The sequence below is a fragment of the Tachypleus tridentatus genome, chromosome 9 (genome assembly GCF_004210375.1).
Source record: "Tachypleus tridentatus isolate NWPU-2018 chromosome 9, ASM421037v1, whole genome shotgun sequence".
Classification (NCBI taxonomy): domain Eukaryota; kingdom Metazoa; phylum Arthropoda; class Merostomata; order Xiphosura; family Limulidae; genus Tachypleus; species Tachypleus tridentatus.
Genome location: NC_134833.1, coordinates 16,763,469 through 16,895,811, shown reverse-complemented (window position 1 = coordinate 16,895,811; position 132,343 = coordinate 16,763,469). Strand labels below are relative to the sequence as shown.

General features: G+C 32.6%; 5 protein-coding genes across 10 annotated transcripts in view; 2 read left to right on the top strand and 3 right to left on the bottom strand.

The window, feature by feature from the left end:
- Positions 1-1,701, bottom strand: part of LOC143224782 (ragulator complex protein LAMTOR2-like) — a 10,026-nt gene extending 8,325 nt beyond the window's left edge. Inside the window, exons 1-2 of the mRNA XM_076453078.1 lie at positions 1,462-1,701; positions 1-106 (exon numbers count right to left, since the gene is read on the bottom strand). The exon at positions 1-106 is cut by the window's left edge and continues 57 nt beyond it. Of these exons, the coding sequence (XP_076309193.1) occupies positions 1-106; positions 1,462-1,535 (180 nt within the window). The 5' untranslated portion in view covers positions 1,536-1,701. The remainder of the gene's footprint in view (positions 107-1,461) is intronic.
- Positions 1,702-11,736: 10,035 nt separating this feature from the next.
- LOC143224783 (xylosyltransferase oxt-like) lies at positions 11,737-48,889 on the bottom strand. 4 transcript variants are annotated; one of them, XM_076453082.1, is made up of 14 exons: positions 48,767-48,889; positions 47,148-47,719; positions 43,763-44,219; positions 39,386-39,577; positions 36,436-36,599; positions 33,491-33,693; positions 33,069-33,149; positions 32,176-32,392; positions 27,840-28,016; positions 27,101-27,206; positions 24,765-24,967; positions 21,693-21,827; positions 19,309-19,497; positions 11,737-14,278 (listed from the first exon to the last, which is right to left on the bottom strand). In XM_076453082.1, the coding sequence occupies exons 2-14, from the start codon at positions 47,331-47,333 to the stop codon at positions 13,787-13,789; spliced, it is 2,802 nt and encodes a 933-aa protein (XP_076309197.1). In that variant the 5' UTR covers positions 47,334-47,719; positions 48,767-48,889; the 3' UTR covers positions 11,737-13,786. The 4 variants fall into 4 exon arrangements, with proteins under 4 accessions (XP_076309197.1, XP_076309195.1, XP_076309196.1 ...); XM_076453080.1 differs by having other exon boundaries at positions 39,281-39,577; positions 48,767-48,888; XM_076453081.1 differs by lacking the exon at positions 48,767-48,889 and adding an exon at positions 48,504-48,578 and having other exon boundaries at positions 39,281-39,577.
- LOC143224785 (small ribosomal subunit protein uS8) lies at positions 48,796-59,607 on the top strand. Of its 3 annotated transcripts, none has more exons than XM_076453085.1 (4): positions 48,796-48,926; positions 52,016-52,153; positions 55,113-55,278; positions 59,468-59,607. In XM_076453085.1, the coding sequence occupies exons 2-4, from the start codon at positions 52,021-52,023 to the stop codon at positions 59,559-59,561; spliced, it is 393 nt and encodes a 130-aa protein (XP_076309200.1). In that variant the 5' UTR covers positions 48,796-48,926; positions 52,016-52,020; the 3' UTR covers positions 59,562-59,607. The 3 variants fall into 3 exon arrangements, with proteins under 3 accessions (XP_076309200.1, XP_076309202.1, XP_076309201.1); XM_076453087.1 differs by having other exon boundaries at positions 48,909-48,973; XM_076453086.1 differs by lacking the exon at positions 48,796-48,926 and adding an exon at positions 50,771-50,796.
- A 665-nt stretch (positions 59,608-60,272) lies between these two features.
- On the bottom strand, positions 60,273-69,532 carry LOC143224784 (serine protease 30-like). The gene is made up of 9 exons (XM_076453084.1): positions 69,394-69,532; positions 68,376-68,527; positions 67,921-68,158; positions 66,942-67,052; positions 65,932-66,145; positions 65,069-65,204; positions 62,914-63,070; positions 61,390-61,541; positions 60,273-60,451 (listed from the first exon to the last, which is right to left on the bottom strand). Exons 1-9 carry the CDS (start codon positions 69,449-69,451, stop codon positions 60,287-60,289), a joined length of 1,383 nt encoding a protein of 460 aa, XP_076309199.1. The 5' UTR covers positions 69,452-69,532; the 3' UTR covers positions 60,273-60,286.
- Positions 69,533-73,195: 3,663 nt separating this feature from the next.
- DNAlig1 (DNA ligase 1) lies at positions 73,196-115,233 on the top strand. The gene is given in 19 exon segments (XM_076453077.1): positions 73,196-73,316; positions 81,314-81,428; positions 81,686-81,938; positions 82,496-82,625; positions 87,445-87,699; positions 89,361-89,433; positions 89,815-89,973; positions 92,285-92,522; positions 94,945-95,046; positions 97,997-98,265; positions 101,519-101,720; positions 103,562-103,786; positions 105,325-105,529; positions 109,720-109,742; positions 109,744-109,803; positions 110,102-110,254; positions 110,360-110,557; positions 110,913-111,005; positions 112,991-115,233. Coding segments are annotated over 17 exon segments (2,475 nt in total). The 5' UTR covers positions 73,196-73,316; positions 81,314-81,428; positions 81,686-81,929; the 3' UTR covers positions 113,072-115,233.
- Positions 115,234-132,343: the final 17,110 nt, after the last annotated feature.

Genomic DNA, 132,343 nt, shown 5'->3' with positions numbered 1-132,343 from the left:
TTTCTCATGAGACGACCATATGTTACTTACAATGGCTGCAGTAACTTGAGCATCTCTGTCTCCATAACCAGAGTAAGCCAGTAACGAGCCATCTTTACTAAGTAATCTAACAAGAAAATATAAGATGTATGTAATAGCTTTTTCATCAAACAACAAATATAATTTCTTAAATATAGCCTTCTCTACCAGGCATTCCTTGAATAAAGCAAGCTAAATTTACAGTTAACTACACATATCTCCACCTCTGTTAAAAATACTTTACACATCAAGCACAAAAAGAGAAAGGTTTTCCAAAGATAAAAACGTATCTCAGCTTCTATAGATGTTCACTATAGCCTTGATATTTAAAGTCCACTATTTCCAGAAATAAGTCTGCTAAGAATAAGTTTCATCAATCTTCTAAATATCTTAGAAACCAAACCAAATATATCCCACAATGTTCTTACATCCACAACTTAGCAAGTGTACACAGTGAAGTCAAATAATGAATTATTTTAGTTCAACACAAACTAAAGCAGCATATTTAATCTTCAGGATTAGAATTCACTGGTACTCTAACACCCTCTCCACATTTTTTAACAATGACACAACATTAAGTGCAAAACCATACAATTAACCCCAGTTACAGTCTTAAACTAAATTTACATCTTATTATAAATTTATTACATCTTTCAATGGTGAAACGATTTCTCACTATCAGAGCACTCATTAAAGTTACCTAGATTCTTTTGATTTAAATAAACAGTATTAGCTCTAACTATCAACATTCATGTATAGTCAGCAAAGTTTAGCATAATAAATAAATGTTGAAAAGAAACATCCTAAAAAATGTCTAGTTAATATGGATAAATTTCCAAACGTACTTTCCACCCCTACTATTAAATCGAACATCTCAACTACATTTACACTCCAAAGAATTAAATGAATTTTCCCTACACGCATCTTAATATTTCTGAAAAGTCCTCAAATAAAAATGTATTTGTTGTTACAAGAGAAATACATAATAATTTTAGTTGTATAGTACTTTTTGAATATCTGTACAAAATGTGCGAATTCGTATACATGAAAAAATACAAACACACCAACCAATGTTTTCAAGTCTTAAGAAGTTTACATTCCAGGCAGTTTTCAGCTTTAATTACTATTTTCTATGATAATCTTGTATATTCAGACTACATAAAACTTATTCAGATTTTTGAATAATTTTGTTTAATAGATTGATGACCAAATTGTATTTTTTCGGTTGATTCACATACCACGTGGCGAAAAAACAAAGACCACGTAAAAATGAAACCAAGGCCTGCTCTACCAACTTACACAACGTCTTAAAAATAGGTTTTTTATCATTATACGTTTAATAACACTGCTTCACTTCCTCGAAATCACACACAGATGGCTTCTTAAACTTCATTAGATTACTTGTTTAATGATATGACTAAATGCCCTCCGAATTCAACTTACAAGGTACACTGCACCCCGCCTGTATTTGCTTGGCCGAGAACCCGAATTAGTACTTTTGGTCTTAACATATTCATCGTTGGTTTGACTTTGATAGTAAATATTATACCACTTGATTAATTTCACTATTGCGATATAAAATTATTGAAATTAATATTAACAGCAATACTCTATATACATGCACAATTTGACAAATAAGTCACATGCCACATAAATGACAAAGGTGACATCTACAAATTACATTTAAACTGGTAAATTAGTATTACATAGGTGTTTGATGTTTTCCAGAACTAAGAAAACAGGGGAAAAAAAAAAGAAAAAAGGATAATCATATCAAAATTACACCGTTTTATACATTTCTCAAATAATTAAAGTCACACTATATGACAAGCTCTTCTACAAGTTTTTAGTTAAAACAAAATTAATGTTTATAAGCCTGATATATATTAGTTTTACAAATTTCAAAATAATTCCGAGAAACGTTAGGAATTCTTTTTGAGAACTAAGGAATGACGAAAACTTATTAAAGACAATGATTTATTTTATGAATATAGATATGGATTGAAGATATAGAAGGTTGTGATATTCTCATTGTCCCATGATTTTAGTCACAATAGGTCTCCCACTGGAACGGTGGTAAGTCTTCAAATTTATAACACTACAATTAAGGGTGCGATTCCCTCAATGGACACAACAGATAGCCTGATGTAGTTTGATATAAGAAAACACACACATACACACCTGTCAGAATAGCCTGCAGGATTTGTTTGCTTGTTTGTTTTAAAATTTTGCACAAAGCTACTCGAGGGCTATCTGCGCTAGCCGTCCCTAATTTAGTAGTGTAAGACTAGAGGGAAGGCAGATAGTCGTCACCACCCACCACCAACTCTTGGGCTACTCTTTTACCAACGTAAAGTGGGATTGACCGTCACATTATAACGCCCTCATTGCTGAAAGGGCGAGCCTGTTTGGCGCGACCGGGATGCGAACCCGCGACCCTCATATTATGAGTCGCACGCCTTAACATGCTTGACCATGCAGGGCCAGCCTGCAGGAACTGAAAAATAGGAGTATTTGCTACTTAATGTATAACAAAGTAGTTACTTGTATATTCACTGTTATTGGTTAAGTATTTATCCAGTCTTTTTCTTTTGTGTAAATTGTCACTGTTAACAACTTTGTCAGAGTTAAACACTTGATCAAATGCTTGTGTATGTTCAGTAGAGAGATAATTTTGTTTATGTTCTCTAGCCTATAAATCTCTAGCGTTTTAATATGTGCTGAACACAATTTATATATTTTTAGAATCTTTTTTATAAAAAATCATCTCATTTATAATCTCTGTAAAGTATGAACCACTAAATGTAGAAAGAAGTATCAGTTTGTAACAAAGAAATGTACAAACCATTTTTACCAATAACTATAAATATCATTAAAACAATTAGTGACGAAAAAAATAACCACGATACAACAGAAAATATGACTACAGCAATAACAGTAAGAGAAATTTAACAAACAATAAAAACAACAAAGAACAAAGCTAAAAAAAAAGAGGGTATTCAAGGCAACTTCCATTAAAAAGGCACTGGGAAATTGCTTGAACATCTCACAGCACTCATTAATCTATCTATTTAATTAGGATACATCCCAGTTTCTTTGAAGTTAGCGAATATTTTAATGTTTCATAAAGATAGAAAGCTAGCCAATAAATCACACAGTTACTGTCCAATCAGCTTGACCAGTACAATAGGAAAATACTAGAATAAATAATCAATAACAGATTATCCACATCCATGGAAACAAAATTTAAATTACATGAGGTACAAAATGGATTCAGAAAGTGTCAGGCTGAATAACAGCAAAGATTGAGAGAATTTTATCCATTGCCTTAGAACAAACATCCAATTCTTGACGAAAGCGATGAAGACATTCAAACATAGCTCTTTTTACTTCCAGTGGTAATGTGAGGCCAGTATCTTTTGCCTGTATTTACATTTTCTTTGTTATCACACAATATTTCAAGAATTAAGGTCAACTTTTTAAAATTTGCTTTCACTAGGTTCACAGCACCATAATGAGCACACTATATTTTCAGAAAAGGACTTGTGACTGGCACGTGTACATTCTCCATCAGCATTTCATATCGATAAGGTGAGAATGAAAAGAAGGAATAGACTTCTCTCCAAAGTCCAAAAAAGTCACACATGAATAAACGCTTCCAAATAAGTGTCCTCCACAAAGATTCAGAAATGATTTGCACATGGCATAAACAAAGCTTAAGGATTAATCTAAATACCAACGCCTGGCACAACTATTAAAATATTATATTATATACAAATATCGACGCTCTCTCTTTATAGTATGATTCATTTTGCAATGATTTCCTCTAGACGCAAATACGACTCCTGAGGGTGATAAGGGGTAATCAAGAAACAAGAAGTGAGCTATACTTCTAGGAAATCACATGCTTCGTCGCTAGAACAGATCACTGTTTCTTTATAGTATGATTCATTTTGCAATGATTTCCTCTAGACGCAAATACGACTCCTGCATTCCTGCGAATAAATGGAATGAGAGAAACTGAAGCAGTTCCTATGAATTATATTATAAACTAATAATAAAAATGTTTTAAAATGCATTATATACTTAAGTATGATCAAAGAGATAAAATATTTGATTTGCAGTGTTTGAAAACATGTGAAGGCAAATCAAATAAACACAACATAATAATAGAAAACACCTAAATACTAAATAAAGAAATAAACAAAAGCAAAATTAAAGATTGTTTGTTTTGGAATTTCGCATAAAGCTACTCGAGGGCTATCTGTGCTAGCCGTCCCTAATTTAGCAGTGTAAGACTAGAGGGAAGCCAGCTAGTCATCACCACCCACTGCCAACTCTTGGGCTACTCCTTTACCAACGAATAGTGGGATTGACCGTCACTTATAACGCCCCTACGGCTGAAAGGGCGAGCATGTTTGGCGCGACCGGGATTCGAACCCGCGACCCTCAGATTACGAGTTGCACGCCTTAACACGCTTAGCCATGCCGGGCCGCAAAATTAAAGAAGCCTTACTTATACAACAAGTCAAGCCCAAAATAAACCAATACAAAGGAACGCCTTTATACCTATATTAATAAATATATCCAACATCTAAGTACGCCATCTACATTCCTACACTCAATTACTCAACCACCTTCAAAGATGTGGTCAGCTACCGGTCAGTATTCCTTTCTTTCTTTGTGAACCTGAAGATGACCGAAGAAGGTCAAAACGCTGTTCACTCCTCTATTAGTGCCTTCTCTTACCAGACTAGTCATTTTTAAATATATAATTAACTTCCTGAGTTCATCTATCTCCCTCACCTCAGAATTTTAAAAACATGGCTAATTATAAACATACTTTTAGGGCATATGTTCTTTTTTTTTTAGACCAAGGGGAAAACGAGTCTCAAAGATATATTAATGAATTATAGTTTGACTAGGCTTTTGTCTTGTATTAGTTTCAATAACTTTTCGAAGGTGATATGAACATCGAATCTACTGGTGTAATTTAGCTAAATGATTTATTAGTCACACGTGAAGTGTATCTACAAAAGTTTCCAAATATTTTTCTGACATTCTTGAACACTATGCAATGCCACGTTTTGTGTTTTGTTTTCAGAATTAAACATTTTTGTTTCTTTGTTTCTGAATTTCGCGCAAAGATACATGAGGGCTACCTTCACTAGCCATACCTAATTTTGCAGTGTAAGACTAGAGGGAAAGCAGCTAGTCATCACTACCAATCGCTAAATCTTAAAGATGGTAATTATTTCTCCTCAAAATCCAAAGCAAATCTTTGAAAGAGAGCACGTGTGAGATAATTGCATGCCATTGTGACTTTTACAATTGTCTGTAGTTAACCCTAAAGTTTACACAACGTATAATCTATGCTTTACCTTCTACGACCATTTCTAGAGTTGTAGTCTGTAGACATGTTGTGCTATTGAGGCAGAGCGATCTTTACAATAACAGTAAAAAAAAAAAATTTGAATCCACCAGTTATGGTACCACAAAATGACATTAAGGTTAACATCTTAAGTCTTCTAGAATAATATCTGATATGGAGTATTGTTTTAAGGAGTGCATAAACAAAGCTGTTATGCATGTAACACTCTTAATTAATACCCTGCCACAGAAAGCAATTTTAAAAGAACAGAAAAATCCCAAACTCACTTTTTTTAAAATGCATCTTTATTTTAAAAGCGTCATGCATGACACTTGAATTGTAATTACATTTAAGGTAGCTGTTAAAACACTGATTATAAAAAAAGAACGACTTTTCTGCACATGTAATATAAAATTCTTAAGTTTATGTAAGTACACACAAAAAATTAAAACTATACAGTATATTTTTCAAATTAAATAGCTAAATAAAACAAGAATTATACTTATTATGGCACTATTTCAGTAAAAATGAGATTTACTTATGACACTAAAATGTTTTACACTGACAAAAAATAAACAAAATTATAGTATAAAGAAGTGATATACAAAACATTTAAGGTTTATATTAAATATTTCCTTAGTCCACAGGTATTCAGTTTGTGCCAGAAAGGTACGAACACACACAGTCGGTCTTTTCTGAGAAATAGTCATGTCTATTAAAACAGAGTTCATTTTATCACTAAAAACTGAACCTACATTTTGTGTTCAGATAGTCACACAAAGGTCCTATCTCTGTAACCCATCCTTAATTTTGAACTGGTAGACTAGAGAGAAAGCAGCTAGTTAACAGCATTGACCACCAACCCTTGGAATTCTTATTGAATATGGAGATTAAAGCATGAGTTGCATGACACAATTAAAGCCATGCATGGCACAATCTTGTGGCAACAGGACATAAACCACTAACCCTCAGACTCACAAACCAGTACTGTAATAACCCACCCTACTACTATGAGATTTAAATTGTCATCAGTCAAACATCTTGATGTGGCAAAAAGACTGGTTCTTCATTGAATCTAACCCTTTGCTTTTAAAGGTGTAAAGAAGGTCTATTTTACTGCATACACACACAAGTTGAAACGACCAGATTATGTTACCAGGCAGTAAAGATTCTTACTAAGAAGTTGAATTATCAGCATTAGTCTAAATTACACAATAAATAAGTTTTTGCTTCTGTATAAAAGTAACACAATATGGCAACAGTACTGGTATTACTGAGTGACATCATTTATAACTATGAAAGTCCCTAAACTATACAAATTCTCAATTATAATTAATTTTGATTTTTTTTTCTAAATTGCATCTGAATAAATTTTGTTTTGAAGATAACTTCCTATATATATCATTTCTTTTTAACTTGTATAACATTATGTGACACTAGCTTTTGTAACGTGTGATATCAACAGAAGGTTACACAATCAGTGATGTCGAGAAAACCCACTTGTAGTGAAAAATATATATGTAAAAACGGCTGGTTTGGGTTGAGAACACATCAGCAGAAAAATAACCAGCCTTTGGCAAAAACTAGTAACAAAATATGACATTCCAGTTAATACCAAATTTATTCAAAAACCAGGCACAAAACTGAGGTCTATACTATGTAAAAACTACACTGACAAACACCACACCAACGTTATTTATAAAATACAATGTGATAACTGCCACGACTTCTATATTGGAGAAACAAGTAGAAAAATGGAAACCAGATTCAAAGAACATAAAAAGTCACCTTCACACGTTTTCAAACACTGTAAGTCAAGTAAACACAACATAACCATAGAAAACACTCAAATACTAAATAAAGAAACAAACATAAACAAATGCAAAATTAAAGAAGCCTTACTTATACAACAACTTAAGCCCAAAATAAACCAATACAAAGGAACACCTTTATACCTATATTAATAAATATATCCAACATCTAAGCACGCCCTCCACATTCCTACACTCAACTACACAACCGCCTTCAAACATGTGGTCAGCTACCGATCAGTAACCCTTTCTTTCTTTGTGAACCTGACGATGACCGAAGAAGGTCAAAATGTTGTTCGCTCCTCTATGTAAAATATTTTCTCAACCCAAACGAGCCGTTTTTACATATATAGAAGATTACACAGTTATCTGATACACAGAACTAAAAGTTTACTTTCTGTTGTTGTTAGGCACAAAACTACACAACGGGCTATCTGTGCTCTGCCCACCATGGGTATCCAAGTCAAATTTTAGCATTATAAGCCATCACGCTTAACTACAGAGTCACTTTGAGGCTTCAAAGAGGGGGTTTCGAAAAAAATTAGGAACGTTACTACTAACATATCCATTTAACTCAGTTAAGCACACTTGTGGATGTATATAACACACAAAATTAACAAAAAAATATAATGATGAAAATTCAAATCTTTGATTTAGAAAATTAGAGGGGAATTATTTAAAGTAATGTAACACACACACAAGAACCTAGTAGATAATTAATTAATAACATTATAACCTGACACAAACTAAATAGTTATTTTTAGCAACAGATGAGAGCTGTGTATACACATATACCTGTTATTAAATTTTCTATAAAAAAGTAGCTATCAAAATAAGAACATTAAAATACTATTTACTATAGCTTAACTACTAAAACAAAAAAATCAAACAAACTGTTGACCCTGTTTAAATTTATTTTGATCTGCAAGGTGTACTTATAAATAATTTCCATTTGTATATAACATTAAAACCCTACACACAATGAAGCTTCTTTTATTTTGGAATTAAAACATGTCATAAGTTTTAAATTAGCCCTACATATGATAATCTTTTTGGCTTTGACCAAATTATTTTTTGTCTTCCATTTTAATATTGAAGAAACTACATGTGATTATACAATGACAGAATATAAATAAAACTATTCTAGAAAGAAACAAAAGGAAACGGTCATAGTTTATTACTATTATCAGTAAATATGAAAATGAAACTACCATACTTGCCAAACAGCATTATTTGAAGCCAAAAACCTAGTAATATATAAATGATAAAGAAAATTGAAGTAACAAAAAACAGTAACGTTACTCTGCTTAGCAGTCATCTCTTTGGTTGCTGTATTTATCTACTACTGTATCGGCTAGGAAACACTTAAGTAATCACAGTCTTATTACTGGCCCAAATACGATAGAAGTCGCATAAGACTGTCAATAGCTTTCATACAGTATGCTTAAACTGCCTATTGTAGGTTTCAGACAGACAAAATATATCATTATTATGGATTTAAAGTAAGCAAACTATAAAGTGTTAAAAAATATCTACACTCTTAACATAATTTTTATCATAAATATTAGGCCTAACAGTTTAAATACTTCAAGAGTTTTGCATTTGAAACTGTAACTTTGAAATTATTGTTACAATTTTGTTCTATTAGTTAAGAAAGAACTGTGATAAAACTGTACATCAAAGAGGAACATGCACATAACACACCTTTTATAATCACAGATATTATTCAAATCACTAATTTTAACTGCTTTTCTTCCCATCAACTCTTATATTATCTATATTCATTTAATAAATTACAGAAATATATTTTGGTATAGGTTTTCATTCCTGGAAATCAATATTAAAAAAAAACACACACAAAGATTACTAGTACATAACTGTTATTGCATGTTTTAACATTCCAGAGTAATCTGTACTCATATGATGGCATAGTGACATAAAATAGGAACATGGCATATATGCATGGTCTTATTAGGTAAATACATATAACATATTAACTACATCCTTACTGAGTGATTACCAATCCTAAAGCTGAGCAACAAATTTCAGTACAATAAGAAATGAATTCATATACAACACATTAATATCCTTGATATTTGGTTTTAGTAACATAAATGTTAAATAAATTTCATTCCTAAGTATTTCAAAAGGACAACCCATTTTCAGTAGAACAACAGATAAACCATAGTACATGCTCAAACAACTACAATTAGAAACATCAAGAAAATACAATGTTATTTGTTTTCCCACAAATATTTTATATTTCTGTGAAACATATTCAAATATATCAATAATAATTTTTATTTTTACTCCATTCTTAAAACTTTATATCACAAAATTATCCTTGTTACAAATGGTTATTAAGATTATTGGTTCCAAGAATCAAGTTATTCAAATATTAATTTCATGGATACCTGAACTTGACTGCTAGTTTCACTCATTACAATTTTATATTTTACAATAACTACAGAATCACTTAACTTCGTTTATTCCATTCTTGGAATTTTTGTTACATCATTAAATTATTCTAAAGTGTCTAAATTCTGTGAAAAAATTACAGTATTCAGTACATTTGTGAGAAAATTCATTTTAAACAGTTGTCTCAGCAGTAGTAAAATATATTTTATTTTAAAAAAAGATTTGTAGTAAAAAAGATTTAATGTAAAGCATTTTCACTTGTTTACAAGTCAAATAAATTCAAAGATAAACTTTAATAGAAGTTTGGAACTAACTGACAAAACAATTTTTACTTTAATACTTTGTTTTTTTTAAATATTATTATTTAATTATGAGTGAAATTACACATCTACATTTACTGATAAGGGACGAACTCTTAAAGTGAAACGAGAAACATTCAGCAACAAGAAATTGAATGAAACAAAAAAACTTCTTTAGAGAAAATAAATAATCACATTTGAGAAAGAATAATTACTGAACATTAAGTGATAAAGAAATCCAACAGTCAAACTTTTAAAGTATATATACATATATATATACACGCACACACGGGAAGGTTTGTTTGTTTAGAAGTAAGCACAAAGCTACACTGAGCTATCTGTACTCTGCCCAATACGGATATTGAAACCCAGTTTTCAGAAGTGCGAATCTACAGACATACCGCTGTGCCATTGAGGGGCTATACATACCACTGTGCCATTGAGGGGCTATACATACCACTGTGCCATTGAGGGGCTATATGAGAAGGGCCAGCAACCTAATTTTGATATACTCACTTTATTCGGAATTTGTCTGAAAGAGAAAATCAATACTTTGCATCACATTATCCGATTACATTCTTTATATTCTGAAGTTAATCACAAATTATCATAAACTAAGAATTCAAAATGTCCAAACTAAAAGTACATTCTTCAACTTGAAAATGTCCCTATAACATATTGGTATTCACTCCCAGCATGAACCACACACAATGCAATGCAAAGTAAGAAAGGTAAATCATGAATTTTTCTTGTCATAAGACATTTATCCTGGTTTTTAGCTCAGTAACCTCAGATCATATTAGGGTAACTAGGTTACAATATGTATATTGTTTTTTGTTGTTTTTTTTACATTCATTTAATAATAAATGAATGTGTTGTTGTCCCTGCACCAGTTGTCCCTAATTTAGCAGTGTAAGACTAGAGGGAAGGCTGATAAGTCACCACCACCACCACCAACTCTTGGGTTACTCTTTTACCAATGAATAGTAGGATTGACCGTAGCATTATAAAGCCCCCACGGCTGAAAAGGACAAACATATTTGGTGTGATGGGGATTAGAACCCATGGCCCTCAGATTACGAGCAGAGTGTCTTAACCACCTGGTCAAGTAACATCATGAAAAACTAAGATATTTAATAGCCTTCTATATACATGTTTCATGAAATTTATCAAAACTGGGGTTTAGTGTGTGAAAATATGACAACATACTGAAATCAAGCTAACAAAGCCTAAATCATCCATAAATGGAATTACTTTTTGTAATTATAGTGTTTTCTGCATTTTCCTAGTTGTGCTTAGTTGTAGGGTTGATTCTGTTTATTTCAGTATGGTAGTGTTTTGTTTGGAACATAATTTTTATTTATGTAATCAAATGAAAGAACCATTTAGCTATATTTTGTTAATGAATGTTAATAGTAAAGAGTGTGGAAACATTTAGGTTCTTGATGTAGTTATTAGGTGCTTAATTGAATATGAATAATATATCTATCATGCTATGTAAAATATGAACAATCAAAACTGAACTCCAAAATCATCCAAGATAAAAAAAATACAAAACAAACCTTTTTCTTTCAGTATGACAGACAATCCAAATGTTTCCATTGATAGCAATTACATTTTCATAATCTGATGCAATTAGTTGAGAAAATTAAAAATTTGTGTACTATAATCAACATAAAATATTTTAGTAGTACGTACATTCAAGAGTCTCAAGTCTGTTCAACTAGGAAATGTGCAGGACCTTCTATTCAGACAGTTCAACACACTTGAACCTGTTTTTTATGCACACCCTGTACGTGTTCATGTTACACACATATGATTGTTAAATAGTTTTATTGCACAGACCTTGCAGTACTTCAGGGTACATATAATGCAAATTTTATTCTAAATCACCTCAAACACTTTGTGATGAACTATTAGATAATATCTGTTATTTATATCACACATTTTATGCCACCTTGATGTTTCACTATGTGGATATATTTTAGTGAAAGGTGACTACTAAAATGAAATCCTTGAAAGTTGAAACCCAAATAAAATACAGAAGAAAAGGAAGGATTTTCATTTTGCTGTTTCCCAAAATATTCACAAATTATTAGCACTAAATATTACACTCCAACAAACTTTATCAAGTTATGTACAATCTGAATGATAACTCTGAATAAGCTAATGGTTAAACAATTAAGCAAAAATATAATATTAATTTAAAAGTATATCAAACAAGCACTACAGTAGACATACTTTTACAACATTACAAAATCAAAATTTAATCAAATGTAAGGTCTGGTTTTACATTCAAAGATCAATTTGTGTAACCTTAAAAAGTGTCTTCTTTCATCTTCAGTGGACTTCAATGATACTCAAATGTTCAGGCATATTTTTATGTTTCACATGCTAATTATTTCTCTGTCCTCCATATTTAACTTTTAATTAAAGAGTTCCGAAATATATTTTATTTCATCTATTGTAATATTTATAAAAAGTATCCATTTCAAATTAATTTCATAACTGGTATCCCAATATTTTATTTTATTTTTGCTTTACTAATAATTGTAATGAGATATATTTTATGTTTCTGTGTATTCTGATATCATAAGTATTTTTCTTAAATATTTCTATACATTTCGTGTTTCTGTTTTCAAAATCTGAAATTTCCATAAGAAGTTTCGTGAAAAAAAAGCATACACTTTGTAATAAATTATTACATACGGTGGTGATGATATATTATTGAAAATAAGAAAGGCAGGAAGAATCCTATGTGTTTAAAAGATGATTTTGGAAAATAACACAGCGAAGAGAATAAAACCACAAAGCAACACTTTCTGCTACACCTTTCACATAACACATAAACTAAGTGAGTATCTTCACTAACTAGGTTCCATGCTGAATGAAAATTGTCAAATGTGAAAAAAATATAGTGGAGCTTCATCGTACTAAAGCCATTGTTATAATTAGTTTAAAGGAACATAATAAGTATAATAACTAAACCTTCACACATACACAAATCATGGTTACATTATGTGTGTATGTTACTACTACTACACTGAAGTACCAAAATGTTACTAAAATTATCTTAATTTTTATAAGCAGTTGATGGTACCAGATATCAAACAAACTTAAGATTTAAACTTACACAGTGCTAGCTAAATAAGCAAAAAATAAGAAACATAAGTCATTTCTGCCACTAGAGAACATTTGTTTACAATTGGCACAAGTTCTGTTTACCTACATAGAAAGAGTGGGTTATTATATAACACATAAAAATGCAACATACACTGTTTTAATTACATCTGGAAATTACATGAATGCCAGAAATGAAATTTAGATTACCTGATACTTTGTAAAACTCTCAACAAAAGCACTTGTTTCATTTCTCATGATGTGTACTACAACTGTTGAATCAGTTATTGTTATTTTTTCATATATAACAAGTTTACAAGTGTCATCAATCAATAAAAACTGTTGTTTTTGTCTTTTCAATGAATTTCTAAAAATATTAAACCTAATCATTGTTACTTAGTTACCACAGATAACATTCTATGAACCTAAAGACAAACAGTAAAAAAATTATACACAAATAATATAAATTTTAAAATTTAACACCTGTCTAGACTTTAAAATGTGCAAAAGTAATTAATGATACAACTTATGGTAGTTTCAATTTAACTTGTATCTATTACACGAGTACAACAAAATTATAGGAACTGAAGATTTCCCATTATTTATTACAGGTGACCTTTTTTTCAAATAATTTAGTTGTTTTTTTTCATGGCCAGTGCTTTTTCCTTAAAACACACTGGGATCACTATTGTTTTTCTCAATTAGCTACAAAAAGGTTATGTCATCAAAATAAGGATTGGTCATTGCTATCATTGTATTTGAGCTTCTTTGTCACTGTTTATCTCAGACTTTGGGTCTGGTGATTTCGAACTCCATAAGGTTAGCTGACAAGGATCAATGTCCAGGGCCAAGCACAAAGCACCCCCTGTTGGATGCTGAGGCACTGATACGAAACATAAATCTTGAACAGTCCAAAACTGTGTAGTGAGTCCATCAATCCAATCCTCCAAATCTTTACCAACCTTCCAAGAATTAAATTCAGCCTGTTGTAACAGTAAGGTTTTGTTGGTATACTTAAGAAGTGTTTCTACATTACTGAAATCGTGGTCAACATATGGTTGTTTTCCAGGACCGCTATGAATCATCCGAGTCTTTTGTCTGTCTATTGGGTCGTTGTTATATACCGATAATGGGACCACCAGAAAATGTGTTTCAGCTACCAGAACCCAGTTGTACATTAACAGAAGAGTCCAGATGCCTGGCCGAAGTGGCTGTCTAAACACGGGTTTATGGTGCAAGTCCTAAAAGTATAATACATATAATTTAATCAGTATCCAATTACTTAAGTGAGTCATGCAAATGCTAGCACAAGAGTTAAATGAAGTACATAACTCCAATTTTTGATGTTCTTGTTTGTTGTTAGTTGCAAAATTACACAATGGGCTCTCATTGCTTTGCTCATCTTAGGCATCAAAACCAAAATTTAAGCACATAAACCTCCATAATTACCTCTGATCTACAAGAGTTTACCAATAATCTATGTATCATTTTTATAACAAACTTTTGATGCTGTAATTAAATTTGAAATACTAACTTTATTTTAGTATTTCACAATGAAACCACAGCAAAAATAGCAGCAACATTCAGTTTTCTTGTCCGGGTAATTAGCTTTCCCTTTATAATTCTGAATAAATTATTTGTTTTTATTTTTAATTTACCAAAGTCTCATTTCATTATCTTATTTCACAGTTAAATCTTTCAAGAAAAACCTGTAAAGAGACCTTTTGACTGACCAATAAACTGCAAAGTTCCAAAACAGGTCTGCTTTGTATTGAATGCTGCATATTTCTACTTACATGTTGACCTTTTATAACTCAGTCACCTTGTAGGTAATATAATTATTGACCAATACTTTTTCTCAGCCTCTAAAACAAGTCACACCTTATGATGAAAGATTAGTAAAATATCTTTGTGATGTCTCAAGAGAACAGTCGGGTGGAAAAGGGAAACATCCTTATCTTATACTCAAAATAATGCATTATGTTTCTTATCTTTTTAAATAGTTACTGAACATTTAATGGTAAACTGGTTGACAATAACCTAGCTTTATTTTTAAAGTTCATACTACAAAAATATTGCTGTATATATAAATTGTTATCCAAATAGATGTATTTCAATACAAACATGAAATATCAGTTTTACAAGTCAACTGTTTATTCCTGCCTTTTATAGGTGAGTAAAAGAGGTGTTGCATGTTTATAAATTAGTGGAATTGACTAACAAGAAAAATAAAATCTACAAAAAACATTCATATTTAACTTCAGCCAATGATGTCTTAAATTAACGACTTACCATATTCAACTACTTGATTCTGTTAACGATTAGTCTCCTTTTTTATGAGTTTCAAAGTACCTAATTCATAAGGTATCAAAGTCATAATTTCTTGATTTGCCCTCTCACCTCAGTATCCTTTACTGAGCATGACACAAGGCTTTAGTCTTACATTCAAATCTTTATGTTGTACTAATTCTAATATCATAAAAACTTAGCTAATGATTTATATTTTAATGGTATATAAATTTTAAGTTTTTAATTTTATAAGGGAATATTTTTAAAATATCCTGAACTTTCACTAATGTGACTCGTGACATTTTTTCTCTAGATATCTTCTCATGTCTATTTATCTCCCTCTGAAGAAATTATGAAATTAAATGTAAATTATTTACTACCAAATTGGTTTGTCAGACAAACCATAATTTTTATATCCTTTAATTCTGTTTCATTACAAAGCTATCAAATAGAAAATCAGACCCATCTTGCCACACTCATCTGTCACATCCTCTCTATCAAATAGAAAATCAGACCCATCTTGCCACACTTATCTGTCACATCCTCTCTATCAAATAGAAAATCAGACCCATCTTGCCACACTCATCTGTCACATCCTCTCTATCAAATAGAAAATCAGACCCATCCTGCCACACTCATCTGTCACATCCTCTCTATCAAATAGAAAATCAGACCCATCTTGCCACACTCATCTGTCACATCCTCTCTATCAAATAGAAAATCAGACCCATCCTGCCACACTCATCTGTCACATCTCTTCTATCAAATAGAAAATCAGACCCATCTTGCCACACTCATCTGTCACATCCTCTCTATCAAATAGAAAATCAGACCCATCCTGCTACACTCATCTGTCACATCTGCCACTCATCTGTCACATCCTCTCTATCAAATAGAAAATCAGACCCATCCTGCCACACTCATCTGTCACATCCTCTCTATCAAATAGAAAATCAGACCCATCTTGCCACACTCATCTGTCACATCCTCTCTATCAAATAGAAAATCAGACCCATCTTGCCACACTCATCTGTCACATCCTCTATCAAATAGAAAATCAGACCCATCTTGCCACACTCATCTGTCACATCTCTCTATCAAATAGAAAATCAGACCCATCTTGCCACACTCATCTGTCACATCCTCTCTATCAAATAGAAAATCAGACCCATCTTGCTACACTCATCTGTCACATCCTTCTATCAAATAGAAAATCAGACCCATCTTGCTACACTCATCTGTCACATCCTTCTATCAAATAGAAAATCAGACCCATCTTGCTACACTCATCTGTCACATCCTTCTATCAAATAGAAAATCAGACCCATCTTGCTACACTCATCTGTCACATCCTCTCTATCAAATAGAAAATCAGACCCATCTTGCCACACTCATCTGTCACATCCTTCTATCAAATAGAAAATCAGACCCATCTTGCCACACTCATCTGTCACATCCTCTCTATCAAATAGAAAATCAGACCCATCCTGCCACACTCATCTGTCACATCCTCTCTATCAAATAGAAAATCAGACCCATCCTGCCACACTCATCTGTCACATCCTCTCTATCAAATAGAAAATCAGACCCATCTTGCCACACTCATCTGTCACATCCTCTCTATCAAATAGAAAATCAGACCCATCTTGCTACACTCATCTGTCACATCTCTCTATCAAATAGAAAATCAGACCCATCTTGCTACACTCATCTGTCACATCCTCTCTATCAAATAGAAAATCAGACCCACATCTGTCACATCCTCTCTATCAAATAGAAAATCAGACCCATCTTGCTACACTCATCTGTCACATCCTCTCTATCAAATAGAAAATCAGACCCATCTTGCTACACTCATCTGTCACATCCTCTCTATCAAATAGAAAATCAGACCCATCTTGCCACACTCATCTGTCACATCCTCTCTATCAAATAGAAAATCAGACCCATCTTGCCACACTCATCTGTCACATCCTCTCTATCAAATAGAAAATCAGACCCATCTTGCCACACTCATCTGTCACATCCTCTCTATCAAATAGAAAATCAGACCCATCTTGCTACACTCATCTGTCACATCCTTCTATCAAATAGAAAATCAGACCCATCTTGCTACACTCATCTGTCATCCTCTCTATCAAATAGAAAACCAGACCCATCTTGCCACACTTATCTGTCACATCCTCTCTATCAAATAGAAAATCAGACCCATCTTGCCACACTCATCTGTCACATCCTCTCTATCAAATAGAAAATCAGACCCATCTTGCCACACTCATCTGTCACATCCTCTCTATCAAATAGAAAATCAGACCCATCTTGCCACACTCATCTGTCACTTCCTCTCTATCAAATAGAAAATCAGACCCATCTTGCCACACTCATCTGTCACTTCCTCTCTATCAAATAGAAAATCAGACCCATCTTGCCACACTCATCTGTCACATCCTCTCTATCAAATAGAAAATCAGACCCATCTTGCCACACTCATCTGTCACATCCTCTCTATCAAATAGAAAATCAGACCCATCCTGCCACACTCATCTGTCACATCCTCTCTATCAAATAGAAAATCAGACCCATCTTGCCACACTCATCTGTCACTTCCTCTCTTTCTGGATTTCTGTTTAATTATATATTACTTATAACCAATAGAAAGTCAAGGTTTTTACCTATCAAATGACATATTGTATTGCATTATTTTCTGAATATACAAGTTTCACTTTTAATACGACACTGGTTTTCACAGGAATCACAGTGGATAGCTTGGATAAATTTATAACTCTTGTTGCATTGTTAGAAAGACAGAATTATGTGGCTATTAGAGTAAACTGACATATTTTTTTTGTATGTTATTAGTCTATGTTCTTCAGTGCATTATTGAATTAAATAAAAATTATTGAATGCACTATTACCATTTGTTTTCCTTTAAATAAAATTGGGGTTATAGTCTGGAGCAAAAACTTGCTTGGTTATGTACTTTATTTCTTGTTTTTTTTATGTTTAGTTTTTATTTATTATTATAAAAGTAACTAAATTGTAAAAACAGAAATCTCTTTAGGTTAGTTGAGGTTAGATTAGATAAAATAAACAATAACAACAACAGTGCAGTATTTAACAGAATATGCACACAAGCAGATTGGGGTAGCCAGTGGGTAATGTAGTTCAATGACATAATGTGCTGCATGTTTCACACGTGATTTACAACTTGTTATGACATGAATGGTAGTCAGATATGGTTTCAAAGGGCAATAAAACATAATTATAAATAAATCTATACTGTTGAGTTTAAAGCTTCTCAGGTTAAACAAATGTAGTTTCTGACAACATTTGAAGCCATTCTAAAAAAAAATTAAAAATTTAGATTTATTTTTTTTTTTTATGGTTACAAGATAGGTCAAATTGACTGATCCTGTGGAGATATAAGGTAGAGAAAATAGATAAAATATAAAGTTTTACTGAAAAATATTTAGAAGGTTTTAGGGACTACAGAAAGGAAATCAGGTTTTTTTAAATGATGAAAGTATTTTAATTTTAACATGATAATCACTTTTCACATGGACTATTCAAAACAAATACTCAATACATTCATGGAGAAATCTTTATTTTATTAAAAATACTTTACTAAAACTACACTTTTATTGAATGTGAAAAACTTATAATGTTAATTGATAGACTACCAAATTTTGTGAAGGTACTATACTGAAAGTTAGAAATATTAAATCTATGAAGACTTTAAATGAGTACAAAGAGGTCAGGTGTTTGGTCAGATTGACCAAGCCCATGTAGGCAGAGTTAATGCTATTGTATTGTGATTGTAAGATTGGTCAAACACTGAGTGACAACAGCCAAAAGTTGAACTTTCAAACTTTTATATTTTATAAAAATAAATGTCTAGAATATAAATATAATAAGTTAATTTGTACTTTTTCAATGAATATATATCTTAGATAATTATATTTTTTGCATAAATCATACAAACCTGATTTCCACTTTCCACCCTTACTTCATAAGAGCCTGCTACAGTTTTTGTAGGGTCCACCCAAACAAATGTTGCTGAGAACTCTTTACCTGGTCCCCACTTATGAAGAGCTGCTGGCTCAGAAAAAGGCCCTATTATTCGGCCAAAGTTCCTGAACAGTTGCTCTTTCAAGTCAAAGTCTGTTCCCACCTACAACGACAGCAAAAAAATATGCTACTTAGTAGAGCTTTTTATTAGATAATATGGATACAATTTCAATTTCTATTCAGTCTATTAAATATAAACTGTCAAACAATTTAAACTGTTGTTATTAAGATTTAGAATAATATTAAGTGACAGAAAATTCAAAATTTCCAAGTTCATAGTTCACAGACTTCCTAAATCCTTCATGTCAAGCATTTCTTGAAAATGAGTTAAAACACTGGGTTCTTTGTTTTTTGATAGCCTATACCTAAATATATTAACACACATTATTTGATGATTGGTTATTATATTTCTGCACAAAATATACTTAACAACTAAATGTTACTAAATGTTAGACAAGTATCACTTTATTGACTGTTGCACAGTGAGTTTCGTTTGATAACTGGGAACATTCTAAGTTGTTAAAAAAAGTATAAGAAACAAGATAGGGCAAAAAGAAAACATCCTTATCAACTGTTAATACTAGCATTTTTTACAGTAATTTTTAGTTCATGCTTTTGTTTATTTCTCAAGCACAAAAATTCAAAATGAGCTATTTATGCTGTGCTCACCATAGGGATTGAACCCTGAGTTTTACCTTTTCTTTGTTAAGAGAGACTAAATGGTAAAACCAGTTGGGGTTTTTATTTCTTCATTTCTAATGTTTACTATTTGCTTCTTCTCAAATATGTTCCAGTTTATATTTAATTTACACTTTGTAGGGTTTGTTTTCTTGACAAACCCACTTTTGGTTATTTCTTAACCATGGAAAGATTTATAATAATTACAGCAGACACAAAACTTCTTCAGTTTTAGCTTACAAACTGAAAATCTCTGTTGTCTCAGGGTTATTCTCAATGAACATTCTTAATTTGTTAACAAAAACATTAATAAAACAGGTATGAAATCAACAATATCTTGCTTTAAGTGAGAAATCTCTAATTAAGCTGTAAGCATATAAAATCTATTAGAAAGTAATTTAATTTCCACCTCTAACATCATTAAACCAAGTGCTTTATCAAAAAAGTTTGATTAATGTCTTCCACACATTAACTAGTCATTTCTTAATAAATGTCTATTGGAAAATAGATAATCACCCAATTATGTAAATTTTATTATCAAGAAAACGAAACATCCAATTAAAGTTTAAAATGCTATATAGGTTTGCCAAACAAAATGTAGTTATTATCTTACTTTACTAATCACTGAAGATTTACTGTAATTGACAAAGCATTTATATATGTTTCTATCTAAGTACATGACCAAATTAATAAATACAGTGTGGCACCATGTATTAAATGGCACTACAAATTAAAATCTACAAATAAACTACACACATTTGGTATTCAAGATTCAGACAATCTGTGGTTTATACAACAACCATTTCTTTATCTCAGAACTCAATTTATATAAAAGTTCTCTCCTCACAACACAAACGTGACTTTCACAAGAACTATATGTGAGGGTTTCATATATCTTTATTGATGTAATTTCTAAATATAATGTTAAAAATGGAGTTCTTAAAGAAAACGTATTTTTTTCAACAAAGGGTACCACTTTTAACATATAAAAATGTTAGTTTATATCAGCACAATTAGAACACTTTAACCCATGCAGTAGCTACAAGAAATTTCCTTTCTAAAAATGTTCATTTTTTTCAAATTTTTTCAATGATGTAAAAATTACTTTTATTTGCAATGTAAAAATTACTTTGATTAGTAATTACTAACACAAACAACCACACACAGCACATCACTTCTGCAAGTATACCTAACTATGGTGATTCATGCTGACTTAATTTATCCTAAGACAAATATAGGAAATGGTGATCATCAGTATGCCATGTTGACCCTTAACTGAATGATCATTAGTCTACATGGATTTTCACCTGTAACTTTTTGATTATTAAACATATTTTTACATTAGTGGCAGCACACAATTTTTGAAAAGATCTGATGAAAATTTCATTTTTTCATCCATGAAACAAAATCTGACACAAGTATTCTCATAAGTACATCATTGGAACTTTCTCTAACTTTCATTATCTGAATGAAAAAAATCTGAGTACACTACACTACTTCAAAAATTATTTTGAGAAAACAACAAATTTGAAAGAACTAAGTTACAACAAATCACTAAGAAACAATACATTATGCATGTATCAATATCATGATAATCTGTCAATAGAAGCTGCTTATCACCTGTATAAACTTTAGTCTTCCAGTAGGTCCAACTGGTTTATGAACAATGTAATGCTGTCTTGGTCGAGCTTGTACTTCCAGAAGAACAGGACTTGATACACCTTGAGCAGAAGCTTCAAACAAAATCAGCGTCCCCTAAAACAAGTTTCGAACCATTAATGTATGTGTTGTTATGTTCACAACAACACCTCTACAGCTTGAAACAAAATCAGTGTCCCCTAAAACAAGTTTCCGAACCATTAATGTACGTGTTGTTATATTTACAACAAACACCTCTACAGCTTGAAACAAAATCAGTGTCCCCTAAAACAAGTTTCCGAACCATTAATTATACGTGTTGTTATATTTACAACAAACACCTCAACAGCTTGAAACAAAATCAGTGTCCCCTAAAACAAGTTTCTGAACCATTGATATTCATGTTGCTATAATTAAAACAGCTACCTTTAAAGCTTGAAATAAAGTCAATGCCCTGTCAAAACAAGTTTTCTAACCATTAATATACATAATGCTATATTTAAGACAAATCTCACTAAAATCAATATGAGTAATGCTTATAAGCATAAGAAAGTAAAATATAAAAATTATTTTCCCATCAAATACTAAAATATTTTTAAAAAATTCAGCTTGTAACTCAGTGTTCTTGTTTTCTCGGAAGTTTCTCTATTACAATGATCAATGGCTCCAGTAAACTACAAATAAAATATTTGCAGTAATGATACACAGTACAACTATATCTTTACACTATATACATGGGTAGGATTCAAAGTGCATGTGTCACAACTTTTTACAGAGTTACATTTAAAAATTAATTAAATAATTCTATTATTAATGTACATCAATAAACTTTACATAAAAATGAAGTATGTAAATATAATTTTAATTTCTTAATATTAAAACAAATCATTTAAATGAATTCAGAATTATCACGTCTGTGTTACATGTTTTTGCTCCAAACTGCCCATTTGAAATTTTCTTTCTACATTACGTTATCCTCTGAATTTGGCATAGAACATATGCATATTGTATAAATGTTGTTAAGCTATAAGGTCAGTTTATAGCTTCCAATCATCTTGCTTTACTGAGATAACGAAAAGAAAATCAAACCCACATTTCATATCCTGTCTTTCCAAAAATATCAATAAATCTTTATAACTAATGGAAAGAGATTCTATTTTACTGAATGCTTTATCAGACTTAGATAATTCCGACAACTGTCATTGAATTATTCAGTGTCAGTGACATTGTTTGCTCAACTCAATCATCTCGATCAGCTCACAGGATTATTTTAAACCACCAACGAGTTAATTACAAAACCTGCTAAATTATGAAAGTTCCAAACATCTTATTCATTTCTGAGTGACAACATTTTATATTATAAATTGCATATTTAAAGTAAATGAAAAAAAACTTTCTGTGCTACTTAGAAGTCCTATCGAAAATTAGGGTTAACTTACACTGAGACTTTGAGAGTAAAATCTTGACTCGGTAAATTTGTGGACAAATCTCCAGTACAAACACAACCAAAATTTCTGAATTTTTTTGCACACAACAGACTTGAACCATTTCACAAAAAGGTGCCCATGTTTTGTGAAAATAAAACTTTGCAAATTTAGAATTATAATTAACATTACTTCTTCAATATAGGGTTGGTTTAATGGACTGGCCACGTGTATATTCAGTTAAATGTTTACTGTAATTCGTAACCACTGGTTAGAATAAACATGTTGCTAAAACACTGCACTTTTATTAAATGATTATTTTCAACAAATCTTTAACACATACTTATAGATAACTAAAGATACAAAAATTAATGAATTTTAATAAATAAATTACCAACATAATTACCAATCTCCCATCTAATGTAACAGAGATGATGGATTTAAACAAAAGTTGGTATACGTTTGGATTATAGCTGAATTTAGTTGTAATTATCTGTTGTTGTTTTTTTTTTTTTGTGGAAGGGAACAATGTAAAAAAAATCCTCATCTTTTAACACGGGGACCAGTTTTTCACACTATGATTGCTATATAACCCAGTCAAAAATTATCTTATTTTGATGAAACCTGTTAAACATATGTAGAAGGTTATTTCTTATTGTGCTTCTGAAAACAGTTTATGGACAGACATGCTAACACTTTTTCATATTTTTTGAGCCAAATATGATTGATGTTACATAACAGAGGTATATGTTCTTCTGCTTTATTATTATGACATATTACTATGACATGGTAACTGCCATTATTATCATGACAAATTATGATGCATTACTCTGATATGGTAACTGCATTTATGACACCAAACAAACTGGTACTATTTTTTACTGAGGAAAATATTTGTTAAGTGTTAATAATACCACAACTTTTGAGAATTTATTCACATAATTACTTCTTATTTTGTTTTACGTACAAAGAACTGAACATAAAATAGAGAAGGTAATTAAATGCTATTTCAATAAGATCCACTACTCTGACATCAAAATTTATGGTAACAAAACTACAAAGATAACCGCAGAGCAATAGATCCAGAAATTGCTGTGAAAATTACATGTACACCAGAAGGAGCCACTGTTTGATAATTTACTTGCACTATTTTACAGGACTGTGTAAACTTTTAATCAGTTAATCTGCTCAGTTTATTTAGAAATCAATTTACAATAGCTTGTATTAAATGTCAGTACCTCAAGCTGGTAGTGAACTTTCATTTCACTGCATCAAAAACAGACGGACTCTAGACGTACCAAATAGAAAGGGTTTTTCAACAAAGATTTACGTGTGATACAAGCAAATAAATGGTCAGATAGTTGTCTGTTATAGCTGTCATTTGTCACTTGCCAGAATATTTTCATGTTTTACTGCATTTATAGTTTCACATTTTGGTTTGATGCTCATGTGCCAAACCCCCATTAAGCAGTTTTGTGTTAATCCCTGAAAATGCATGAAAGGTGCCATTCTGCTTTACAAACAATTCAATTATTTTTTTTAACCATGCAGAATAAACACACACAAATTTAACAAGGTTTGAATCATATATTTGTAACAAAATGTAAAACATCTCAAAGAAAACACATACTTTGTAAGAATCACTCTCAAAAAACAATGTTGCTTCACGAACATTCAGTGGTACAACATTACATGGCCTAGTAGCATCTCGCAGTTGTCGGCATGCAAGCCGAGCAAGGCTGTTATAGATAGAAGTTTTGGCATCATCAGGAGCTGGCGATTTATCCTTCCAATGATACTCATTCTGCCAGTAGGAGCTTGTGACTGGAGAGACTAAAAATATAAATATATTTAGAAGTATTAAGAATAAAAAATATATACATATATATACAAACATAAGTGAGCTCAACTTTGCCTTTATAAAAAACCTGAAATACTACAAATTTTGTAAGCTTAACTGTAAAAAAGTAATACGTAAAAATTCAACATGACAGATAAAATTCAAGGACAGTTACAAAATATTGTTAGCTCTTTAATACTTAAATGTATATTACTATGTACAACAAATATAGGGCTCCATCTGAACTGATATGTTAAATGGCTTTCAGCAAATCCAAAGGATGTGTTTGTTTTTAATTTTGCACAAAGCTACACGAGGGCTACCTGCCCTAGCTGTCCATAATTTAGCAGTGTAATACTAGAGGGAAGGCAACTAGTCATCACCACCCACTGCTAACTCTTGGGCTACTCTTTTACTAATGAATAGCAGGATTGACCATAACATTATAATGCCCCCATGGCTTGAAAAGACAAGCATGTTTGGTGTGATGGGGATTTGAACCCGTGACCCTCAAATTACAAGTTGATTTCCTTAACCACCTGGCCAAATCCAACGAAAATGTACTACTTGTTTTAATACTTTAAATAACATGTCATGAAAAATAAATCACTGGTAGTAGGAGCTTTTATTTTAAATAACATAAATGAACTGACTGCCTGAGAAATGAGTGTTCTGAAAAATTTATGATTTCACATGGTCTTGATTTTTTCTTAACTAAAATATATAAAGTTTTTGTTAACAAGACATAAAAAATAACTAGTAATTACAATATAATTTAAATAATTTTTAAAAACAAATTAAAAATATCTTATTTTAGTTCTTAGAAATAATGAAAATTATCAATCACATAATCACAAAGATATCTGTAACAATGCAACAGAAGAAAAATTTAAATTGGTTGTATGTGAGATTTTATGTATGTGCCAGATTCTTTACAGTAGGTGTCTGTGATTTTCTGATGATAAATTTCAATAATGAACAAACAACTCACAAAGGCAATAGTCAATGTAAGATGCTGTAGCATGTTAACAAACATTGCAACTTGAATGGGTAACTCAGAATATCACCATTCTATAATACAATGCCCTATTGAAGTTTAGCATAAAATATCCTTGACTGTAGAAGTCCTACTAAACAGATTGGTTATCTTACAACATAATTAGTCCTACACAAACTTCCTGAAATAATCATTAGAGAAGTGTTCAAGTCTTCCACTGTAATTTTTACACATAAACAACTTTCCCATTACCACATTTATTTTTGGAATCCAATAGAAAAACAAAAAGATGCACGTTTTAATATTTCATTGCTTGTCTGAAAGATTTAGGAAATTTGAAGAGGAATAACCTTTCTTCCTGATGGTAAAAATCTCATTAAAGTCCCATAACAGTGAATGAGATAAGGAAAACATTGTCCTGTGTAGAATTATATAATAATGCAACTGCATAGGATAATTTATTTCAAATATGATGAGATCAAATATACCTTAAGTTACTTTAATATTAATACTGATTGTAGAAGTTTTGTAATTTAAAGAAGTCCAATTAAAAACAACAATATGGGTAATAGATAAATGGTCATTTGACTAAAGTTGTAGGAATTATATTTCTTCAATGCATATTGCAAAATTTCTTTAACTCAAACATTAGCTTGTAATTGGTAGGTTATTTACCAACACAGTAAACTATTTGATTTGTTCTGCATTCACGAGTTGGGCAGTCACTTACATAATAAATTAACACCATGGATTAAAGCCATACCTAAGAGCAGTGAAGGTATAGTAAAAGATGCATTAGACAATAATGTCTTAAAGAAAATACAATATATTAATAATACTTTAATCTGGCTCCCAATAAATAACAAATAATTTATTTCCTTGTTTTTTGTATTGTTGGAAAATGATTCAGTAGTGTAGGATTCACTCTTTTGTGTAAATCTTTGTTTATTTTAGACTAAAGCAAAACAGTAACACAAGAAGGAGCTTCCAAGATTTTGATATAAATTAAATACACATTTTTATCGTCACACAATAGTCAGTGATTTGCACATTATATGTACTACTAAAATAAACTTAGCTATCTTAAAACTTCAGTGAGAATCAAAAATCTTAACAATAAATTGTTTACCTATTTCTCTTGGTCCATTAATCCATCTCTCTACTTGTTCAATTATCTGTTGGTTAACTACTGGCTCAAATTTTCGACCAAAGAAAAATGGACGGTTTTCTGTTGCCTGAAGAAAAAGACAGTAAATTAAAAACCAAAGAACAACTATGTACAACCATAATGTTACTGGAAAATTCTATAACTTTTACAATCCATTAGGGCAGTATGGCTCAGTGGCTTTACACTGTAGACTCGTGGTCAGATGGTTGGAAGTTCAGGGCTGGACTGCAACATGCTTTGGTACTTTTGAGCAAAACATCCTGGCATCCTGTCAGGAGAACAAGTCAGTATACTCATCTGCTTGTGTAATTCAAACCAGAGTTTGAAAGCACCAACCTTATGTGCCTTGTAAAGACATGGCAAGGAGATAACTTGATACTACTGACACATTTCAACTAAATCCAATGTTGTTAGAGAAAAAAAAAAATCATAACTTTATGTCCATATTCATGCATTGTTCTATGTACATATGTGAAATCATAATATCATAATACAAAAAAAACTCTTGTCATATTTCAAAGATAGTGACATCCTGACAGCTGATCAAATGAACATACTAAGACTAATTATATCTGACACTTAGCTGCTGAAATTTATTCAATGTCATTAATACAAAAGTTGTCTATGAAGTATGTAACTTTAGCTCTTGACCACATCAACACCAACAAAAGGAATTTTCACAGCTCACTGAAAAACGTACCTTAATCCGTGGCCAATCATCAATCTTAAAATCATTTGGAGAGCAGCCACACCAGTCAACAACATGTCGATACTGACACTTGCATCCCTGTTTTCGTTTCCAGTTGGTAACGTGGAGGTTGTTGTCTATAATCTTTTCACAGTACTCACTATTCTGAAGTACGGTGTGGAAGAAAGACTTGAAAACAGAAACAATACAGGAAAGTCAGGAAAACTTAGTTTGAAATATTACTACACGCTGTGTTATACACAAAGTAATGACAACAAAAGTAATGTTTGAATAAAATAAGTCTGCAATTAAAGCAATCGAATAAGTAATACAGAATCAGTGAATAAAAACAGTAAATACATATATAATAAACAACACTTTCATCTTTATCTAAAATCTCAATTTGATACAACAGATTATAATTTCAACAACGTGAAAAACGGTTTGTAATTTTTTTTTGCTAGAAATTTTGTCAAATATTTGAAAATTATACAAAATCTGGATTTTGTGTAAAACGAAATGCTGAATGTAGTTAGGTGCTCTCCAGTATGCACGTAGTAGTGACACATTTGGCTCATTTCTTTAATAAATTTGTAAAAGGCATCATATTGCACACCAAAACTCAGAGCTACCAATATATACTTTATATAGAGCTGAAGAATTTTGCGTGCTTAGCCAAGTACGTCAATTACTCGTCACATAAATTAATTAGTCAATTGAATGATAAAATTAATCATCACAATATAATCAACCAATCAAAGTTAGGGTTTTTGATTATTACTATTTTCATTAATTCCAATTTGGCAAGTAGTTTAAATGTTGTTGTTGTTATGTTCGTTTTAAGAAGGAACCTACGTAAGAGGCTGTCCAAATTTAGCCTTATACATTGCTTGGTAACAGTGTATTTGTTCAGCTTTGGTGATTTGAAGACAGAAATCATGAATTGATTGTTTTCAGTTAGATTTTCACTACCAGTGACTGGGACGTAGACAACTCTCTGGTAGTTTATACCTCCAACACCTGTTTCCTTAAACTGATAATTAGAGGGAACCAACCGGCTGGCAACAGTGACTAATGATAAAGTGAACCAATTGGCTGGTAACAGTGACTGATGATAGAGGGAACCAACTGGCTGGTAACATTGACTGATGATAGAGGGAACCAACTGGCTGGTAACATTGACTGATGATAGAGGGAACCAACTGGCTGGTAACATTGACTGATGATAGAGGGAACCAACTGGCTGGTAACAGTTACTGATGATAGAGGGAACCAACTGGGTGGTAACAGTGACTAATGATAGAGGGAACCAACTGGGTGGTAACAGTGACTAATGATAGAGGGAACCAACTGGGTGGTAACAGTGACTAATGATAGAGGGAACCAACTGGCTGGTAACAGTGACTAATGATAGAGGGAACCAACCAGCTGGTAACAGTGGCTAATGATAGAGGGAACCAACTGGCTGGTAACAGTGACTGATGACTTTCTTTTTTAATTCCTCTAATGTCTTCTTTTTGGAACATTGACTGGAAGAAAAGCAACTGACTTGCAGCAACTACTAACAATTTTCTTATTTCTGAATTGCTGAATAGCAGGAAGACAACTGTCTGGCAATGCCCACCACTAACTTTTGTTTCTTTTTTTCTTGTACACAGCATGGTTTGAGAAACACTGTACTCATTGATTAATCATATGTAATCAATTAGTGGTCCACTGATCAATTAATTAGCAAATACCACTAAATGTTCACCTCCAAGTCACAGAATACAGTTTTAGTTTACTCTGGTTTAGCCAATGAGCTCTTGTAAATACTTCTTCAGTGTATGAGACTGTCTTGTTTCCTCTGTAACTTTTATTTTTACACAAACATTTCACAAAGTGACCTCAACTCAGGTTCACACATTGCTGTTCTTGTAATTTAATGTATAACATAATTCTTGATATTAACATTCAGTACAAAGAAATCACCTATTTGACCAAATGTTCAAAGCCTTAATCCTAACCACCCTGAAAGCAACAAAATGCATTGTTAAAACATTGTACATTGTTACTAGGTTAAACTTATTATAAAGTTTCATTCGTTATCCATTCAAGCCATCTTCAAACTTTATTATTCCTAACTGGATTTCTTGTCATCAAATTCTTATATTACCCCCTATAAACATATAACTATAACACAACAATGCCCATGTCTACAAAAAGCACATATCAATCAAGTCATTTATTTATTTATTTGTTCTAAAACAATATTTTTTTCTTCCCAAATACTATTTAGTAAGCAAGCCTGATAAAGTACAGCAGAATTTTGCAATATTGAGTGAGTAATTTACAACATTTTATTATTTCAAATACAGTATATAAAAACCTAAAAGAGTTACTTTGTTTTACCTCATCCATGAGCAAAATTTGGAAAGGCTTAGAATACATAGTATAGTACAAGTGAGAACATACATCATTACAATCATTAGCAGCTCTATCATTTTCTATATTTCTTTATTTAAGTTTCTACGCATTAAGAAAAATAACTCAAAATGTTGACTTTATTTGTATTCACGTGAGAAAAACAGAAGTTCAAAAAGTCTTGATAGAAATGAAATAGAAACTGTAATTTTAAAAGGTGGGCCTTTCTTCTTCAAGGGCAAGAAAAAGAAAGATCATTCTTTTAAATTCTTGGGCTATACAGTTTCTATGTCACTTCTATCAAGACCTTATTTGTAAATAATAACAATATATATATACATACACACATATGTAATATAACTGAAATATGATTGTATTTTACAAAATAACAGTCCATTAGAATGAAGTCCAGACAGGTCACTTTGAAAAAAACCAGTTGTATACTATTGAATATGTTAATATGAGTGCATGTGCACCTCACCATTGCAACTTTTAAATTGTTAGTCAGACACAGTGAGAGATTAGTTTAGACTAAATGCTTGTGGTTTATTGTTGTATTGTATTGGCCCAATTATAATCTCAAAAAAGAGACAATCCCAATTTTCAGAAACCATGGGAATGAAAAAAACAAGTGCATTATGATCTTTCTTAAGGTCTACAAATTTGATATTATAACTGAACAGACTGCAGAAGGATCAGTTGCAAGAATTAGAAAAAAACGTTCAGTGAACATCTGGCCCACATGTGTAGACATGTAGCCATTTGGACATCCAGGAATGTGATAGGCTAGAGATGGTCTGTAGTCAGCTGTGATTATAAAGTGACCATAAGTTTTACAGATTAATTGTTAATCAAAAATAACATCATTTTATAATCCCATAATTAGGCTGATATTGTAACTGTAGACATTCTAGAATGAAAGAAAATATGAATCATACCCATTTTCTTTTTATGTTGTTTACAAGGTCAGTCAATACAGCCAAACCCATACAGAGATACAATAGTGAAAACAGCTGATAAAATATAAAGTTTTTCTATAAAAAAAAACAACTGATAACTATCCAGGTTATAAAGATCCCACTCCTAAAATTTAACAGCTTTCTGATGCATAAAAGTAGTTTTAATCTTAAAATCAAAATTACCTTGCATGTTGGACAATTACCACTTGATAAACATGTACTTGTAAATCATTATTTAAAAAAATCTGACATTTTCTGTAAAAAAGCTTTGTTATGTTCAAAGATAATATGGATATTTCTATACAAATTGAGGACATTTTAATATTTATGAAATAGATGAAATAAACATACTGTTATATGATAAAGAACTGGGTTTCGATTAATAAAGAATTTTTATTTTTACATTTAAATGGATATTTAATACATGAAATAATTAATATGGCACAGATTGTATTTTTGAGAAAATAATAAAAATGTTGCTTATAGCAGCCCTGAATTTGCTAGTGGGAAAATAACTAGCAAACACTTCCTAATCCATTCACAAATTCTGTGAGATTAATTCAGTCAGTATAGCAAATTTCAGCCTTCTACCACCATTACCCTTGCAGCTTTAAGCAGCCAAAGTTGCCCAAAAATGAAAATGCCAAAAATAAAAAAAATTAGTTACATTTTACAGGGCTGTAAATCAGAAACTATTAGAGATATTGATCTAATATTTGTCAGTTTTTCATTATATGGGTAGATGAGCACATGTGAATTTTTTCAAGACATTCTGAGGGGTCACCTGGAAAATTATCCAAAATCTGGATGATTTGACATGGAATGACCCTTATAAATGAAATTTCCTAGAATAAACTCTGTCACTTTTCTACATATAGAAGTTACCATTTGGGAATTTGGCATCTCTTTTTCAAACACTTTCAAACTATTTTCACATTCTTCTTACCTCACACTCATTGTTTTTTAAGTGCTGAAAGCAAACTTACCTCTGCAGGAAGAAGTGTGTAACTGAAGACAGTTTTTAACCCAGTTAGCAGCTCATTGTTTTCTTTTACCACATAAGTACAAAAGTCTCTACTCAGAGCAACCCAGTCGCTTCCACCATCTATTCGTATACCCCAAGGAAGGGTGCGTTCTCCTATTCTCCACATGTGTGTATCACACTCGTAAAACGTTTTATCTAAACCTTGTTTTGCAATAAATCTAAAAAAAACAATAAAAACGTTTATTTGAAAACACTTAAAGACAGGAAGCAAAAAAAAAACATTAACTTACAAAAATTCTCTATTGTGGTTAACAGAAACAATCAATAGAAATTACAAAATAAACATTATTATTAAGAAACTTTAAAACAAGAACTCCTTTCAATAAAACTTTCAGTAAGATGTCAAACTATTTGAAAATTACCATTCCAGCATTTAGTTTTAACATACAACTAAAGCTGTAATCTCAACACAAACATTAAAATATGCACAAGTTTCTGATGGTTTCTCACAAGTAGAATGGCTCATTTGCATTTCAGTTGAATTAACCTATTAAAGTTTCCTTGTATCTTTCATAACCAGTTGATTTGTTTAGCATTCATCACATGTAGGATAATTTATGGCTAATATTAACATAATGACATAACCGGTCCATCAAATTTGGTGGTATTAAAGTTGGTTTTAATACATATAACTGAACAATCTATTGAACTTAGGTATACGTGAATTATCATTTAAAAACATAATGAGATAACTGGTCCATTAAATTGGGTGGTATTAAAGTATATTTTAATAAATGTAACTGAACACTATACTGGACCTAGGTACATATAAATTATCTTTTAAGACTATAAATTCTGATCAACCAACTTAGTTACTATAGTTACTTATCTAACCTCTGAGTATCTTGACCATGGGACTTAACAAAGTTCATGCCCTTGTTGGCAGTCAGAAAACCTTCCAGTTGTGACAACGACCTACAATATGGAGCACCACTGTTTGGTTTAATTTCAAATATCACATATACATGACATAATAAGCATGGCTTTTATAAAAGCTTGAAGTTACACTTATTTTAAACAAATGCATATTCCATGAGACTCCCTCCTAATCAAATCACAATGACAAGATTATAAAATGAATATTATTTAAATAATTTATTCTTGATTAATTTAACTCACTGATATACATATTCTGATTAATTAAATGTTGCTTACCACACCTGACCTAATACAAAACCAACAGTAAATGATTAAGTAAAGTTAACCTGAAATGTTCTCAATTTGAGTATTCAATTTTCAAACTGTGATGCACTTACTTTATTGGAAAATCACTTTCACTTAAGTTTAATACATAGTCCCACTTCCAGTCTCTAAAGGCGAGCAAGTCACAAATACATTGAAGTAACATCTGAAGGAGACTAGCTCCTCCCCAAATTGTAGAGAGTCTCCACCGGGATAGACGGATATTGGGAAACTTCTCCTCTAGGGGCAACAGTTCCCGGAAGAGATAATCTTGTCGCTAAATAAAAACCAACTTATTCTCAAATGAAAAATGCTTGAAACTTAAATAATAGATCAAGAGTTGCACATTTATTTTGTTATAATATTCATCCAAAATATTTCTAGAAAACCAACAACTACCAGTTTTCAATATATAAATTCTCAATCATTTTTATTTTTATAATTGTACATATTGCTCACAAAAATTAATTTAGATAAAATTTGGGTATACTCAGTTGATGAAGAACAATAATTATTCTTTCAGAATTATGACTAAAATCTTTCGTAGACTGTATTTCATATACCCCTTCTGTTTTAGACACACCCACTATTTTAAATAGCTTTTACTGAACTAAACTGAACAAAAAAATTTTTATTAGTGCAAAAATTATAAATTTTGGTACTTAAGATAAGTAACCTTAGGTTTCATTCCAATAAAATTATAAAACAAAAGGTAACACAGTATGCAAGATACACATGTTCTCATAATTTGGCTGAAAGCAGGGTATTAAGCCTAACTTAATTTTCGCATTCTACGGAAAATTCTAAATTCAAATACACTTTAAAAAAATGAGGTTTTAACTTGCAAGTTTTAAGTATTGTCACCTACATGAGTTATACGCAAAAGTCTAAAAACTGCCAAACTTCGTGTGTATTTCAGTCTGTGTTTAGTTAAGTCTTTGAAGTATTTTGTTTTCAGTACCTAAGTTAACATGCTACTAAAAATCTATTTTCCTTCTATAGAATTTGTTAAAACTAGATGATCAAGCTAAAAGATAGAAAAACAGTCTATTACTTTTGCAGTAAAATGAAATCTTCAGTAATTTCATTTTCTAACTAGCTGAGTTTTAAAATGTTAGTTTACAATTTAAAAGACCTAAAAATAAAAGTTGTATTTATCAAGTGCTAACTTCCTCTCTTTTTTAAGTACACAATGACATAACTTGAAACAATAAATGTGCAGATAATAGATAGCTGATAGTAGTATTTTGCCTCTATATGTATCATGTATACCTGACAGTAACATTTCGAAAACCTTTTGACACAGATAATAAAAATATAACACTGACAAATCATCAATCTGAACAAATAAACATTGCAACAAAAAAGCATCTTCAACAATGACATAACAAGACTTTAATAAGTTTGAAAAATACTAATGATGTATAAAATAATTATCCATTTCTTCTATCAAGGCTAATTCAGATAACATTACTAGTTAGAATTTATTCAAATGTATATGAAATACTTTTAACCCTGTTGTGATAGGTCATAGATCAAAGGTCATGTCTTTGAGTTTGTTGACTTGCATTCAAAACATTACTGAACTACTATTTTATAAATATATTCAATAAGTTTAGTATTATACATTACTAAATTTTTAATTTAAAAGTAAATATTGATTGTTGCGAGTCACTTGGTATGCTGAATGCAGCACTAGATAAAATTAGATGTTTGTAATGTTAAATCACTAAGTCTATAGTTTGAACAAATTAAGAATTCAAATTACTTTTGGCATTAAAACATGACAAACACATTAAAAACAAATGTTCACTGGATGCTTAATTTAAACAAAAGACACTTGAGTTTTTCAAACACTTTTTAGTGTTTTGAAAAACATACTGATTTGTCCGAGCATCAAACAACACAGATAATTTTCACAAAAATGAAGGGAGAAAAATGTTTTGAGCTTTTTGTGTTTTAATTTCCCAGGTACAACAGGAAAACATCAAAGTATAGGATACAAATGAACCAAACACACTGCTGATGTAATGTAATAACACAAATCAGACACAGTGTGATTACAACAATGACCATATCAAATCCTCCCCTCCCAAATATGGAGTCAAAAGCTGTAGAGACAAAGTAAAGCAAACTAAAATTGTCCTTTGTTATAATGTATGTAGAAAAGTTATTCAACTTTTGACATAATCATTCTTTACCATCTTAAATTACTTATATTATACAGTTGGAGTGACTTAAGATAAACACAGAAGTTTATGTAACTTTTAATCATAAGGAACAATAATATTTAACACAAAATCTGGTTTGTTTGTTTGTTTGTTTGTTTAATTTTGCACAAAGTTACACAAAAACTATCTACACTAGCCATCCCTAAGTTAGCAGTGAAAGACTAGAAGGAAGGCAGCTAGTCATCACCACCCTCCACCAGCTCTTGGGCTACTCTTTTATCAATGAATAGCGGGACTGACCGTCACATTATAATGCCCCATGGCTGAAAGGGCAAGCATGTTTGGAATGACAGGGATTCAAACCCACGACCCTCAGGTTACGAGTCGAGTACCCTAACCACCTGGCCATGCTGGGCCAAAAAGCTGGTTTATGCAAATTGTATGTATATGTTCGTAATCCATTCTCATTAATTTATCAGTCACATAATTGATAGCAATTTTGTCAAATAAAAAATGCTGTAATCTCTCAATCTATTTACAGAATTTTCTCCACTATTAATAGGAGGAGCAGTCAGATGCAAAATCATCTAGGGAACTTTAAAAGTTAGTACTTCGAGTCTTGGGAACTCCTAAAGTACTGAATGAACCTCAGGTGCTGCTTAACCTTGGTGTTCAGTTAAAAATGTGTTATTATACTGATAAACAGCTAAAAGGATTCAAGTATTTCCTAACATACCACAAGTTCGTTAAATATTATACATAATTTTAGTAACTTTATCTTATTTTGATAAACTTAGAACATACAATTAATATTCTGTATTGAAATGTGAGATTACAAAATTACTTACTGAGTCTACGTGAATAAAAAAATAATGTCGTGCATGATACAAAGCTTTGATAAGGCGACGGACTTGACGGACGGCTCGACCATTCACTGTTAGCAGGAAGACTATAGTGACTGGATTATTTTTCTCTGTATCTACGGCTGGCAATGCTTTATTTTTTACCAACTCTAGAAAAATACATAAAAGTTATTTCAGAATAATACAACAGTAAATTACAGCTACATATTTTGAAATGAAATTAGTTCTGTCAATTAAAAACAGAGTGTAGAATAATAAAATAACATGTTCTTAGTTTGTGTACTCAAAATGTTATTAGCTCTAATGCTTGACTGGTAGCTATGAGTAGCTTTGAATAGGGTATAGGTTTTATTTATCAAGAAACTGCTATAATTAACAATGTAGGTGAAACTGTATTGAGTAATGTTCATGGTATTAGTTTAGAATTTTTAGTAAATTCTCCAAAAAGTTGAAAAACAATGCACTCATGGCCAATTATCTGTGGAATATTGTATGATTTTCAACAAAAATATATGTATACACTGCTAGAGACACGAATTCCTCGACACCCACACTGCTGGTTCTCATTTCACCTGATTTACCTAAATATACTTTATCAATATAAATAGATTTGTCTTGGAACTAAAATTTGGAAAACTTGATTTGTGTTTTCACCAGTTTGGATCTCTGATGACTGATGTTAATATCATTACATTTTAAACTTACATACACTTTCACTTCTGTTATTGTAATGTTTTCATAAACATTCACACACACTCATTTTAAAATGTATGACACCAATAAATATAATATTTAATCAATATTAAATACTCCTTGTCCATGTTTTCAACATTTGTTTGGCTATTTTAAATACAGAACTCAGCCACGTGTACCAATATAGCTTTTTGCTTAGATCTAGGGCTGTGACGATTACACGATTAACCGGTTACGGTTCAGTTACGAGGCAAAGATTAACCGGTTACAAAAGTCCGTAATTGTCGCAGCCCTACTTAGATCTACCATCATGCTTAGCTTATGCTCTCTGGCAAAACATATTAACTATGATCAAACTTCTTCAGATGTGTACGTTTTGGGAAAATTAAAATGTGCAAAATAAGAACTGTAAAATCTGATGAAGATAAATGATAAAAGTTCCCTGAAACTGTCATACTTACATTTTTCTTCAGTATAACTTGAATTTTATTTACATACATGTCTTTATATTCCACCACTAGAAATGAGTCTTTGAGGCGATCCAAATCTATGTATGTTCATCACACTCGTCCATTGATTGTTTTCACAGGTCAGGTATCCAATAATTCAATAAATATTAACTACCAGTTCATGAACTTAAAAGTGAGGTGCTCACAGTAAGGAATGAAAGTTGAACACATGCTATAACAAATTTTAATAGCCGCTGATCACAAATGAGTGTGTATGACATATACGTAATTCAGTTTTTACAGTGTTTACTTATTTAGAGTATTACCATAAGCCTACATTTATTACAGTGTACAGCACACGTGGAAGTAATTACTGTTCATCCACTTTCAACTTTTATTATTTCTCAAAATACTTAAAACTTTATTTTCCATTACAAGTAACAAAGATAAAATAAAGTAAGCCTTGTGTTAAAAACTAAAACAAATATATATTTTTACAGCTTTGTTCATATTGTCAAAAAATTATTCAATCATTATTTTCTCATGGAAAAATTGTATAAAAAAATTTTGAATAGTAACAGAGTAAAAAAAAAACTTAATTTTGCATAGTATTGAAGCTGTATCAATTCTACTTTTCCTTCTAAAATAATATTTAATTAGTGTGTACAAATGAACATTGATAAATTCATACACACACAACCTAGTGGCCTTCAGTGCTTGTTAGGGAAAAACATTTCTAAGCAAAAGTAATATGACATAAAAGTAACTAAAAATATTCAAGCCTGATATTTCACCTTAAGTTACAATTTACATCTTTACAATAAATAAAAGTAAATAAGCAATTTTACTGTCTATCTACACTGTTTTTTTTATCTGTCAAATACACTGTTTCACTGTACAAGTGAACCAAAATCAATTTTATATACTTAGTAATTACACATATAGTACTATTTACCATAAGAGACAAAAACTATCTCCATGTCTGTCAGGTCAACATGCAACTTGTATGAAACAACAGTAATAATAACTGATTCATTACATTTGCTCAGTTGTCAAAGATATACAATTAAACATCATCAACAAATTTGGTCCAACTAGAACCCTCTGCTACAATTCTATAATAACCCAGGTGTTTTACTCACAGTATATGTCTTGTTTGAAAATGTCCAAATTAAAGTGCACTTTTTGCACTTTTTTAGTTCAGTAAGCTAACAAAGCCAAAAGCATGAAGACCATCCAAAGAGAAGACCCCAAAAATTTATAATAAAATTCAAGGCCTTTAGCATCACAATTAATAACTTGCATGCAGTTGGCCGAGTAAGGATATGTCTCTGGGAATCAGTTTCTTTACATGTGTCAATCTACAAGGATTTATCAAAAAGAACATTTGAACATAACTTGAAAGTAAACAGAATTCAAAATGCTAAACAAACAATACATTAAAGAGATGACCATATGTATCTAAAAATATTCTAAAACAGTTAGATATAATTTTGACAAGGAACAATTAGCCATTGTTTCCTATCATATGACAGGCAATGTTGAATTTAATTTTGAAGATAAAAGATGAGTTTTTACATATTAAACTGCTTTAACTATAAACTGCACCAATATTTAGCAAAATATATGTACACAACTGCTTAAATAAATAGATTAAATAAAATAAAAACTAAAAGAAAAAATCTCACTTGGCAAACCAGTTGCATATACATTCATTGCTAAATATCCTCCACATACAAGACCCAGATTTTTAGGACAAGACATATTGCATTCAGATTCATTGATTTTCGTACTTTCAGAGGGTGGCTCACTCCCACAGAAACACTCTAAACTGTACTGTGTCCCTGCATATTGAAAGCCCGACTGGAAACACTTCTGTACACATAATAAGGGAGAGTTATGAGATAGTTTGGTAAATGTTCTCGGGAGAATTCGTTTCTCTCTTGCATCCTTAAAACAACCAAGATATGTTCCTTTTTTATCACCTGAGAGCAAAATATGAAAACAAATAACAAAGCCTTTATAACATAAAGAAAATAAACAAAACTGTCAACAAAAAAATAAAAATGTGATTTAATTAATTATTATTAACCAAATGATTAACTGATAAAGTCAACACAATAAACAAGTATGATGATAAAACAAATAAAAGAAGCAAAAAAGTGAAGTTTATTTTCCATTTTTGATAATAATTGTTCACTTCAAACAAATTTGTTTTTTTGTTTTTTTTGAGAGTCAACGAGACACTAAAGTGAAAATTATTGGTTTAACAAACTATAAACTTTCAAATGTACCACGTCTTTCTCGTCACATCTAATGTACCTTAAAAACAAGTACAGAGCAGTTTCAACTCCTTTATTTTAAAGGATTACTTACAAGAGTCCATTTGTAATAAATCCATCAGGTTTTTAATCCCTAAAGTACTTACACTATTTATAAATCCAATTTCTTGTGGGTTTATAAATTTCCTTTTCGTAACAACAACAACAACATATGAATGACAGTAATAAAAACAAACTTAAACACCGACGATACTGCAAATAATTCCACAGAACTTTAAACATAAAATAATTTCATCTACTTAATTGATCAGTTCTTTTATATTAACTGCTGTAACAAGCAAGAACTCAGTATAATGCAATATGTAAACCTCACCACTAGGGGATGGTGTAATATTTAATAAACTAAAAAAATTAATGAGTTCTACAAGGCACTAGTATCCATATTAGGGCTAACCTAAGGTTCAACTTATGATGACACCAAAATTACAAAGGCAGTCACTATTCTTTAAAAAAAAAACAAAAAAGCACATAAGAAGACAAAGTAAAGAAATATGGAGATTAAATCACAATGGTTTTCCTAGTAATGTGAAACTGTGAAAAGAGGAACTTACAAACAGGTGTTCTGAGTACCTAAAATGAATGTTCACAGAAAGTCTGTTACACTATTTATAGTTAAATAAAGTCTGGAGCTTTTCAACTCATTCTTGATGAGAAATACAATAATGTTCAGTTGGGAAAAGTATTCATAGGATCAATAACATTCAGAGCAATCTTCACACTACAGTGTAACAAACAAGATACCGAAGTTCCAGTTGGCCAACATGAACTAAGGACCTCTATTCTTAGCCAAACAGAGATCAACACAAGCTTAAAGTCCTCTCTCTCACTCTGCATACCTAAAGATTCAAATTGATGAGAAACAATGAAACTGACCCAAGGAAACATCTGGATAAAGAGGAAATTCAAGAGTACTTATTAAAGAACATCATGGAGATCTCATGACACACAAGGTTACTCGGTCAGAAAACTTTCACTTGCAGGATTATTGATGAAATACTCGTCCAGATAAGAAAAAACATGATCCAAAAACTCCACTGCCAGGAAAAAGAGAAAAGGCACTGATCAAAATGACCAGGAAAAAGAAGAATTGCAGAATGGGAGCTTATGCCATCATGAAGACCACCTGGAGAAATAGCTGTCTTACACATTCAAGATGTGTATTACAAAAGCAAAAATCAAACACTGGTATTATAATTTGAATGGCAATGCTTGAGGGATTATGCTACAAATATAACTAAGAAATCTTTATGGAGAATGCCCTCATAAATCAACATCTGATGATGAAAGAGGAATAACATGATAAGCCAGTGAATGACATCATAAAAGGAGGATATGGTATGAAGAGTTACAAAAACATTCAGATTTGGTAAGACATCATATTGCTTTTCAGTCTGCAAGTGCATTACAGCTTAGGAAATACAAAAGGTTAGACAAAAAAAATATTTTTACTCAGCTCAATATTATTATTAAACAAATTATTCTTGTATGCTTAAACAATACAATATTCGTGATGATCAGTTCATGAAACCTGATCATAAACCTGTTATTCATGAGCATTCTGCTCATGCTGGTATTCACACGTCTTAACACCATGTAATACCATGTGCAATGAAAGTCTTATGAAAAAAAAATATTACAGGTTTCCAAAGAAAAAACTACATTGAAGTTCAAAATGTTCTTAAAGAATATTTACGACAATATTTTTATTGAAGATAATAATATAGCTAAAATTTTAAATGCTATTTTATAATTTTGTTAGAAAGGATATATTAGTAACATTTCTGACCCTGAGAGGTCAACGATCAGCTGTGTAAACATCTCTCTTTCAACAGAAAGTGGACAGGTATCCGAAACTTAGAGCGTCACTTATGCTACTCCTATTTTAAAAGAGTTAATAATTATTCAAGACACTGCAGAGCATTCAGCATTACTTCTGCAGTTGGAAAAGTTCTAGAGCTTGACAAAAGATTGTTTGTTTGTTTGTTTATTTTGCATAAAGCTACATGAAGGCCATCTGTTCTAGCTGTCCCTAATTTAGCAGTTTAATATTGCAGGAAAGGCATCTCGTCATCACCACCCCTGCCATCTCTTGGACTATTCTTTCACCAATAAATAGTCACATATAACACCCTTACAACTGAATAGGCAAGAATCTTTAGTGTGATGGAGATTTAAACCTGAGACCCTCAGATTACGAGTCAAGCACCCCCATCACCTGACCATGCCAGACCATTGACAAAAGAAGGTTTACAAAATCATTTAGTGAAATATAAAATAAAGCCAACATGGATTCACCAGTGGAAACTCTTGATACACTAATCTTTTTTTTTTTTTGAGTTTATTACTCATTAATGGGTGAAGGAAACAATATCGACTTGATGTACTTGGATATTTAAAACCTAGTAATAAGAAAACAATTATCAATGAAGTCCAGTTACTTGTTACTAGTAAAATACCTCAGGAATCAGTGTTTCTAGTTCTTCTTACTTACAATAATCATGATTAGCAAATTTCACTGACATCAAACTTCCGAGTATTTTGGAATTATTAGGGTATTAGAAAAGTACTTGGATTATTCAATATGTTTGATAAATAACCTTATCTATATTCTTGCTGCAAGTTTCCTACCAATTTCTCTAATGCATGTGTCATTGCAGGAACACAGAATTTCATAAATAATAAAGTTGAAAACAGTAAAAGGGAGGGTAGATAATGAAGACAAATCACAACTCTCCATAAAAAAAAAATGGAAAAATGAAAATAACTGATTATAAAAAACACACAAAAGTAAAAATGCATGGATGTATTAGATACAATAACTAAATCTGAAGCAAAAACAAACATGTCTGCACCACAAGACTGTCAAGCGAGAAGTGGTTTAACAAGTTATGATTATGAAGATCACCAGTTGCAATACTGGTAGTCTCGTATTCCTATTGGTGGAGGGTTGCATGTTGATATGCAGAATGAAATGGGAGTTGCAAGACTAATGAACAGCAAAAAAATTTGTGCTAACAGAGGGAAGTATTAGTCAAGAGAGAAAAGGTAAGATATGGTATTGGATATAAAGCTGTCTTAGTTAAAGTTGATTCTTACCTTGCCAAAATTTATACTGATGTCTTCTAATTTTACTGTTTTCCCCATTTAACAGGAAAAAAGATGAATCCAAGTTATCAGTCCCTTAACAATCTTAAACACTTCAATCATGTCCCCTCTAACTTCTTTAAAGAAAAAATAATAAACCTTTCCATCCAAGGTATCATCCTAACAGCCCACTTCTGGAACCTTTCCAACAAGTCCCTGTCCTTTCTAATTATCACAAGACTGAACACAATACTCCAATTGTGGCCTAAATTATCACATATACAATGACATTATAACCTCTTTAAACTTGTATTCAAAATTTTTATAGGTACAACCTAAAATCCTGTTTACCTTATCACTAGCAATAGTAAACACAAACTAATATCAGTATTTGAATATTCTGAATTTACAAATATGCCATGTAAGTTTCATGAAACCTCATGCCTTTGATTGACCATTTTAAACACTGGTTGTTTAATTTAAATTAAAAACTATCATATTAGAAAATATTATACAACAAATAACAACAACTAGTTTGTTAGTTAAACAATTACTTAATCTTGAAATTACAGTTAATAAAACAACTAACCTGCAGTAGTTAAAGTAATAATTACCAATGTTTGTTTATGTTGACTAAATTCATTGATAACAAGAGCATTGTTATATTGTAGATAAATAACTTACTAATTTATAACTCTTTGACACTAATTAAAATCTTAAAGCAAACTTTCTAATGGGTCCTACCTTCTACTGGGCAATATCGTGGGAGTTGTGTTGGGTACATCTTTCCTGCTTTAATAAGGCACGTAACATTAGCTATTTTCTCTCTACATTCCTGACTCCTGGCACGATTAATAGCCGATATGGCATCTCGAGATAGTATTTCACACCAAGGCTTAAAATTTAGTTCATTGAAATTCAAAGATTCATTGTCTTTCTTATCAACCTGTTTAGATGCATTTAATATACTACTGGACTCCTTAACTACTAAGTGACTGTTTGACGGGAGTAGATCTGTCCGAGAAAGCAGGTTTTGTACATTAGGAACTACAATTTCATTATGAAGTCTGTCTTGCTCTAATATTTTGGCTTCACCATGTTGATTATTACTGTTCCTTGCCAACTTATCCCAAATGTTACTGAGGGAGTCTTCATCACTTATGTCATATTCATCAAGCTGTTTGGGCTGTTCTTGAACCAACTTTAGAAGGAAGAAACAATACTTATATAGATTTAAATAAATAAAATAAACTCTTAGTGATATATACTTTGCTTAACACTTTTTTTTTAAAAACTTCCCTTTTGTCTTATGTTCACATTATCACAGAGAAAAGGTTTTTTTCAATGTTCTTGTTAATGTTACTTTCCTTCCTTTCTTCGCCATGGAAAAGTGTAAGTAGGCACATTCACATACATCTAATGTGTGATAACTTACATGTTACATGAACAATGTATCTGAAACACTGTCCAGTGATCACCATGCTTACATGCACTGTTTTGAAAGTTGTTCTTAAACAAGGTTCTTAAATGCAAAGTTTCACAAGTGAATGTATGAGATTGTTCTACTCACTATTTGGAATAATATCACTGCAAAGGCTCAAGAATTCAAGATGTTCAGACATTACAGAGTAATAAGAATTCAAGATGTTCAGACATTACAGAGTAATAAGAATTCAAGATGTTCAGACATTACAGAGTAATAAGAATTCAAGATGTTCAGACATTACAGAATAAGAATTCAAAATGTTCAGACATCACAAAGTAATAAGAATTCAAGATGTTCAGACATCAAAAAGTAATAAGAATTCAAGATGTTCAGACATTACAGGGTAATAAGAATTCAAAATGTTCATACATTACAAAGTAATAAGAATTCAAGATGTTCAGACATTACAAAGTAATAAGAATTCAAAATGTTCAGACATTACAGAGTAATAAGAATTCAAGATGTTCAGACATTATAGAGTAATAAGAATTCAAGATGTTCAGACATTACAGAGTAATAAGAATTCAAGATGTTCAGACATTACAGAGAAATAAGAATTCAAGATGTTCAGACATTACAAAGTAATAAGAATTCAAGATGTTCAGACATTACAGAGTAATAAGAATTCAAGATGTTCAGACATTACAGAGTAATAAGAATTCAAGATGTTCAGACATTACAGAGTAATAAGAATTCAAAATGTTCAGACATTACAGTGTAATAAGAATTCAAGATGTTCAGACATTACAAAGTAACAAGAATTCAAGATGTTCAGACATTACAGAGTAATAAGAATTCAAGATGTTCAGACATTACAGAGTAATAAGAATTCAAGATGTTCAGACATTACAGAGTAATAAGAATTGAAGATGTTCAGACATTACAAAGTAATAAGAATTCAAGATGTTCAGTCATTACAAAGTAATAAGAATTCAAATGTTCATACATTACAGAGTAATAAGAATTTAAGATGTTAAGACATTACAGAGTAATAAGAATTCAAGATGTTCAGACATTACAGAGTAATAAGAATTCAAGATGTTCAGACATTACAAAGTAATAAGAATTCAAGATGTTCAGACATTACAGAGTAATAAGAATTCAAGATGTTCAGACATTACAGAGTAATAAGAATTCAAAATGTTCAGACATTACAGAGTAATAAGAATTCAAGATGTTCAGACATTACAAAGTAATAAGAATTCAAGATGTTCAGACATTACAGAGTAATAAGAATTCAAGATGTTCAGACATTACAGAGTAATAAGAATTCAAGATGTTCAGACATTACAGTGTAATAAGAATTCAAGATGTTCAGACATTACAAAGTAACAAGAATTCAAGATGTTCAGACATTACAAAGTAATAAGAATTCAAGATGTTCAGACATTACAGAGTAATAAGAATTCAAGATGTTCAGACATTACAGAGTAATAAGAATTCAAAATGTTCAGACATTACAGTGTAATAAGAATTCAAGATGTTCAGACATTACAAAGTAACAAGAATTCAAGATGTTCAGACATTACAGAGTAATAAGAATTCAAGATGTTCAGACATTACAGAGAAATAAGAATTCAAGATGTTCAGACATTACAAAGTAATAAGAATTCAAGATGTTCAGACATTACAGAGTAATAAGAATTCAAGATGTTCAGACATTACAGAGTAATAAGAATTCAAAATGTTCAGACATTACAGAGTAATAAGAATTCAAGATGTTCAGACATTACAAAGTAATAAGAATTCAAGATGTTCAGACATTACAGAGTAATAAGAATTCAAGATGTTCAGACATTACAGAGTAATAAGAATTCAAAATGTTCAGACATTACAGTGTAATAAGAATTCAAGATGTTCAGACATTACAAAGTAACAAGAATTCAAGATGTTCAGACATTACAAAGTAATAAGAATTCAAGATGTTCAGACATTACAGAGTAATAAGAATTCAAGATGTTCAGACATTACAGAGTAATAAGAATTCAAAATGTTCAGACATTACAGTGTAATAAGAATTCAAGATGTTCAGACATTACAAAGTAACAAGAATTCAAGATGTTCAGACATTACAGAGTAATAAGAATTCAAGATGTTCAGACATTACAGAGTAATAAGAATTCAAGATGTTCAGACATTACAGAGTAATAAGAATTCAAGATGTTCAGACATTACAGAGTAATAAGAATTCAAGATGTTCAGACATTACAGTGTAATGTTTTAAAGGAAACACTGCAGAAGATATATTTGTGTTTTTCTCACAGCAACATCACTTCAGGTGATCTGCTTTGTCCACCGAGGAGAATCAAGCCCCTGGTTTTAAACATTGTAAATCCACAGACTTGCTATTATCTTAGCCAGGGAGGGCTAGAGAGAGTGATTCATTAAAATCATCATTTAATACAAATAAGAATAATTTCTCACTTTTCTTCAACTTTAATGGATTTTTTAACTTTTGAAAAACTGATACAATAATTAAGTGGATCTTAACTGCTTTTTTTTTTTTTTTTGCCACCACTCATAACCAAATATAGTTCAACATTAAAAATATAAATCAAAAAACATGATTGAAACTCAATACATATATACAGTAATTTTTCATGTCCCTAATGGTTTTGAAAACAAAAGTGAAACCTAAAATACCTGAATGTCTCCTCTAATTCTTTTTGTGTTTCCTCGCCAGTGTGAATCTCCTTCATCCATTCCAAATATGTTGTAAAAACTGTACGCTAGGAAACCCTGGACAACAAGGATTATTCCAACCACAATAAAAAATGGTCTGTAACGCCTGCACCAACGTGCATTTGGCCCACTTGGTGATGTTGCCATTTTCCATCATGAGTCAAAATAATTGCTATGATCCTAAAGTCTGCTTCATTCAAAACATCCTTTAAATTAACTTTAATAAAGTTCAGTTAAATACATGTTATTGAAACAATAAATAAGAAATTAGTTAAGCTAGCTGACAAATTCTTTCCTAAGTTAAGAACAATTAATTATTTTTCCTCTACCTTTGAAAAACATGTTTAAATATTACACACAAGCTGTATCTATGAGCATTTTCCCTTGTATCAAAATTGAAGCAGTTTCAGAAGTTCTTGGCTCCATCACAGTAAATTAGTAAACTTGTTGCTTCAAACAAAATAAGGTTGGTTGCAGATATTCTGATTCAAGCTGACAGTAGGTCACAACATTCCATCATTAGTATCAAATTCCTGTAACAACAAAAACAAATCAGTCAGTAATAGTAATCATGTAACTCACTAGATATAACACTAATTTTACAAGACTATACCAAATTTATTAGACTTGACCCAAAGCCAAAACTGTTTAATACAGTAACTGAATTATTATTGTGGTATTATTTGCTTTTAGATGAATATTACAGCAAAAATGGATTAAAGCACACAAATAAAAAAAAACAGAGTATTGACTTAAACACATATAATAATCTATGAAACCTATTTTTTCTCCACACTCATAGAAAATTTAAAATGAGCATTTACTGTCTCATTACAGAAACAAAAATAACTTAAGGGGAACAAAAATCACAATTTTTTACCACATTTAGGTGCTTTCCATAAACTAGATATTCACAGGTTTTCACTGTAACTTTTTCATAGTATTATCCTTATTAACAGAATATTTTACCATATTTAGTACATTAAAATGTCACTTTAAAAATTTTTTTTTAAATTACAATTTCTATCTATTTAGTTTGAACCATACTAGAGTATATCAAGTTTAAACAATAACAGGTCCACTGCAAGAACTGATACTACAATAAGTTATTCGAACAACAGTACAACAAAAATAAATTATATTTTTTTATCGTTTTACAAATCTCAACACACTAAGTTCTCTTCATCTGCTATATATATAATATATATTTATATCAACACATAAATATATATTTAATAATCGGTCTTAGCACAAAAGGTTCTAGTTTACTTTAGTCAAGATTAGAATTTTTTTTTTTTTTTGTTATACAGTTCTTACAATGTATGTACACACAGAATGCAACGTGAAGTTGTACTGCTCTGAAGTTAAGCCTCGAATCCATAGCTTTTCGCTTATCTAGAACTAGTAATAGTAGATATAAAAAAAGTACAGAAGCACACATTTTTATTTATAACCTCAGTTTTTTTTAACAAATAATGAATACACGCATTCAGGATTTTCATTTACATTCAGTATCAAATATCTGAGCATTAGAACATGTAAATACGGTATACCGATAACATTAATTTATAAAATTTTACCTTAGTTATCTGCTGGTATATTTCGTTAATAACAACAGAAACACAACCCCAAACCACTGTCAAAATATTTCCAATGCAGCCCTCTACTGGCAGTATAACGAATGCTTTTGATGTTGAGAGTAAGATTCTCCCTCTTTTGAAGACAGCCATCTGAAACGAGGTGAGCATGTTTAATTTAGCGGTGAAGAAATCATTTTTAATCTGATGGTAATGGGCTTGATGTGAAATTTTTGATAGCTCAAGCTATTTTCTAAGATACCGTGTATCGTTTTAATATTTTTTTTCGTTGAACTAACATACTGTTAAGATTTAAGTGAAGTTAAAACAAGCTGAATGTTGTCTAGTAGAGATTACTTTCAGTGTTAGCAATTTACCATGAGTTTATTTTGTCCGTCTTTTCATTTGTGTGACACAAAGAAATATTCAGGATTGGTACAAATAATAAGAATCGAGTGTGTCTAAACTATAAGAGAATATATTAGCAAAAAGGTACATCAAAATTATTCTGTTAAAGGTAAAACAACGTTTATATAACATTTGTTAACGTCTCGTTCTCGTAGAAATACGTTTAATATTGTAAAGGTAAAACAGTGACGAATGTAAACTTAGAATCTCCAAGCTACAACTTAAAATAGTTTGGTTGCATTTTGAAACAGTTATGAACGAGTAAATGTATTGGTAAAATGTTAATATTTTTGAAGATTAAATTTAACGTCAATGACATCTTTCTCAAAAAGAATTTGCATGACTACAAAAATTACTAATAATTGTACATGATAACGTGTCAAGAAATTTTGAATGAAATTATACCTGACGTAGCTATTTCATTTAGTACTCAATAGTAAACTGTATCACTATGTAATAACATGAAATACTGACAAATAAGTTGAAAGAGCATTGATTAGAAAATTCAAGTTGACAATTTCAAAGAAAATATTGGAATAATTAAGTATAAACATTTAGTGAAATAAGTTAGCAATTTTTACATGATGACAAAATTACAAGTCTTTCTACAATGTATGTATATTTAAGGAAGTAAAAGGTCAAACAAAAAAACTTGTAAATACATTTCCTGCAAATTCCAAGCTGACCCACAAAGAAAATCAGTATGTGTTGTTGCATTTGAGGTAACTGGTAACTTTTCAGAGTATTTCTGTGTATGTGTAATGCATATTTTGTTAAAAAAGTGTCAAAATAAATTTGTAAGTTTCTGTAAATTTAAACTTTGTTGTTAATTATTGTTAAAGTATCTAATATTTATTGTTTGATAAGAGTTGCATACTTCTCAAGAGACTGATGTTTATAAGTAATGTGATTACAAGTCATAGGTACTATCATTACATTAAACCAGCTACAGTTAAGCACTGATGTATTATAGACTTTCAAAGCAAACTGGTGATAACATTCTCATTGTAACAACTAAGCATTGTTGTTAATTGTGACCAGTAAATGGGTCTTAAGTCTTTCCTTCTATACTGTATGGCTAAATGTATTGCTTTAGTCACACTTCCATTTTTTGTTGACTTCTTCCCTATGATTGAGAAACGGCTATTCCTAAGTCAGAACATGAAAATGACTGGTTGTAAATGGGAGGTAAACCTTTGCTGAAAGCTAGAAGGAAAATAAAACTTGATAATTTTATTGTTTTGCTCCTTTTTGGATAAAATGTTTCTGTATTGTGTGTGTTTTGATCACAGATAAGTTCAGATTGTTAAAGCTGTTAAAAAAAATGCACTAACATCTGTAAGCTGATGAATTTTTGTAGAAAGATCTCTAATGCTCTCTTGTTGATAAACTCAGTCAAAAATGGTGAATAGTAAATATGTATATATTCAAACAACTAAAACTAGTTAAAACAGCAGTGTTCCTATCTATATGTAAAAATGGCTCGTTTTGGTTGAGAATAAATTTTTACGTAGAGGAGTGAACAACGTTTTGACCTTCAGTCATTGTCAGGTCCACCGGTGACCGAAGAAGGTCGAACGTTGACCTCTATGTAAATGACATCGGCCCAAATGAGCCGTTTTTATGTATGTATTTTTCTACAAGTAGGTTTTCTCGACATCACTGATTAATGTTCCTATCTTAACTAGTTTTGAGTTATTTGAACATATATATTTTTACCATGTACTAAGCTTAATCAGTTAAGTCTCTTGGCCTAAATAATTGTATGTTGAATTTGAAAGTAAACTAAAGAAGTCTGTTTCAGCCTTACGATTGAGTGTGAGTTTTCTCTTCTACAAAATGTCTTTCTTGCTGATGGTTCACTTGTGGCCTCCTCTTAAAGGTGTATTTTCTCCACTGGTGTTGTAGCTTGGCTCAAATGAAAGCTGTTTAGAGGTGATCTTTCAGTTAAAAGCAAGATCACATATTCAGTTTGTGGCATATAAATCCATGTTCCAATTGGAATATGCTAAAATAACACACAAAGATAATTGAGATGTCATAAAGTTGCCTTTATTTCTCAGCAACTTTTCCCACAGTTTGTTGAGGTTCATAATAGCACATTGTTTTGTTGTGTACTAAAAGCTAATCGCAAGAACTTAGTTATGTTTTAAATATTATATTTTGTGATAATGTTCGGGTGGTTAGAATGCTTGAATCACCAAACATGCTTGTCCCTTCAGCTGTGATGATCATTCTCACTATTTGTTGGTAAAAGGATAGCTTGTTGCTATGGGTGGTGATGACTATTTGTCTTCCCTCTAATCTGATTAGCTGGGGACACTTAGTGCAGGTATCTCTCGTGTATCTTTACTTAACATTCAAACCAGACTTTTTATTAAGAGTGGTCAGGTACGGATCTGTGAGTGTAATGTTTGTGTCTTATTAGTATAAAACGTCTCACTCCAAACTTGGAGCTTTTAACTGCTCGTGAGTGCTGTTAATTGACCCTTTAGTGGTATAATATACAAAAGTGAAGTATTTATACTGTAGCTTGTGCACCTTCACAAAACTTAGTAAGCTTTTAGTAAATATTAGTTGTTTTTTAACATAAAAGAATCAGATATTTTTAATGAAGTATTTTTATTAAAGATTTGTTTTGTTACTAGTCCAAGTGTGAAACATTTCCCAACTGTTCATTAACATGTGACTTGTTAATTCATATATGATAAAGTAAGGCTTAATGAAGTAAGAAAATTCTCTTAAATGTTAATATAGCTGATACCAGTGAAATGTAGCATAAAGATTTATTGAATAATGCATTACTTCTGTTCCATACTTTTGGTGTACATGATTTCGTTTTAGGCAAGATGGTGCGAATGAACGTACTGGCAGATGCCTTAAAGTCCGTCAATAATGCAGAGAAACGAGGGAAACGTCAAGTTCTTCTTCGTCCGTGCTCTAAAGTTATTGTGAGGTTTTTGACTGTTATGATGAAACATGGTAAGTGTAACAGAGCTTTGTCATTTTGCTATTTGTGTCGTATGAATATTTTTATGGAACTGTAGTGTATTGTCAGCTGTGTTTGTAAGAAGCGCAGCAAATAATATGCAAGTAATCTTCATCTGTATATTTTAATCAAATTAACAGTTGTCACAAATTTACTGTCTCCTCCTGGGACAGAAGTAAATGTTCAGATTTACAACACCAAAATAATCAGGGGTTCGATTCCCCTCGTTAATGTGGCTTTGCTGTGATAAAATACACCCATATTCCTCTTTGAAAGGGGAGGTTAAAAGACTGCCTGAAGGAGACATGTTTTAACCACTGTATAGAAGTGTTTTGTGTTGGTCAGTCAGTAGGCACTAAAATGACATCAGTAAAGCATTTGCATGCCCTGAATAACTATAATAATATGCACTCTGCAGGCTACAAGATGACATGAACTTCAAAAGCAAGAAATAAATATTTGATACTTAACTTTTTGTGTACCCTTGAAAGAGGACACTTTCAGGGGTTATGTAAAAGTACATCTGGTACATACATGTTCATATAGATAAAGAACTTGTAGAAATATTGTTAGCATTTAAACCTATGTATACAATCTACAGTAATTATTTTTTTTCCATGTATATCATTTTGGGGTATTCTTGATTTCATAGTATATTCCCTGTTTCAATCATTCACCTTTTTACATGTAGTTTATTGTAACTTTATTGCCTGTCTTGTTCAACTTATTCATCCTTGGAAAAAAACAGATTCTTGTATGCTGGTCCACAGCACAGCCATTATACATGTACTAAACTAGGCTTAGTTTTGTTTCTCTAATTTCATTATCAAAACAAAAATTAATTTGCCTTTCAGATAAGCATTTTAGAACAAAAGTAGTGCATAAATCATGAAAATGGAACGTCCCAAAACAACCATTACTGGTTTTCCAACTAAGCTGTGAGTGTTAAAAAATAGTTAATGTCTGAAAATCAACTTTGTTTATACACAATGATTCGCATAGATTGTACTTACGTGATTTAGACAACATAGATGCTGTACTATTTACATTGTCATGTCACAATAAAAGATAAAAGAATCTTTTAAATATGTTTTTTACAAATTAAAACTTAGATGATATAAAAAATTTAATTATCTACAGCATCCTGATGCTAATCCTGTTGACATACCTTATTAATAAAGTTTAATTTTAAATTCAACTCTGAAACATTGGAGATGCAAAAAAATCTAGGATTAATACAAATCGTTGATGTATTCACGAGGTATAATCAAGACTCTCTTGGAGTATATTATCTTCTGCGTGATCTAACTCCTACTGTGCTTGCTGCAATGTTTGCAGAGTTTAAAGGAATCTCTAATTCTTATCCAAACTGAAAGTAATTTAGGCTTTTCCTATGAAACGTTATTTGGAATTAGGAACCCAAAACTAACAGTAGCTCTATTAGAACTTTTCCTAGACTTTGGCATCATTTATTATGGTGTTAATAAGTTGATTTTTGTTTCATTCTAATTCAACCAAACTTACTTTAAGAGACAAAAGTAGTTATATAAATATTCTTTCCTGAAGGAGAAACAGTTGCATAAATATCACTTCTCTATACAGTATTACTTGTTGTGAACACACTACTATTTTGTAACATCTGCCAGAAACAGGTTGAAACTCTTTCATGGCTGTTGGTTATTCAGGTCATCTTAAGTACACATCTGCTTAAAAATTTTCTTGAAAATTATTGCATAAGTGTTATTTTGTTTTTACATGGTGCTCAATCAGTTTTTGATTTCTATGTGCTAATTATCAGAACTCTTATCACTTCTATCATTATTTCTTCGTAGACTTCTCAGATTATATTGATTTCATCCAATCACATTGAAGCACTTTGGTTAGCTTGACACTTATTCAATGTTTCTGTATTTTGTTGGTTGAATTCACACTTACAGCAGTTCTCAGGATCTTTAATTGGTTCTCAGCTTTGAAAGATGTAGATGCTAATTTTTAATGCTAGGTTATTCATAATACTGTGCCCAAAATAGTGTAATATTTTTGAAAATGGTGAATTATATGGTCAAGGTTTTAAAAAAGCAGTTTTAAAATGGTTAATTTTAATAATTTCTAATTGTTTGAAAAACTTCGGATTTATAATATCTGACCACATTATTTTTATTCCATAATAATTTTTTTTTAATTTCATCTTTTTTATGTTCATCTGAAAGCTAAAGGAATATTTTTTATGACGAAAGGTCACATAAAAATATTGAGGATTGACAAGTTTTGTAGGTTCTGGGATGTGATGCCAAATTATTCTGATACTGTAAATCCCATTTTACTGAAACTTTTGTCAACTGTATTTCCTTTAAGTAACATAAATAAATAAATACAAGAATGGTTAGCTTATTGAAAACTAAGCTATAATCATTTAATGTAACTTATTTCAACCAAAACATCACCCTTATTGTGCCTGATGGGGTTAATAACATTGCTGTATTAAAATACAAAGTGTTTTAAAGTAAATTTTTCTTAATTATACCATGTTTCTTGTTTGTGTGTTTTTGTTGTAGCAAGAAATTGACTGTTTCATTCAGCAAAGTAAAGTATTAAGTAAATATTTTCTGGTTGAAATAAATATTAAAACTGATTGGACATGTAAAATATTAAACTTCTGGTCAGTACTAGCCTGAATTAACTCTTGTGTTACCGATAGCATCCAATGAAGCAGTAATTAAATATTGAAGTAATAAAAATACATTCTGAATATTTCCAAATTTCTAGTAACCAGCTCCAGTTTTCATTTTATTTTCTTCAAAGTACTCTCCGTTTCTGACTTGATGTTTGTTTGTTTTTAATGTTTTGTTATGCCAAAACTGATTTCCAAGTCACAAGATATTTATTTTAATGGAAAAGGAGTCTACAGTTTCTGAAAATGTTTTCATTCACATTTAGTTTATTTTTTAACAGGTTATATAGGAGAATTTGAAATAGTAGATGATCACAGAGCCGGAAAAATTGTGGTTAATTTAACAGGTCGTCTTAACAAATGTGGTGTAATCAGTCCTCGGTTTGATGTACATCTTAGAGACTTAGAGAAGTGGACTAGCAACCTTTTGCCATCTCGACAATTTGGGTGAGTTTCCATATTTGTGTATTTTTTTTTATTAATCGGTGAACGCTTTATTAAGATTAATATGTGAAATTGTTGGAAAATCAATTCAGTTTTGCCACAGAATTGGTTCTTTAATCAAAATTTTAAAATGCTACAAGTTTTCTAGGGCATGTATCATCACTGTTATTGACTTTTTATCTTTATTTTCTGAAACTTTTTAATTTTTAAAAACATCGAGTTGTAGTCTGAACCCTAGAATCAACCACTAAAAGCTTTGTAACTTTGCATTTTGATTGTTGACATGTAACCATGAGCTGTAAATTTGAACTATTAAGAGAATGAAAGAAATCAGAATGTGTAAGAAAACTTGTAATAAAAATTTTTCTGAAGCTACTAAGTAAGAGAAAATTATTTTAGGATCAACAAGTTTCTGTTTTTCTACATTAGAAAACTGCTGGCCTGATAGAAAAAGTTTAATACATGTCTACAATAATAGCTGTGTAAAAGCGATGAAAAAAAAAAAGTGATTTATACCATGTGATATTGAAATTTAACAGTAATGGGATAAATTGACATTTTACGTTCATCTGGAATTTAAAAAAGATGAACAGTGCTTTGAAAATATGTGGCTGTCCACCTGTTGCCTTGTACATATTGTCTTCATAGGAAACATGTAAGAAGTGCATGTTCATGCAGTTATTGGAGTTTTTACATGTTTAGTTATGTTGTAGTTAATTATGTCAATTTGCATGTTTTTCTGAGTGCATCTTATAACACTAAACTGGTGGTTACATTGCACAAAGTTTGTTGCTTTACTTTGAAATACAAAGTTGGTCCAACTAGCACCGGTTGTGGTAAAATAAAATGTGGCATAATTTTACATAAATAGGGAATTTTTTTGCAAAATGAAAATTATCAAGTTATAAAAAAATGGAACTGGTATTAATGATGACAGAAACCTGAGAGACCATCTTAGATATAAGTATTTTAGGCACACTAAATTCAGTAATGGATGTATAATAAGCAACTGCCTTGCTACAGAACTGAGAACCCACTATTGTTAAAGCCGACCCTTGGTGAAATGTAAATTTTGTCACCAGAAGGCGTAGAGAGTGCATTGCAACAGTGTGAACTGTATTGGTAAGGTAGCAAAAGGTAAGAGAAAACCCAAAACATTGATCATCCAGGGTGTGAGTAATGGTATTTTGGTCTGATAGGTCAAAGTTTAAGATGTCAAAGAAATATATACCAGGATGTTTGGTGGAATAATGGTGAGATATTCAGCTAAGCATGGCAGGGGATCATCCAATTACTGGACTATTTAATCAGAATTGAAGTTTGTAATATTTACAATATTGGCAGCGTGCAGGACTTTGTCCAATAGAACCAAATAACAATTCACCATTACATTACTTTAGAGCATTTGTTGTTTAGTGGAAGAGGTTTCATTTTCTAGCATGATCACAATGCCAAACATGCAATCAAACATTATCTCAATAGAAAGGAAGCAGATGTATGTTTATTGTGATCTCTGCAGATCTTGGACTTCAGTGTTATTGAGTGTGTGTATATCTGGGATTATCTTGATTGAAATAAACTGTGTAGGCAGCAAAAAATCAGAAGAGAAATGTGGGTAGTACTTCAAGGCACTTGAAATTTCATTTCAGTGAGTGTCTGTAAAATATTGAAGAAAGCATTTCTTATTGGCATTAGGCTAAGAGTGGTCACATAATATTCGTAAGACTTGAAATATAATTTATATGCATTTGTTTTGGCTTCAAGTGTTATAAATTTCTCAAATATCCACTAAAAGGAAATTAGCGTGTCTTGAATTTGAAATACATGGTGATTGAATTTATGCATGGTTTATTTTTTTTAATTACCCCTGTTCAGTAAGATGGTGGCGACTATGTTTTAACCTTCTAACCACTGGCTAATTAACATGGCTGACCTTGTAACTCCAAAATGATTTTCACAGTTTCCATACTGTAACTGTTAGATATACGGTTACAGTTCGTATCCATTTGGCTTGCTTTTTATATGAAGATACTTACAGTGACTTTGACATTCTTAATGTATTTTCACAACTGGTAATATTTTGTTAAAGGTTAACTGTTAAAGTATTTAGACTGAAGATCTGTTATTTTTGTTTAGTGATTGTTTGTACTCAGATTGAATATTTTGAGTATTAGTGAAGTGCTACAAATTAATAAATATACTGCTGGCCTGATAGAAAAAGTTTAATACATGTCCACAATAATAGCTGTGTAAAAGCGATGATAAAAAAAGTCTGATTTATACCATGTGATATTGAAATCACATTTTAGTTTTTCATCGAATAATCTTAAAATGTCTTTCGGTTATATTCTTAATTGTAAGTTTTTACCTTTTCACATATAGTTTGTTTCATTTCCTTTAACGTTTACTCATTTTTCCCATACGTCACCAGGTGTCCTCTGGCAATATTACAGTATATTTGACAGAGACACTGTAGCCTTCATCAGAATGTTTGGGTTACTACATTAAGGTTATGAACTAATGCAGTTCGGCTTGTATTTTAAAATATTATTAAACTTTCTAATGTGCCTTTTAAAATGTAAATAACACATAACTAACAAAAATATACCTAAATACAATTTAATTATTTATTTACTTAATGTATTTATAAATGAGAAACAATACAGAGTTCTAAGAATGATACTAGAGAATTTGTATGGAATTCTGTGCACCAACTTTTAAATAACCAGTGTAAAATTAGCTCTCTATTGGTTATAAGCATCTAGAGAAAAGAGTAGTGGCACTGATAAATTGTATGGCTGTGTGTGTGGAAAGTGTGCATGGCTTCTGACAAGAGTTCCCAAGAGATTTTCCTTTTTTGGAACTTTTTCTAAGGAACTTGAAGAGAACAGTTAACCTTGTTTCACTCTGTACATTAAGGCCTGGTACACAAGAGAAATTACTTAAGTTACAAAGACTGAGAGTTGAAACTCATAAATGCTCGTGCATCGTGGAACAACAGACCTGAAGATTTAGAGTTGAAATGCTAATTTCATTGAGATATATTGACAGTAAAATTGTTTGTCATGCCCAGAAAGGGGACCCATAACTATAGGGTTAAGGTATTTTGTGTATGTATCTTCAAAAAGTTTGACAAGTATTTGGTAAATATTACAAATCTTTTGTGCACAAAGAAATTGAGTTTTTAATTAAGAATTTTTTACTGAAAATGTGTCAGTGTTGACTGTTTTGAGTGCAAATAATTTTCATGTTAAGCTAAAAGATACTTCATCTAAAAATTGGCACTTCATTTGTTTAACCTCTTCAACCTCCTAAATTAATAAGAGATTTTTAGTAAGGCTCTCATATATATTTTTCTACCCTAACTATATGTGCATTTGACTGAGCTTGTAACTACCTCAAAAAAATATGTAATCAAATTATTTATTTCATTCTAGAATGACTGCAGATTTTAATATGTCATTCTAGTTGTTTATCATAAAAAGCCTTAAGCTTCTAACAGTACACATCTGTTTAAACTTGATTTTGTTGTCCAACTGATTATTCCCCCACAAAAGTTGTAAATCATTAGGGTAACATGAAGCTCAAGTTAGTGTATTCAATGATGTCACACACAAATTGTTTGTAAGCATATCTCATGAATCCTTTGAGTTCAGTACTTAATTAAGGAAGATGTAGAAATCTAATTTGGCAATTCTCATGGTAGGGGAGAATTTTTAAATATTTATTTGTAAAATTAAGGACTTAAATCTAAAGTTTGATGTATTAATTGTTTTGATGTCAAGTTTATGCATGCACAATGGTAATGAGGTAGTTCATTTAAAATCAGAACTTAAGAGATTATCACTTGCAAGCGTTGGTCTACTCATAACAGTCAGAACTTAAGAGATTGTCACATGCACACATTGGTCTACTCATAACAGTAAGAATCAAATTCAGTGAGAGGTATTTAATCTCAAATTCTTTAGTTAGGTGTAAACTTCTCATAAGAAATATGAGTTGTTTGAAGATTCAAATCGTCTCTGGTTCTTTTTGTTTCTGTATAATTTTATAAATAGAAATATGTGGAATGATTTTAGCTTAAAAGTTTTTGTATTTGTAGATCAGATATAGTTGGACATTAATGACAGTCTGTCATCTATAAAATGTGGAGGTGTACTTCGTCAGTTTATATACATTTTTATGTTTACAGGTTCCTTGTTCTCACAACATCGGGAGGAATTATGGATCACGAAGAGGCAAGAAGGAAACACTTAGGTGGAAAGATTTTGGGATTTTTCTTCTAAAAATTTTGTAAAAATCAATGGGCAAGTAATAAAAGTATGCCACATATTTTTGTTGTTTTAATTAGCTGTTAAATGTGTGTTCTGTCCACAAACATTGAAATGTGTTATGTTTGAGGAATGTTTTTATAAAAAAAATATCCTCTTTGTTTTATTCACTTGTACATTTTAAAAAGTACTTGTTATTTTCAAAAGTAATTGGGAAAGTTTATCCTTGTGTTTATACACAGAAGTCAGTGTAACGTGCTGCTCTACAGAAATATTTTATTTTTATGTCTACATTTTCTTGTTTTCTGTCAGTTCTATGAAAGATCTTTATTTCTTCACCATGTCCTTGTTGTTTTTCAGCAACAAGGAACATCGTCTGATTCAAAGCCCGATGAGCAGAATTTTGTTTTGTAAAAATAGTTATAATGACTTCTTTTCAGTACTCTTTAATCAAAATTAAATTTTATGTTATTAGAAACCTAAATAATACTGAAAAAAATTAGTTTTATAAGGTAAAAGGAAATCTGATTGAAATCAACTTTGTGTTAACAAATTTTAAAACATAATAAATGAGCTACTTCTGAAACTTTAGCTTTCTTTCTAGAATATTGTGAAATGGGTTTTTATTTTAGTATATTTAGTCTGGAGGAATTTAACTTTTAGTTGCCAAATACTTTATAAGATACTTTATACAAAGGAAGTTTTCTTTGCTTTTTGACAGAGATAGGCTGACAAAATACTCAGTGATTTTTTCCAATTATGGTTCGAATCCACTTCATATAAGTAGGAACATAGGTGTATATGCCTGGTTCCATGGCTGCAGCACAAGCACCACCAGTAGATACTAGCCCAACCAAGTACCACGTATCTCCGATAGATGTCACCATTGGTCCACCACTATCTCCCTAAAATATACAAGTTAGACATTAGAAATGTCTGCGATGTTATATAAAAAAATTATTATTAATGTAGCATTATGACCAGTAAGATTTGCAGAAGAGTCCTTACAACAGGACTTAAAATAATAGGGGGTCTAAAACCAAGGTATTCCAGAACAACGACATTATCTAATAATTGAATGCTATGATTTGGGATCCCTCACAGGGATAAAGGTAAGCATACAGATTTACAGTGCTAAAATCAGGGGTTCGATTCCCCTGTGTGGCTTTCCTATCAGAAAAAAAACACTATGGTTTAGAAAAAATATTTTTTTTACTCTAAAATTGTTATGGTTGATCCATTTATACATATACTAATACAGTTGACAATTTAAATCTGAAATTTTGGTTTATTTTTTTAAAGCACCCACTTAATTATTGAACATAAAATCCTTGAGTACCACATTTTGTTTCAAAGTTTGACATGAAGGAGTAATAAAACCAGCTGTATCAAGAGAAGTTGAAATCATGGTAAATGTATTTGACCATCTACTCTGAGTTTCCTGGTGGCTTTGGTCAGATACTGCATGACCTTAACATTAATGGTAATTTTATTAAGGACATGAAATTGACCTTCGTGGAAGCTACAATGGAAAATGGTGAATTGAGCATCAGAGTATAATTTTGGTCATGGGATCTGATGTTCTTGATTACAATAAAGTCAAGAGCCTCATTGGACCCCAAACCATGTATGAATTGTTTCAAAAGCTTTGAACACCATTTCAAAATACGAATATCCACAATATAAATAAAGATACAGTTTTTACTCTGGCATCACAAAATAGTTCTGGTGTTGTTTTTTTTATTTTATTTTTAATACGAATAGCAAATGAAATACGCTTTATTTATTGTAGTTATATAAACATAATTACAAAATGTTTCTGGAAACAGTAAAACGATGGTACCTTGCATGAATCATGGCCTCCTTTGGTGAAACCAGCACACAGCATTGCAGTTTTATCTGTCATTAACAAGTCGTCTTTGTAAATCTGTTTGCAGCTTTTAAAGCTAACCACTGGAACCTCAACTTGCTTTAATTCTTCATGGAAACCGGTACCTAGAATGATATAAGCAGGTATAAAGAAAGACCAGATGTTTGGAACGAAATACAGATTCGCCCTTCATTTCTACTTTAATGAAGAAAGAAATGTATATATTTACAATCACTTATATGTTACTACAAAAACTTTCGGTAGAACATTGAATATTTATACAGTTGTAACCAAAAAATAATTTTTAATGTGTGTTTTAAGTTGCAGTGATGGCTCAAAACCATCTTGTTATAGGCTTAGTTCTCTGTAAAAACGTGATAATTTACCAATATATATTGAAATTTATTTCCGTGACATTTTATATTTTTACAGAAGCAATTAGTTCTGATAATACTTAAATAAACTTGTATAAAAGTAACTGGTAAAAAGAAGCTAGTCCAGAAATGGATGACAAATCCGTGTAGTTACTGGAATATGTAAAAATAGCAGGAGTTTTACAAGTCCAGATAAAAGATTTCTCCATACATTGTTTTAATTGAAAACGGTTGGTAAAAAAAAACAACTATCCAACAGACCATATATCGCAGTCACCCAGCGAGAAACCTATAAGTTTACGGGACTCAATCCTAAAATCTGGTTTTACGAAGTCGGAATTAACTAGAAGTAGTACCGCTATGCACCAGAACCTAATTTCTCATTTAATATTTGAATCATAATGTGGTGTGTAGTTAATTTCCATTATACACTTCTGGTTCTAGTCCATGATTTCTAAAATTATAAATAAAATGTTAAATTTTTCGTATAAATTTTTAAAAATCTGAATTTCTTGAAATCTACCATATGAAATTTTTTTTAAAAAAAAAGTCCTTTTTAGTACTTCGAAAGAATATAAATCTTTATAGCCGGGTAAATTTACAAAAGACCCGGCGTGGCCAGGTGGTTAAGGCACTCAACTCGTAATCCGAGGGTCACGTGTTCGAATTCTTGTAGCACCAAACATGCGTGCCCTTTCAGCTATTGTGACGGTCAATCTCACTGTTCGTTGGTAAAAGAGTTGGTGGATGGTGATGGCTAATTGCCTTCCCTCTAGTCTTGCACTATTAAATTAGAGACTGCTAGCGCAGATAGCCCTCGTGTAGCTTTGCGCTAAATTCAAAACAAAAGCCCACAAGTACAGAAGATCTTAGCACTCGACTTGTAATCCAAGGGTCGTGAGTTCGAGTTCCCGTCGTACCAAACATGCTCGCTCTTTCAACCGTGAGAGCGTTATAAAGTCACGGTCAATCCCATTATTCGTTGTTAAAAGAGTTGGCGATGGGTAGTGGTGACTAGCTGCCTTCCCTCCAGTCTTACACTGCTAAATTGGGGATGGCTAGTGCAGATAGTCCTCGGGTAGCTTTGCGCGAAATTCAAAACAAACCAAATAGAATATCTTACCACGTGTTTCACCCCAACCAGTGACGTGACAGAAAGTACCAGGTTTGATTCTAAGACTTCTTCGAGGTAAACACACAGGCTGGATATAATCTGAGATTGTGACTTTGGCATTTAACTTGACAAGGGCAATGTCATTTTCTTTTCGATTTTCATGATCCTACTCGGAAATGATACAAACTAGTAAAATAAAACACATCATAATATTTCATTTCAAAAAATTTACTGAAACACGCAAATAATTTCTATGAAAAAATGAATTAGTCTTTTAAAGTATTTGGATATTTTTTTACACTGTTACGTAATGGTAACTGCCAAGCTGGAAAAATGTATTCTTTAACAACATGAATTACTGTTTTCTGTTTAAAACCCCTTGTAGGTTTGGGTACTCGACTCCAAATTGTGGGTTCGAATCCCTGTCACACTAAGCATGTTAGTTCTTCCAGCAGTGAGGACGTAACCGACACGATCAATTCCACTTTTCCTTGATAAAGAAGTTTACAGTGAATGGTGGTAACGAGCTGTCTTCCATCTAGTCTTGCTCTGTTAAGTTAAGGACGGCTAGAGCAGATAGCCCTCGTGTAGCGTTGCGCGGAATTTCAAACGACGTTGCAAAATCATTTGAAACAAATAATATACAAAACTTTAAGTTCATGAACACTAAAGTTTTGCGACATCTGTTGCAGATGTCGTATTTTATAAACATAAAATTATTAATCGTAATGTGTAAATTATGAACAAGTTTGCATTTTTTTTAAATAATGAAATACCTAATGAACTTTTATCAACTCTAGAATCCGTGGAATAAATGTTTATCTGTGAAATCGTGAACTAATTAAAATTTCCGTAAAAGTGATTTTAGGAACCCTTTTATATATTTATTGAAATCGTGTTCTGTTAAAGTATGTATGTACTTAATGCACAAATTATTAACAAACAAAATCAATTACATTTTTTATTGTAAATAAGATACGAACATTAAAACTATAAATTATTTTCGAAGTATCTTGTTCGATTCATAGATAATAAAGGTAGCATACGACGTTTAGCCACAAAAGTGGTTTTAACTTCCCATAATATATTCCTTGTAAGATAAGCAGTGAGTTCCCGAACTTACAATGTTAAAGTTAAAGGTTGGATTACCCATATTGGCCATCACGAATAGCTAATTTTGGAATGTTGTATTGACAAGCCACTACCTCATCCAGAAAACAGTGTAAATTATTCACTAGGTTGTGTTTATTTTAATTTCGCACAAAGCTACTCGAGGGCTAGCCGTCCCTAATTTAGCAGTGTAAGACTAGAGGGAAGACAGCTAGTCATCACCACCCACCGCCAACTCTTGGGCTACTCTTTTACCAACGAATAGTGGGATTGACCGTCACATTATAACGCCCCTACGGCTGGAAGAGCGAGCATGTTTGGCGCGACGGGGATGCGAACCCGCAACCCTAAGATTACGAATCACACGCTTGGCCATGCCGGGCCTTATTCACTAGTGTGCTGCAAAAATATCACATGTTGACAAATTACATGTAATTCTTATATTAGTGCAATGTCTGATAGTCGTTATAAACAATATGAGTACATTTGATATCCAACTTTTATTTTCATTATCAATGGAGCTTTCGTAGAGTTCAAAGTAACTTTAAAACCTCATAACAGATCGCAAACCTACACAATGGGCTACTGGGGTTTGCCCGGCTTATGAAAGTAAGACCCGGATGCTAGAGTTGTGAGTTCAGAAAGCTGTTGATTCACCAGGTGACCGAAACGGGTTGTAGAAAATGTTTAACTATTGAAATAGTGTACTTATGCCATGTAACTAAATAATGTACCCACATCGGGTACATTATAAATACGCTCAAAATTCATATTCTATTAAAGAAGCATAACAATAAATTAATAGCCATACAAAAACTCAACATATTTAGAAAACAATATACCCATGTTGATCTAAGAGACAATTACATAAAAAAACACTAAAAATTCAAATTATATTTAAAAAGCACAGCAATAAATTAATAGCTATATGAAAACGTATTCGGAAATTCATAGCCGAAAGTAAAGTTAACAAATCTATTACATACGTAGTTAAGTCGTATATTTCTATCAATGAAAATGTCTTTACAATACGACATTATTTGGAAAAACTTACAGGATCATCAGAGGTCATTGGTAAGTAATCAGGATGGATAAACATTTTGTCAATGTAGCGTCGCTGCTCTGTTTCCTCCTTTTCCAGTTTTCTATGTTTACCAAAGTGTACCGTCCAAAGTGTGTTGTTAAGTCGTCTGGAACAAGTGTTAAATTCCAAAGTTATAAATATCAATCTATAGAGGAAAATATTACGTAACATATTTGGTAAGTGTTGGCATGATATGTATATATGTGCATGCGTGTGATTAAACGTATTAGAGCTACCTTAATTTGAAGATCTAAGTGTACTTATGTATAGGGTGATGCAGAAACTGAGCATTGCCATATTGTGAACTCTCTACTTCAGTATGTACGAGTAATGTTCGACCCTAAGTTTTTATTGTTGTTGTAAGTTTTGTAAAAACATGTTACATTGATCTTGTTATGATATTGTGTTGCCATGTCAACGATACACATTTTGATTAGGTAAGTGTAAGAGCAGGGTGTAAAAGCAAAAAAAAATAATGGTGATGGAAGCTTTGCAACATTATCCCACGTACATACAGAAAAAGGTTTTCTTTATTTGTTCTTGAGTACAATGTGTGTGTTTGTGTTTTTCATACAGCAAAGCCACAAATGGTTATCTGCTCAGCCCACCGAGGGGAATCGAACCCCTGATTTTAGCGTTGTAAATCCGCAGACATACCGCTGTACTAGCGGGGGGCTCATGAGTACAAAGTGAAGCGATTTAAGAAGAATTGCTATAAATACGTAACCTGAATAGTAACGAGTGCCCTAGGTGTATTATGTGATATATTTACAATAAGAAAAAAGGCCAGAAGCTTCCCAGATTGATGAGTGAGTCTAATAAATCTTTCCCACCTTTTAAAACAGTGAGCAGCTGTGAGAGCCCATTGCTCGTCAATCAGAACTGCTCCACATGTGTGACCATATGGTTCTTCTTTTGGCAACCTGAGAGAACCCTGCCAAGGCCAACTTCCTGGAACAGCTGGTTTTCCTCCAACAATTCGATCATTTCCCAGGACAGGCGATATGTGGGGTCTCCCGCACTTTTCTAGACGTTGCAGAGGATATCCTTGAACAAAAACAAATATGTTGGCATACAAAGTGAAAAACATTACGAGTGACAAACCATAAATTATCTTGTAGAATCTGATCAGTGTTAAAAAGGCAGTGATGTTCTAATTAAATGTTGTATTCAAATTCGTGATGTTAGAAAAACACGTGTTTATGTGTTGTTTTTGGTTTTTCTTACAGCAAAGTTACATTGGGCTATCTGCTGAGTTCACCAAGGGAAATCAAACCCCTTATTTTAGCGTTGTAAATCCAGAAATTTACTAACTTTACTACCGGGGAACAGAAAAACACGTAGGTTCAAGAAGTGTTGATAGAAATGAAACAGAAACCATATAACCCGAGCGCTTTCGAAAGGTGGACCTTTTTTCTTCAGGGGCATTGAAATGTCACATCTACAAACTGCAGTATCTGTGATAAACAATATGTTAGACAATAGCACAATAAAAAGATTTTACATGATACTAACAGTATATAAATGATTAAAACATTCTACCCCTATTATCATAAAAAATTATTCAGTACATTGAAGATTGAAAGTTCTTACCAAAACCAGATATTATCTGACTTTAAATAATTCTTAACCTAAAGGTAAACTAATAAGGTCGAAACGTTGTTCTGTGTTTTAGTTTAATTAAAGTTTTAATAGCCATATCAGCCATCTTGAGAATACATTAACTTTAAGTGGGTTTCTCGTCATCACGAATTTAAATAATTTTGTCACAAATGTAAAAATAATAAATTATACGTCATATTTTGGTTTTCTTTTCTATAAGTGTGTAAACACTCTAACATACCGCACGATTCTTCGTCACTTCCGTCACCGCAATCATCTTTCGTGTCACAAACGTAGTCACGTGACACGCAATAACCATTTCGACACGTTAGCTCACGAACATCACAAGGCACTGTTGGAATCGAAAGGAAAAAATAACCATTATTATGGTCTATATCAGCTTCGATAAGCTCGTGGATCGTCAGAATTAATGAAAAGGTTGCGAATATACATTTAAATCGTGTGTTGTTGTTGTTTTGAATTAAGCACAAAGCTGCACAATGGGCTATCTGTGCTCCGCCCACAGGTATCGAAACCCGGTTTTAGCGTTGTAATTCCGCTGACATACCGCTGAGTCACTGAGGGCAAAAGCGTGTGTGTGTTTTCTTATAGCAAAGCCACCTCGGGCTATCTGCTGAGCCCACCGAGAGGAACTGAACCCCTGATTTTAGCGTTGTATATCCGTAGACTTAGCGCTGTACTAGCGGGAGGCATACATTTAAAATAGACAAGCACTTAAGGCCTGTACACGGAACGACTAAATGAGAGGATCCTAATTTGTGAGATCAAAAGCCAGCACATATTGTGAGAAGCACAATTGGCATGCAATGTATGCTAATGCTATGGGGGTGTGGGAAAATGACCCCAAAAATTTGTAAAAACAAACAAACAACTGTTTAGTTTGTTTGTTTTTAATTTCGCGCAAAACGACACGAGAGTTACTGCACTAGCCGTCCCTAATTTAGCAGTGTAAGACTAGAGGAAAAGCAGCTATTCATCATCACCCACTATCAATTCTTGGGTTACTCTTTTAGCAACGAATCGTGAGATTGGCCGTCACATTATTGGTCTTTTAAAGAATAATTGAAAGATCACGTAAATATGTCTTACATTAATAGTCACTAAAAACTTTAACGGCATAAAAATAATTTAAAAAGAAATGGATACTTCATATAAACTTATCGTTTAACTTATATTTGAATCAAAATTAAAGAACATGCCTGGAGCGTCAATTTCTTGAAATGAAAGTTTAAACCCTGGGAAACTTCGGAAATTATTACTGTAAAAGGTAATATGAAGCGCAGGACCAGAGGATTTTCGTGGACGAGGCAAAGAAAAGCCACAAAATCGATCAATCAAAGGTGATGTCTTGGAATGCCCGTCAAAAATCATTAAAGCGTCGAAAACACACTGTATAGAGAATTCTACTAGAAATTCCTCGAACGTCAACTGGATGAGCTAAAAATTCGAATTTTGAAAAAAAATGCTTTAAATGGAGGTTTTCACATATAAAAATAAAGTTTATTTAAACTTAAATTATGTATGTTTTGTATCCATGTTTCTTATTCAAGTTAATATTGTGATTGCATTATTCTAATTCGATAATTATTTTAATATCATAAAAAAATGTTAAATAACTATTAGTAATAATTTAGAAATAAAAACAATAAGTTACCTTTGTAGGTGGAGCTAAGATAGTCCAAGAGCAAGTGAGATTGAATGGGTAGCGAGTAAATCCATCATAACCTGGACTTGTAATGATGCCTTCAGGCTCAGTTAGTACTTTCGGTTGGTTAGCCCCACAAGAGATATATTCCTCGCTACACTCTAAGAGGCAAGATAAATAATTTAGAATTTTGGCACAGAGGTTAACAAATGACTTTCTGCACATTCCAATCCTCTGTTTTGAGTTGATAGACGAATGGCGCCCACCGTCAGCTCTTAGGCTACCATTAATCGAATATTAGGATTTGACTGTTAATCTTATAGCACCATTAACAAACCCAAATTGTTCATTCATTTTTGCGACAATAAAACGTGAACCATGAATTTTTGGATTCACAATCCGAACACCTTAAATACTAAAGCATTCTAGTCCTGTTAAAAAGCAAAGTGTCCAAACATCTAAATGTAATGATATTTTATTTAATACAGTGGAACCGAATATAATATAAAATATTTTGTATTGCTTGCTTAATACTTTAACTGCGAATAAAGTTTAGACTGTGTAACCAGTTAAAGTTACAAGGACTTATGACTTCCATTTTTAGATTCATTTTGCCAAATATAATTACAACAATAATCGAAAAGAGATGCAGTATACACATTTAAAACATTTTCTCTTAGAACTTTGTGTTTTGAGACCTAATTAAGAGAAATATGTCCGTAATTTAATTTTTATTTCTAGTTCTAATGCACAGAAATGAACTAATACTTAACAGACAGCAACTATAGCTTTGTGTTATTACTGATAGCCTAAATTTGTTTGTCATTATTAGGCATATATAAATTCAATACGTTAATTACATAATCATTTATGAGATTCAAACGATGATGAAAACTAGAAACTTTTAGTTTTTAGTTTCATTTATATGAAGGGCACAAATATGTACTGGGAAATATTCTATATAATAATGATGAACTAATATTATAATTGTATTCAATTTTTAATCAAAATAATATATAATTCGTACCTGTATTGTCACTGAAAGCAACTAGTAGTAAAACAATTTCGAGTTTAACCACTTGCATTTTCAGACAATGAAAAGATTCGTAAAAACTCCACTACAGGTAAAGTAAGCTAACTTTGTTCGAATACATATTTTACTTTTACATTTGAGTAGGCTAGAATTTCTTTTTTTTTTTTTTTTTTTTTTACGATAAGGTCGATAAAGATGGTTTTCATATCATGAAAAGATCCTGTTTAGTATAATTACTATTAAACCACGTGGAAAACTTCTCACGGTATGATATACAAATATTCTATAAGATAATAAATATCTTGATCATTCTATGACCTTTAGAAACAAAATTAAACGTGCCCAATAGAGTAAATTGGAAGAGGCGTCCATCAATTAGTCTGAATTCGTGTTTAAAGTGTTATTGCAAGCAGTTTTTTTTATTTCGTTTAAAGCTACACGATGGCTATTTAGCAGTTTAAAACCAGAGGGAAAGCAACTAGTCATCATCACTCACCGACAACTTTTAGGCTACTATTTTACCAACGAATGCTGGGATTGACCACATATTATAACGCCTCCATGGTTGAAAGGGAGAACATGTTTGATATGACGGAGATTAGAGCCTGTGACCCTCGGATGACGAGTCTAATGGCCTAAAGATAAAGGATATTTTAATCAAAAGTTATAATAAAAAAAATTTAGAAAGAAAAAATATGTGACAGAGAACAAAATTTTTCGTGGATATTTTATTTCAATGTTTACTTAAAATTTAGGTATTTGGGCTGATTTTCTACTGTGTACATATTCAAAAGTTGCCAGATTTTTTAAGGATAAGTAACTTTATTTTTCAATTTTATTATGAGTACTACTGAAAGAAAGTAAACAAATGCACAACAGTTTGTTTACTTAATTAACATGTCCCCGCTGGTACACACCAAAACACACACAGACACATACTGTTTAATTACCTTTGCATTCTTAAGTGCGAAACATACCACAAACATAGATGCTGTAGAGAAGCCAAATAACTTTTCAATAAGGTTAACTTATTGCTTTAGATTAGCTGTAGTATGTGATACATACCAGGTGTGTTTAGGTTTAACAGCGTAAACTGATTATTGAATGTGGATAGCTTACAGTTGACCTGGCTACTCATTGCTATACGTCGTTCTACTTTGGTCTCATTTAAAGAATTCCAAAGAAAATGACCATTTCAGAATTATGCTTATTAGTACATTTATGTAATTTCTGTAGGTTTCCAGCTACGTAGTGGGTTTTGTGACAACTGGAGGATCAATATCCTCCTTTTTACTGATAAAACAACTAGTACCGCCAGTGCTCGTGCACTTTAGAGTATATGCGTGTGTGTTTTTTCTTATAGCAAAGCCACATTGGGCTATCTGCTGAGTCCATCGAGGGGTATCGAACTGTTGATTTTAGCATTGTAAATCCGAAGACTTACCGCTGTACCAGGGGAAGGAGGGCTGGAAGATATGATGCTTTGTTTTCAGTATATAATAATTGTACTCTCCCAGTATTATTCAAATTTTCTTTATAATTTAATTCAGAACTTCTGGAAAAAGGAGCCCACTTTAATCTAGAAAATATTTTATTGTGTTTTAGTACAATCATCACTTTGCCTTTAAAATGAAATAAAAGTTCGTTTTTCGCTTTGTTTTTGTCTTTCATTTGGTTTCTTTCTTCAAACTGCGTCAGAAAATAAATTTAGGAAAATTCTGTACAGCATTTCCCAAGACCCTTCTTTATTTGTTTTTTTTCTTCTTATGCATCAGAGAATATCGTATGTTGTTTTAATATTAAACAGAGATAGGGAGGACGGCATGGCCAAGTGTGTTAAGGCGTTGGACTCGTAATCCGAGGGTCGCGGGTTCGAATCCCCGTCGCACCAAACTTGCTTGCCCTTGCAGCCGTGGGGGCGTTATATAAACAGTCAATCCTACTATTTGTTGGTAAAAAGTAGCCCAAGAGTTGGCGGTGGGTGGTGATGACTAGCTGCCTTCCCTCTAGTCTTACACCGCTAAATTAGGGACGGCTAACGCAGATAGCCCTCGAGGAGCTTTGTGCGAAATTCACACACACAAAAAAAAAACAGAAATAGGGGCTAGAGAAAATGTTAGTTTATTCTAGGACTGGTAAATGGTGTCAGCGGAGCTTATGTGAATTATTAATCCTTTAGCATGAGCCTACCATGCAAGAAATACAGAATTCAATCATAGATGGATCATACACAACTAAAATTGGAAGTTGGGTTATCAAAAGAAAAGTTGACGGTTAGCTAGGGTTCAATGACTCCGAGATAAGGCACGGAGACGAATGTTGTTTTTATGAGAAAGGAGGAATGTGGTAGCTTGAATAAATAAACAGCGCTTTTCTAAGACTTGTTGCCAGTTAATCTTTTAATTCACTTGGTGTGCATGATAACGAATCGAAGAAATAGTGGTAAAGACACCACCATATTTATACACGACGGATAAAGACATAAGACATGGTTTAAGTTTTTGTTATTGATTAGTAATAGTTAGAAATATTTTTATCATACAGCAGCGCAACGTGTATGGAGAAGAAAATGCTTTTATTCTAAGAGACTGTCTGAATTTGAAACAAAAAGCTTGGAACCGGACCCGCCATGGCCAAGCGTGTTAAGTCGTTTGACTCGTAATCCGAGGGTGGCTGGTTCGAATCTCGGTCGCACCATACATGCTCGCCCTTTCAGCCGTGGGGGTATTATAATATGCGGTCAATCCCACTATTCGGTGATAAAAGAGTAGCCCAAGAGTTGACGGTGGGTGGTGATGACTAGCTGCCTTCCCTCTAGTCTTACACTGCAAAATTAAGGACGGCTAGAGCAGATAGCCCTCGAGTAGCTTTGCGCAAATTTCAAAACAAACAAACAAACCTTGGAATAGGTATTAGAAAATTTATTTTCCTAACAAAATGTTTTAACAGATCTGTCTACATTATATTTGAAAGTGATTTCTTGATAATAAAAAAAATATTTGTTGGTTTTATAATAAACTTTGTGTTGCTTTTTTTTGCAATAATAGTATTAACAGTTTCTTTATTAACATTTTGAGCAACTATATAAACATGGTAGAGAACCAGTGGGTTCATGGCATATATTTACGTGTCTGGTTTATTGTAAATAGAGGGATCGCTTTACGAAACATTCGGGTTCCCTAAGGGGTTAGATGACACGTTTAACTTTTGGCATCATTTAGAAGTTGATAGGTCAAGAAAATTAGGAGAAGATGTTTTCGGGAAATCTAGTTTTTTTTCCCAAAGGTTGGAGTAAATTTTTTTAATTTGCGCAATTTTCGGAACAGAGACGATTAGTTTGGTATCACTTAGCAGTCAATGTGGCATGAGGTTTAGGAGAAGTTAGGTGAAACACAAACACTGAATTTTATTATACGGATTTTTTTTTCAAATTATCTGTTAATACAAAAAGTTTAATATGTGGAAAATCCTCATCAAAGTATAAAAATCTTCAGCAGTACGTTTTATTTTTAATGTTTATAAATGTAAATTATCTGTAATATGCCCTACTTATTTTAATATATTTCTTTAAATATATTAGAATAACAAGAGGTGCATTGTAGTTTTATTGGCAAAAAAATAAATTGTTGATAGTTAGAGCTGTGACATATAAGTATCTGCAATAAGGAAAATCCTTTACCAAGTATATATCTATTTTGGTAAGTCTGAAAGGAAACTATTATATTTTCGTTTATTCAAAATTAAAATAACATCATATTTGACTAGGAATTATTCTGTGTAAAAAAATAAAAAAATCCCAAACGTAGATGTCGCATGTTTTGGCGCGAATAGGGTGTATGAGGATTATTATTAGGTTTGTGTAGTTTAGTTTAGTGATTTTGTTTTCAACTTAGGAAAATGTCGCAAAAATCAATATTGTAAGTATAAAAAGTTTCACAACTTGACAATTTTTGTTGTTGTTGAGATAAACATTTAATAATTAATTCTACAACGCATTTACTTTTTCTCATGACATGTAAGTATATATAACTAATTAGTAATAAGCATACTTGTTTATTGCATTTACTATATTTTTTCCTAAATTTTATGATTTACTTCGAATTTGTGGAAGTACGTTTAACTGTGATAAAGTTGTAGTTACTAAGTGCGAAATTGTAATATTTATCTAAGAGTAAGAGATCGGTTATAGAATACTTCCACCATTACTAAAGTGTATTTAGACTGCGATATTAAGACTTGTGTTACAGTAAGTTACCGCGTTAGCAATGCTGGTAGTACCACTACCCAGTAGGCCTAGTTTATTAAAGTTGTGCCCAACAGAGGGCTTTGGGCAATTTAACCATATACTTGTTGCCTAGCGACAGCTTTAAAGGTTAAGAGAATGACTATTTTATTTTTTTCATTTCTTTTATCATACTGGAAGTATTAAAAATGATGATGAAAAATGAATTGTGAAGAAGTATATTTGGGTTTTAATAAAATAAATATTTTATGAAATATAAAAAGTCTAACTATTGATACTGTATGAACTTAAAAATTATTTCTGGAATTGAGGTCTTTTGAAAAGAAAATTAGGGATATGTTGTTTAGTATAACAGACCAAGACGTGGAATTTGAAACAAGAGTATAGTATATGTTGTGTATGAGGTTTTGTTATTGGTTTTTGTTTAGTACAAGAGATGAGTATTTATTTATGTAAAAAACACTTATCATATTTGATTTATCACAATTTATTAAATACTTTTTTTATAGCTTTGGGATAACTAATCATATGTGTAAACATATGCTGCCTGTGTTATGGGAAATGGGATTTCTGAGATTGTTATGAGTTTGTTTTCTGAAAATGTTGTGTGATGAAACTAAAAGAAAAAAAAGAACCTGTAGTAAAAATACATACTTGAAAATAAAGTGTATTTTATTTGCAAATACTCTCAAATTCTGAATCAAAGAACACCAGAGAGATCAAGTTGACAATAATGTTATTCGACTTGCCAAGAACTTTCCTCAGTTGCTACAACAACAATTCAAACATAAAACATTTCACATTGAAAAGCTATCTGATGAAAGTTTAAACTAATTTGCACGAACAGCACATGATACCATGTGAGAGAAGCAATTCCATAACTGTAATGGATCAAAGGTATATTTTAGCAAAGGACAAAACTTTATCTCGGTTCCTCAGAACTTAAGTCAGTTACACACGTTATGTAAACAAGCTAATACTTCTGAACTTTTAAATCCAGATTTTCCCATGAATGGTTTATTTGAATGCTAGATTTGAAAGTGCAGAACTATTAACTTGTTTACATAACGTGAAATAGACTTAACCTCTGAGGAACCGAGATAAAGTTTTGTCCTTTGTTAAAATATATATTTGACCAGTTATGGAATGGCTTCTCTCACATGGTATCATGTGCTGTTTGTGTAAATTATTTTAAACTTTTATCATTTAGGAGAAAACAATAAAAAAAAATTAAGACTTTCATAGCTTAAATTTTGAGAATCGGTTATCTTTGTTTTTGCAACCTGCTTGATAATTATTTTGAATGTAGTGATGAGACTCCTGTATTATCATTTTGTTGGTGAACACACTCTGGAATAGTCTTATATCTTTCATACAACTTTTCATTGCAACTTCATATTTATTTCTAATAGACTGCTACTGCTCTTTTTGGGATTGAAGCATCATATTTGAAAATGAATGAAATATTAACCTACTAAAGAAACAAAGCAGGGATGCTCCTCATGAAAATTCAGTCCTACACCTACTTTTAATTCATTTTTAATTTAACCAAATTATAATAGTTTTTTTGACTAAACTGTCATGTGATAATTTTCAGACCAAAGCTTTTAACTGAAATGTGAAATTTTAAAATACACTCAAACCTATCTTAGGTGGAATTGCACATGACCAAGTAAAACTTCTGGCTTGGAACATGGATTTCCTTAATTATATGTAATTATTGAGCAGAACAGTATATTTGCTTGGCTCAAGGGAAGTAAGACATTTATGAATAAAGTTATTATACTGTTTATGCTGTATCTATTAGAATAAGAACAAATTCAGACATTCAAAATATACATAAGTACACAAAATCTTAAATTTATTTGATGAAAGTGTCCAATTTCAACTGTTTCATTTTTTTTAATGAGCTTTCTCATGTGGTTAAAAGAGAATAAAATTTTCTATGGCCTTTTCATGAAGTTCATTTTCCCCCTTCATTTTTGCATACATTTTGATAACGTTAACACTTGTGATGAAGTAGGAATTTCTATTTCCTCACTATCTTTTCCATTTTGTTCATCTTCTGAATCTCTCATACTGTTACCATCCTGTGATTCTGTTATAGATTTTAAATCAGTATCATCAGTTTCTATTACAACATTCTTGTCAATGTTCACAAAATTTTCCACATTTACAAAATCATCTGCATCAATCTTTTCAGAGTTTGGATTTCATTAGAATTGTCATAACAAACTACTTTAAAAAAAATGAGGGTATTGAGTTTTCCCAAAATTTTAAAATTAGCAAAGATAGGAATTCTTCTTTTTTTGTGAGAAGTATTTAAATAGTAGAATTTTCACTTATAAGTCAAATATATTTCTATAAACCATGAATCTAATTTAACTGCAAAAAATAATGACTGGAGAAAAAAAGAACAGAATATGTTTAACCAATACTTACTGTAACAAAATGTCTGAAAATTTATTAATATTTAAACAAATCATTAAATAAATAATAATATCAATACTTAAATAAATTATTAATCAAAAACATTTTTTCTGCCTTACTCAGGTTCTAATTCTACTTGTTGATAGATGAAATAGTTGAAAGATAATTTTCCGTCCATGTTACGCAGGTTCCACCATATAGAGGGCTTTTTGTAGGAGAAATCTTAAGATAATGCTGCAAAATTTTGATAGTTCTGGCTTGTACAGGTTTCCACTCAATGCAGTTTTTGGCTTAGACAGGTTTTACTCTATATAGTTGTGAATTTTTAGCTAATAAAGAGAGTTTGCAACTGTGTGTACAGTTAACAGTGGTGTAATGTAGGTAAGTTCAGACATAACGGGGTTTAAACAGAGAACATAGTACACAAAGAAGTACTAAAAATGTATCTCAGAATGGCTGGTGTGGGTGTTAACACTTTTAGTAATAAAGCAGAGAAGGGCAAAACATTGTTTTCTGCTTTATCAGTAAAAGTTAATAACCATTGCAGCTGTTCTGATATACATTTTTATTTTAAGTGGGTTTCTTCTCATCAAGAAAATTGTCCTAAAATATGTAGTACATAAGAAGCAAGTGAATAATCATATGCGTAAAATAATGAATATTTGAATAGCATATCTGAACTCCAATTGCAGGAGTTTAGAGAGAACTAAAACAAATGGAAGAATAAAAAATTAGGGCATACACTTTTTAATAGCTTAAAAGTTATTTAATTACATGTTAATATGTATAATTAAAAGTGTAGAAGACATTTAAGAATGTGAAATTATTTTCTTGTCTGGCTATATAGTAATATTACTGTTGTCTTTAATGATAAAATTTACAATACCTGCTTTTTATAATCTGTGCAAAGTACACAATTTATTTTTGTCTTTTATTAGTAAACCATTTCTACATATCTTGCAATGGAGAGAGATTCTCAGGTAGAGCAGATGAAAATAAATGGTTGAATTATATAAATATGTATATAAACAGGTAATTTTTAATACAAGTAAAGCTGCAATTGTTACATTATTTTAGCCTTTTTTGTGAAAGAAATCCTTGATTGGACAAAATTTAGATTGCTGTAATCTGATGCCCAGTCCAGTTAGCAGTAATAATAGCCAAGCATTTTGTCAGATTAAAAGGTAATATTGTAAAGATTGGGTCTAGCCTAATTTGTTGTAGGTGTTACAGTTATTAATTATGCTTGGCCAATTCTGAGAGTGAGTTAACTATTATTTTGATTGTATTACTGTTTATAGTTATATTTGTATGAAGATGTATAAGAGTGTGTTGTTCAGAAAGCTTTCTTTTGATATTAAAAATGTTTTGTGTCACATATTGATCTTAAAATTCCTTCAGGTGATCCAAATTAATTGCTTTATAACATTAAAACCTAATTTACACCACATCTTGCTTTCTTTAAAAAACCAACACACAAGTGTAAAATAAATATTTAATTTTTTTTTTGGTGTGGGAGGAGATTTTAAAATCAAAACTTCTTTACAAGCATAATTTGTATGTTATAAATACTGATTTGTTTCTTTTTTCCTTGTTATCCATTGTAGTACCTAAATGAGTGCAATATATTTATGCAAGGTATAAAATTACGGTAAGGAGAATTATATTTTAAATAATGAGATGATTACAAGGTTGTACTCTCATAAGCATGTATGAGGTAAGGCCTGAAGTTCAGATGGCTGTTTATCTCACTCCAGTGAAGTTAGGAAAACAGTTGTCAACAAAGCATTTTTTTTTTATCTTCTCTCCACATTTATAGAAGAAAAAATAAAAGAGAAGTGCAGGATTTACTTGAACTAATTTTTGTGTTAAAATACTATTTATGTGGCATTGTTTAAATATTACGTTCTAAGTCACTGCTAAAAAGAACTTGTTAAATTCTGTCTGCAGTCACGATTATGTGTATATTTTAATACATGTAGTTAACTTTGCACTAATTTTCTTCAAGCAAACTTCTCATTGGACGAGGTCACTTTGGATGTTTTACCAATGGCTCAAAGATTTTACCTTTGTCTAAATTGAAAGAAGATCTTGGCCTGAGACCAACTTTATATACCTGTGCCAGTCTTGGTTGTGGGAGGGTGGGTGGGTTATGCAAAAGTTTGAACATGAATATTGTGGAAAGTAGGCACTTTTGTAATCCAACATCTGTTGTGATAAGGTGGGTTTCAAATCAACTGTTTTGCCTTAGATACTGAATTGATCAGGTTATGGCATGTACGTGAATTATTTAAACAATGATCTTGATGCATCACATGTCCCTACATTTTTTTCTTCTTAATATGAAAATAGATAACCTATGATGTATGCTAAAAAAAAGTTTTGTAGAGTTTTTTTTTAGTTTCTCAACTTGTACCATTTTTACATAGTGTTACATTCAATCTTTTTCACTTAACCATAACGGAGTGATAAGTTTACCTAAAGCTTTCCGTGTTGTAAACGTCACTAAGACAGCAATGAGTGCTCAGTAATTGAACATTTACATTCAACTTGTTGATTATTCTTACATGACACTTGTATAGTTGGAATAATGAAAAATAGTAACACTTGGAAACACTAGCTCTGATTTATTATTTTATGTTAATCAACTACATCAATTACCCTTGAATTAACTTAAAATTATAATGAAAAATTATAGTTGTGTTATTACCTGGCATAGCAGTTTCTATGATAATTAGCTTATCCAGGAGTTAGCTAGTTCTGTTTCAGATTACATATCTTAACCTGCTTTCCACTGCCTTATCACTGTATATGGACATAGCTTCAGAGAAAGTTCAAGCGTATCAAAAGCTCAAAACTTCAGTGGAACTGTATGGAATACCAGTTTCTTTAGCTGTGGTTTTCATGAAAAAACAGAAGTTTGGGTTTTAAATCTGGTTGGAAACTTTGGAACATCTGAGCCTTGTAAACAGTAAAATCTCCCTTGTTATCTTGTGAACAATATCAAGAGATATGTCTAACTTGAAGTAAGAGGTTTCTCTTTTGTAGAAGTGTGCGAAGTTTCTGTTGTCCAAGAACAGAAAGTTTTGCCATTATACTTTGGCTGTTGAAGAAGTCGAGCTCTTTTACTGTTCATTTTATGTCTGGAAAAGTACTGGATAGGTTTCTAGAGGATCATGGAAGTTTTTGAAGGTTATGGACTGCATAATTCTTGTGTGTACACGTGCACAATGTAAAATGTGTACCTCAGTAGAAGTCCAGTAAGATTTGACTGTCATATTGTATATACTATATACACATATATATTTTGCATCCATTAACTTCATGCAAATTTGTTCATATATTATGTGGTTTTTAGTATATAATGAACAGGATTTTTTACAGTGTTACATATAGAATACCTTATGCATGAACAGGTAAAGAAGTTATAGTTTAAGTTAGTACCAAAACTGAAATTTTGTTTAAGGTTTACACACCTATACTTCACATATACGAATGTGTATGTACATAACAGATTGGAGCATTTTGATAAATAACTCCAACATTTGTATGGGTCTTTGAACCCAAGAATTACTGAGGGAATCTCTGTTGACTTTTTAAAACACTTTTCTGGACTATTTAAGCATCACTTCTTGGTTCATGGCATTGTTGACTTCAGATTCCTTAATGAAATAAGTCACAAAATAATGAAAGACACCTACCATGAGTGCTGCAGTTCATTCTGCCTTGTTACTGCTATTGTCATCTGTGTACTTAATGTAAAAAGAATAATTTCAGTTCTTTACACTGAATATTCTAACAAGCAGATTTAAAATTACTCGGTGTAATGTGTGGACACCAGTAGTAGGGAACTGTATAACAATAAAGTGATTTAGAGTTAATATTTTTTGGTACAGGAAATACATTTGTTGCACAACAGTTTTGGTGTTTACTGTAGTGTAATGTAGATGGATTTGAATTTCCTTGCCCACTGTAAGTAATCTACTTGTAAGGTTAAATGTAGGTGTGCTTTAACCTGTTCAGTGCTGAAGACTAGATAACTCGTCCAAGCCGATCGGTAGCACAGTGCCACAGACGAGTTAATTTGTTCTTAATAATACCTAACTTCAACGCTAGATGCCAGCACCATACATAAAATGTGACCTACTTACAAATTGTTTCACTTTTGATCAAAAATAGCATCATGAAAAAAGTTACAAAATAAAGAAACATTAGAGTTGTATTTTGAATGTGGTTCGCAGTTGCTTTAGCAGCTTAAATACTTGGCAGTCAACAGGTTAAGAAGAATAACCATTAATGCAAACTAGTTTATTCCCCTGAACTGTGTTTAGTCAGCAGGTGGAAACATAATTTTCATCATTAATTGTGAATTTCACTGAAAATAATGATTAAAATTAAAAATTATTCTATTATTTGGTTTACTTTTTTTGGAAAATGTAACTTAATAACAAAGAAAAACATGAATGTAGTGATAGGAAGTGTCCTGTATTGGTAAAAGCAAATGTTACCTTTAAGTGCTACCATTTGTGGGCATATCTGTAAACACTGGAAGAAAAGTTACAAGCCCTTACAACTCTGCTGTGTACCAGCATAGTACATAAACAGGGTATCTGATTTCTCTCTTCAACTTCGTAATTCTCTCAACGATCAGATGTCACACTGAACTTCTAACGTAAACAAACATTATACACAAAAAACTGTTCTTCCATCTCTAAGTAAGACACGTTCTTCACTGGATATAAATCTTTTTTAATTGTTTCATTTGTGCTAAATACTTTATACTTTCTCTTGTTATGCTTTTTATGTTCAAATTGTTTAGTTATGCATTACAAATTATGTCACATTTCTGTTATAATTAACACTGTGTTTGTTCTGTGTATCTCCAGATTATTGATGACTGAGTTTTTAAGGTTCCGAAATATTTCACAAATGCTTCCTGTTATTGTGTTCATGTTTTGCTTGTTATTAAAAACATTACTCTGGTAAATTACTGTATGGTGCATCTTTCATCTGATATTTTTTTGTTAGAGTTTAACTTGTTATAAAAGTTAAGTATGTAATGTATGATGTGGAAAAGTTGAATATAGTACGTTATTGAAGCCAAAAGGATGTAGGCATATTAGTGGATATTTCTTAATTTGAGTATTTAAGTAATATCAGCTTTATTTTGTAAATTCGTTACTGTGTTGTTGCTTTAGAAACTTTATACAAAAAAAGGTAAATTTTTAATTCTTTCTTCAGAAATTTCTTTAAATCACAACCTCAGCAGAGCTGTAACGACACTAAAAAAGTCAAAATCACAAAGTAAAGAGAAAGCACCAAAGAAAAAGAGTGGAAATAAGAAGACAAGTAGCAGGTAGGAAATACAAGTCTGAATTACATAGTGGAAGAGGTTTGAAGTTCTTTTATATCAACTTAAACAATGGAACATATTGTATTCTAGAGCTAACGTAGGGCTTAAAATAATTTAGACATTATTATATTTATTCTTCTGTTATCATTAAATTAATGTAGTGAGATAACTGTTAAAGATATTAAAAAAAAAACTTCAATGTAAATTAGTTGTTACTTAGAATGGGCTAAAATAATTTTAAATTTTTACTTCGCTGTTAGTTCTTCAACTAAGGTACAGAGTGATTCAGTGGATAAAAGAGAAGCAGAAATCTCGATAGAAGAACAGAACGACTCCGTAGAATGTGATGAAGATGAACATCCTGTAAAAAGTTCTGCTAGGAAAAGACTAAATCGACTCGTTGACAGTGAAGACGAGGAAGAAGTAAGCGACAAAAGTCCTAGGAAATCCAGATATTCCTCCAGTGAAAAAGAAGAAATATTTTCCAGTGAAGATAAAACAGGAATGGATAATGTGAGCATGAAAGTTTGTATTTAAAGTAGATGACACTAGCATGTTTTAACCAACATTACAGGAATGATTTTGTAACTACGGTTGGCTCACTGTCTCGTTGTTTATGATGTGCTCGCAGTTTAGGTCTTCTGTGAAGTGGAAAATGTTATTAACCTAACCTACTGAAATTAAGACAGTTTTTAAAATAATTGTCCTTGTTGTAAACTTTTGACCAAAATTATTTGACGTAAAGTAAAGAGTGAGTTAACAAAAGAAAAGTTGAAATGGTACTGATTTAGTAAACAGCTGTATTTATTAATAAAATAACCAGTTAGAAATAACAGGTTCTATAGCAAGTCACTGCTGTCTGAATAAATTTCTTACAAGTAAATGCTATTCATATTATATACAGAATCAGATGAAAAGATCTAATTTCCTTACAGTTGCATATGAAACAGTTTAGGAAATATGTGCATCAGATATTTCTTTAGTATCAGCTCAGAATACAACCACTAATTATATTCAAGTGCTTATTTTCATTTGCATATGTCTTTCCTTTTCTTGTGTTATAATTTCAGCCAGCAGAAGTGAAGCCAGACAAAAAAACTAAAGTAAATTTTAAAGAAAATCTACCACCATCTACATCTAGTGATCAGAAATCTCTGCCCACAACTCAGCTGACTGAAGCAATTCCTAAACGACGAACAGGTAGTAACTGTGTATTATATTTCAAAAGTCAAGCTAAATTTCAAATTTTTTGGAAAAAAAAATTGAATAAAAGACTTCAAAAAACAACTTCACTGAAAGTGTCATGACATTGATGTACTTATCCCAAATTTTGTATTTTATTATGTTTTATCCTACTTCCTTTTACACTTTATAAAAATGCTTTACAGTGACTTGTATAGCCTATCTATCTTCAAGCTGTCTTTTCATTCTTATCAACTCTGAAGCACTAGAAATAATAAAAAAATTTAATGTGTATTTTTTTTTTTTCTCTGTTGTATTGAGTTGTTGTGGTAATTCAAGACAATTTATGTAATTGAGACTGTTGTTAGGAGAAAGGAAAACAATTCTGTTTTGGGAGGGATTGTTGGAAAGAGAGACAAAAGTGTAAAACTTGAGTATATTAGAGGTATTTAAAGACAAATTATTTAGTCAGATTTTGTTATCTTTTACGTATCAGTGATGGATGACAGTCGTCATAACAGCCTGATGATAAAACTGTTAAGTTCATTATATATCAGCTGTTTTGAATGTTTGGAGCTAGCATTTAGCTTTTACATGTAAAGAGAAATTGTATTTCAGATGATTGTTTTTAAAATTTGATATTGTGAAAGACAGTTGTAAATGATGTTTTTATTATTTTCTTTGCTCGGTGACATTTCACATCGATAAGGGTAACTTAATGAGAGTTTGAGAAAGTTACCTGTATGGAAAAGTGATGCTTTTCAGTGATTTGTTGTTTTGTTTTTGTGTCCCCATCTCTATGTTACATATTATAATTCATTTTGGATGAGTCTGATGTATTATTTTACATATGTTACATATTACTCTTTCAAATAATCAGAAATATGAATTTAGAAGTTTATTAAACATTAATATATTTCTGTAGTTTTCTGATTAATAGGCATTAATCATAATTATAGCTTCCAGGGCCTATAGTACACACACTGTAGTTGACTAATAATATTTTGTCTCCTTGGTGTGTATTCCTATACATGGTGAGGGAACCTCCCAGAGAAGGTTCTGTATTATCAGTTTACCTCTTCTGGGATCTAAACATCCACCCAAGTCTTTGCCATGTGTGGCAATCTGTGAAGAGGAGGAGAGGATCCTGGTGGTTGAGGGGGTCCAACCCTAGCACACCACTTTGGCCTTGAATTCCTGTAAACAGGTGGCCTTGGGGTGACCCCCCTCCCCCCCAGTGTCAGTCAGCTGGTCTACTTGGGTTAGGTTAAACTGAGTACCAGTGTTGGTCGTTCTCAGCGAGTGTTGTGGACATTGTGTCTGATGCTGATGTTTGGTTATAGTGCTCACAAAACCCTGGCATTGCTGCAACATCCTTGTTTGGCATTGTAGTTTGTCCCCTTGTAGAGCTCCATGACAGTGGGCACTAAAATGTATTCCCTTTATTATGGATACCCCCATCCATGAAAAAAATTGAGAAAAACAGATTATAGGAAAATGACCATACACGGATGACTCTATTGCACAGTCACTATTACAGTCAGATTCTGTACGTAATTTCTAATTGTGCATTCCTTATCAGAGAAATCCTTATGACCTTTCCCTTTTTTTTATTAGAAAGGGATTAGAGGGCTTGCTGGCTTTCCCAAATCAGTAAGGAAGTTATGATTTGGAGGCATTTTGGTGGAAACATCTTCACCACAAAAAACTAAACACCTCCTGAGTTCAAAGAGCATCGGGGATATACCCATCAAAGTTACTCCTCATACAATTTTGAATTCTTCCAGAGAAGTTATAGTTGAGAGGGATTTAAAGAACATTTCCGAGTCAGAGATCCTTGCTTCTCCAGCCAAGGTGTTTTTTATGGTGTGCCAAATCTCCATGTTTAAAGATGGAATAATGCTACCTACAGATCTAATTATTTTGATATTCATGTTTCCATGTTCACCTGGCACTATTAAAGCAGGACTTAAATTGTAAGATTAGGCCATATATTCCAAACCATCTCCAATGTTTTCAGTGCAAGTGGTTGGGACATTCAAAGACCTCTTGTTGTGGATCTTTAATGTGTTCTCGTTGTGATGGCAAAGACCACGATGCTTACAAATGTAGACTTGAACCACACTGTGTCAACAGTAGTGATTCACAGCCCTTGTACTTTCATTTTAGCCCTAAGTGGATGGAGGAGAAAGTGGTACAACAGTTGAAGACTGTAAATAATATCTACTATACAGAGGCTTGGAAATTATTGTCCCTTACTCCATCTCAGAAATATGCTGCTGCACTCCATTCCACTGCTACAGTATGAGTGCAGACATATCCCTCCATGTCTCCAGTAGAGTCATTTTCAAATCACCTAAAGAGGTTTTTGTCCTCCATGATTAAGAGAGTTGACGAGTTAACATCCACTCCCATTTCTATCCCCATTACTCCTTTTAGTGGTTCCCTGGGTTCATCTTCTTCTCTGGCCCTGAGATGCAGAATGATTACTTGTTCATGCCATCAGTTACTGGAATCTCCTTCCAATGACAGAGACCTGCCAACTCGATCCAGAGCAGGATTCATGGGGTTCAATAGACCTTCTTCTAATAAAGAGAATAAAGTAAAAAGACATGGTTAAAAACAGAAGGGCTTTCCACCCAATTTACCTATTCATATGTAAAAATGGCCACTTTGATACAGTGGAACTGTCAAAGTTTCCGTTCTAATCAGTGGTTGCACGCAGAAACCCCTCTACAGCTTCTGTGTTCACTGCTGAACTGTACACCATATCTCTTGCCCTGGATCATATTGAAGCTAAGCAGTACTCAAACTGCAATATTTATACTGACTCACTTAGTTCTCTACTGGCCCTGGAATCGCTTCACGTTGGTTTGCACCCTGTTCTCACTGATATTCAAAACCGACTGGCCCATTTCTCATTAATATCTACTTCTATCCAGTTTTTCTGGATATATTTCTTCATTAAACCTTTTTTATTGTGGTTCCCTTTTAAGAGTCACAATCTCTCTAGTTCGATTTGAAATTATAAAATGGTCGTGACATTAAGTAACTCGACACCAGAACTGGAAAGTCCAACTTCAGGTGACTTACGCTGCTGTTTGAACTATCTGTTTGAATTACCCACTAGTTGTCCTGTCGAGTTATTATTACGACTTTGCTGCATGTCTTTTAACACTTCTATTACTTTACCTTTTGATAATGGCTGTAATGACACATAACTCTGAACCAGGACTGGAAAGGCCAACTACAGGTGACTGACGGTGGTTCTTGTACTTACCTGTTAGTCTTCCTGATGGGTTATGATAATTACCATTATGCTACGGAAAGTCTTTTACAACTTCTTTTACTCTGGTTTCTCTCTTAATATTGTGGACTAGATGTCAACATTGGTTTTATGCTATTTATGTTTTTCACTGCTGTTTTGTTTTACCCTCATTTCTTTTATGAAATTTACTACATTTACTTTTACTTTTTACCGTACGTTTGGCGCAGATAGCCTAGCTGCTTTGTGCCATAAAACACTAAATCAATCAACCAATCCTACTATCACTTGGAGTCCCTTAGTGCCGTGTCTTGAGTGTCACACTTTTCATTATAAAGATTAATGCCATCACTGGACAACTCCTTCCTACTATTTCAAATGAGCTCTTTGTCAGTGACTTCTACATCTCGTGTAATTTGTTGAACATGAGGATTATTGAGTGGCAGCTACAGGTTGCCCTCAGTCATTTACTGAAGTGGACCACAGCAAATGGTTTTACTTTTTTTTCTCTAAAACGGTTTGCAGGTACTTTTATCACCAATGGGGTATTCACTCAGATCTTGAGCTCCGTGTCAGTGAATATGTGCTTCCTGCAGTCCCTGAGGCAAAGTTCCTGGAGCCTATCTTTCACTTTCAGCTGACCTTTATATCAGAGATCAAGCAGCCGTGAGTCAAGTGTACAAGGGTACTGAACATCCTCCGTGTCGTCTCTTCCGCTTCCTGGGGAGCGGATCGATGTTTTATGCTAAAGATCTATCATGCCCTCATTCAATAAAAACAGGACTAATGCTCTGGTCTGTGGCTCTGCCAGGACCTCAGCCTTGAAAATGCTGGAGCCCATTCATTATTAGGGGCTTTACCTTTGCACAGGGGATTTCCACACTTCCCTAGTCCAGAGTTTGTACACAGAGTCTCCTCTATACCTCTATACCTCTGCTGTTTGCAACTGTCTTTACTTTATGCTTCAAAACTTCAACCCTTACCACAGCATCTTACCTAGGGTTGTGTTTTCCTTCCCCAATGGGCCATAATTTTTCAGAACAGATGATCTGTTGATGTTCCTTTCAGCCTTCTCTCTCTCTCTCTTTTTTTTTTAATGAAACTTGATATATCTGAAACATGTTATTTAGACACACATACACACTATTGTTATTTTGTTGATGAGGATTAGAAGGAACACAGAAAAAAGCAGTATTATTAGGTAGTTTGTTATCATGAATGATAAGTAGAAATCTTCTTTTAAGAAACGCATAAATATTTTTATTCATTTAAGCATGCAGTTGAGTCTCAGATAGTGCATTTGTGTGTCAGCTTTTAAAACAACTTTGGGTAATCCAACCTTTGTAATCCCTACATTATGTCACTTTGGATTTGGAAAAACTAAATTACTCAGTTAATCTTCTAGATTTAGGAAATATTACCTTGAAACAGTGTTCCTGCTGTATTTGTGATTCAGCTACCTGTGCACAGGTTTTTAAATTTTATCACTAGAAAGATACATTTAAAGTTACTGTATTCAAACTTGAATTTATATTTTGATAAATAATTAAATTTTTGTTTGATCGTACTTAGCTCGGAAACACATGAAAAGAAAAGTACCAGCTGAACACAGTGAGGAGGAAGAACTGGCAGCGTGCCAGAAGAAGTTAAAGAAAGAAGATGAAGAGAATGCAGAAGGAAACTCAGTCATCTCTACAAGGTTAAATGAACGATGCTCTTCAGAGGAAACTAATAGCAACAGTAAAGTTAAGAAAATGGAAGGAAAAACTGGTAAACAAAGAGATTGCAGTGAAGACGAGACTAAAAGCTCTATTCATCCATTTTTTGGTGTGTGTGTGTTTTGTAATTTAAAAAAAAATTCTGTTTTTGTAGGAAATATATCTACATTTTTTATACATTTGATAGTTTATTTCTGAATTGTTGCAACATGTTTTGAGTTAAAGGTAACCGTTATTTTTAAATGTTCAAACATGCTTGCCTTTTCAGCCGTGGGGGCGTTATAACGTGACGGTCAATCCCACTATTTATTGGTAAAAGGGTAGCCCAAGAGTTGGCAGTGGGCGGTGATGACTAGCTGCCTTCCCTCTAGTCCTACACAACTAAATTAGGGATGGCTAGCACAGATAGCCCTCCAGTAGCTTTGTGCGAAATTTAAAAACAAACAAAACAAGCAAACTATTTTTAAATGTTAAAATTCATTTAAATAACAGATAGAAAAATATGCTTTTTTGGTCAAAATTTATACCTTTGCTTGAATAACACTGAAGTAGTGTTAACTGTTTTTAAATTTTGTGTTAAACTTAGTTATCAGGGAATGTTTTAATTTAAATTGATGAAAAGAAAGTCTTTAGCAATAGCTGATGGATTGAACCTTTAGTTTAGTTGGTAGTGTACGTGTCTTTTGATAGGTCGTGTTTGACCCTGAGTGTGAGGGATTCAGAAATGGGACTACTTCATGTGTAAAGTGAGATGTTCATAAATATAGCTTTATGTGTTTTGGTTAGGTTAATAAGATTCATCTTCTTGTGATCTTGCAACCATTACAAGTAGATGCAAGATATTACATTATCTAAAAATTAGTTTATTACTTCAGTTTATTTATAAAGTATGTGTTATCTTACTGCAGTCTTGTTACAAATTCTAAAGCAGTTAAAAAGTCATAGTAATTTTTAGTAATGGAAAGAAATATTTCTCTTGACAAAATCAATCTTGGACAATAATGAGGAATGATTATTGATTTTGGTAAAAGAATGGACATTTGGGTATGTGTACATCAATCTACAGGAGACAGAATGTGGTTTTTTTTTGCTGATGTTTAGAGATAAGCAACATTTTGAGTGCCATGTTTATTTTTTGGTACATAATCACACAATATCTTGCAGATGTTTACAATAACAAGTGTGTAAAATTACTATTTCTACACTTCCAAAATTTGAAATTATGTGCAACATTTATGTTTTTTTGAATTAATTATTAATTTTATCACACACTCTCATCTTAAAACATTTATGTAATATCATACTTTGTCAAGTTAAAATGTGCCCTTAATGTAGTGGGAGACATGTATGAACCCACACTTAGGGCGAGTTAAAGCAGACACATATTTTCGTATTAAATAAATGTTAACATTTTTAACTGCCCCCAGAATGAATGGAGCATAACCTCTGTATTGATTTTAAAATATTGAATAAAGTTTTTTATTCTAAATGATAACCTTTCTGAATCTGAAAAAATTTGAATCATGTATGTAAATTTTTGATAAGTTAATATTTATGTATGAAAGAAATGCAGGATGAAAATTTCATAAACAAAAAAACTAGATAATTTACACCACAGTGAAGCAGCTGAAAAGTGTGTGAGATGATAAACTTTTTGGTGAGAGAACATTGTGTTAAACAAAATTAAATTTGTTTAAGTTTATTTAGTGAGCTTAATTAATTAAAACTGACAATGTATGACATTCATTTCTTTGTTTCTAAATTCATTAGCACCAAAAAAAGATAAGACTAAAACATTAGAAAATGGAGAAGAATCGAGTTATATGGAAGAAACAAAAGACAAGTGAGAATTTTTCAGTTTTTTAATGGTATATTCAAGAATGTGGAAAATAACAGTTTAATAAAGTTGTTTCCTCTGTAGGTTTCTCGTACAGAGGGCTCTGAATTTTATTTTGAACTACAAAATTACACTAATTAATCTAATTTATTGGGTTCAAAAGTTAAGTGCTGAAGTTCAGAGTTATTCCTTTGTAGCATATTTAAAATTTGAAGTCATTTTACTGTTTTTTTTAGGTTTAAAGAATAAATTTAAATACAGGAAGAAATGACGTTAAAAATGAACAGTATTTTTTTCTGTAATGAAATATTTAATTCATCTATGATTTCTTATAGAAGGTAAGACTTTGGTGAAAAGTCTAAACTTGTATACTATTTTTTTTTTCAGATTAGAAGCACTGAAACCTTCCAGTAGTAAAAACAGTTCTTATAATCCTGCTAAAAATAACTACCATCCTATAGAGGACTGTTGTTGGAAGAGAGGTGAAAAGGTACCATACCTGGCTCTGGCTAGAACTTTGGAAGAAATAGAAAGTGTTAGTGCAAGGTGTGTATGTAACTAGATATTTTTGGTGTTAAACAGTAAAAAAGAGCTTTGTTACATTGGTCTTAATAGAATGAATTGTAAAGAACTCTGTATGTGATTTGCCAAATTTAATTATTTTGTGAAGTAACTGTGTGAGTGTGTTTGTATATGTTTATATAAATATATATATATAAATAAATAGCTCTCAAACTATCAATTACATTAATTGTTAATAAGCAGTTGAATCAGTACTATAAAACATTAATGAATTAACTATCACTGCTGTTATTAATCCCAAGTTTAATTAGTGGAAATGTTAGACTGGTGTAATTTCTGCTTCAAGAAATGTGAGGGTAAATCTTTTCACAACTGGGTTTGTAGACAGTGAAAGACAGTAGAAGCTGAGACATTGTGGATGTAAGTATTTAGCTTTGTATGTACACATTCATTTGATTTTTGGTGACAGCTAACTAGATTAACATCTGCATTTGGATTTGTTGTTACAGATGGAATATTCTCAATGTATTTGTGTACTATTACCACAGACATTATCCTCCATGATAGTACATTGATAACTTGGACCAATAATGTTAATGTGATATATATTATATACTGTGCTGTCTCGCATGATTTTTAATTGTCGCTCTATTTTTGTGAAACTGGACATAACCTGGTGGTCAAATTGTTTCATTGTGAATTTGAAGATTAATGTTTAGTGACCTGTTGCCACAGAAGTGAGCTCTCTCTGCACCTCAAGGTCATCAGTGCCATATAAGAGTGATACCTTTGCTATTTGGTCTTACATGAATAGCCTAAGATTTGGTGGTGGGTGCTGTTGACTAGTTGCATTCCCTCTATGGCCAGGTGAGTTAAGGTGTTCGACTCGTAATCTGAGGGTCACGGGTTCAAATCCTCGTTGCACCAAACATACTCACCCTTTCAGCCATGTGGGCATTATAATGTGATGATCAATCCCCCTATTTGTTGGTAAAAGAGTAACCCAAGAGTTGGCAGTGGGTGGTGATGACTAGCTGCCTTCCCTCTAGTCTCACACTGCTAAATTAAGGACAGGTAGCACAGATTGCCCTTGAGTAGCTTTGTGCGAAATTCCAAAACAAACAAGCCTCCGTCTAATTTGATTATGAGAAACCCACTTTTAGAAAATAAAGTTTCAAGATGGCTTGATTGGGTGATAAAAGAAACTTTAACACAAGCAAATAATGTGCAGGATTTCAAAAACTTCTCCAAACATTTCACACTTGTAATAAGGAAGATTTTTTCATCATTTATTCAAGCCATCTCCTAAATTTATTTTTCGTTTATAATTATCAGTTCAAAATCAGGAGTGGCTACGTACAGTTAGAACTCTGTGTACTTTGAATGTAAGTTCTGTAATAAACAAGACGGTGCTATATTTAGTTTCTTTTTTTTTCTTGCCTCCAAAAACTTCTGAAGGTAACAGCCATTTTAATTTCTGAGGCATCAGAAATATATTTCATAACATTTAGTATAATTTATCTGCAGGTTTCACTGTTCACCATTAACCTTTCATGAGGTCTAAATTCTCAAACAACTTCTCCTGACATATGCATATATACATACGTATCTGGTAACTAGAACAGAACAAGGGTGCTGTCTGTGACATCTTACTTCTCTACTTAAGGTTGATACTGCTTTCTGTCACTTTCAGGGTCTTCTGTATTTGTATTATTTTTTCATATAGTACTCATGCAAGTTGAAAAGAGTTAATATTAAATTGTTCATAACTGATTCATTTCCTCCCACATCTGACTGTTGCCGTATGGATCTGAGTTGACATCCACTTGAGTATCTGAATATAAATGGGCAATTTTCTCAGGAACATGAGAAAAAGGTTACTACATAAAAGGGTATTTGATGTGTTAAGTGAAAAGTTTACAGTAATATGTCTTTTAAGTATTAGTGAAATCAGGGTTTGAAATTCAGTTTTATGAGAAAATGTAGTTTTAATAGTATTTTATACTTATTTTTAAAATTAATATTAATGATGATTGGAATGAAACTTTTTTACTTTGAAAGTTTGTTAATTATATTATGAGGAATTATGTAAAGTAATGTTTGTTTTGAAACTTGTTTATATTAATTCTAATGGTATTTAGTGTACTTAATGAAGCTGTTAGAAAATTATCACAAAAAGGTATTTCTGATAACCAGAAAAGCAACTTATAATCAAAATTTAGTGATAGTAATTCTCCCTTCTCTTATTTTATTATATTCAAATAGAATGACAGTTTTTTAAACTAAAACTGTGCATTTCATTTTTAGTCTTACGTGTTACTTATGTTGTTTTCAGATTAAAAATGATAGAAATTTTGGCCAACTTCTTTCGATCTGTGATAGTTATGTCGCCTGATGATCTACTGTATGCTGTGTACTTGTGTTTAAATAAGCTGGCTCCAGATTATGAAGGTATAGAACTTGGTGTTGGAGAAACAGTACTGATGAAAGCTGTGGCCCAAGCAACGGGTAGAACAGTGGAAAAGATTAAAAATGACGTGTCAAGTAAAGGGGATTTGGGAATTGTAGCAGAGGTAAATAGCAAATGTTAGATAGAAAATAGTTAACTAACGTGTACCAACTAAAGCTTACTAAATTTGAATCCTCTATTACACATTTGTAACTTTGCTGCCTATAAATAGACATAATAAAAATGAAGGGCATTCTAGCTTCAGGAAACCAAAGCCTCTCATGAGCAGTATCTCCTTTACCTGAAGAGTGTCTATTCCCCGCTTTGATTCTTGTTCGAGCATTCACTGATAACAGTTATTTTTTTATCACATCAATTGTAGTAGTTCTCTTAAAACCACATTGTTCAAAACTTCTGTTTATAACAAACAGAAAATTAATTTCAGTTGGTGCTGAATAAATTCTTGGTATAAAAACTTCCTCCTTAATACAATTTTATATAGCAGAAAAAAGTGACGAAACATAGGAGGTACTTACAGTTATTTTAGTAATTGAATCCAACTAAAATGGGAACAGGCAGTGAAAAAAAGGAAGTATTATAGGAGAAAAAGTGGACCTGGACACGTATAAATTACAAAATTCAGAGTGTGATTCATTGACTTACCATCTGATACTTGGATTCTTTTATTGTGAGTTTTATGTAATCCTTTTATTGGTATTAACTACAGTTATAAAATTCAAATAGATAACAGATGAAATAAAAATTGTTTCTGAAGGAAATTGGGCATATTGAGTTGATTGTATTTGCTTAGTGTAATTAATTTAGAAAAAATTAGGATAAAAAATTGGGGTTAACTTTCTTTGCCGACCAATATTAAATAAAAAGAAGATTTGATAAGTATTTTATTTCATGTTTTTCATGTTTATTCCTTACCTTACATATAATTATAAAATAAATAAAAGGTAATAATAAGAATATTTTAGATTAGTTAAAATTAGATTAAGTAAAATAAATAATATAATAAAACTGTTTCCCTGAGGCATGCATGCAAGCTGCTTGTACTTGTTGTAGTAGCTCGTGGGTAATGTAATTTGATAACATGATCTGCATGTGTCCTGCGTGATTTACAACTTATAATGGCCCAGACAGTAGTTAGTCACGGTTCATAGGGAAATAGAACAATAAACTTAAATTATAAATAAATGTGTACTGTTACAAACTTAAAGCTACTTACAATATGAAGTTATTCTAAAAAGAAAAAAAAAGGGTAATTTATTTATTTTTTTATGGTTACATGGTCGGTCAAATTGACCAATCCCATTTGGAGTTAGGGTGTAGAAAATAACAGATAAACTATCAAATTTTATTGAAATATATTTAGGTCTTTGGGATTACACAAAGGAAATTTGAGATTTTTGAGGTAAGGAAAAGTATTCTTAGTTCTAACATGAAAATTACCTCATACACAGACTATACAAAACAAGTACTTAATATATTCATTGACAAATCTTTTTTATTTTATTAAAAATTATGATTTTATTGCTTGTTAAAGACATAATATTAAGTCAAATACTGTCAGTGTTTTTGAAGACTTACACATTATATTGAAAGTTAGAAGTATTAAATCTAAAATGACTAAATAAGTGCAAAGAGATCACATGGCCAGTCATGTAGACTAAGCCAGTATCAAGAGGGTTAACCCTATTGACACAAGTATCCTATACTGTTATGACACAAAGTTTTACTGTCTTAGATTCAAACTTTTATTAAACTACTTTTTGTTTGTGTTATACAAATTAGAATAGTGTAAAATCTTAGCTGAGAAACCATATTTTAGTAGTGTATGAGCTTTAAGTTCTTAATTCTACAAAGCAGAATTTTAAAACTCCTGAATTTCCCCAGTGTGACACATTTTCTCTTAGCATGTCATCCAACACCCCTTGAAAAAGTATAAAATTAAACATAAATTACTCTATATAAACCACATTATAAGTTATTATAATCTCTAACTTTGTTTGGTTACTGAACTATCGTTGATTAGAAAATCAGACTCATCTTGTCGTGTCCTCTCTTTCATGACTTGTTAATTGTTCTCTCTTACATTTAATTATATATTATCTACATCCAATAGAAACTCAAGGTTTTCATCTATCAAATGATGTGTTGTATAACATTATTTTCTGAATGTTTAAATGTAAGTTTCACTCGGTGTACCAGCGTCATTCCCATGAGAAAGTTATTGACTAGTTTGGATGAATTTGTAACGACTTTTAGAAAGCCAGAAAAATTTTGAGAGGTAAGCTAATTTGTCTACTTTTTGCAGGTTGTTAATCTATATTGCTTGGAACATTATTTAAAAAGGCTCTCTTTATCGTATCTGTCTTAAGTTTAAAATAGTAGTAAACATTTTTGGTAGCTTGGTTATCATATTCGTTTTGTATGTTGGACAAAAGAAAATAATTCTGTCTGATTATTTAATATGATAAAAAAAAATATAATAGTTTACGTTGAAGGTGAAATATTTATTCTTTTACCTATTTCTTTAGACTAGTCGAAGCAACCAGAGAATTATGTTTGCACCACCAAAGTTAACTCTTGCTGGTGTTTTTTCAAAACTTAAAGAAATTGCTCAAATGACAGGGAATGCTGTAAGTATATTTTATATTTATACAAAAGTAGTGACTTAGTTTGTGTATTTTTTAGTTTGATAGTTTAGTTATTGTATTTAATAATTGATCTATATTTATCAGCCCAGCATGCAGTTTTTATTTTAATGTGGATTTTCTGCTGTTGATAAAACACTGATGTATGTGTTCAACAAAATTGTATTTTTTTTCTGGGAATACCCACTTTTCGCATAATGGTAGTACAATATATTGCTTAAACGTAGAATGGGGTAACGTTTTTGTTTTTAACCCATCTCTAAATGCAGTGTATTTTGTAAAACTTGAGTTGCACAATAATAATAAACATATGAGAAATTACATTAAAACTCAGTTTTAAGCTAATGAACTACGCCTATGGATTGCAATAACATATGAATAACAGGTGGGTAAGGGAGACGTTGAACATAACTTTAGAATGTGTAGGATGAAGAAACCTTATTTCTAGCTCAACCTTTCCTTTCCATTGGTACTGATAATGTATCTCAGAACGGCTGGTATGGGTATTAACACATTTACTGATAAGGAGAGAACAACGTTTTGAATTTCCTAGGTCATCTTCAGGTTAAGAAAGAGAGAGTTGCCAGGCACATCTAAGGGACGAGAGTATAAGAGGGTACGGGATTGTAGGGGGAGCTGCAGGTGGATGTTAGGTTATTAATTAGTATAGGTATAAAGGTGTTCCTTTATATTGGTTTGAGTTTGGTTTTAGTTGCTGTATAAGTAAGGCTTCTTTGATTTTGCATTTGTTTATATTTGTTTTCCTACTTAGTGGCCCAGCATGGACAAGCGTGTTAAGGCGTGCGACTCATAATCCGAGGGTCGCGTGTTCGCATTCCAGTCGTGCCAAACATGCTCACCTTTTCAGCCGTGGGGGCGTTATAATGTGACGGTCAATCCCAATAATCGTTGGTAAAAGAGTAGCCCAAGAGTTGGCTGTGGGTGGTAATGACTAGCTGCCTTCCCTCTAGTCTTACACTGCTAAATTAGGGACGGCTAGCACAGATAGCCCTCGAGTAGCTTTGTGCGAAATTCCAAAACAAACAAACAAATCCTACTTAGTATCTAGGTATTTTCTCTGGTTATGTTATATTTATTTGGTTTGAAGTGTTCAAAAATGTGTGAAGGTATTTTTTTTTGTTCTTTGAATCTAGTTTCCATTTTTCTGCTTGTTTCTCCAGTATAGAAGTTGTGGCAGTTGTTGCATTGTATTTTATAAATTATGTTGGTGCTGTGTTTGTCAGTGTAGTTTTTACATAGTATGGACTTTAGTTTTGTACCTTGTTTTTGAATAAATTTGGTGTTTACTGGAATGTTCTGTTTTGTTATAATTTTTTTTCCAAATGTTTGTTATATTTTGCTGATGTTGGGAACATATGATATGCAACAGTATTAGGTTTTATAGTTTGTATCTTGGGATTTATCATTGTTTGTTTGTTGTTGGTCTAGGTGTGTGTGTATAGTTTTTCCACAGTTTTTTGAGGAAATTTGTTGATGTTGATGACGTGTTGTTTTAATTTGTTGGTTTCATTGTTAATAATTATCAGGTGAGCATAGCTTTGTGGCTGTGCTTATTTGGTTTCTTAATATGTTGAGTTTTTGTTTTATTTCATGTGTCCGAGAAAATGTATAGTCCAGCATGGGTGATTTTTCTGTGGATTTCTATTTTGAATTGTGTATCAGTTCTAGTGATTTTGAGGTTAAGAAATGCTATTTGGTTAGTTTTTTCCTGTTCACAGATGTACTTAATATAGGGTGTATCAAGTTGATGTGATTGAAAAAACTAAGTGTGTGTTCTGTAGATGTGAATCCAGCAATTGTATCATCAACATATCTGTACCAGTATAGTGGTGGGTGTAAGGCTGAATTGATTGCTTGTGATTCAGTCTGTCTTAAAAAAGTTGGCTAGTAACCTAAATTAATTTAGGTACATGAATAACATTGTGGTGCATGGTTACATGGGTCTGGTGGTTAGGGTGCTTGACTCACAACATGAGGGCTGTGAATTTGAATGCCATTTGTTTAACATATGTTTTATGGCTGCTATCTGGGCTTAGCCACATGGGTGTAAGAATTTTGAGCTTGCAAAATTATCAGCCTACCCAAAATTCAGTTGGAACTAAGGTCAGTGTGGAAAAGATGAATAATACTGTGACATTGCATCAAATTTACTGCTTGTTATTATACAGTGGATGAACTGTTTGATAAGGGTATTAAAGATTTCCTTTTCAAGAAAAGTAAAATTGAAAATACAATATGTGACATACAATGTAATTAATGAGTATTGGTTCTAACAGTGTCAAAAGTACTCATAGTATATCTGAGAGCTGTTATTAAATATGCCTAAAGTTTTCAGACTTCAATGAATATTGTTTTGGATTTCTCTCTACATCGGGTGCTATACTTAGATGCACGTTTGTAATAGGTAATTAATTGAATGATACATAATACATAGTATGACTACATTTTGATGTATTTATCAGATACATGAGCAATGGTAAAGCATTGAGGTTCTTTTACAAAATAAAATTAGTCATGTATGATATTTAGATTATGTAAAAATGTTTTAAACAATAAATATTGACTAGAATACAATCAAAAGCTAACAAAGTATAATGACTTAATGAATCTATCAATCAGTGTAATTAATGAACCAGATTAAGTGTTCACTTCTTTGGAAACTTATTTTAGGTCGTAGTGCCTTCCTCTGTGCATTATTCAGTGCTCTGTTTAGTGTTCTGCAGAATCAGTGATATGAATTTCTACATTTAATAAGTTCAAGATAGTGAAAGTCTGCAGGTTTTGTCTCTATTTACAGATTCTGTGATTGTTCTATATTGATTTAGGCCTCTGATTACATATCATATTATTATTTAGTGGAAGAGTTGGCCAAACTCGTCTGAGGTGAATTTGTTTCATTTAAAACTTTTTTCAGGCAATGACAAAAAAAATGGACAAAATTCAAGGACTGTTTGTCGCTTGTCGCCAATCAGAAGCCAGGTACCTCATCAGGTCTCTTGGTGGAAAGTTGAGAATAGGTTTGGCTGAGCAGTCTGTACTGTCTGCATTAGCTCAGGCTGTTGTCCTCACTCCTCCATCACAGAGTTACCCACCTGAGATTATTGATTTGTCAAAGAGCTTGAGTGCTGAAAACCTTAAGAAAAAGCTTGAAGAAGGCATCCTATTACTGAAAACTGTCTATTGGTAAACTGGTTGTTTTAAGAACTGTTCTGCTAAACTACTCAGAACTGTTCTGCTGTGGTGAACTGTTCTGCTGTGGTGAACTGTTCTGCTGTGGTGAACTGTTCTGCTGTGGGGATTAAAGGGGTTTCATTTATTATTTTATACAACATTTCCATTCAAATTCATTTATTTTTCTTTTACTTAATGGAAAGAAAAATGTTTTTAAAGGGACATAAACTTGAAATACAGAGATGCCAACCATTACGATTTTGATGTATACATTACGACTATACGCTCATACAGACAAATATTACCACTTGTTGCAACTCCCAAATTATTATATATTATATAGGCCTATACAATAAAGTGATAACTTGTTCCTCCAGGGCTTGAAAAGGGTGAAAAGAAAATTTCTAGTGAGATACAATAAATTTTGATAATAAATAAAAGACAGAGTCCAAATGGCTACTTGAAATAATCATGTTTGTGCTTGAAATAATAAAAAAATATTTGTATCTCCGATGTCTACCAACAGTTTGAGTGTAGAACTTCTCCATATTGGGTACGTGGGGGAATCTATAGTTATGCCATCAGTGCTTGTCACCCAATCAGCGCTTGCGTAGATGTGTATTTCTCGTTTTCTAAGTGGCGTAGAAACACCAATGTGATCATTCACAAGATGGGAAAAAAAAGGCATCATTCACCTGATTGTCTTGTTTCTGGCAAATCTAAAAGGACTAAAACTGTGAATCAAAAATTTAGGAAAGAGTATAGTGCAAAATATCTGGTCATTGCATCAAAAGTCAGTGACAGTCATGCATTTTGTACAGTTTGTCATATCAATTTTTCTGTGGCGCATAGCAGGATAAACGATTGTTTCAGACGGTCAAAATCAGCATTTCACAAACAAAGGGCTGAGGGGAAGACACAAAAACGATGCAGATAACGACATTTGTGAGAAAGAATTCAGAGTATGAAACCATAAATGCAGAGATGATGTTCACATAATTTGTCGTTGCTCATAATTTACCCCTAGCTGTAGCTGATCATGCAGGACATCTATTCAGAAAAATGTTCCCAGACTCTGATATAGCGAAAAAAATATGGCTGTGCTAGAACCAAAACTACATCCATTGTACAAATTTGGGTTGTGAAGATGACAAAATGATTTCAAGCATACTTACTAACAGTGTTTACAGTTTAGCCACAGATGGATCCACAGACATGGATGACTCAAAACTGTATCTAGTGGTTGTACGATATCTTGACCCTTTGCTTGGAAAAATTGTTTGTTCTCTTTTGGTAATGGTGGAATTGAAAGAAGCTTCAACAGGAGAGAATATTTTCAAGCTTTTGGACCACGAATTGACAAAGAGGAAATTTCCATGGGAAAACTTTCTTAGTTTTTCTTCAGACAATGCCTCGGTTATGTCTGGTATAGGTAAAGGTATGATGGGACACATCTCAAGATGACAGCCTAGCATTTACTTCATAAGCTGTGCCTGTCACCTCATGAATATTGCTGCCCAGAAAGCTTCCAGAGAACTGCCCTGCCCAGTTTCTGATATATTGATAGATATCTACTATTTTCTGGACAAAAGTGTTAGCAGAAAACAACATTTCAAAGAGTTTCAAGGATTATATGACAAAGAAACAAAAGAAATTCTACAACTTGTTAACATAAGATGGCTATCACTTGGGGTGTGCTTCAACAAAATATTGAACATGTGGAAGCCATTGAAGGCAGAGAGACTTTAACAGTCAGGATATCCTTTTGGCCACACAGGGACACAAGACAACAGTCTCCAAAAGCAGCAATATTTGGTATAACTCAATATATGTTTAGGTAGTTTGACCTTGAACTAAAGAAGAGACAATCAATGAAAAAAAAGAAGAAAACCAAAGCTAGCAAGGAAGTAACCAAGAAAAGTTGTGTGCAGAGCAAGTTAGATAAGTTAAGTTTTCTTGGACAACAAAGTAAACTTGTTATTTTGTCTTTTTATTCAGTCTCCAATTCCTCTATTTGAGCAAGCCAATTTGATATTGCAAAGAGAAGAACCTTGCATACACATTATGCATAGAACTCTGATTACACAAGTTAAAATATACTTGTCAGATACATCAAGCCAGTGAAGGTAACATCACTGAACTTGAGTACAACAATGAATCCTTACACAAATCTGATGAGGCAGTTTCTATTGGAAATGCTGCCAAGGAATACATTGTTAAAGGACCTGGACCTGATCAGCTTCTACACCAGTGTCAAGAAATACTATATTGCAGCTACAAATTACATGATGAAACATTTCCCTCTAAATGATGAACTTCTGATTCACGCAGAGGTTGCTGATCCAAAACTGAAAGTCAGCAAAGATTTCTCTTCTCTACGTTTCTTCACAGACAGGTATCCTGTCCTTGTCAATACACATGAGCACGACACTATTGACAAGTTGGAAGGTCAATATTTGAACTATCAAATTGATACTTTCTCAGAAACTGTCCTTCAGTTGAATGTTGACAAGTTTTGGTTCAGCTGTCTACAGTTAAGGATGGAAATGGTAACCAGAAGTATGACATTCTGTGTAGGGTTATGCTTGGAATTCTTACAATCTTCCATTCTAATGCTGACAGTGAAAGGATATTTAGTTTAGTGACTAAAAACAAAAGCAAGTTCAGACCAAACTTGAGCACCTCAGTTTTGAGCAGTATTATAACACACAAGATGTGTATGCAGTCAAATGGACAATGTTGTTATAACTTCCAATCATCCAGAGACATTCTCATGAAACCAAAGGCTATGACAGCTGCAAAACTATTACAATAAGTGTCATAAACATGATATAAACTAGTCCTTACACAAAGGCTTTTTCTGCTTACTGTTTGTGCATGTTCAATGTTGTTTCACCAGTATGTTTGTTACTCTGAACTAAATAAAAGACATAATTTCAAAATAATTTTTTAAAATTTAATTATTAAATACACAAAACACAGTCATAAATGAGCAATCTATATCAGAAATAAATAATAATAGTTATAATAATAATATAATAATAAACAGCTTAGAGACATTGGTCAGGCCTAGTAGCTGCAAATGATAAAGGGTTCTGTCTACAATCATTACGCTCAGTCATTTAAAATAGTTGGCATCTCTGGAAACATCACAATTTTTACGTAGTTTATTTAATAGTGAATAATGCTTTGATGACTATCAAATATCTTGTTTTGTCCAAATTTCTTAACCTACCAGCTTTTTATATATGTTCCCTCTACACAGTGAATGTCCAAACTACAACATGATTATCCCAGTTATTCTTAAGGAAGGATTGGAAGCACTGCCTGACCATTGTCATTTAACACCTGGAGTACCCCTGAAACCAATGTTAGCTCATCCAACAAAAGGAATAGAAGAGGTGCTGAAACGTTTTGAAAATGCCAAGTTCACTTGTGAATATAAATATGATGGAGAGAGAGCCCAGGTATTGAATCTAATTACTCTGGGTATAAGTACTGGTGAAACTCTCATAAAGAAAACAAAAACCTACTGGTACTTGTAGTATTTACTGCCAAGAATATTTCTTGTTTGTGTAATTTATAATACTAGTAGAGACTTGCAAAACAGATGCGGTCAAATTATTGCAACGTTTCTTTAAATACAGGATTTTTGTAATACTACATAGGAGTTCTAATTATAGACACAAAAATTGATAAGTCCCAAATCCACTTTTTTTAAGCCTACTGTAACTTAAACCTTTATTTAATAAAAAAGTACAGTGTTTGTTAAAAAGTTAGATTAACAGTGTTGTACATGTGTACATGTTTTGTTTAGTTTGAACTGAACATTACTGTACTTAGTATTATCAGTAAGTAAAGTAGTGAAGTTATTTTACAAATTAACTTTAGACTTTTTTAAAAATGTTAACTTTTTATATATTCTACAAAATGTCTACTAAAATATAAATTACACATTTCATTTACATCTGTTAAAATGAAGTGTGGGCACACCTGCATTTAAAAAATTTATCTCAGAATGGCCGGTATGGGTATTTTCAAGTTAAAGTTAATTCTATTAACTTGAAGATGACTTTGTAAGGTTGAAACGTGGTTCTCTGCTTTATTAGTTAGTGTTAATACCCATACCAGCCGTTCTGAGATAGTTATTTCAAGTGGGTTTTTTTATCATGAGGAATGTTGCATTTAGATTGAAAGGTGAGCATTTTTCAGAACAGACAGAAACTGAATATTATCATAATAGATAGTTTACTGAGAAAACACATACAGATATTGGCTTGGTATTTTAAAATAAGTCTATTTTAAATGAGTAATTAAATTAAAAATTTTATATTTGTAAATTTCCTTCAGATTTTTTTGTTTTTAGTTTCCTGTTCAACTTAATGACAGAATAAGACATTATAAGAGCTCTCATCAGCCATAGAACTGATCATAGTACATCAGCCAAATAAAACACATCATTTTGATGTATTTATCATTATGAACTAATTATACAAAGTAATATCCAGATGAAATTGTCTTATTGGTTTAATAATGATTGACATTAAGCCTATTAAACAACTTGTCCTTACAATCTTGTTGCCAAGAGGGTCTAATGCTGTAATGTTATTTATCAACTGATTTAAAGAATATTTAATAACTTTAGATTTTGTAAGTTGTGACATGTCTGCTTTCTGATGGTTTGATTGGAAAAATACCCATTGGACTGGTTACTGTCATTTATCCCTGAATATAATAGAACTTGTGCGATAGTTCTTTTAACTGTGATGTATGTTTATGGATATTGTAGGTACTTACTGATTGGTATATATGTTATTTTATATGTTTGGATGTTAAACAATGATCAAATATGGTGAGATATTATCTGTAAAAATTTTCATTAGGTCTACAGAGAATTAAATTCTGTCTTTTCACTAATATTAACCTAAGTAATATAAAAATTAGTTTTCATGGAATGTGTTAAGCATACTTTCAAATAAATGTAAGATATGTAGTTTATTTTAAATTTGTTTACATGGGCATGTGTAGAAATGTTTCCAGGGAGGGAAAAGTTTTGTGAAGCTGTGAATTGAATAAAATATTAATATTCATTTATTTAATGAGTAAACAAAAAGATAGGGGGAGCAAGTGTTCCCTGTAGACACCCATGCTTGTTTGTCTGTAGGAGACAGTTTTGTGGAAGTAGAACAATACTTTGATGTGTATGGAGTTTATGACACACTCATCTCTTCTATCATGTTCTTTTGAGACAATATACTTATGTGGATTTAAGTTTTGTGGTGTTATATTTTGACATTTATTCATACAGATCCATCTCTTGGAAGGTGGTGAGGTTCATATCTTTAGCAGAAATCAAGAAAACAACACATCTAAATATCCAGATATAATCTCCCGAATTCCCAAAGTTTTAAAACCTTCCACCACATCCTTCATTCTGGATTCTGAAGCTGTTGCCTGGGACCAAGAAAATAAACAGATCTTACCATTCCAAGTATTGAGTACAAGGAAAGAAAGGTATTTAGAATTAGATGTGGTGATTAGCTATTTGTTTGTCTTGAACAAAATATTGTGTGTTATTTATATTTTATAAATGTATGTAGTTTTAACAATCCTACAAAAAGACGTTTCTAGTCCTGATTTCTCCAAGCCCGTTCACCTGGCTGTGGTTCCGCTAGATAGTAGATAGGGACAGTGGGAATCTCTTTAATCCATTCATTAATGGATTTAAATGGCAATTTCATTTAAATACAAAATTATTAGCCTAATATTAATAACCTTTCAAGTTGCTCTGGGGCCTATTAGGCCCCACTTTTCGTAGGAGTGTTAAACATTACAGAAGACCTTTTATGGAGCAGTCAGTACATAAATTAAATGCACTTCATTTTTAGCCAACTAATGGTTAACAGTCTCTTCTAATTCTATACATGTAGTCATAAATCTTAGTCCTAAGCCTAAAAATTTTGAGGTGACTGTGATACTTCTTGGATGTTTTTTTTCAGAGAACACAACCTTAAACAAGTGGGATTAGTTTGTGATCATCAAATCTTAGGTTTTGAAATTAATTTTGCTCTAATACGCCCTGGTCGTTTTAAAATTATTCAAAGAAGAGTCATGCCATCCTGGATGGTGACGTCTCTTTTTAGCTAACAAACGAAAGTTTGCAAACACTATCATTCATTTTGCTGTTTTTATAAGTTATGGTTTTTATTTTAACCCTTTTCAACCCAGTGGCAGAATATTTCCATTTCTGCATGAGCTTTCATAAAAATGTGAATAAACATTATCAAGCCTGAAAATAAATCAACATAAAGTTCAAACATAAAGCATGATAACCATTGAACATTCATGAGCATAAGTTAGTTAGAATATTTTAAAAAATATTGTTATATGTTCTGGTAAAAACAATTGGCTGGAAAAGGTTTGAACTAAAGACATTTTCAGGCAGTTGTAGTTAGCTCCATATCGGAATATAAACCTGAATCCGATATTTGCTGTGTGATTTTCTTCCACTTTACAAGTGATTTTACTGTTTAGTTTTACAGTATTGATATAACCTGTTATCTGGTTTATTTAGTTTGTGAATGTCAGTTTAATTTCTCTTGTTGGATTAATAATTTTTTTTATTTATGTGTATAAGTTCTTAATACCTGTAAGATAATTAGATAATTCAATTGTTCTTGCTCTGTCTTGTGAAAAAAAACTTGCAGGCAAAAGGAACAAAAATGTTGGGACAGGCTTAAATTTTAAGAACTGTTGTTTTTTTTTTTTGCTGGGTTTTAAGATGTGAATTTTGGAAAGAAATTCAAGACTCTTTATAATTTGAGGTCTATCTGAGCTACACTCTGCAACAACAGAAGTAGAAATGTGTTTTATTAATGTTATCGTGGTGATCATGTTCAGTCAGATGTAACTAGGTGTTCCTCCTTGTCATTTAAAATTTATATCTAAGCAGTTGGGTTAGTTTTAAGCACACGTGCTTAAAGTTAACACTGGTAGGAAGATTGAATAAACAGGATTATTTTTGAAAGAGTTTAGAATTGTGAAACATTACATTTTTAGGATGCCAGTGAGAGTGAAATAAAGGTCCAAGTTTGTATCTTTGCCTTTGACCTGCTCTATCTTAATGGCGAATCTTTAGTTAAAAAGCCATTAAGATACAGACAAGAAAAACTTAGAGAGGCTGTGGAAGAAATTGAAGGACAATTTATGTTTGCTCGCTCAGAAGCTGTCATTACTACTGAGGAAGTGCAGGAAATTTTAGAAGAATCAATTAAAGGTCTGTACTATATTTTCATCAAGATGCAATAGTTACTTACAAAGTACTTATGATTAAAGTTTCATTATATAATGTCTTTTTACATGAGGCTGTAACTAAAAGAGATTGTTCATGATTTCTGGAACACTTGACTAAAGATTTTGTTTTGATTGGCCTGGCATGGCCAAGCGTGTTAAGACGTGTGACTCGTAATCTGAGGGTCACGGGTTTGCATCCCAGTCGAGCCAAACATGCCCACCCTTTCAGCCGTGGGGACATTATAATGTGACAGTCAATCCCACTATTTGTTGGTAAAAGACTAGCCCAAGAGTTGGTGGTGGGTGGTGATGTCTAGCTGCCTTCCCTCTAGTCTTACACTGCTAAATTAGGGACAGCTAGCACAGATAGCCCTCGAGTAGCTTTGTGTGAAATTTAAAAAAAACAACAAACAAATCGATGGAGTTCACAGTGAAATGTCTTAGCCACGATGAATTTCTGATTGTACCTGAATTTCAGTATGTCACCTTTAAAGTACTGTAGCTTAAATTATTGTTATGCACATCAGTGTAAAGAAGTAGTTGGAAATTCCTGCATCTTTGAGAACAGAAGTCACCAGCTGGCTGTTTTTAAATATTCCTTACAAAAATAAAGAAACATGGAATAAAACAAAATTGACCCAATTAGACATACATGTAATGGGTCGCTGTGTAAGCTAGTTGTTGGAGCTCGACTTTAGGCCAGTCTCAATAGGTTTCTGTTGAATCCAGAAATATAGTTGTAAGTACCCAAGTCATTAACTTGAGGAAGCTTAAAGTCTAGTTAAAGAACTAACTCTGAGATTCTAACTAAAAAACTGAAACTAACTACATGTAATGGTGGCTGTGTAAGATAGTTGTTGGAGCTTGACTTTAGGCCAGTCGCAATAGGTTTCTGTTGAATCCAGAAACATAGTTGTAAGAGGAGTACACAAATTAATAATTCGAGGAAGCTTACAGTCTAGTTAAAGAACTAAATCTGAGATTCTAACTAAAAAACTGAAACTAACTAACTTGTGGTTTTGGTTTTATATCCCCTAAACCTCAAAGGGGCTTGTGAGACAACCAGGATCACTCATTCCCTAAACCTCAAAGGGGCTTGTGAGACAACCAGGATCACTCAGAAACATTTCTCTTCAGCCCTGCATGGGGAACTCAGGTTAGGTGTTTAAGGTATAGGTTTAATAACTCAGCTAAACTTTATGATTCAATGTTTGATGTGTGAAGGGTATTTGGATTGGAAAGTAAGTTAAATTTTTAAAATAGAATTGTAGAATCACAAGGGTTAGGAGGATGCAAACGGGACAGCGTTATGGAGCTGACAGTCCCAGAGCACAAGTTGAGGAGGGAGGTGCATTGTGTCTGTTAATACATGAGGACCTAAAATATAATAATGATAATTGTATATATATCGATTGGGGGGGTACTTTCATGACCAGGTACCAGGCATTTTGTAAATTCAGTGACAAATAATTTGATTGTGGGGAAAATTGGAGTATGATATAATATTTCTGCATTCAGGTTGGATTGACAGGGAAACTGGATAGTGGTCGCTACATATATTTTTGTGGACTTTGAAATTGTTAGCGTGTCTGGCTAGAGATGTGCAGCTATTGTTAGTTCTAAGATGCCTTCTATACTATTATCTTGCGTGTGAGTGATACGATTGGTGTTTAATGTTGTTACGTTATTGTCATCTAAACATTTTCAGAGTAAATTGCCACTGATGTTGGTAACAATTAAAGTCTCTGCTTACTGTTAAGATCCCTGATGATGATGGTGTTAGGGTACTAATTATAAACACTTTGGAATGTGTTAGTGTCAGGTTTGTCCTTAGGTGACACATGTAAGCTAGCAGTTGTTAAGGGTGGTGTATTTGTGGGATAAACTTGACAAATGATTATTATTCTCAGGCAAAAAGATCTGGGGGAACGTAACCTTGAGGCCATTATGGTCCAGCACTGACCCTGTTTACAAGGTTTGTTGAGACTGATTCAAAACACACAAAGTTTAATATAGCATGGATGTTTCAAATTACAACTTTCACATCCAGTATTCTGATATCTAGTTAATCTAATCAAATCGTCTCTTCTAACTCAACAGTATTTTTACTAAATTATTAGTATTTCAATTCTCTAAAATTCTTCAATATATGAGTTCTCTTTTAACATTATATCCTTTCCTATGACCATATTAACTACACTATTCAACTGAAAGAAATAGTATTGACAACTTATATTAAGGTTGAGATGGTTTTCTGGCCTCTTTATAGAATTGAAAAGATCAGTGTCTTGGAATCTTCTTTTCAGATACGGGGAGGCATTATTTGGTCTGTCTGTACTGGAAAATATTTTATTTTTGGCCTTCTGAGACTGCCTTTTTTGGCTCAAAACACAAGTTTGTATATTATGTTTTCAGGGTATTCTTGTGAAGGTCCAAATAGTACACCTACCTACCCACAGTTATCCTGAACAATTCTCTGCAGACTTGCCAGAAGCTAAACCAAAGCTTTCTATTGATTGGTTTAAGTTAGAGTTGGTAAATTGGCAAACTGTTCACTTGTACTGCTCTTTGTTTCATGTGATATCAATTCTATATCAAAGTCCTGAATCGTCCCTTTAACGTGAACTTTCTTCATAACTTCTACTGTGCTACAGTGGCATCAGTCGAAAGATAACAATCTCGTGCCTAGTTCTTCATCTACTCATTCTCATGTATATGTGAGCATCGATTTGGTTCTGGAAGCATCTTTGATTTGTACGTGACCTACCTTTCTTTCTCAGTCAGTGGTTGCTATATAACTGTCCTTTCTATGCATTGCATAACATTTCTTCTTATATGCACATCTTGCTTAAACTTGTCTAAAAGGTTCATGGTATATGTATTTTTCTTAATACTTGAAGGTTATGAAATATAGCAAAAATATTTAAATATCTATTAATGCTTCATACAGATGAAAGGTTAACACTGGATTTGTGTTGTTTCTTTGAATTTAAACATTTTTTTTAAATAAAAGAAACAGGATACATTTTGCATTTAACATCTGCTCTCATTTTACATTCAAGTTTGAAAGCCTTTATTGATAACACAACTACTATCAACCAGTTTAGAATTTAAACGTGAAACGTAAGCAGATGTGCCGAAGTCTCATCAGGCAGTCAAGTCACATCATGTCGCAGCTCTCAAAAAATATTTTGATCTTAGATAAAAACAGAAAAATGGCTTTAATTTTTTTTAGTGATTGCCGACCTTTGTACTACAATGTTTCGTTATTGAAGTAGTGTGATTTATTGGTTCCTTTAAATTCATATTTGTTCTGAAGTAAGCACTGAAGTAGGAGAAAACTCTTGGAAGAAGGTAGTTTAATTCTTTTGTGAAGAAATGAGATGTACATGTGGTCCCTAAGAACAGTGATATACAAATTACCATGCTGTTGTTTTTTATTCATACTTTTGGTCACTGCTGCTATATAAGCCACATGGTGTGTACTGCTTTTTTATACTTTACAGGTAATATGTATTTTTTTATTTTTTACAGTGACGTAGAACACAGATAATTTGAGGTTAAGTTTATGTGTTTGGTAAAAATCTTTTGTTTAATACATAAATCACAATTTTGTAGCCTGGTTTAGGCATAATATTTTCTTTCAACTGTAGGTAATTAATTTAACAGAATTTTAGTGGGGAGAGAGTTAAACTTTGACACTTTTAATAAGTTTTATTCATAAAACATTTAATAATGAACATGACTATTTAATGTGTACATGGAACATTCATTTATTATTTGGTATTATGAAATATATATGGTGAAGATAGGGACCCATTTAGAACTTTCTATCACCCCCCCCCCTCACCCTTTCCAAACAAGACTAATAAAACCAATTTTTTTCTATAGCTTGTATTTTCTTCTTTTCAATTTTTATTAGTTATTTAGTATTTTGTGTTATTTGTGTATAACTTCAAAACTGTTTTTAGGCTAGTAACATTGTCCTGGACAAGTGGTCTTATCTTTTCTTTTGTGGTGGTAAGTCTTACCCAAAACATTTATCATCAATTTTCATTTGAGTGTGGTGACAGTTGTACTCGCTTCTGCAGATGTACTGAATGTTTTTTGTTGTTTTTTCTGAGAAATGTTTAATTTTTTTGTTAATGAAGTCCTATAATCCCTTATATTTAGGAAACTGTGAAGGACTGATGGTAAAAAACATTGGATGTAGAATCAACTTATGAAATTGCTAAACGTTCGCACAATTGGTTGAAGGTGAGAACAGTATTGAATTGTTTAAATATTAAGGAACCTCCATGTATGGGACACAGAAGGACATGTACTGAGTGAAGGAAGTAAAACTGGTTCACACATACACACACATTGACGTTATAATTAATTGAAAGGCAAAAACGAACATTAATATCACTTAATTATTAACTATGGTTCTTGTTACTTGTGTAAAAGTTATATTCTGTCACATCTCTGTTAAGACTTGAATAATTATATACACATAATAAGTCAGTATGTTTATTCAGATGTTTTAACATTTCTGTATTATCTGTGACAACAGCTGAAGAAGGATTACCTGGAAGGTGTTGGAGATTCTCTAGACTTAGTGGTCATTGGAGCATACCATGGCAAGGGTAAACGGACAGGAACTTATGGAGGTTATCTGTTGGCCTGTTATGATGTGGAAAATGAAGAGTTTCAGAGTATATGTAAAGTAAGTTGACAGAATGAAGAGTTGATTGAAAGAGGCATATTTAATATATAAAAGTGTGTCTCTTCTGTAATAATTCTAAACAGTAAAGTATTTTGATATTCATAGATTGGTACAGGCTTCAAGGATGAAGAGCTGGAGACCCATTTCAACTTCCTCAAGCAACATGTCATTGATAAACCAAAGTCCTACTACAGGTATGATGGGAGTCTTCAGGTGGACGTATGGTTCGAACCAGTTCAGGTGTGGGAAGTAAGATGTGCAGATCTATCTATATCTCCTGTTCACAAGGCAGCTGTTGGAATTGTAAGTTTTGGTGTATTAACTAAACTGTAAGGAAAGAAGGGTGTCAAGTTATCTACTGATTTAAACACGTGTAGCAGCATCAGATGTTAATGGTTAAGTTGAATATTTATGTAATAATGATGTATAATATTAAAGAGAATGAAAGTTTACTTAGAGATACATTGTATTAAAAACGTCTTAAAAACAATTCCATGAGAATAATTTTATTGTTGATTAGATATTTCTTCTACAATATTTAGAAATTATACTTTAGTTTTACAGTTTCTGTGAATTAACAATTTTATATCACAAAAATGTTATCTGAGAAAACTGACAAAAAAAATACTTATAAAGTGATTTAATTTGACTTGTATAGGTTGATCCTGAGAAAGGAATATCCCTCAGGTTTCCCAGGTTTCTGAAGATACGAGATGACAAAAACCCTGAGGATGCAACTTCTGCTTCTCAGGTAAAAAAAAAAAAAACTTGGAGATTTTTGGCTGTTGATTATACAGAAATATTTGAGTGACTGTTTCCACTTGTATCATTCTGTTTCATGGCCACCTTCCTCAGGTATTGTAGTTGTACATCCATAGCAGTTGTTAAAGCTCAAGACAAGAGGAGTCCTAGTAAATATGAAAATTTTAATGGACTGCATCTGTTCACTGAAAGAAATGGAGATGATGCTTCAGCCTTTGTGTTGAAGCTAAAATGACATCTTTTCTTTCAACAGGCAGTTGCAGTCTATGATATTTTCAAACTTTGTAAAAAATCAAGCTGATTTGTTGGTAAACACTAAAGAATAAGACACCTGGTGTTTTATAAAAACAAAAAGTTACATTATGGTTAGTACACTGGAGTTGGAACATTAAAAAATGTTTGGAGTACTTTTTATAATACTGTGGACCTTAAATGAAAAATTAATATTTCAATGATTGATTTGTGCGTATTTAATTAATTAACCCTTCCACTCTGGACCAGTCTTGTAACCATTTTGTGCTTGCTATAATTTTAATACAATAACTTTAAATACATTATGTGAGTCAAGCCTGGATTGTTTTGCTCTGCTGCCTTGAATCGACCAGACATTTTTGTTGCTTTTGTCTGAAACTATCTTTACTTTGTCAACTTTGTCACAAATATCCGATATGTTACAACACTAAGAGAAAGTAAACACAAACTCTCATAGCATTGAAATTCTGTTGCAAGTAGGACGAAGGGGGATATAAATATCCCTGAACACCCCAGTCAGGGGAAGTTCATCTTCCTTTAAAACTAAATACCTGCCACATAATTTTCTTCTTTTTACATTATGTGTATCATCACAAAATTGTGTATGTTATTATAAAGTTTAATAGGATTTTGTAAACAACATATCATATTTTTAATTTTATTTTAAGATGTCTTATATAAAGATGTGTTTGTGCCTCTTTCCTTTTTGAATATTAACTATTCCACATTCAAAGTAATTTTGATTTTAAAATTACAAATATCTTTATGCATAAGAAAACTGCTGAATTACATTTGCAAAATCTCTATAAACTTCTAATAAAATCCAGAAAAATATTGGACATTTTTAAAGAAAAACTGTGTTTTAGCTACTGGTTTCTATCTCTTATTTCTGTATGGGTTTGGTCAAATTGACTGACCTCTTAACTACCATAAAAAATTTGGAAGTAAGGTTTTAGTTGTACTTTTCTGATTTACAACGTGTAGCCATAATGTTGTTCATCTGTTTATATTTTATATTTTTATTGATGTTTCATTTGTGTTTCACTGATGTTACAGAAGTTGCAGTTATGGTGGACGTACATTTCATGTTACCATATCCAGCAGCTTGAAAGACACTTTGATAATACTTTTATTTTAAGGAAAATGTATTAAAATGTTATTTAATCTGGTTACTTGTCAAAAGTTGGATTTTTGGTGGATCACAAGGCCTTGTAGAAAGATGTAAAATAGCTGGTTTATTATTAAAAGTTGGATTTTTGGTGGATCACAAGACCTTGTAGAAAGGTGCAAAATAACTGGTTATTCATTAAAAGTTGGATTTTTGAAGGGACCACAAGGCCTTGTAGAAAGGTGTAAATTAGTTGGCTATATATATAACACATTGGTTCTTTACAGATCAAGGTGTCCTATAGAAAGGTGTACATTGGTTAAGGGTTAGAAGTTTGAGCTGTGTTCCTTTTGATATGTTTGTGACATGTATTTGTTTTAGTATTAATCCATAAAGAAAGTTAATAACATTGCTTAAAACCTTTCTCAGTGGCTAAAATAATTTTCAATCATGTTATATGAAAGTTATTTGTAAGGCCCTGTTGGTTTAGAAAAATTAAATTAGATCTGTTAGAGTATTTTCTATTTTAGTGTCATAATTATATTTCAACACGTTTATACATATCTGAATTGTAAAAACATAAACTCATTTAATGGATTTGATTTGTTTGATAGGTAGCAGAAATGTACAGAAACCAAGATCAAGTTAAGAACTCAAAGTCTCATGAAGTTAAAGAGGAGGAAGAGTTTTACTAGATGTGTTATTAAGTGTGTGTTGTGTGTTATTAAATGTGTCCATAACTAAGGAAACTAAAGTGTGAACATAAAATATTCATCGGCACTACCTAATGTTACTTCATCTTTATACAGAAACATAAAACTACAAACGTTGTTATTTTAAGGATTCAGCCTGGGTGACTAGTGTATTAATTCTTGTCACTATGTATGTAGCTTATAAGAAGTTTGAATGTAATAGATTGTACTTTATATTAATAATTAGTATGAGTGTTTGTGTCTTCCTTTCGTAACTTAGATTCTTTGTGGTTGAAGTGAGTGGCGAAACTCTCGGTTATTTAAATGTTTTTTTCGTTACCTTAAAAATCTTGTAATAAGTGAGTGATGTAATCTGATGCACAAATAATCAACTGTTAGTATGTTTGGATAACTAAAAATATAAAGGTTTTAAAAATACATGTAAAAATTTAAACTACTGAAAAGTGACAACGTACTCTTCTTTAGGTAGGTTGAAACTACTGAAAAGTGACAACGTACTCTTCTTTAGGTAGGTTGAAACTACTGAAAAGTGACAAACTTTAGGTAGGTTGAAACTGACTCTTCTTTAGGTAGGTTGAAACTACTGAAAAGTGACAACGTACTCTTCTTTAGGTAGGTTGAAACTACTGAAAAGTGACAACGTACTCTTCTTTAGGTAGGTTGAAACTACTGAAAAGTGACAACGTACTCTTCTTTAGGTAGGTTGAAACTACTGAAAAGTGACAACGTACTCTTCTTTAGGTAGGTTAATGTGAAATAAAAAATAAATATATCCTACTTTCTTATTTAGGAAGTTTCAGAAAAGAAACATTATTTTCATAGCATGCTTAAAAGAAAAACATACATTTATTGTAAACATGTTATTGAAACTAACCTTCAAGTGGATTCATGGGCATGGTTATGTAAAACATTTATAACAGAGAAGTATGCCGTTTAATAAAAGACACCACCCTCCCTTTCCCATACAAAATAACACTGATGTGTTACCACGTTTGTATTGCATTTCTTGCAGTTATTTAGGAAAATAAATATTTTATTAAGATGAAAGTTGGCTGGGATAGGAAAATATAAAACACGCACGCTTGGTTAGATACGACGAGTGAAGTTGTTAAGGTAATGTGCTTCTAAAACTGTTTCCAATTATTTGTTCATATTGAAAAGAACCACATTTTTTATTATAAATAACTGAAGTTTTAAGATCATGCTTGTTAATTAAAACAAATACGAATATCAGAAATTATGCATTTTAATCATTGTTAAGATATGTACCCAAATGATATATATATATATATATACACACACTTCTAATAAAACATAGGTTTTGGTTTCCGGGTCAATTAACTCAGACTTGTAACAACTGTATGCATTGGAATGCCTCTAAAGTTAGGTCAAAAACTAGTGTCATTGGTTAACTCAAGGATTTGTTAGTGCATTTGTAAAAATACTTGTATTTTAGAAAATGGTTATTGAACTTTTAATTTACTTAATTAAAAAAAAAAAAATTCTTCATAAAATAGCATTTCACCAGCACTGGTTTAAGCAGTGTGAGTTCTGAGTCTATGTTAAGAGTTATTGTCACACAAAGTTTATCAATACATGATGTGAAGGTGTATCAAACTAAATTAACAAATAAAGTATTTTAAGGTATATTTTTAAATAGCTAATTAGTTTTAAAAGAAACAAGCTCTAACTGTGAATACCCTAAAATAATATATTTATAAAATGTTTTTAAGCAGTGTTTCAAATTTCCCATTAACTTGTCACACTGAAAGAAAGTAAAAAAAAATATTTTTTAATGCTCTGTATTGACAGAGTACAAAATTTTATCGAGACAATTACCTTCGATATAACCCTCCCAAGTAAATTTAGGGATTTATGCTAAAAATAGGATTTCAGTATTCAAGTTGGGCATGGATGAAATAGCTTATTGTATTTGTGGTTTTGTATTTAACAACAAAAACTTCTGACTGATTAAAACTGTATAGATATTTTTTGTTTTGCAAAGTTTTCAAATGTTAAGATTAATAAATAAGCAATATCTATATTAATTGTTTTGTGGTGTAGTAATTTTACATTTGAAGCACTATACAAATGCTGTATACAGTGTAGTTCCAATAAAAAACAAGGTTTGGTTTCATACTAAATATTCTTGTCCTGCCAAATGTGTTTACCCTTTTATCCAAGGGGACATTATAATGTGATGGTCAATCCACTGTTTGTTGGTAAAAGAACAGCCTAAGAATTGGTGACAGGTGGTGATGACTAGTTGCCTTCCCTCTATCCTTTCACTGCTAAATTAGGGATGGCTAGTGCAGATAGCCCTTGTGTAGCTTTGTGCGAAATTCAAAACAAACGTCTTTAAGTTTGGGTGAAATTATAAGCTTGTTCAAATAATTGACCACCTCTGATCATTAGTATAATTAGGAAAATTTTCAGATGTAATTTTTAAACAGATGTAAAAGTTTGTCATTTGAATAAGTTGGTGGTACAATGTTGCATATTCTATATAAGTACAGGATCACTGTGGTAAAAGATATCTTGGACACAATCGTAAAACACGAAAATAGGTTGTATATCAAGTTACAATACACATTGCAAATATCACTGATATATTTAATGTTTTACATTGTTTATTTGCATTCTGAAGAATACCATACATAACTATAAAATGCTTAAAACGAAGCAATTTGTGAAAACCACACATACGAAGGCTGTAGCTACTAAAAAAGTTTGGTCGTCAAATGCACTTCTAAAGTTAACTTTACAGTATAATTTTAAACATGCCGGTGCATACAATTGCAAGTATAACGTTTTGCCTTCATTTTATATGCACTGTGTTATACAGCTTTTGCATCACGTAAAAAATAAAAAAATGTAGCACAACAATCGCCAACCTAATTTCTTCCTTTTAATTTAAGCCTAAAAAAATTGTCATTTAGAGAAAAGTGTTCAAAACGTTAAACAACAAAATTTTATCTTAACAACTTTAATACTACCAGCTCTTAATGTTTATTACCCATACATGTCTAAACCGAAATTACTGTAAAAAACAACGAATAAACAAACCAAGACATCTTACGACAGTTAAACGACCATTTGTATTAAGATACAAATTTACAACATTCCTGAACGAGAATGTTAGTTGCATTCATACAAGTCTGCCACCTATTGGAAAAAATAAATTTCATTCAAAATTAAGTTGAGCCATGGTTTTTATTTTAACCCTAACATTACTGAAGTGTCCATCTGCTTTTAAACATATTTTTATAAGTTATATATCCACCGTATTTTTTGTTGATTCATGATTATGTTGGTTACAGGACTCATAACATCATATGAGTACCAAACACACAATTCAGATACAAACACCGTCAAAGTTGCAATAAACTTCATTAATTACTGTTGCGATTTCCTAAATATTTATTTGTAAAATAAATTAATTTACCACATTTTTGGATCACGTCGTTAGACCAGTGTTATAACAAACCAACAAATGAAATTACGCAGTATATGCTATATGTGGAACCCATAAGTTTGTTTGTTTTGAATTTCGCGTAAAACTACTCGAGAACTATCTGAGCTAGTCGTCCCTAATTTAGCAGTGTAAGACTAGAGGGAAGATAGCTAGTCTTCACCACTCACCGCCAACTCTTGGGCTACTCTTTTACCAACAAATAGTGGAACTGACCGTCACTTCATAAGGTCCCCACGTCTGAAAAGGACGAGCATGTTTGGTGTGACGGAGTTTCGAACCCGCGACCCTCGGATTACGAGTCGAACACCTTAACTCACCTGGCCATAGAGGGAAGGCACCTAGTCAACAGCACCAACCACCAGATCTTAACCACCTGGCCATGCCAGTCCTCTGTCGTGTATTTTCTTTTGATAGGATAGAGCATAAAGTGAAATATATCTGATACTTAAAAGTGTTAAAGTTAGATTTTTTCAGACCAGTCAGAGGGTGTGACATTAAAAACTAATAAGAAATTCTAGAAGTAGTAGACAGCGGTCAACATTTCTTTTAAATAATTTTTTATGAGTTACTACGACAGATGAATCACATTTTTAAAACAGTGAACAACCCTTAGAGATCTGACTTAATCTTTTCGAGCCTGGAAGCTTTTGGCTCAACTCGCACTTTGCATTTCATCGAACATACTTGCCTTTTCAGCCTTGAGAGCGTTAGGATGGGTCGATCAATCCCAATATTTATGGGTAATAGAATAATAGAACAGTTGATGATGAGTGGTTTTGAGTATTAGGCGACCACTTCAACATAAGGAACAAGTAGCTTGCGTGAAGTTAAACAAAAACAAACCAAAAATTATCTTTTCGAGCCTTTATAAAATTTCAATCAGATTATTATTAATAGATTTCAATTATATAATGTTTGGTGAATTTTAGCTCGTATGCAGAGATTACCTCTTTTGCACTCCCATTAGAACTCCCTCACTGGGACAGCACTTAACTCTACGGATTTACAACACGGCAATCAACGGTTCGATTCTTATCCGTAAACTCAGCAGATTGCTCAGTGTGGTCTTGTTCTGAAAAACACACACACACACACACACCTTTTATAAATTATCTTCTTTTTTTCTCAGTTCCCGTAGTGTTCGTCACTTTTGTATTCTACGCTGGATAGATCAGATGTTTCACTGCAATTTTACAAGTTAAGAAGTTATTATTCTTTTAAATGAATAACACGGCAAACAGTTTAATTCAGTGCTAATGAATAGAGGCCCGGCATGGCTAGGTGGGTTAAGGCGTTCGACTCGTAATCTGAGGGTTCGAATCTCCGTCACACCAATCATGCTCTCTCTTTCAGCCGTGGGGTCGTTATAAGATGACGGTCAATTTCATTATTCGTTGGTAAAAGAGTAGCCCAAGAGTTGGTGGTGGGTGGTGATGACTAGCTGCCTTCCCTCTAGTCTTACACTGCTAAATTAGGAATAGCTAGCGAAGATAGCCCTCGTGTACTTTTGCGCGAATTTCAAAAGTAAACACTCCCTCCACCACGAAAAAGACATTCAATATTTCTAAGAAACAGATGAAATTATAATAAATAGAAACAATAGTATGTTAATGATGCTTTTATCCAACCAAAAATATACTACGGTTTCTTTTTTTACATATTTTTAATTTCTCAAAAATCTACTCAATAACTTTATGCATTAGCTGTCTGTAATTTATTAGTGTAAGATTATTCGAAAGGCAGCTAGCCAACACCATTTACCGCCCATGCCTCGGTTATTCCATAACTAAGAGACACTTAGATTAGGTGTAATATTATAACGCCCCCACGTTGACGGTGATTCCAATTCACGAGTTGAGTGCATTAATCACGAGCCCATTTTATGTTTAGATCTGATATTTAATAAATTTGAAGAAGTGTCTAGATAATACTCATGTCCTTTGATGGTTTCTTAAGATTTTATATTTCCTTATAGCAACGTGTATTTTAATTTGATTATTCATTTAAGAATATAACTTTTTTGTAGTTTTGAAACTAAATTGGAAAGCTCAGAACCGTGCGGTTATTCTACAGGGTCATGTAGTTTGTGTTTAGCAAGTATCAACTTATAAATGTATTAGTCATGTTTTTGGCAGACATTTTTACTTTTAGTTTATTTTAATGTTGTAAGTTTGTGGACAAAAGTCTTTGCAAAATTCACTTGGTAACCATTTAAAAGAAAACAACTAAAATTTATTTCATTACAGATTTTCCACTTCTTAATCGCAGTCTTTCTTCAGAAGTTTTTCTTCAGGTAGTGAAAACTGTTTATTAATGGTCAAAATTCATAATCACGAGAAACTCACTTAAAAAAAATGTATCTCAGAACGGTTGGTATGGACATAATAAAACTTTTATTGATAATAATAAGCAGAGATACATTTTGAATGGTCAACGTGCCCACTATTTGAAGAAACATGTTTATTGAATAGAACTACCTACGAAATAAGCCTAAATAAACAATAAATATAGCGTTAATCATTACACAAAACCCAACAATGCTAAACTGTTTGTCTTGTTCCATGGTATTGATTTTCATTAGCACTTCTGAAGCACGAATCGTCTGCTTATTATAGAATGTACTGTTTATTACGTTAATAGCTTTCTGTTTTTAGAATGAGACAGATGTAGGTTATGTTTGTAATCCGTGTAGCAGCTGTGTAAATAACTGTCTTCGAGGCCTTTTCTAGAAACTTTAAATATTAAGTGGTTGTGGACTCCACTTTCGTTTAACGCTGGAGTTGGTTGAATTATCAGAACTTAAGGGTTTACCAATTAAAATATGTTTCATTAGTGCAAGTCGATGAAGAATCAATATTATCTTAAAACCCGAGAATCATGGGAAAGATAAAAATAACCATGTGAACACCTTGCAAGAGTTTGGGGAAGTCTCAGTGACTTTTGTTCTTATAAAAAAGTTGTGGCTCAGAGATGTCTGTGTGTATTTAGGTGACATTTCTTCAATTTATCTATTTTTTTAAACAGCTAAGAATAGGTAGATTTCTGAATAAAACTACAAGTGGAAGGACTAAGCCACAATATTATGTATTAACGTAATATTTACAAGTGGACGTAGCTATGAAATTATAGTGTGAATGCGGGAGGGCATACTCAATGTCATCTATACTTTAGACGACTTTATCAATAATTGTGACGCGGTATGGCCAGGCAGTTAGGATGCTTGATTCGCACTCTGAGAGTTGCTGGTTCGAATTCCCCTCCCACCAAACATGCTCGCTCTTTCAGCCGTAGGAGCGTTATAATGTGTTGGTCATTCACATTATTCGCCGGTAACAGAGCAGCTAACGAGTTGGTGTTGACTAGTTGCTTTGCAATGAGTTATCACTGCTACATCATGGACGTCTAGCGCAGATAGCCCTCATGTAGCTTTGCGCAAAATTCAAAATAAACAATGCTTAAAAATTACATGTACAGGGTATGTAAACTCAAAACCTTCAAAAACTATTACTTTTGATTTTAAAAGATAAATAAAAAAATATCGGGTGAACGCTCTCTTACCTAAGCTCATATTACAAGAATCTCACGATTTGACTGTTTTGAATTTTCGCGCAAAACTACACAAGGGCTATCTGCACTAGCCGTCTCTAATTCAATAATGTAAGACAAGAGGGAAGGCTGTTAGCCATAATCACCCACCGCCAACTCTTGGGCTACTCTTTTACCAACGAACTGTGCGATTGACCGTCACATTATAATACAAATACGTAAAATAAAAATTCCACTACCACCAAAGGACATAATTTCATAACAAAATAATTTTATATAATTTTTTTACTTCCCCATTTCGTCCTGTATCTTACATAACCGACATTTCTTACCTGTGAATTAGTATTACACTGCATTATTAAATATTTTCGTAATTTATTTTGTTTGTTTCTTTGTTTTGAATTTCGCACAAAGCTACTCGAGGGCTATCTGTGCTAGCCGTCCCTAATTTAGCAGTGTAAGACTAGAGGGAAGGCAGCTAGTCATCACCATCCACCGCCAACTTTTGGGCTACCCTTTTACCAACGAATAGTGGGATTGACCGTCACATTATAACACCCCCACGGCTGAAAGGGCGAGCATGTTTGGTGCGACCGGGATTCGAACCCGCGACCCTCAGATTACGAGTCGCACGCCTTAACACCTTTGGCCATGCCGGGCCCAATGTATTTTATAGTTCGATTTCTGTGACTTATTTTTGAATTTACAAATTATACAACTGAGTGACCTTTAGGAGATTTTAACCAATAAGAAAGATTAATAAAACCTAAACACATTTCCATTTTCCATGTAATTTAGATGCCCTTGATAAATTTGTTATTCAAATTTGAAGAAAAAACAACAATAACCACTTTGAGAAGTATTATACTATAACCAACTCTTCTTTCATTTTTCTACCTTTAATTTCTAGAACTGGTACAAGACGATGGCTTTAATCTGAATAAGAGCCCTGGATATATATAAGAAAGCTACCATCTGTATCTTAACTGGTTCAAACCAGTTTTATGGCTGTCATTAAAATGACTGAAATGGCTGTCGCACATTGTTAGTCAAAGTAAGCCTTAAAGAAGCAGTGAGCCTCGGCCATTTAGTAGAAGCACTATATTTATTTTATCAAAAGAAAAAACTAGGGCTTACTTATGGATAGTCAACGAAAAAACACAGCAAATAAAAAAGGGCTCAATGTAAATCACTTTACACGATGTTTGTTTCATCGCTTGAATATTTAGTGAAACTGACATACAGTCATACAGTTCCGTCACGAGGTACGTGTTACTTATAAAAGTCATTTTTTTATTCTTTAATCATTTGAAGCACTTCATGGCATTACATTTATAAAGCAACATTAGGGACATACAGAAACAGAAAACGTAAGATGGTTTCAATATTTATAACGCACACACACACACACTTATCTGTATATATTCATTTTGATTACATTTTTCGTTGGCATCAAAGTTTAGCTAATAAATTTAAATTATCTGTCAAACAGGAAATTCAGAAAATGTTTTATCAAATTATATTCAATTGAAGAAAATAATATTATTGTGGTTTTCTAATTGGGGGGGGGATTTTATTTACTTTGTTGAATAATTTTCTTGATAATTATACACGTCTCTATTCCCGCTAGAAACCAGATTTCGATACCCTTTACAGACAGAGTACAGATAGCCATTGTGTTCGCAACTTCAAACAAAACAAAAATTCCCCATTCAAAGAGACACTGCGTCGAAAATTGAGGCTGACGCGCCCTCAGTGTCATCCATTCCAATTTTTCATGATATCAAAACGGGTTTGGAATTACTGTATCGTTCTAGAACTCGAGCAAATGAGATAACAATATTTAAAATATGTATATTTCAAACAAAGCAACTAACAACTTTACATTTATTGATAAACATTTTATGTCGTAATGGTAACACGAAGGTTCACTTACAGTCATACTTCGGTCAAAACGCAACAGTAAACTTCATCAAAGCTTATTTTTGGTTTTCCTTTGGACAGGAATAACTAAGTCAAGTTTTCATCAAAGTCCTTAAAGAGATCATATAAATATGGCGATCCAACGTTTTGGAAATCCTTTCTGAGACTTATACTTATTACAAGTTCTATAAAATGAATTAGTCGAAAGATATTGATTTTTACTTGAAGTGTTTAAGATATTTTAATGAGAACTACAGTAACAGGAAGAATTGTTTATTTGCAGTTAAGTACAAAGATACACAAGTAGCTAGCTATCTGTGCTTTGCTCACTACGTTTATTGAAACTTGGTTTCTGGTATTGTAAGCCTGCAGACGTACCGTTGTGCCACAAAGGGTGTTATGGAAAGAAAGTTGGAAATAAAAACAATTTCAGTTAAGTTAAAAATAAAGTTAAAAAATAGAAGTACACACACACACAGTACTTCTACTGCATGAACGTTTTAGCAAAATAATGCTCGTAATTAAAATAAATTTACGAGGCTCTGAAAAAATATATGTACTATTGGAATCGGCCCGGCATGGCCAAGCGTGTTAAAGTGTTCGACTCGTAATTTGAGGTTCGCGAGTTCGAATCCCGATTGCACTAAACATGCTCGCCCTTTCGGCCGTGGGGGCGTTATAATGTGACGGTCAATCCCACTATTTGTTAATAAAAGAGTAGCCCAAGAGTTGGCGGTGGGTGGTGATGACTAGCTGCCTTCCCTCTAGTCTTACACTGCTAAATTAGGGACGGCTAGCGCAGATTGCCCTCGAGTAGCTTTGTGCGAAATTCAAGAAACAAACAAACTATTGGAATCATTTCATTCTTTATGATTCTGTGTGGTGACGTCACTAACCGTTTATAGGTTGTAAGAAGTAATAATAACTTTAGGATAAGTATGTCTGATTCGTGAGAAACAGACAGAAGAAATGGTTCGTTTATGACGAATATTTTCAGGGATGGAAATACCTTTAATTCCATCAATGAGGGAATTATTGGTTAGAAACAGAAATAGTTTATTTGTTGAGATTATAATAGCAGAAGGCAAGGGACAGACGTAAGCCATGAAGATGGGAAAGAATAGGATAAGAAGTGATCCTTTAGGCTGGTCTTTATTGTTTTGATGTAGGCCTCCTTTTTCAAGGTTCGCGGGTAGGTCGGTGATTCATCTTTAGTTTTCATACTGTTTTTCTGAGTATAATCATCTTTATTATAAGCGGTTACTCACGTGCTCGTGGTACTGATGATATGTCTGGCAGTGGGTAACCAACTAGCTCAGGTAACAATCCAGTTTGTTTCAGTTACTTAGATAATATAGTTTTGGTGGTAAGTACTCCTACATCTTTATAAAGTAATAACAACTAGGTTATCGTCACCAATTCTTACAACAAAACGCGAATTCTGTTGTTTTTATCTATTATTCTTGTTGTTGACACAGGTCACAAGATGAGAGAAGTCTCTGCTATCTTGAACAAATATTATTTAAGAGCGAAAAGAAAGATATTTGACTCACGAACAGTTCCAATGACAGTCCTGGGTTTATTGATTGGTCCCGTGGTTACCGGGACCACCCCCAAATTATGTATATACTTTTTCATTTTGAGAGTGTTTTTGTGTTGAGACAACTAATAAAAAAATATCCGAACCATTATTCTGGACGAGAACAGTGTCACGTACTTGTTTCGAAGTTACACGACGGCTGTCTGCGCTTGTTGTCCCTAATTTAGATAGAAGACAGCTAGTTAGTCATCACCACCGACCAACTCCTGGGCTACTATTTTACCAACTAATAGTGAGATTGACCGTAACAAGACAACGCCCCACGGATGAAAGGGCGAACATGTTTGGTGTAACTGGGATTCGAACCCGCGGCCCTCAGATTGCGAGTCGGGTGTCCCAACCACCTGGCCATTCCGGACCCGTCAAGTTAAGTAGGCCCAGCTTCAATTTGTTTTGGCAAAAAATGCGATAATATAGTCAAATTAAAAGATGTATTTTCTAACGTAGTTTACAGTAGTTGTTAAATAGTCATATACATAAGGTAACTATTATGTTTGATATAAACATATATAACTGTAGATTACTGTTAGTTTCTTTAAAGTTATCAGTAGCATCGATTGACGATAGCTTATATACTAAACCCAGAATTTTAAAACAAATTTTGATATAATATGGCAACGTTAATTAGAAATGGAGAAGTCACAAACGAAGCAACACTACGAAACTTTCACACAACAAAGGTCAAATACCATTCTTCGAGTTTGTTTTTTGTTTTGTTTTTGGAATTTCGTACAAAGCTACTCGAGGGATATCTGTGCTAGCCGTTCCTAATTTAGCAGTGTAAGACTAGAGGCAAGGCAGCTTGTCATCACCACCCACCGCCAACTCTTGCTCTACTTTTTTACCAACGAACAGTGGGATTGAGTGTCACATTATAACGCCCCCATGGCTGAAAGGGCGAGCATGTTTGGTGCAACCGGGATTCGAACCCGCGACCCTCAGATTACGAGTCGAACGCCTTAACCCACTAGGCCATACCGGGACTAAGCTCCGAGATAATACTCTACATCACCAAAAAAATTATACATTTTTGCAATTAAAAAGTCTCAGTTAATCTAGCTAAGGCTTAGGTAAATACGCATCAGTTTTGAGTTTAAAGCTCGTGTTTTTGTGGTGTGTAGTTATCCATGACATACTTACGTGGGGCGAAACAAATATCAACAGAAAGAAGTGATAACATCAAATTGTTGTAAGCAAAAATATATCAAGTACCATGCAAACTTTTGTGATAAATAATATTTTGTTAAGTATGTTAATAATATGGCTTAAGCATTCTTAAAACACACACATATCGTAAGCCTCGTTCACTACTTTGTTAAGCCTAATCAATTCAACTTATTCCTGGAATATGGTGTAAGCCTCAGTGATGTCGGAAAAACCCATTCGTAGAAAAAATATATATATGTAAAAACGGCTAGTTTTGGTTGGGATTTTGTTTTTTTACGTAGAGGAGCGAACAACGTTTCGGCCTTCTTCGGTCATCGTCAGGTTCACAAAGATAGGAAGAGGTAACTTATAAAATAAATAATATAAAATTATATATTCAAACATCTAAGTACGCCCTCTACATTCCGACACTCAGTTACACAACCCCTTTCAAACATGTAGTCAGCTTCCGGTCAGTTACCTCTTCCTTTCTTTGTGAACGCACGGCCAAACACGTAAGGCGTGCGACTCGTAATCCGAGGGTCGCGGGTTCGCGCCCGCATCGCGCTAAACATGCTCGCCCTCCCAGCCATGGGGGCGTATAATGTGACGGTCAATCCCACTATTCGTTGGTAAAAGAGTAGCCCAAGAGTTGGCGGTGGGTGGTGATGACTAGCTGGCTTCCCTCTAGTCTTACACTGGTAAATTAGGGACGGCTAGCACAGATAGCCCTCGAGTAGCTTTGTGCGAAATTCCAAAAAAAAAAAATTCTTTGTGAATCTGACGATGACCGAAGAAGGTCGAGACGTTGTTCGCTCCTCTACGTAAAAAAATGTTCTCAATCTAAAAGATCCGTTTTTACATAAAAAGGTGAAATCCTGTTTTTGTTTCTTTGTTTTTTGAATTTCGCGCAAAGCTACCCGAGGGCTATCTGCGCTAATTTAGCAGTGTAAGGCTAGAGGGAAGGCAGCTAGTCATCACCACCCACCGCCAACTTTTAGGCTACTCTTTTACCAACGAATAGTGGGATTGACCGTCACATTATAACGCCCCCACGGCTGAGAGGGCGAGCATGTTTGGTGCGAGGGGGATTCGAACCTGTCCTTTTAAAACATTCCATAATAATCATTATATGTTTTAATTCTATTAATGTCCATTTATTATTTTGCCATTTTTTTTGTAAAAAAAAAACGTTTTATTTCCACTGTAAATCCGATGAAAAGCCGTTGCTCGAAACGTTACTTTCAAATTTGTCAGTCCCTCGGTGGTACAGCGGTAATTGTGAGGTTTTATTATGGTAAGAATCAGGTTTTTCACACCTATATGGCTTGAGTGGTGCATGTGGCCTGTTGCATAGCTTTGCGCTAAACAACAAATAAATAAAAAGTAAATTTATTGAGGAATTTATTATACTTTATTTGTTTTGTTTAACAATTCACACTGTTAGTCTGAAAGTTAAGCCTGTGTATGATGAAGTTATAACAGGCGAATAATCGTTTTTCAAGCGAAAACGATTCATGACCAGATTAAAATAAAAATAAATTGTTTTCTTGAAAGAAGTAAAGTGGCCTGGCATGGCCGAGCGCGTTAAGGCATGCGTTCGTAATCTGAGGATCGTGTGTTCGCATCCGAGTCCCGCTAAACATGCTCGCCCTCCCAACCGTGGGAGCGTTATAATGTGACGGTCAATCCCACTTTTCGTTGGTAAAAGAGTAGCCCAAGAGTTGGCGGTGGGTGGTGATGACTAGCTGCCTTCCCTCTAGTCTTACACTACTAAATTAGGGACGGCTAGCACAGATAGCCCTCGAGTAGCTTTGTGCGAAAATTCAAAACAAACAAACAGAAAGAAGTAAATTTTAGGATGAAGAACGTTTAAAACGCGTCTTTAACCCTAAACGTTTAAAACGCTATCCTTTAACCCTAAATGTAAAATGCGCTAGAATTACATCTGAGCAGTTGTTTCTCCGCTAACTTTTAAATTTGGATGAATTCATTTGTTTCTTCCCTGCATTATATTACTTGTATGTCTAAGTTAAATAATTTTCAACCATTGCGCAATAAAAATAATTAGTTTCATTTAATGTTTAGTGTAACAGTTTTTGTTCCATTATTAACTCTTCAAACATTTGAAGTAAGATAGAAAATACTAATATAAATGTCACTGTGAAAGTAATTTTAAGTGAGAGTTTCGTGCTACGAATTATTTCACACTTCCACATATCTTACCGTTTAACAAGATGTTTCAATGCAGTCATCAAAAGCAGCCGAGAAGAAAACTAGAGCAAATCAATTTCTCTGTTCATCTGAAAATTCAAGCGGACCTCTCGTGCAGTATCAATATTTCTCGCCTCTGCAGCTGGCGGGCTTTTGTGCGTGTAAGCAAGTAGGCGTTTATGCACTCAATACAGAAATTCGAGAGTTAAGTGTGGGTGTTTTGTTCAAATATCCTCTGAATTCTCTGTTTGTTTCCGCCGTAGTTATGACAATAAAGGCGTGTCTATAGATTTTGAACAATTGCGGAACATGGTTATACTGCATATACCATGAAACGTTCTTGACTATTTACACCAAGTAGTTATGAAAAGGTGTTTTCATCATCTCGAAACAAAACAACGACGTAGGTGAATTATAGTTTGAAAAAAAAAAACGTATTCTGGATAAATTAATCAATTAGACTATTGCTTTCTGCAAATAATTAGGGAAGGTATTATACTTTGTTGATACTAAATACATTTTTAAGTTTTGCATATGAGTTGGCAATTCCATTTTGGTGTGAGAAAAACAAAAAACACGATAATTATTCACTTTTTATTAAACTTTATTACATCAACTAATAGATGGCGATGCTGAGCAGTAACAAATATTTGCTCATCTTTATGTTTTTAAATGTGTGTGATTTACGTTGCGTTCAAAGGGTATTATGCCCAGTTTTATACCATTTAGTAGTTTACAGTGATTTCCTTTGTAAATATTAGTTGAAAACAAACATAAGTCGCAACTCAAGAAACACTCTTACTTTAATGCTTTTGAAACATTGAAAATGTTCTGAGAAAATCTGAAGTTGTAGTAGTAGTAGTAGTTATTAGTAATAGAGTTAAGGGTTAACAGTTTTTTTTCAGTTGTAATTTTTAGGCCCAACGTATTTCTGAAGCGTCACGAAAGTCAGTTTAAAATTTTGTTTTCGCCGTTTTATTATTAAAAACTTACAAGATCCCTTGGTCTTGTTAATATCTTTGAAGATGGTTGGAGTATTATAGTTTATAGAACTGAATTTCCCTCTGCATTATGTTTGCTTTCAAACTGCGTTTGGCGAGTCCACACGGGAGAAAGCGAAGTATTTGATCTCGAATGTAAAGTTTGTGTGTGTTCCACGTTTCTAGCTCCATGACTACACTTGGAAAGTGAAGTGTGATCTTCTATGCCGAATTGAAATGTGTCGCACGTTTTTTACAGCTCTTAACAAAATTTTTATGTCATCCTAGAAATATGTAATATTACTTCTTATACTTGAATGAGACCCGCTGAACAGTGTTACGTTTAAAGGCTAGACGGAAAAGTCCATGCTTTGGACGATTAAGGAAATCTTGGAAAATTATGGAATTCACCGTAGGTACTAAGTTTTTACTGTTACGAGTTCTGGCGGACTTTGATAAAATGATGGTGTTAAAAAAATATATAAATTGTGTATCTATATGTATTTCGTATTTTAACCTTAAGCATTTAAAATTACCTTGAATTTTCAGAGCGAAATATCGAAGTATAGATGAAACTGTTTTTCTTTCGTACCTTTGACGTATTATGGGTGTAATAAGAAATATTATTTTAAACGCAATGCTTTAAAGAGAAAAAAGCAAACTGCGTCAGTTCTCTGTGCCTTTAGACCACTAAATTTCCAGACGTATAAAGTAAAAGTTGCAAAATTTAATCGTAAAACAAACAATGGAACAGGGAATTTAAACTCTAAAATTACTGCAAAATATTTGTTTGAAGTTAAGCGCAAAGCTACATAATGGGCTATCAGGGCTCTACTCGCTACAGGTATCGAAACCCAGTTTCTTGCGTTGTAAGTCAGTAGACACACCGTTGTACCATTAGGGGTAGCTCACTGTGTAGCATTGCGATTAGCAACAACCAAATCATCTGAAAGAGAGATATGCAAGATATGGAGGTATATTGAAATATTTTGAAAAGTTATTGAATTTATGCTAAACCGGAAGCAGTTTACAAAGTTTGTGGATATTAGACATTTAAAACCTTACCAGATTTATCATATATTTAGAAAAATGTTTCAATGATTTATTTATGTGCTATTGTACTATTGACATTCACTTATAAAGAGAAACCAATGAATTTGTTTGTTTGTTTCTGAATTTAGCATAAAAGTACTCCAATTTTATCTGCTTGAATCGTTTCCAATGTCAAAATTATAGACTGGAAGGTTTGGTTTCTTTAGAATTTCGCGCAAAGTTACATTAGGGTTATATTCGTTGGTTTCCCCCAATTTTGCAGTGATAAACTAGAGGGAAGGCAGCCAGTCAACACCCCCCCCGCCAATTCTTAGGGTACTCTTTTACATATGAATAGTGCTATTGATCGTAACATTATAATATCCCCACGGCTGAAAGGGCGAGCATATTCGTTGTGACGAACCCACGACCCGCACATTTCGAGTCGAGTGTCCTAACCACCCGACTACATCAGGCTATAGATTAGAGAGAAGGCGGCATCAGACGTGTCTAAATCCTTAGTTGGTGTCTTGAAATATTAGAATATTAAAATTATAATGACAATCATACTGAAAGGTCGAAAATTCCCGAGACTTGGGCACACCGCCAACTCTTGAGGTACTTTTTACCAACAAAAACTGGGAATGATCATCACCTTATAACACCCCATAACAATAGTATGTTTCCAAATACTCTGAAAAATGAAAAAAAACACACCAGCACCGTTTGGTATCCCGAACTTGTCAAAGACTGGAAGCTACACCTGCCAATGAACTGCGCCTTCCAAATTCAAGTGTTTTTCTTATAGCAAGTGGCCAGGTGGGTTAAGGAGTTCGATTCATAATCTGAGGGTCGCGGGTTCGAATCCCTGTCGCGCCAAACATGCCCTTTCAGCCGTGTGGGAGTTATAATATGATGGTCAATCCCACTATTCACTAGTAAAAGAGTAGTGCAAGAGTTGGCGGTGGGTGGTGATGACTAGATGCCTTCCCTCTAGTCTTACATTGCTAAAGTAAGGACGGCTAACGCAGATAGCTCTCGTGTAGATTTTGCACGAAATTCAAAAACAAAAACAAAACAAACTTATAGTAAGGCCACACCTGGCTATCAGCTGTGTCTACCTATGTGAATTGAACTCTTGATTCAAGCATTGGTAATTCCGTAGACTTACCGTTGTCCCACCAGGGGTCTCTGAATTTGAACGGTTAATAATCACGACAATTTCATTCATCCTAACATACCGAGTAGGGGAAAAGTTGGAACGTATAACACAAATCGTGTAAACGAATTGTTATAACAATATTGTTAACTGAATAACAAAACAGCCCAATTTACATAGATCTTCAGCCTGATTCTTTGTTTCTTTTTATACTTTACATACTATCGATAAGCCTCTGACGGTTTACTGACAAGTCTGAGGACTTGCAACACTAAATATCGTGTTTCAATATCCACAGCGGACACAGCATATATTTTTTGTTTGTTTTGTTTTTGAATTTCTTTGATGTTAAAGCACAAATCTGTACTTGAACATATCTACAGACATCGAAGCCCGATTTGTTTTTTAATCTTGTGCAAAGCTACCCAAGGGCTATTTGCCTTAGCCGTCCCTAATTTAGCAGTGTAAGACTAGAGGAAAGGCAGCTAGTAATCGCTACCCACCGCCAACTCTTGAGCTACTCTTTTACCAACGAATATTGGGATTTACCATAACATTATAACGTCACCTCGGCTGAAAGGGCGAGCATGTTTGGTGTTACGGAGTCGAGCGCCTTAACCACTGCATAGATAACCTATTGCGTAGCTCTGCGCTTAAAAACACATATGATAACATTGAAATAACCCCTCCCACTCAGTGGCACAGCGGTACATCTGCGGACCTACAACGCCAGAAACCGTGTTTGGATACGTGTGTTGGACATAGTACAGATAGTCTATTGAGTAGCTTTGTGTTTAATTTCAAACACATATATTTACGTTTCATTATACAAATATTCTTTGCAATGATGAAAAATGCCGCATCGTTTGTTTTTCATGCATCGAGTTTAAATATAAACAAAATTATTGGATACAGCTTTTAATGCTTGTTAAAATGTGAAGAAATGAAATGAAATATTTTTTATATTTTTGATTTTGTTTACGAAACAAAGGAAATACTGATAGCATAACATACACACAGATATATATACTCTTCAAAAAAAGAAACGTAAAAGGGATATTTTTGTTATTTTAAAGAGAAGTATATGTAATAACGTTACAAACTCAGAGTATGTGATGTTACACGTGTTAAGGCACTGATTGTCAGACCAAAATGACAATAAAAGTTGTGCACTTTGAAAACGGAGGAAAACATCGGATTTTTCGCCAAAACGCATTTGTGTCCAATAAATTTGTTTGAGAGATCTGCATGTTCTGCAAGTGCAACATACGCAAAATCCCTATAAAAGTGACGGGTTCTTGGTTTCCATTGCTCAGTGTTAAACCACCGACACGCAATACAGTTACGCCAAGACTGACTGAAGCACAACGCAACAACGCCATTGGTCGCTTAGAAGCAGGCGAATCTCGATCAGATGTTGCCAGAGCTGTGAATGTCCACCCAAGCACCATCACAAGGCTATGGAATCGTCACCAACAGCATGGATCAACTCGTGACCGTCCACGATCTGGCAGACCTCGTGTGACCACGCCCGCACAAGATCGCTACATCCGGTTACGTCACCTTCGGGATAGGACCACCACTGCGACGTCTACTGCCTCAACCATACCAGGGTTGCGTAGGATTTCCGATCAGACCATACGCAACCGTCAACGAGATTCTTAGGCCCTATGTGCAACCCATCATGGTGAACGTCAACGACGTTTTTCAACATGACAACTCTCGTCCTCACATAGCCCGACTCACCACTGTCTTCTTGAGACACCACAACATCAACGTTCTTCCATGGCCCTCCAGATCATCAGATTTAAACCCCATCGAACATCTTTGGGACGAGTTGGACTGACGTCTGCGACGACGACAACCTCAAACGCGGACTCTACCTCAGCTTGCAGCAGCTTTGCAGGCTGAGTGGACAGCCATTCCACAGGATGTGATTCGTCATCTCATCGCTTCCATGGGCAGGAGATGCCAAGCAGTTATTGATGCTCACGGGGCATACTCGTTATTGACGTTGAGTGATGTTAAACTTCACCTAGTGAGCGTGGACTTCGCCTTTGCAGACGTTGGATGTTCAGCAGTGAATGTGCAAAGTTTCACACATGTCATACAGAACTACCCGGAATAAACTTGTTAACAATTTGTCTCAAATTTTGCCTTTTGCGTTTCTTTTTTTGAA

Coding starts and splice junctions, on each gene's coding strand:
- LOC143224783 (XM_076453080.1), bottom strand. CDS start 47,333: ATGGCAACATCACCAAGTGGGCCAAATGCACGTTGGTGCAGGCGTTAC. Junction 21,828..24,764: donor TTGAGAGTGATTCTTACAAA/GTATGTGTTTTC, acceptor AACTTGTTTTAG/GGGACGCTGATTTTGTTTGA. Junction 19,498..21,692: donor GAAGACTAAAGTTTATACAG/GTGATAAGCAGC, acceptor CTGTCGTTGTAG/GTGGGAACAGACTTTGACTT.
- LOC143224785 (XM_076453085.1), top strand. CDS start 52,021: ATGGTGCGAATGAACGTACTGGCAGATGCCTTAAAGTCCGTCAATAAT. Junction 52,154..55,112: donor GACTGTTATGATGAAACATG/GTAAGTGTAACA, acceptor ATTTTTTAACAG/GTTATATAGGAGAATTTGAA. Junction 55,279..59,467: donor TTGCCATCTCGACAATTTGG/GTGAGTTTCCAT, acceptor TTATGTTTACAG/GTTCCTTGTTCTCACAACAT.
- LOC143224784 (XM_076453084.1), bottom strand. CDS start 69,451: ATGCAAGTGGTTAAACTCGAAATTGTTTTACTACTAGTTGCTTTCAGT. Junction 67,053..67,920: donor TCAAGAAATTGACGCTCCAG/GCATGTTCTTTA, acceptor CGATTCCAACAG/TGCCTTGTGATGTTCGTGAG. Junction 63,071..65,068: donor CAATGACCTCTGATGATCCT/GTAAGTTTTTCC, acceptor ATTTCCGAGTAG/GATCATGAAAATCGAAAAGA.